General features: G+C 38.0%; 4 protein-coding genes across 5 annotated transcripts; 3 read left to right on the top strand and 1 right to left on the bottom strand.

Moving 5' to 3' along the window:
- Positions 1 to 31690: 31690 nt before the first annotated feature.
- On the top strand, positions 31691 to 37451 carry hint3 (histidine triad nucleotide binding protein 3). The gene is made up of 5 exons (XM_026913451.3): positions 31691 to 31861; positions 34344 to 34461; positions 34618 to 34687; positions 34804 to 34930; positions 36385 to 37451. Exons 1-5 carry the CDS (start codon positions 31730 to 31732, stop codon positions 36421 to 36423), a joined length of 486 nt encoding a protein of 161 aa, XP_026769252.3. The 5' UTR covers positions 31691 to 31729; the 3' UTR covers positions 36424 to 37451.
- A 5115-nt stretch (positions 37452 to 42566) lies between these two features.
- Positions 42567 to 44427, bottom strand: si:dkey-29b11.3 (actin-binding Rho-activating protein-like). 2 transcript variants are annotated; one of them, XM_026914129.3, is made up of 2 exons: positions 44362 to 44427; positions 42567 to 43563 (listed from the first exon to the last, which is right to left on the bottom strand). In XM_026914129.3, the coding sequence occupies exon 2, from the start codon at positions 43458 to 43460 to the stop codon at positions 43002 to 43004; it is 459 nt and encodes a 152-aa protein (XP_026769930.1). In that variant the 5' UTR covers positions 43461 to 43563; positions 44362 to 44427; the 3' UTR covers positions 42567 to 43001. The 2 variants fall into 2 exon arrangements, with proteins under 2 accessions (XP_026769930.1, XP_026769929.1); XM_026914128.3 differs by having other exon boundaries at positions 44230 to 44402.
- On the top strand, positions 44426 to 58402 carry trmt11 (tRNA methyltransferase 11 homolog). Its single transcript, XM_026913455.3, has 13 exons — positions 44426 to 44567; positions 44770 to 44835; positions 45854 to 45927; positions 46286 to 46367; positions 46451 to 46543; positions 46796 to 46930; positions 47287 to 47443; positions 49121 to 49201; positions 49327 to 49491; positions 50980 to 51052; positions 51896 to 52030; positions 55236 to 55356; positions 58118 to 58402. Exons 1-13 carry the CDS (start codon positions 44490 to 44492, stop codon positions 58268 to 58270), a joined length of 1413 nt encoding a protein of 470 aa, XP_026769256.1. The 5' UTR covers positions 44426 to 44489; the 3' UTR covers positions 58271 to 58402.
- A 24550-nt stretch (positions 58403 to 82952) lies between these two features.
- On the top strand, positions 82953 to 94480 carry cenpw (centromere protein W). The gene is made up of 3 exons (XM_026914141.3): positions 82953 to 83160; positions 91557 to 91670; positions 93981 to 94480. Exons 1-3 carry the CDS (start codon positions 83074 to 83076, stop codon positions 94005 to 94007), a joined length of 228 nt encoding a protein of 75 aa, XP_026769942.1. The 5' UTR covers positions 82953 to 83073; the 3' UTR covers positions 94008 to 94480.
- The last annotated feature ends 30745 nt before the right edge of the window (positions 94481 to 125225 follow it).

Here is a 125225-nt window from a genome sequence, read left to right as displayed (position 1 = left end):
CTCCATCTCAAACACTCTGTGTAATTTGGCCAATATTGCGGTTAATCTGAATTCCTGTGGGTGAGTAATATTGTACTCCGATGCCTATGGGATATTGTCTTCCCAAAAAATTTCCCTGCCACATGGAGCCTATTTGGCTGCCCATGAAAGAGTGCATGTGTGAAGCCTCATTCACATCCACCCTGATTGCCTTCCAGAAAACCCATGCAACAGCGTGAAATGACCTAAATGTCTCCAGGCCCAACCCAAATGCTTTCCCTCCCAATATAACAGCAATAAACCACACACACACACACACACACACACACACACACACACACCCACACACACAATCAAGAATGACGCTGGTGCTAGCCCAACTGTGAGACATAATGATAGAAAAATTCCAAACCACACCGTTTCTATGAGTTTAAAAGTCCACATCGGGGGTTACAATATCCAGTAGGTTACAATATGCTTCATAAGACACCACAAGCACCTGTTGCTTTGAATAAACACTATAAACCTGTAAAACTAGGTCTATTTATGTTACGACTGAAGTAATCACACACAGAAAGCAAGTGATATCAAATGTAAACTTTGGGTAAAGTGTCGAGTGCAGTCTGCGCACTACAGTACAGAGATATGCAATGCAATTAACGTCTGGCAATAACAGCGTGCTGTTGTTCAATAGTCTTATGACTTGTGGGAAAAATGTCTCTGTTTGTGTGAGTATTGATGCTGTGCTGTCGTCTGCCAGAAGGAAGCGGAGTGAGCAGGTTGTGGTTAGTGTGGCTGGGGTCACACACTAGGTTTGTAATGCAATATCACTATCTGTTTAGTAATACAAATTTTAATTTTTATCTGTATTCAGATTTGAACCAGAATTTGTTTGGTTTTTTTTTTTTTTTTTTTTGGGAACCATATGCCCCTGGAAACACCAGAAAATGAACAGGGCTGCTGGAGAACCACAGTTCCTCCACCTTAACTATAGGGATTGCAACCTAATATAAATATATTATTCTGAATAAACAAATAATATGTTTAAAATGAACACGAATACAGATATAAATAGGCTCACTATTCTTTTTTCCAGAAAGCTTCCCAGAAAGGTTTTTATTTTCACGTGATGGGGCTCGAGCACAAGTATGAAGCTTGCAGGACATAGATCATGGTAATTAATGTGAACAGGCAGCGGTACTCACTAACTGCCTTTTCAGGGTCACTGGGGTTTAAATTAGGCCACTAACTTATATTTATATGTTTATTTTATATGTTCATCTTTTGGGAAATGAAACCAACTAAATTTCTTAGAAAATATTGTGGGTAGGTATACAAACAAAAATAATAACTGCTAGCACGGCATTTAAAAACAGCACACACCATGCTGACACTGCTGCCATTTCTTACTCACACACACACACACACACACACACACACACACACACACACTGTAGACTGGCTCAGGAGCTTCATCTACTGGATTGGGAATGACTTATCAACAAACTCCAACTCAAGTTCTATGTCCAAAATTTAAAAAACATTTTTAAAACATTTTTTATTTATAGATATAATTAATTTATTCATCTGATTCAGTAGGTTTTATCCTGGTCAGAGTTGTGGTGGATCCAGAGCCAATCTAAGAAGAAATACACTCTGGATGGGATGCCAGTCCATACCAGACCACCATCTACACACATTCACACACTCATTTACACCTAGGGGTAATTTAGAGTCACCCCTAAGTGTAGATTTAAAGTTCCCCTACCAGCATGTTTTTTAGGAGGTGGAAGGAAACCGGAGCCTCCAGAGAGCCCCACCGTGCCACCTGAAGATATAAATTACAGTTCAAAAAAACATTTTCTGCTATTCCTCTACAGCCACATATATGAATGGATGACGATTATTAGGAAGACATACTAGATAAAAGCACAAGTGCATAATACAGTTAAAATAATTTGAAAACTCAAGAGATAAATCTTCATATGTCTAATGTGGACAGTTAGTTAGCTATGGTTCTATGGCCTTCTGGACAATGGATGATTCAGTTTATCCAAATTATACCAAAAAAATCACAGTTAAAGAGAGAGAGATACTGACTGGTACAGCATGTGCCAGGTTCACACCGTCTGTTATCTCTGCGATGAGGCGCTCTAGTCACCCCGATGAAAGTCGAGTATTTCAGCTATGCGGTACAAGGAGGAAAATAACTCTCTGACTGACTTGGTGTAATAAGTCAACCAGAAGAACGTAGGCTGCAGGGCAGAGTAAAGTGCAGTCTATTAAACGGGAGTGTAGGGGAATGGAGAGGAGGGCACAGAGCTAAAGGTCACAGTCACCCTGTCGTGGATCTCTTGTCACTCTCTTTAAGAAAGCTGTGCAGCCTCTAGTTCAGTCTAGTTCATCGAATAACTAAGCACAAAATTACATGGAACCTCTTTTGTTGTCTTAAACACTGGCCTCTAAGAATACAGAGCAAGGGAGGAAAAAAGAGTGAAAAAAAGAGAAAATCAATAATGAACATCTTCATAACACAAGCGCCATCTGAAGAGCAGGCCAATATATTACTCATGACTAATACATGCATTGGAGGATTCGATTCAATTTACAGGAGAAAAGCAGAGAAAATAAATAAAACATGGAAAATAAATTGGGCCACTCATTCAAATTCATTAGAACCTGCCCCAGAGTGCCTTCAGAATATTCCCTTTAAAATACAAATGCACAACAACTTCATATTTTCCCCGAGCAGGGCAGAGGGTTGGGCACTAAGTCAGAACAGATGAAGCTCATACACCACTGCCTCCTAACTGTATGACTCAGCCTGAACAAAACAGATTAATCAGACTAATGATAACAATAAAAGAAATTCACATCACTGAGAGTCAGCTTTGCGTGAAACTGCGAGCGTTGATGTGTGCACTCGGCCATGCCGCTGGGGCGGGCTTTTCTCCTAAGTGATGTTTTAATAGGTGAAATCCCTCTCCTCTCCCTCCTTTGTCCAACTCCATGCATAGATTACTTCGCAAGCTGCATTACATTATGGTGAGTGTGTTAATTGAATGACAAATTAGTTTATTTAGGCTTAATCTATCAATGTGACACATGGGGGTGGGGGGAGGAGGAGAGTGCAGAGGGAGGGTGGGGATGTTAGAATTGGGTTCTTGTTCTACACCCAGAGCCTTGAGCCAGTCGGACCAGAAGCATCATGTGCAGGGAGGGAACAAAAAGCCACACATGGAAGCCACACACCAGGAATACAAATCTGGAATATTCCAAGGTGGATATGATCTTGGTCAAAACTGTTCAAAGCACTTTAAATGTGTAAGAATGTGTTTTTCTTTTCAGAAGTGTATCAATGCAGTTAAAAGGCTTAAATTAATATCTCCTGCTAATACAGTCATACTAATCAATTTATCACCACAATCACAAAAAGCCCACATTTTTAAGTCTAACAAGCAAGGGCCATTTTGTTGAATTGTATATTAATGCAGTCCAAAAAAGTTAATCTTAACTCTCAAGCCAAACTGAACTATTCTGAATTTTCCACTTCTCAGGCTGTCATGAGAAATTGTATGCATTTGCTGCCAAAGTATCAGCTTATTATTATTTAGTCATTTATCTTACTCAGAGGAATGTTTCACTGTATTGTATTCATTCTCTGCAAGAGAACATGCAACGTGCAGTAAGACTTTCACTGCATATTGTACAGCTGTACTTGTACACATGAAAATAAACTTGAAATGAAATGAAACAAAACAAAATGAAAGTCTGGACACATGGATGGATACTAAGTGAAGGTATAATCATTTGTATGCAGTGAGTGCTAACCTAAAAACACCAATGTGTTGGCAGTCATGTGACCAAGATTTTAGGAACAGTCCGTGAGTCCGTCTGCAGCGTCATCACCACAGATCATCTGAATCAAACCAGAATCAAGCACAGTGCCAAATTAGTACAATTTATCATATAAGACTTGCTCTGCTGATGTTTGTTTTGAATTAATGCATAGGCATGCTCTCTCTCTCTCTCTCTCTCTCTCTCTCTCTCTCTTTTGTAGTGTATGTTTGTGTAGTGTGTGTGTGTGTGTGTGTAATGAAACTGAACAGCATTCTCTTGTGGCTTGTCTTCTCAGCTCAGTTGAACTCATTCCCACCCTGCCATCATAGACTGCATGGAGAATCAGCACTCTCCAGTGTCTCATTTAGAGCTTTTATCTTTTCACTCTCCATAAAACATAATAAAATATGTCAAGCAACCTCAAATTCAACTCCATTTGGTAATGCCTATTTGCATTGCTATTCAGTTGTGAGGGAATATACTACAGTTCATTAAAAAGAATTTCAACTATATTGGCATTTTCTTTTAAATAAGGGAGTTTCCACTGATAATTTAAGAAAGATACAATATTGTAATATAACATTTTGCATTTGAGTTAGCAGAAAAGTGTATAAATAAATAAATAAATAAATCCGTGCTTAACAGTTCATGAGTCTAGACTCCTGTGCTGGGCAGACACACTTCACATTTTCCACTCCACACACACCCTCTTATTAACTGCTTCTACCTGCCAATGTGTGTGTGAGCGCATGTGTGTGTGTGTGTGTGTGTGTGTGTGTGAGCGCATGTGTGTGCGTGTGTGTGTGTGTGTGTGGTGAGTGTGGGTGTGGGGAGGTTGAAGAGAAAGACAGAGACAGAAAAAGATATTATGCTGAAATACATGGTGATCTCAGGGGTTGTGTGAATGATGGTTGCATGGCTTTAAGAAAAACATTATAGTAAGAAGAAAATTAAAATATAAAATGTTTATTTACATTTTAATTTCAACGCACTAGAGAGACATTGAGAATCCGCCAATGCTTACTATAATGCAGCATCAGCAGAAATAGTGTTATTAGGCAACGCTACAGGTGCTGTTTTTCTACCGAGTAAATTACTTTTCATACATAATAAATCTATATTAACATATTCATAATACCCTGTGACTGGACCATACATATATTTATACATATATTTATACCGAATAAAGTAATTTTACTTCTGACTTTAATCAGAATTCATTTTATTGTAGAAGTCTTGTACGTCTATATTTTTTGTTTATCTATTTTTTTTAACTATGCTGCTCTTGTTGTGTTGTTTTTCTCATGATACTGTAAGGTGTCCTTGTGTGTTGTGAAAGGCGCCAACAAAAAAATTTATTATTATTATTATTATTATTATTATTATTATTACATACCACTGCTATGCTACATGCATTTATTATTAATTTTCTGAAAATGTGTTAACAATTTTCAGAAGAAGAAGACAGTTTATAAGAAGACAGTTAAACCTATTAAATGCTATTATTGCAAAGTATTAAGACAAACCACCAAGATTATTCACTCAGATTTGCAGTTTACATTTTACAGACAGTCCACAGATCTCTGCCTTTTCTTGGGGTTGATAATGTGATATTTGCCACAGTTACACACTTTATCAAAGTATTTCAACATAACCACATACTCAAAGGTGTCCACATATTTGGCCCTAATTGTGCTGGGCTGACACAAAGAAATCGGGACAGGCTCAAGTCAACACAGTGTGCAAATCTCAAATATGGCTGGAACTAAAATGTCAGTGATAGCGATATCACATAATGACAATAATCCAAAGGGGATAGAAATATGGACGCCAGTTTTTTCCAAGAAAGGCAATTTTTGTTATTTGCTGTAGCTGCTTGGAGAGTATTTCACTGCACACCCCCAACTCCCCATTCCTGGAGATAGATAGCCATACTTTAGTCTGGGAAATGAGAATTTCTTGTAATGTATTGCTTTAATTAACCTAATAGGCTGCAGAAAAAGAATGTAGATGTAGACGATCTTATTCGGTGCTAGACAATAAGACAATCGCAAAGATACTCCTATTACCTAAATCTGCAAGGCGTGTTCCTTTGTGTGCTGCAATGATTTCCCCTGTCTGTGTGTAATGGGGCTAAACTGAGTTAAATGTGGTTATTAAATGCCAGAAAGGCCATTGTTTGTTCCTTTTTTCGGTGATCTGGGAGAGTTGGCGTACTTGCTAATCTTCATGACGACTCCCTCATAGTGGGAGGAACATTGCCTTTAAGATGTTTGCTTCATTAGGCCCCTCTGATTAGACTTACTAACTTTTACTACATGTGGTTTGTGCAGATGTTTTTGGTTATAAACTGTTGCTGCTTCTCACTTTAGAATCAGAAAAAATAACATTTATTGCTATCACAGAAAGAACTAGAAAATTGTGGTTGACACAGGTTCATAGTACACACTACTATGATGGACATATACTGTAGGTTTGCTCCTTTAAAAGGAACATTTGGAAAAGGAACAGAGGAAAAACAACACGAAAACAGTAATATCTAATATCACCTTGCTATCTGTAAGCTTGCCTGCCTTGTTGCAATTTATTCCTGCAATTTTCATCTGTAAACAAATATATACATAAGGAAAATAACTGGTAAGAGCATGCACACATTTACACTGGCCTGTAGAAGGCAGATGCCATGCTCCAGACATTCGGTTTTTGCTAGACTAGCCTTTTTCTTTGATTTTGGTTTATAGCTAAATAGCTATACAGTATTACATACTGTGATACAGGTTTTGTTGTTGTCTTGTCTTGTTAATTTATTTTCTTCTGTGCCTTCGAGGTTCTTTTTGCCTTAGCTTGGCTTTGTTCTCCATCATTTTTATTGTGGATTAGGGCTGTAGTGAAGACTACACTGTCAAGTCCAAGACAAGGACTAGTTGAGATTGGATCAACACCAAGTCTTATAGGGGTCGAGGCCAAATCAAGATTGAGCCCAAAAAAAGCCAGACTGAGGCAAGATCAAGAACAAAAAACATCAATTTTCAGCCCTTCACTTCAATTAGTTGGCTTTATTTGTGCATTGGGGCCAATGATTAGGCTATGCTCTCTAGAAGAAGGATTTACTTCTTGGCAAACTTTGCGCATGCAAAAAAAGACAACATGAACCTTATTTTTACAAACTCTTGCATGAGACCAAGACCATTTTTCGCGAGACCAATGCCCAAAATCAATACAAGTTCAAGTACAAATACCAATAAATCTGAGAAAAGTCAATACAAAAATGTATATATATTGAGACTGGACTTGAGTCTCTACATCCCTACTTGGTTGGATTTATTTGGTCCAGTGCATTGTATCTCTGTAATTTTTGTTTGCAGTTGATGTTTGTTAGAATAAAGACAACATACAACATCACACTAGTTTTGTTCCTCTCCCTGCCTATAGCGATCATCCAGAGATGTAACATGCATGTAGGTGGATTGGTGACTTCAAATTGTCTTTAGATGTGAATGTGTGTGTGTATGGTGTCCTTTGCCCTTGTGCCTGGATGCACCATGACTCTGACCAGGATAAAGCAGTTAATGAAATAATGAATGAATGAACGAACAACCGAATTAATTAATTAATTGATTAATTGATGTTTGGACTACTGCATGTCCACCATGATAGACATTAGGTGTGATTATACCTTGCATGAACCCCAGCAGGAACTCTATCACTATCAGACTGTGTGTATATGAAGCAAAAAGCCTAAAACACATTCAGTACAAATGCTGGGTACATTCAATACTGCTACCGCAGTACAACAAGCAGTTTTTTTTATTGATATTGACATTTGACATTGACATCGATATTAAAGCTCATGCAGTCATTTATGCCTTACAATAAATCTAGCTACTTGCAATATGCTGGGCCTAAATCATGTGTAAACATAGTCAATCCCAACAGATGATCCCTATATTCAATCAAGCACAGTATGTGCTTTAGCTAGATTGTGAAGATGATCCTATAATAGTATTAATAAGTGAATCTGTATCCCCACACAAAACTATCTAAGAACACAAAATTCCCTATAGCTAAGTAAAGTTAAAGAATATCCCTTTACCTTAATCTTAACGTATTGCACCATAACCTTATTTATCTCATTTAACTTATTTGCTGTTTGCACTACTTGTTGGATGCTAACTGTATTCATTGTCTCTTTACTCGTATCGAACCTAACCTAACCTAACCTACCCTAACCTAACCTACCCTAACCTAACCTAACCTAACCTAACCTAACCTAACCTAACCTAACCTACCCTACCCTACCCTAACCTAACCTAACCTAACCTAACCTAACCTAACACCTTGTGTGGATGTGGTCCATCCATTTACCTTGCTAGCTAGGGTCAACTGAGCTAATGAGACAGTTAATGTGGTACATCTAAGCTATACGTTTATTTCAGAGTTTAATGACAACAATATTACTATTAGGCATACAACCTCGCTTTATAAGTGTGACGTCACACCTGGGAGAAAATCTGGCCGAAATAAAATTAATTTCAGAACTGAATGAAGTCAATTAATTATGTAGGGGAAAACTGAACTGGCTGAGTTCATTTATATATTAATTTTTTTATACATCCAATTATATGTGATTGCATGGCAATTATACTTTTTAAATCATCCTTTTTTTTTTTTGCACTGAATTATTATTCAGGCTTTAAAAGACTATGGCCTCTCTGATAATGTCACTCTAATCAGCAATAAGTGTTTCATGTCTGGTAGCAGTTCAAACACAGCTCCGGTAATTGCTGTTCATTTTCACATAGCACGTAGTTCCACAGCTAGGCTGTCCCGTTTTACATGTTGTCCCCACCTTTTCTGACTTCACCCTTTACACTGAACAAAACCAATTAAAGAAAATAAATGAAATAAATACGTAAACAAAAAATTACACCCCACACACACACACACACTCTTGCAAGACCAAGCAAAGCAGATATGATGACAGGTAATGTTTGCATGAGGAGAGCAGAACAAACTGCAGATTGAAGACTATTTGAGCTACATGATATAGACCACTCTAATGGTTTATTTTTGTTTCTATATATTGACTTTGCCTCAGGGAAGGTCTGGAGGGTTTTTACGTATAGATTTCTTGTGTATTTGCGATAAAATATTTTCACTTTGTACTTGAGAAAGAGTGGGAGTTGTCTGTTTTTTCTTAGGGCTGTCATTACAGCTCTCATATCATGGCAGAATTTATAACTGCTTTGTGCTGTTTCTTCTGGATAATGGTAGTGTGAAAGCATCCCTCAAGTTAGCAGTGGAAGCTCTCCATGGCACTATTTGAAACCAGAAGGAAGAGCAGTAATTCAATCCTTAATGCTTTGTTATTCCTGAATCGTTTCAAAGCGAGCTAAAATGAGCCATTGGCAATTATCTGTTAGATGAATGTAAAGAATAGCACTGTCAGGAGTAGTTTTGGAGAGAGTTAAAGCTAAATTTGGTCAAATAACTTAACAGACTGAGAGCATAATGTTTTTTATGTAGTTATAGGTTGCAGGTTCAAATGGAATTACTGTGGCGTTCACTTCTGTTCTTACAATCTGAAAAGGACCTTTAACCAACAGGCTTGACATGCTGAGAAAATGGAGCGGGCCTTATTGTCCATGGCAGCCAGCGCAAATCGTAGATATTGTGTGGTTTTGTGCTTCACCTTGTGGGATCTTGTGTACCAGAGCAATATGATATCAGCCTGGCTCGCTTGGTTATTAAAACACAGAGACAAAGATAAGTCTTGCAAATCACAAACTTCATACATACTAAGTTTAAAAATAGTTTTTAACTTTTCACACATCTTCAGTCATACTATTTCTTAGAACTTTCTGATAGAGACCGTTTTACCCGGACAAGTTTTCTGCTGTTGTGTTAACTCATCGAGCCATAATCCATAGTGGTGTACACACAAAAACAGTGAAGCTACTTAAAATTATTCATTAAAATATGAGTTTTCCTAAAAGCCTTATACCAAATGTAATACATTACCTACAGCATTGTTTAATGAGCCAGTTGTCCTAGTCATTAGTCATAGTGTACTTCATGAATCATTTCTAGATCACATTTTTTAATTATTCCTATCCTGTATTTTTTTGGTTTTGTTTTGTTTTACAATATCAAGTACTGTATATAAGCTCAATTTCATGATCTAGATTATAAGCAATAAGACACCAAACTCATCAGATTAAAATATTACACAACAGCAGTACCTGCTTTACATGTTATATGCAATAAGGTAGCTTAGTCTTTGTATTTGTAGTCTACACATATGACGTAAACACATACAGCCATTTTTAGGCTTGGTGTGCCATTATCACACTCACACACTCACTATCATTAACCACTTTATCCTGGTCAGGGTCACAGTGGATCTGGAGCCTATCCTGGGAATACTGGGCATTGGGGTGGGAACACACCCTGAATGGGACACCAGTGCACATGTCATGCACACACACATTCACACTTAGGGTCATTTTATCTTAGCCAGTCCACTTACAGGTATGTTTTAGGAGGTGGAAGAAACTCCACACTGACAGTACCACAAACTCAGGATCAAACCAGGGACCCTACCCCATACGTTTCAGTTTATAAAGGAAGTCATTATTTTTATTTCTAGCCTTACAGTATTTTTGTATAATTTATACTAATAAACAGATAGAAATATCAAATTACATGTCATAGTCAGATATCACAGCTTTACCAAACGTTTCATGGAACTGTTTGAATGTTGCTAGTCCAATTCTAAAACCTTACTTACTATTAGCAGACTAGAGAATTTATTAATCATATAATGTCTGGTTTACCAAATGCACACATATTGATTTAAAAGGATTAAAATGCAAAGCGATTAAAAAGCAAAGAGAAGAATTTATAATTTTACTAAATTATTTAATGCTTACTTAATTCTGTTGCTCAATATGCTGGTGATTCCATGTCTGTAAAATGCATTTAAAGCATAACTGTGTTGATTTTTTTTTAATTTAGAAACTAGACAATTAATACTTAAAATATATAGTATAATCATACTTAGATGATGTTGTGATAATGATGACTGAGAGAATACTGAGAGGCACATTATCAACAGGATTCGGGTTAATGAACTACTGCTTTTACTTACTGTCGTTTCTTTTAAGCATCAACTCACTTTTGTGTTTTTTTTTCTCATCAGTGTTTCTCTAGACTTCGGGATTCTGTAAGGGTTAGAGAACATGCAGGTGTTGAAGCTGTAGCCTCACTAATCCCCCTGAGTAAGACTGGAGGGGCTCTATTCTGCTGTTTTTCATGCAGCTCTTTTTTAACTTAATTGCAATCAGGCTATCAAAGAAAGTCCCAGCATGGAGGATGGCATTCAGTGCAGAAAGAAGCACATAGACACTCAAAAAGAACATACTTTCCAATTATATCCACAGTCTTACTGATCTTCAAATGTTCACTGGTCTGTAATTACTCTGAATGAGACGACACCCTGAGCAACATTTAGCGAGAACAAAAATCTGTGAGCTGACAATCAGAGAACATTTGCTCACTGTTTCACATGGTCCTTGTCTTACATCAATAGACATCTTCCCCAATGAGTAGAGCTTTCTCATCTAAAGCAGCAGCCCTGTCAGAGCAATAAAGGAGGCGTACGAAAATGTTTAGGCTAGCATGTGCTGAGCTCAGGCATTTACCCATTACACCAATGTCCTACTTTTGAAATGCTGCAGAAAACAAACAAGATGAATTATTATCTGTCCAATAAAGCCCTTTCAGTGCAGTGGATAGTGGGCCTGTCAGAGCTGATACAGGACTAACAGAAGATATGCAAGTGTTAGATTTTTTATTCTATACATACCGAAATTCTCATGCCTTATCATGCATCAATATTCTTCTCCTCACCAGAGCCATGTAGTAAGAACGTTTTGAAAAAAAAAAAATGTAGGCAAGATATCTCCAGCCCAAGATAAACAGAACATGAGCCCTGTTGCACACATCCTGTCCTGAAAGTGGTTGTGTAATATGAGTTCTTTTTAGAGAGTTTTCTACTATACTTATGAAAACTACAGGTTTTGCTAAAATGAAACATGTTTCTCTGTTGCATATACAGCGGATAGAAAAAGTATACACACCCCTGTTAAAATTGCAGGTTTTTGTGATGGAACAAATCATAAGTTTAATGTTTAAGTTTAAAATAAGATAAATCATGTCAGATTTTTCCACCTTTAATGTGATAAAGCAACCAATAAAATTCAAGTGAAAAACAAATAGAAAGGTTTTAGGGAAAAAAAGAAAAAGAAAAAGTCCTTACATTAACCTGGTTGCATAACTGTGCATATCCCTGAACAAATACTTTGTTAAAGCATCTTTTTTTCTTGTAATACAGCACTCAGTCTTTTTGGGTACGAGTCTACCAACTTAGCACACCTTAATTTGGCAATTTTATTCCACTCTTCCTTGCAAAAATGCTCCAGATCTATCAAATGGTAGCGAATCTCCTGTGCAAAGCCCTCTTCAAGTCTTTCCACAGGTTTTGAATAGGATTTAGATCTGGGCTCTGACTGGGCCATTCCAAAATTTTGATCTTCTTCTTCTTCTGAGGCCATTCCTTTGTTGACATGGATTTGTGAATTGGGTCGTTTGTCATGCTGAAATGTGAATATTTGCTTCATCTTTAGCTGTCTAACAGGTTTTGTGTGAAAATAGATTGGTATTTAGAGCTATCCCCAGACCCAGCTCAAGAGAACCAGCCCCATAGCATGATGCATAGCAAGATGCTTCGTCTTTTCACTTGACTTCTCACTGTTCATGCTAACATTGGTGGGGAAATAATAATTGATGAATTCAGACAGTTCTGTTTGCTAAAATTATTATTATTATTATTATTATTATTATTATTATTATTATTATTTATGTCTTTTTATTAGGTCATGTAAACATGTCAAAAAGATCATGTGTACAGAGTTTGTAAGCACTTTTCTCTAATTTGGTGAAGTGATGTTGAGGAGCATTGCACATTTTGACACCCACTATCTGATTACAGACTGAAATGATTAGGCTTCTTTGGGCAGATTGACTGCATTTACTGCTGCGTTTGTTAAACGAGCTTCTTACCCAACATGATCATTGCAGGCAGATTGCAAGCAAAGCTAAGAAAGTCTAAATAAAATCATCTCCATTTGTTTTGGTAAAAATATTTATGTTTTTTTTATAGCAGAGATATCAAACTAAAAAAAAAAAAAAAAAAAAAAAAAACAATTTTGGTCAGTTTTGGCTTTCCAGAATTTAGCCATAATGACAATGAGTTTTCAAATGATGCCACACAAATGTGTTCTTTGATTTTGTGACATTTTACTAGATAACAGTATTTGTACATTTTTCGTACCCACAAGGGATGGAAAGGACACTAATAAACAAAATGAGTGAAAGTAAATGTAATCTTCTAAGTAAAGTGTTTTTTTTTACTATGTATTTTTTTTAATTACATTTATGCATTAGTTGTTCCTAGAGGGAGAAATAACTGGTTTAGTTAAACACAAAGGTAAATATCCATTTGAAATGTCCATTTGAATGGGCATTTCTCTAAAATTAAACAGCCACTTGAATGGATGTTTTATTCTAATCAAGGGTTACAGATAGGCATTAAATTGTTTGAGAAATTGAAGGCAGTTGGATTTCCCAGAATGTTTGCCAAGAGGACTACATTATCCTGGCGCTTTTGGCCGGATCTGCACCACTCTCCACTCTTCTGAAACCCCAGAGTGTCCTCATTTAGGCTTTTCATTTGGCCCACATCCTTCACACACTCAAGCAAGATGAGCTAGAAAGTTTAATGACATTATTAACATCAAAATGAAAACTGGATCCATGAGCAGCACTAATTAATGTCACTGCGGGTTTGAGCACTTTACCACTCTCAGATCCAACACAAGGAGAGTCATCAGTAGTAGGTTAATTCAGTGGACTCTCATCTAATCCTACATTTTTTTTGTTTTCCCATTCCTCTATTTCCCATTGCGTCTTGGCCTAACACTTATTTCCTGGGAAAGAAAAAATTGAGGGGATGAACAGCTTGGTCTGTTCAGACTGGATTTAATGGAACTTTGAAAGCAAGTGTGGGCTGCTTCCAGGGAAACGCTGAGGAGAAGAAGCTGTGCTAAAGTCACTATGGCTGCAGATGTTACAATTATCAAAAGGAGAATAATACACAACGGCTGCCACATTTTCCTGCCTAACAGAGAGACTTCCTGCTTCTATTGCCAGGCCTAATGCTACAGCCCTTAACAATTTTGTGTGGTTGCATGTGTGAATGTGTGTGAACATGTGTCTGCATATAGTATGTGCATTTTAGGGTATTGTGTGTAAGAGAGAAAGAGACAAAGACAAATTAGAAAGACAGAGTGTGCTTTCCAGATGGTCCTTAGGAACAAAACTAATTTCCCCTAATCACAGTCTTGGCCTCAGGACTCTCTGCACATGTTACACTCTGCTCCTTCATGGGTGTGGTTTTTTGTTGTCTGTTTGTTTCATGTTCTACGATCCAGATGCCTGCATCACTTCAATTGCTGTAACTTCCTTTCTTTGCTATATACTGGTTCTTGCTACAGCATTGTTCAGGTGATATAAAGAGTCTGTCTGGATGGAAAATGTTGCCAACTTGCTCACTCGAGCTTTGTTTTATCCGACTTGCATTTCATGCCCTAAACCTAGATTCTCGTACTATTTGGCTTATTAACTAGTTATTATAAAACCCTGAGGTTGGAATCATTTGCTTGGTATTCATGTATATTATTCGAGTCTATTTGTATGTGTTTATAAATAAGGGATAGTTGGTATTTTGTTTGTTGTTGCAAATGAATAGTTGGTGAAATAGGTAGGGTTAAATACGTAAGCTCCCGAGCGGCGCACCAGAAAAGCATTCACCCTTTCATTAGGAGATCATGTCAATGCCACAGCCATCCATGGCAGGGAGTCCAAGAGAGCAAAATTGGCCATGACGTCTGGGTGGGAGGGCTGTTTTTATTCTATTCCTGTCAAGCAGACAGACACTAGCCAATTGTGGCCATCTGTGAGCTCATGAATGCGGAAGATGGCTGTTAACGCTTTCCTCCGAGTGTGTTCAGCTGCACTGTAATGTGGCAGTGTGAAAAGATGTGTTGGCTGGCATCATGTGTCTTGGAGAAAGCATGTGCTAGCCTTCCCAGTTGGTAGCTGTCATGTGATAGGGGAGAGCTGGTTAGTGAGCGGGAATTGCCAAATTACCAAATTGGGAGAAAATGGGGGTAAAACCATGCGTCTGAAGAATGTTAAAAACTGCAATTGCAGTCTCCATTAATGTTCACTCACTCAGTTTCAGTAACCGCTTTATTCTGGACAGGTCGCAGTGGATCCAGAGCCCATCCCTGGAACACACTTTGGATATGATGCCAGGGGTTTCTGTTAACATTCAACCTGCTAATTCACACACACACACACACACACACACACACACAGCTTTACTCTCTCTCTCTCTCTCTCTCTCTCTCTCTCACACACACACACACTTATTAACAGGTCTTACTAGGTTGTCTCTTCCTCTCACATGCTAAATGTAAGGCTATTCACAAATATATATTTGTACAGATTGTATTAAAAAAACAAAGTCATTTTATAAAATAAATCTTCAACATGTCTCAAATAATGTACAGTTTACCAAGGCAGTTAAGTTTTGAAGGTTCTAAGCCATGATCTCTGCTTTAATGTTCTCGTGCAAGGGTGTAAATCCCAGCAGTAATTTAAAATAACATGGCAAACTTCCTAGTTTATTTTCATTCTCCAGGGAAAGTGCCGGAGAAACATTATGGTGAATTACAAGCATAAGAAACATAAAATTGTTTCAAAGTCCAAATTAATTAGCAAACGTCTAGTACTATAACACTACAGAGTGTCCCAAAAGTCTCCATACATAGGGGAAATTAATACTTTTTAGCAAAATGCAATTTTATTTACAAAACATTCTCTATACGATTGCCATTTCTTTGTAAACACACACAGAGTCGTCTCTCCCGCTCATGATGAACTTGTGTTAACACATCTGGTGTTATGCATGTAATAGCATGCAACCTTGCGGCAGCTTCCCGATCCAGCCATGAGAATGATTTCAATACGTTCTTCTTTTGTCAAAGGCATTCTTAAAAGCTATCTGAAAAATATATATTATATAAACTAATTATGATTTTTTTTTACTTATAACTACTAGACCTTTTGGAGTTAACTGCATAGAATCAATGAAATAAAAAGGTCATTTCAGTTCAGGTGGAACATGACATGTGGATATGTGGAGAAATTCACACAGGCTATAAATACACAGGAATTTACTTTGGTTAAGGTTAGAAGTGGGTTTTGGGTGGCCATAGCTTTCCTAATGGCTTATTGCACATCAAATTTTATTGCATGAAAATTCTGCTTAATATGTTCTTTGGGTTTCATTGCAAGCCGACTTTCAGCCCATTCTCTGAATTAGATCATCTATAATTGAATTGAATGAATTTAAATCAAATTAACCCCAGTCCTGTTAGCTACAAATAGTGCATTTATTACATGACTCAGAAAAGTTAAATGAGCTTTATTGTTTCTGGGATTCATTTGAAAAACCTGTTCCAATTTTGGATGGTATTTCAAAAGTACACTGAATGTCTTTTAGGTCTCTTGCAACAAAGAAATTCAGATGATTCATTTTATTTCCAAAGTCATTGTGTATCCTTGAACTCTTCAGTAATCCCTCTGGGCTCTTTCCCTCTTTGCCATATTAGCTTCCAAAGTCTTTTTTTTTTTTTTTTTTTTTTGCTTATTTTGGTTAAACTGCTGTTGCTGTCTTCAGTCAGTTATTATCACATAAGGCGGCACATAGACACATGGTCGATTTACACACACATCCAAACTCATTAAATGCCACTTGTCATTTTACTTAAAGATCACTCTTGTTAATGTCCCAAAGACAATAAAATATGGGCTGTAATTTGCCAGAAGGAAGAGAAAGTTCACACATAAAAATGCAAATGCCTCAAATTTATTTCTATAATATTTCACTGGTCTTTACCAGGGTATCATAGAGAGGACAGATATGTACTATGACTAAAATGGAGCCATATATATCAGCGACCGTATGCAGCAGCTGTAACACTGTATATCCATAGCAGAACTCGAAGTATGTTATTAGCCAACAGCCCTAAACATACTCTAGCTTTAGCTGTAGATTTCGTTCCTAACGCCCACTCCCTCACATCACTATGAGCTATCGCTTCCCTCGTAAGTCTTCATTAAGGGCCTCTTGCTGGATCATAGAATGGCCACAACTGCCAAGCCAAGTCCCAGGGACAATTAGCTCATGTTGTACAATAACATCATGTTCTGTGTAGCTCAGAGGCAAAAGTACATGTAATGCCGAGGCTAAAGATGATGCCAGAACACAGCAAATGAAAAAGCATCCATTGTTCTGGTGAGGTGAAAGTGAAACCACTTTTACTTGGCAGAATGGCAGACCCTACACATGATTTTATCAAGTATGTCAAATCCAAACTTTAATTAAATAATTATTTAATTATTGTTGCATCAAATACTTCCTAACTGTTTAGAGCACATTCTTTATTTGGTACTGAAATACCAAGTAGCTGTGATTTTAAGGCCCATATAAACAGTGGAAATGCCAAGAAACAATTTTATCCCTGAGGAAGCAGAGCAGACTTCAGTGGATCAGTTTAGTCTAATGTAGCACAAGAAACAGTTTTAACAGAGACCATCTTAAGGCTAATCAAAGTTGATCTCCATAAGATTAGCAAAACAACAGCCAGTACTGTTTAGAGTAGCATATTATAGCTTTTCCTTTAATGGCATACAGGATGTCATGCCACATTTAAATACAAATCATAAATGAAACATTTATAGACTTGTGTTGTTATGTATGAGCAGGTAGTGTTGGTTCCTTACGGCTCCAGGACCTGGTGCTTGATCTTTATACCAGGTCATTGTCCCCTAGGTTCCAAAAACATGCCAGTGAATTGGCTACTCTAAGTTTCACCTAGGTGAAAAAACGTGCTCAACGTATGCAACGTATGAGTATGCGTATGTAATGCCCTGTGATGGACTGACATTATGTCCAGGATGTATTCCTGCCTTCTGCCTAGTGGTCCTGGAGACTTTGAATCCAAAACTAGCTTTACCAGGTAACAACAGTTACTGAGGTTAAGATAAACAGTATAAACACCTGTTCAACCCATTAGCTGTCATAAGTCTTTCCTAACACGAGTACGTATGGTCCACTTGAAACTATTCATTTTCTTCAGAGACGTCTGTAGACTATGGTTATAATCTCTACTACCTAGAGAAAAGTAACCAAGTGGTTGTTTATTCTGGGCTTTTCAACATTTTCCCATGATTGCAAGTTCATAAAAATTTGTATGTGAAATGTGTTCTACTACTACTTTTTAGGACACAGATATATCAATATGGCATGATTTTACCCACCTATATACGTTTAATAACATGAAAAAAGAAGAGAAAAAAGAGAACCAAAGGTCAAGAAAAGGTGCATTCTGTAAATCTGTCATGCACAGTGGTATATGAGGAGGGAAATCCCTCTTCATGACTATACAAAGCCAATAGTCATCCAAGATGGATGGATGCTAACAAGGAAACAATGCAAATGAAATGTGCAATCTGCTGGCAAGCTGAGGCAACCCTCTGATTCTGTCACCTTTTACCGCATGGCAAGTCACTGCTTCTGCCAAGTACTGTACACACTTGCAAAGGCGTGGGTAGGACAGGTCACATGAGAGTCATGCAGAGATAAACAGCATGGTCTAGAAACCCTAGCAAGACTAAACAAGTAGTGTGTCGACATATGATCTGCTCTGGAGATTACTGGCGTATTTAGATCACTAGTGCATTTCAATCCTCAGCCATATCAGTGTTAACACATCTTTCTCCTGCAGATAAATTCCTATGTCCTAGATGGGTCCTTTAAGGACACACTTCGATATTGAGGGTTTTTTTTTTTTTTTTTTTTTGTAACAAGTGTACAGAAGGGTTTGTTTTGTACTAAATTATTATGGTGTTTGCTGATCAGGCAGCTGTGTGAACGTGTGAGGCTGTTTGCGCAGTAGAATCACTGCCTCTGCATTGCTGTGTGACAGGCTGGTTATGATGCAGATTCCAGGTGAGAAGAAAGAGGCTGTCAGGTGTGGGCAACTGCATCCAACAGAGCCCCTGCACCTAATGACGGCTACTTTAATGAGAGCTGATACATGATGAATGTGGCCATATGGTCAGACAGCCTGCATGAGCCAGGAGCACACTTATCTTTTAGCGTTCACCGAGGTAAGGGAACGAAACAGCTCTAAAGTTACTGGAACAGCAGGGAGAGGATGTGACCTTCAGCCACCCAGTGGAAGCTCACTGTTCTGCCTGTAGTTCACAAAGGTCTGACTGCTCTAAATGAACTCTTAATGTTCATCTGCTTGCTGTATATGAGATATTAGTGCTGACTCCAGCATGACCTGTAACTCAGTGGTTGATGGTTAATTGCCTATCATTTTGCTCTTTTCCAAAACAGTAGGTTTGATGCATTTCACAGTTTCAAAATGTCAGAATAATTAAGAGTACTTTATGAAATTAAATCAAATTCTATTTATCACATTATTTGCACTTTATGTAGTCATTTGTACAGAAGTTATCTGTATGTACATAAGGATTGGATTACATTAAAAATTGACCTGATGTCTTTACTCCCACCTTCTTGGGACATTGAGTATTGCGGTACTTTAAAAAATACCGTGGGTCAGCTTACCGCAAAAAAATACGTTATGATTAACTTCACCATGACGCATTATAGCAGATAGTGAGAATATACAGTAATATAAAGTTCAATAGCTTGAAATTAAAAGGCTTGAAAATTGTATCTTAAAATAATTCCGAATTATCTAATGTCCCGTGCTTCAGAACTCCATCTGTACATATTAATCCGCAGTATTTTCATTGGGCAGGTTTTTACTTCTGCACTTTAACAGTCTGGAATGAGTGCTCTTCATTAAAAGAGCAATTTGTTCACTCAGCCACGGGTGACCAGAGGAGCATGGCGACTGTTAGTCTGGTCAAGCTTTTACATTTGTTTTCCATCCATTTTTTGATTGATTTGCAAATTACTGACCTGATGTAGTTACTCACCTAGCTGAACACATTTCATGCTTCTGTGCTCTGACAGAAATATTGCGTAGAAATGATAGAGAGATCATTCTATTTTCCTGCATGCAAACAGCATATGCTCATGGGTAAATTTTATGTTCATATCAAATTCTTTTTTCCACAGTCATACATTTATAATACAGTTCACACTGTATATTAAGTAGAGAACTTTTTTTTAACAAAGTGAGATCCTGTGCAATCACATGTGATCGCACTAAAAACCTTCATAGCTAACAGCATCCACAAGATTAATGGCATTTCAATCAAATCAAGGCTTCTCTCAATCATTTCTCTCTGCTGTTCTCAGATCTCCCCATAATCCTGTTTAGCCAGGCTGCATATCTGTGTGCATGTGTGTGAGACAGAGAATGAGAGAGAGAGGAATACAGAAAGAGAAGAAGAAGTGAGAGAGTGAGAGGGTTATTCAGCTGTATCAGAGTGGCTGAAGCCATATGCTGTCCCTGCTCAAATTTCCCCTGTTTGCCTATTCTGGCGCTCTGTGCTTGAGACACACACTAAGGGTATGTGAGCGGTGCCACATTGTCTTCTCACACCAGATGTTATCATGCTGTCTAATTGGCCTAGCAAAAACAAAGGAAGGGCCTTGAATGCCTTGCCCGCAATAGCAGTGCAAAGTTCTCCTCAGCCTGGCGACTCAGAAACAACTCCAACAGAAAACCAAATTAAAGCTTTTCCATACTTTCCGCAATTAAATGCGTCCATGAACTTTCTACATGAGAGGTCTATTCTGCCTCTAGGTTGACTGGCAATGTTTTCAGCATGGCTGGTGTTATCGCATGCGGCACAGTCAAAAACTGTATCAAAAACTTCCTGAGAACCCAAAGAGCATCAAACCTTCAACTGTCAGAGTCCTGTTCTCCATTTTAATGCAGTAACCTTTCAATCAGTTTCCCAAGGATTGGATTTCCTTGCCTCAAGTTTCTTGTTATTGTACAAATTAGGGTATTTACACAGCCATCCTGTGCAGACTCCACTGCTAGGGCCATTAACAGAATTTTTTGCAAAGAAAGAAAGTAGAAGGCAAAAGGGAGAAATAGGCCACTACATCATCTTAATCTTTATTTCAAAAGAAAACATTTGGACTTAATATTTCTAAGGTCATGATACATTGCACTTTCAAGGCAACATTTTTATGCTGGCAACGGTTAAAACACATGAAGCAGATCATAATTAGGTGTCCTACTTCAGGTTTGCCTGAGTGAAATGAAAGACTAGACCTCATACCACTCAACACCCTGCGCAGCCACATGTTGTAAGTGTGAATGGTATTTTAGATCTATGTATGATCTATGGCAGTGAGCCCTTTTATTGTTGCTGGACCTTAACAACTTCCAGTGGAAGCTTAAAGCAGTGCTCTTTTATACAAGTTATGCATCATACTTGTCAAGTAATTCAGTTAGGTGAATCTATTGCATATCTCAGTGCAACAAATCATTTTGTGCTTATATTCTGTTCAGTTTGCATTTAACATATCTGTATGGATAACTGTGGTTAAATGTGTGTTGGTTTTTGTGCTCGCTATACTCTACAGAACAGTTTCCCAGAAGCAAATTAACCCCCAAACATGGTACTCCAAACATTAGTGGAAACAGCATTACCAAGCATTACCACTTAAAGTGCCTTAGTAAAAATATCATCTCATACTAGGCATCTGAGATGTTAAAAACAATTACTGTGATGATGATTAAATGTAGATGATGAACCTTAAATGAACACTTATTGATGATGAAACTTAGATGCTGGCCTAGAGCGTACTGTGGATATTTATAACCTTACTAATCATTCAATTTGGGGTAATTGACGTGAGTAAGTAGACTTACACGTTGTTAATTTGATCCAGGCCTTCTTAAATCAAGTACTGCTAGCATACACATAAAAGCAGGTGGATCACCAGCTGGCTCAAATAGTTATTGGAAAATGGCCCCTGTATAATCAGTTTAATTTAAAAGTGATAAACAGTCAGTGATATTGAACAGCTGTAAACAACAATGAAATAATAATCAGGTTCACATTTGTCTAATCTGTCAGTAGACAACATTTTTTCCTGATGATCTGAAACCAAATATGGCATGAAATCAGAAAAGGGCGAATGTTCAGAAGTGCTTCCAGTAGTGTCTGCTTAGTCCAGTAGTGTCTGCTTAGTCCAGTAGTGTCTGCTTAGTGCTTAACCTACACAGTATTTATTTATGTATTCATCTAAAAACAAAGAAATTATCCAGGTTTGTGCTGCGTTTTTCATTCATCTTCAGTAACCACTTTTATACTGGTCATAGTCATGAGCATGTTCAGTAATATTGTTATATTGTGAGGTAACAGTAATTTAAAAAGTAAATCATTAGTAGTCTATTGAAGTAATTATTTTGGAGGGTTCATTTTAAGCGCAGTTTCAAGATTGAATAATAAAACTTTAATAGAACAATTTATGTGCAATATTTTTATTGACTGTGCAGGCATGTAGACAGAGAACACAACAGTACAATTAGTATCTGCTTCAGGACAGGACAGCAAGGTAGTCTTTGCAGATCATTAGACATGCAGTTGTTGTTCTTCTTTCGACTGCTCCTGTTACGGGTCGCCACAGAAGATCATTGGTCCACATTTTTGATTTGGCACACTTTTACTCCGGATGCCATTCCCGATGCAACCCTCCCCGATTTTATCTTGGCTTGGGCTGGCACAGGGAGTGCAATGTCATGTGCCCCAGCCACTGGGGTTGGTTCCCTGGCTTGGAATCAAACCCGGGCCTTGGCAGTGAGAGCATCGAGGCCTAACCCCTAGTCCTCCAGGGAACATCGTTATACGTACAGTATATAATTTTTATTTCGCATCTCCTACGATATGCAGGCTGTGCAAGGAAACACAGATCAATGTGCACAGCAGAGTCTTATGTTAAAAAAAAACTATGAGTTTTTAACATAAGACTCAATGAGTTTACAGACAATATGAATCTCTTATGCAAATATGCATCAGTATAACACTAATAGGCTGTGTCTATCTCTAAAACCTCTTACCCATTGCAGAGGTCCTCTCACAATGCAAAAGCTCAAACTGCATGGCATCTTCAAGTAAAGGTGACAGCATGTTTTATAGGGATTTGTTTGGACAGGATGTGGTTAACTTCAATATAACCTGTTTGAGATTCGACATATAGAGCCATGGTAATGTACCCAGTTTAAATGAGAGGCATCTTTCTGATAGGGATTGCCTAAAACTATGACCTAAAACCCAAAGCTAAGTCGTGGGACCTAAAATCCTGCTTTGTGGTAAGACATAACTAACTAAAACTTACACATAATATAGTGAAACAGTTGGGACCAACCAAATAACAGAAGCCATTGCTGGGCTTAACTTGTATCTAGTGTGAAACTGATTTTGTTTTATATTCATTGTATTTTATTTTTGCATATCTCATTAAGGACTTTTATTTTGGTGTTTTCTCCTCATAGAGAGAAACACAGAGAGTGGGAGTGTGGAGAAGAAGAGTGTGGGGATGGAGTGGAGTTGGTCCTCTCCCTAGCTTTTCACTCTGATCCCAATAAATAGTTAAATGCCCTCAATATTTCAAGTCCATCATTATTATTAAAATTGCAGAGTTATAATAGAACTCCGGAACACTTGGTCACATAAACCGCACGCCTTACACTAGCTTACCTTTATCTAGATATGTAGTTAGTTTGGGATTGACATAATTCACCACACCTTCTTAAACCTGCCAAGTAGCTGCCATGATGGCATAAAAATAGCTTAGTATTGAAGTAAGAAAAATAAAAACCTCACAAAATGCTGCCAGAAAATAAAAGTTGTAGATAGCGAAAAAAGAACAGGCAATCACAAGGAAGCGTGACTGAGGAAAAGAACAGGATGCAATGCCCAAATAAGAAAAGTGGTAAGCAAAGTGGGTCAAGAACAGGTGTACAAAGTATGGAAAGCAGTGTGGCTCAAAACCTGACAGAAACCCCCTCCCTGCACCACAGGGGCAATAAGGCTTAAGTTAGGGTTTGGAATGGGACCTCAAACGAAATGAGAGACAGTCCCAGGGACAGAGATGGAATGAGATACTGAGAAACAACCATGAAAACAGACAGAGGGGCTAAAACAGACAATGTAAAATGCACAGGTGGAAGGAACAGATGCTATTATACTGGGCAAAGAACAGGGACTGTGAGTGGAAGAGAACATAATCAGGCCTCTGACTAACATACTGGAGTGGTCTGGAATAGCATACAGAAAATGATCAGGACCTGACACTGGATGAGGTTCCTGAATTACACATGACACAAGCGAAAGCTCAGGGCCTCAATCTCTCACAGAAGAAAGCTCAGTGGTTCATCATGGTTATGGAGATAGAGCACATTACAGGGGATGTCAAATGCCCAAGACCTGATATTCAGTGAAAAAAAATGAACTGATGACGGAAGGTTGGGAGGAAACTGGACCTAAATCTAACTCAGGGGTTGGGTCTCATGGAGGAAACTACTAATGGAGGAAGCTGAAAACTCAGTAACAGGAATCATTCCAGCCTCAAGGTCAGGAGCTGGGACAGGCACCAGATCAAAACCAGGTGATTGTCTTGGCCTTGGAAAAGATCAGAGACTGAGGTTAAAACAAATATGGTACCAGAGCTAAGGCTTAATTATAGGCTGGAGGATGTGCAGAGATTGAACTAGGCATATGAACAGATATAAAGACACCACCAGGTGCTTGAGTAGAGAAAGAAGCTACACTGGAAGCTTGAGTACAATTAAAGATAAAACTAGTTTTGAGCACAAATAGAGATAATGCAAAAATAGATACTGTAGGAAATAGGGCTGCTTTATTATCATATCCATAGATTAAAACAGAAAGTACAGCCTAAACAAGGAACCGACATGGAGCTAGAGCTAGAAGCAAAAGTACAAACTAGGCTGAAAATACTGGAACCATAAACTGGGTGCTAATGGAGCTGGCCACTGTAGTAGAAATTACAGCCTGAAACAGAGACATTTCTTAAGAATAACAATTGCAACCAGACAGCCCATCACAGTTGCCAGATAGGAGGTGAGGCCAGGTCCAAAGGGCTGCTTGGAGGAGAGGCTGGGTCCAAAGAGCTGCTTGGAGGAGAGCTTGTGTCTGAAGGGCTGCTTGAAGGTGAGGCTGGGCCTGAAGGGCCGCGTAGAAGCGAGGCGTCGTCGGGATTCTCACGCTCTCTCCAGAACAGGGTGAACACTTTTCTGTTGCGCCACTCGGGAGCACTGTAATTGTTGTGTTTTGACAAGACCACACCAGTTGGATGGTGAAGCTATTCTTGTGTAATCATTGTGAAGTGGATGACCCTTGGAATGGCTGGATGAGTGGTTCTTATAAAATCTTGATTTCCTTTCGTGTAAACATGGTTTGTGTGTCTGTGAGGGTGTGTTGCATGTGGTATAATTAGAGAGAATGACCCAGCAAACAATGGGATGGACACATGTGGAATGTAGCAAAGGGACAAAAGGTACACAGAACAAATGATTTTGGAAGAGAGCAGAAGAACATATTAAAAATACTGTATTATGTATTATCTATTATATGTTCTTATTAGCACGGACTCCTTTTCTTGCAGTGCCTTAACTTGTTGTTATCATTATTCAAGTCTGTCTACTAGCATAGATAAATACTTCTGGCAGTCACTCTGCATAAAAGCACCTGCCATAAAGTGCCCTAAATGTAAATGTAAGAGAAGGAGAGCATGTTGTGAGTGTAGGAAAGATTCATTAGACAGAGTTCAGACCATCTATGAGCTGCTGGAGGATATCTCCCTGTAAACCACAACTAACTCCACTCACAGCTTACCAGTGTTAGAAAATTAAACTTGCATTTGACCATTTTGATTTATGACAGCACAGTCCACGTTCATGTGGTTTTTACTGCATTATCCTTTGAACTCTAGGCATAATATCTCGCCTACTAGATTATCTGGACCTATATACCCATCTGACATCACAAATTATGTGAAACATAGCTTCAACAATAACGGAAAACTGTTGTGATGATACAGTGTGTGATGGAACTGCGACCCACTGGTGCACGCCACAATTCAGAAGCCAACGTGCATTTCAGTATGATAACACTGCCTCCTGTTGTTGGAATACATTAGTGCAAAATCTACAAATAAAGGCTACTGTTTTCCTCTGTTTAGCTTCTGGCACAAAACTCCATGGAATACAGTCTGAAAAAACAGAACAAAAAAAAGTAGCCCCTGTGTGAGTTCTGTTAGGTCTTGCTGCTGTTTTGTGATTAGATTTCCCAGCATGCCTGGTATTGTGTTATTAAGCAGGTTTCCGCAGTTTGTGTTCTGTTGAGCTTTTAGTTACGTGCAGTCATTTTTTAAAACTGCCAGCCTCATGTGTCATATTTATCTTCCTTGTGTTCTGTAATCCATTTTGTTTGCTTGCATCATGCGTAGCTACTAAATAGACATATCACATATTTTGACTGTAAATGCATTTTAATTAAAAGGATATTTTCAGATCAGTGCTTTATTTCTTCATCTTCTAGATGCTACATTAGTATTTCCCTAATGTGTAAACTGCAGGGGCAACTTCAAGGTGGAATGCCTTACAAAAGGCATTAATTTGGTAAAAAAATTATACAGTATAAGCTATAAGAGTATAAGATTCATTGTCACCTTAGTAACACTTTTGGCCTCAGTACTCCTTAATTTTAGGGTAACAAAGAATTGGGGCAATTTAATTGACAGTGGTTTGTTAGGTACCTTTTGGAAAGATGTCATCTCTAATCAGTAACACTAACAGCACCTTATTAAGTGCTCATAACGGCGTAAACAGAAAGCCTGGAGGACATTGGAGCAACATTTGGAGTTAGCATGGTAGGATATTACACAGAACACATTCTTATAGCGCAATGCAAGATATGATTTCATATTCATCTAATGATGTGTGACAGCGACCAGTGAGCGCAGAGCTGATCTCAGCAGGATGTCTCAGATTTCAGGGGAACTCTGGAGATGATTAAAGAATGTGATTCTATGCCATTTCTATGCTGTGTTGTCCTTTTCAGAGTTCCCTAGGTGTTTTTACCCCTTTCTGCTTCTCCTGTTTTAATCAGTAGGCTCTATTTACAAAGTCTGCATCTCATGAATAATTGCACAACCACTTCAGGACAGAAACACTGTAATTTCACCAGGACTCTCTTGATATTTTTTGTCATGAATGATTTAGAAAGAAAGCGGGAACAGAATTTTCTGGTTATTCTGTAGATTTACATCCATTTTTCTCTCTCCAATATCAGTGTATGTACAGTATATCTACAGTTTATGCCACTGGTAATTATTTGACTTTGCAGTTTTGTAATTATGCCACCATAGCAGGCTGTAATTGCACACCAGCAGGATTTGGGTCATGATTTATTGTATGGGAGCAGCAACACAACAATTAGCATAATAGCTCTGGCAAGCTTATGACCTTCTATATTGTGCCTGCAAATTGCTGATTGGCTTGTAAATTATTTTCATATTTTTTTTTTAGTAAATAGGAGACAATGAACGAGGGGAGTCAATTTGATGTTTCAAGTCATGATTATTTTTGTAATTTGTTGTAATGAATCTCTGGATTGTTCAGACTGCCAGCAGTGCAAACGAGCACTTAATTTAGAAACTAAACATGAACATGCATTTTAATGGCATAATTTGCATACATTACATTGTGCTAAATGTGATGTACTAACATACTGGAGTGCACAGGATTAATTGGAAGGCTGACCTGCTATCCAGTTTAGAAGACGATGTTGGCATCTACTTATCCTCTATGCCTTTCTTGACTGCCTCTTTTTAACCCATCAAGTGCTCTTTTTTTTGTCAAGTCTGCTTTTAGAACTGCATGAGTAATATAGTATATGTAAAGTTAAAGCTTTGCTCATATGAAAATACGTAAAGTTATAGTAAAACTACCTATTTTCCCTTACATTTGTTCTTTGAGAAGGTTGAGGTGTTTTGTTATGGCAGATGTTTGTCACGGATTGGCTGGAGACAGATGCAAGTGCGGAATATTTTATTAAAGATGAAAATACATGAGAACACGGCCGTCCTCTCAGCCTCTAGCATAAGATGCACTTGGGAGGCCACTTCCTCGGCCACTGGTATGACCCCCGCTGTCACCCCGCTGCCTGTGAAAAAAAATTTTTTTGAGGGAGCCCAACCTGAAGCTGGTGCAGGATAATCTGGTCTGGTTGAGCTGCCATTGGGTCTCTTGGATCTGCCTGGCCTGGTCAGACATGATTTGGATAAACTCTGCTGCATCCATGGTTAGGTCTAGCGTCCTGCCACGGATTGGTTGGAGACAGATGCAAATGCGGAATATTTTATTAAAGATGAAACACGTGAGACTAAGACTAAGATAACGTAACAAACACAAACTAAACAAGCATGGGATATACATGAACATGGCATGGATTCGAGAACGTATGATGACACTACTCACAACAGACGCTACACAAGGAGTGCTGTACAAACGTGACTTAAATACCGGTGTTCATTGTGCATAAACGTGGTTCAGCTGTGTGTGATCATGTGACTTGGTGCGTGATGTGAACATGTGGAGTGCAGTGGCTGTGTTGTGTCCCGCGCCACTATCTGCAGTAACCTGACAGTTCATTTTGTAGTTCAAAGCTAAAATATTTATTTAAATCACACTACCTCTGTGCCTTGCACAATTTTGCATTGTCCTCTGTATTACATATATTCAAAAGAAATTTGAATGCGTGTGTGTGTGTGTGTGTGTGAACGCTAGGGCAGTGCATGAAGGCACATCTTCTATCTGCATAATTGCTCTCAGTCAGTGGAACACCAAATCCTATAAAGGGATATCTCTAGGTAGTAATAAAATAAGGAAGGGCAAATCATGTTTTAAAAATTCCCAGCAGGCAAAAAAATATAGTTCTGGATGAGTTCATACTATGATTACATGGCAGGAAAAAAAAACACTAGGAATATTTGACTGTCTCTATCACTAATGAAAACTGTGTCAGCATGATTAAAGTACATTAACACAGTGTGGTACATGTACACTGAGACATCCATACAATACCTAGATTAACTATTATGTTGACTGGCAAAATTACAGCAAAACAAACTGTCACTTAAATTAATTAAGATGCATCGACATTGCCTGCCTACAGGAAACCAAATGGAGTGGTACAAAAGCCAGGGACATTGGGGAATGATACAAACCTCACTTCAATAGAAAAACGAACGCCACGGTGTTGCTATTGCTGTCAGCGAACGTTTCCAAGACTTTGTCACAGAAGTAGCCAGAATCTCTGACTCATGGCCATCAAATTCAACATCGGAAACTGTACACTATGCGTTATCTCTTGCTATGCCCCACAGGTGGAAGGCACAGATGAGGAGAAAGCACATTTCTGGGAAAGTGTCGATGGAAAAAAAAAAAAAAAAAAACTTCAGATGCGCAGTCCAAGTTGCAAACAATCTCACTGAGCCACTGACATTTTACTGCAGAGCTTAAAAAAGCTTATTTTATAACCACATCAAAATGTAATGGGTTTAATGCAAATTCCGATTAATTATATGTAAACTAAATGAAAACTGAAATATATGTAAACTTATTATGTTTTTGGTTTAATTTACATTGTAAGTTTGAGATTATTTTGTGTCATGAATTTTCTGTGGGGGGGCCACAAAGGGATGCACCCTACACAAGGTGGGCCTCACGCTGAAAAAGTTTGAGAACCATAGGTATAAACATATCTTGTTTAAAAAAAAAAAAAAAAAAAAAAAAAAAACTATTTATAGCTGATTAAAGAGTAGCTAGGTTATAAATGCAATCCCTTTATTTTTGTTAGACCAGGTACTAAATTTAACATTTTTACAATTCTCAAAAAACTTGATGTTTTAGAAGTTAATTCCAATAAAAACTGTCCTTTTATAATTCAAATCCTAACTAACTCTGATATTATTTATTATGACATTATTAATAAAGCACAGCTATCAAGTGGAGGAATGATCACTGAGGAAAAAATGGTTTCCGTCTTGTCTTTAAGTCTGAAATATCTGATCGTGTATCATCTGTGATTAATTTTCTGGTCATTCTATGTTGCTTGGGGCCAAGCGTCTCTGAACAAAATGTCATACATTTTTTTTCCAAGTAAGAAACTTAATTCGCTAGCACATCAACAACAGCAACAACAAAATAACTTGTATCGTAAACTAAGTGTTTCCAATTGCATGCATGAGCTTGCTGCACTAACAGTGTTTCCACTTTTCTAATCTTGACATCTATGCTCTTTTGTTTACAAATGGTTTTGCAAACACAAGTGCTCGCACAAAATTAATTCCTCAGACAGTGCACTCGCACTGCATTCTAATGAGATCAATGCTATAATGCCTCATCAGCCTAACAGCAGTCAGCAGTGGGCTAGCAAATGGAGCTTTGCTTTACAGAACTTTTTAACAGTCATCTCTAGAGCCTTCTAAGCTGATGACGAAAGACATGAGATCTGCTGGACCTCATAAATTCTTCAAGGGGTTCTAAAGGGAAGCCAAACACAAGGATTAATTGATTTCCTTCCAGGCAAAATGTCAGAAATGAATTCGGGAGTAACATAATAAATAATCTAACAGGATTATTTATTAACATTCATAAAGGTACTATTAACATTAACAAAAGGTGCTATAGAATATGTACAGTAGAAACATCACACCTCATGCTTCAGATATTTAAAAGGCAAGAAGAATAATTAAAGAGAATGTGACCTTAACAAAGGCCAAGTATATCAGATACATGTACATACGGGTGAAAAATTAAGGGAAAAAATCAGTGATTCTCTTATGGTGAGGGGGCATTTTGATGGTGTGGTTTGGGTTCTCTTGTCACCTTTAAGTGAAGGGTCACTGCAAATCACCGCAAGTTCTGACTAATTATCTTTATACTATGATGAAATTTTTCTATCCTGATGGTTCTCCTCTCATTCTATACAAATAAAACTGATCCAAATGGATGGAAGTGCTCTCTTCCACGATGACAACGTCCCAACCAAAGGCCACGAGAGCCCACTGGTTAGTTTGCTGTGGAAGAAAATTATGTATATCATATGCTACACTTCACAGTCACCAGATCGTAACCCAACTGTCTAACACGTAGGGGTAATATCGCTGATACTAGGAGCGATATTATCCCTATGTGTAAGACAGTTGAGTAATGTCATTATCATTAATACACAGCTGATGGAATATCTTGAGAATGTACACATAGAAGGTGGCAATAAATTGGCCAGTTAGAATACACAATGCTTAAAAATCCCAGCATTATCGTTGCAGTGGTAGGAGTAATGGTAACAGCCATAGTAGTACTGGTAATCCATCACTACATACTATGTAGCTAGTAGTACTAATAGCAGTAGAGGTAGAAATAGTAATACTAGTAGTAGCAGTAGTAGTAGTAATACATACTATAGCTACAGTATATCTTGATATTGAATTAGAAATTATGCGTTATAAAGGGATAAGGAAAACATGTTTGTAAAAAAAAAAAAAAATCCGTATTCTAAATACTTATAATCTTCACAAACTCGAACTCAACAACAGTTTGCACAGTGAAGAAACAGACATTTGGAAGACCGCCATGTTGGAATGACGTAATTCGCGAGAGCCACACACACGGCTTTGAAAATGGCAAGCGGTGAAAACACACCGGCTGCAGACAGCGAGTCTGCTCAGAAAGAACAGAATGACAGTTATGATAAAAAGTGTATTTTCTGTAAGATTGTGAACGGAGAGATGGACACTGAGCTTCTACACAGCGTGAGTGTTAACAGACTAACGCTAATGTTCCTGTAGCTGATTATTTACATGTGAAACTAGCCAGAGTGACTTAGCATAACATTAGCTAGCTAACTAACACTGACTGGAATGTGTGTTTGAGTGGAGAATTATATCATTATATTATCATTTCATTTCCTGGAAGAGTCTTTAGAGGTTGTCTGTGGGTTGACTGACAGACAGGTGCATTAATACACTCGGTTAAAGCTTAGTAAATATACTGTATATCAGTGTTTGAGGTGTGGAAGGGGAATTGTGTCAGGAAAAGGGTTTCAATCAAGCTAAATTAATGTTGTATTTCTACAGTGAGGTTGCTTAGTGAATGTACAGATGTATATTAATACTGTAGATCTGCCTGTATACTTCATTCAGGCACTACTGCTGCAAAATGCATTATGTTAGAATAAAAACTAGACACATACATTGGGAGGAAAGCTTCAGCTCCACAGTGTTACTGGAAACTATATTCACTATGTATATGATTTCAGCTAAAAATCTGCAAAACCTTCATTTCATTTAACTGAATCAAAGCAAACAATCATTGCCCGGTTCTGTTTTTTTCCCCTCTTATACCACAGCATTTTTTTTTCAATTTGTTAAAGAATTGCATGTCATATTTTATTATCAGTTTATACATATAAAGTTGTAGAGCAAGTTATTTACTGTTATCACTTACGTTGTAACAGCTATAAACAGTCCTTGAAAAAAAAATAAATGCTTGGTACAGAGAAACCGTAAAGCACAAAGTCCTTTGTCCTTAGACTTTCCAGTGGCAGACAACTGAAAGAAACATCTTTACCTCTGCCTGTGGCAGAGCGCTGACTCTGGAGACTCCTTCCATCGATGTTAAATAAGAGAAAACATCAACAATTATATGTTTTTCTTTGTTAAATACTAAACGGTTTGTTTAAATCTGTTTATTATTAGGCTTAGATTATGTGGAATTTCATACAAGTTCATGTGAATGAGTTCTTACCATAGAGACAATAACATATTAGAAGGGTTGGATTAATGTAAACCTGTGATTTGAATTATGGATGGCTCTACTATCTTAGCAGGGCTGGCCAATCAGATTTGAGAATTCAGCCACGTCGTGGTTTAAATAAAAGACATCCATTAAGTAAAAGACAGAAATAAAGCACTGAGTAAACAGATTGACATTCAATTAAAAAAAATTGAACATGTTAAAAATGTTACAGGATAATATGTTTAGGGCTGCATCTGAAGATTATTTTTGATAATCTGTTAATCTATTGATTATTATTTATGATTAATAGATTAGTTGGATTCTTTCAAAACATATTAAACACCAGAAATATTTATTTAAATTAATTCTTTGCAGCATCTAAATCAAGTAATATTACTCCAGAACTCTTTTCTAATCTTAATTAATTAACCGCTCACTAACTGCAATACATTACTGACATTTCTCAAATAATCTGTGACGTCATGAGAATATTATCAAGTGCAAAGTATTATTATCAAACACTCCAATGGTAAATTAATTTTGCTTGCCTGAAATCAATGAACTGACTCTTTTTGTGAGCTCAAAATAGGATGGAGACTTATTGACTTGACACACAAGATATATTAAAAATATACATTGTGTATTCTAAAGAAAAGCTGTGCTATGCTGCAGCTTAACACTGTGTAATGCACATGCTTCATGACATGAGTCGTGTTTTGAAGTGAGAACGTATGTGTCTCAGGCTAATCATTCGTTTGAGACCAACCCATTGAGTTGCCATACATATGATAACTTTTTGGCCAAAGCAGCATGAGATAATGTTTTTTGATAGTTCAGTTAAGATGGATAAATATGACCAATGTGTAATATTGAATGAGAATGAAAAATGAAAACTGGATAAAGTAGGACAATGGCATTTAATAAACATGGTTCAGCCAGGGACACTGTGCTTCTCCGGTTTCCCACATTCCCATAAATGAATGATTACAAATCGAAATATTACTGAAAAATTACATGAAAACAGACATTATGTCATGAGGCCACCAGCCTAGTGTTAAAGTCAAATTTTCTCATACTTTAGAGAACTTTGATTGGACTGTCTTCTCTGTTGTTTCCATTCAATGTGTTTTTAGTCTAAATGAAGCGACATATTGTTTACAGTGAGCTTCATACCACAGTCCACCTAATCGGTAATGAAATTCCTTGCCAGCTATTTTTATTATCAAATTGTATTAATTTTGTCTATTAGTTGTTAGTTGTAACGCTACATATGAGAATCCATTTTCAGTGTGCTTCACAGTCATTATCAGGAGGTCATAAATAAGTTATGGTGGCACAAATGATTATTTTAAACATATGTAGTTTACACAGGTTTTTGTATGCGTTATCCTTTCATTGTCCTGAAGTCTAGTTGTGCTTTGTTCTATATGTGATATTTGACAGTGAATGTGTTCAGTATTTTCATTTGTTAGCAGGAAACATTCTCTTTTTCCTCAGGATGAAGACATGGCATGTTTCAGAGATATAAGACCGGGGGCTCCTCATCACTATCTTGTTGTGCCAAAAAAACACACAGGGAATTGCAAATCACTTCGCAAAGAACATATTCCACTAGGTAAATACTCAAGTACTCACTGTACACTGGCTTCTGGGATCCTAATTGTTTATTATTGGGGCACTGAATGAGCTTTATGAAGTGTGGCATTTGATCCAGTGCAGGTTTTATAGTGTGTTCAGCTCTGTGCATCTCTCTGTTACCTGTTTTTCTTAGTGGAGAAATTGGTGGAAATAGGAAAAGAAGTTCTTCAGACGAAAAATGTCACCGATTTAAATGATGTCAGGTAATTTAAATTTGCTTACAATCTTGTATCTGTTTTATAACTTGTTACATTGCTAGTAAAGTGCTGTTTTGAAGTGTACTATTGTTTTTCAATGTCCTGAAAAACGTGTATTTTAGGTTTGGTTTTCACTGGCCTCCATTTCATTCTGTTGCACATCTACACCTCCACGTGTTGGCACCTGCCAGTCAAATGGGCTTCATCTCTCGCTTCATCTACCGCCTAGACTCCTACTGGTTCATCACGGTAAGAATTCTGAATAGATGATTTGCGTTTGTTTTTGGATGTTTCACTGAAAAGTCTGGGACCAAAGTTACAGACTGTAAGTGTTCACAGTAGTCTGTTAAAATTTCATTTAATTTGACACTTGGAAGTTACATATACTTCCCCAATTTATCACAAGCAAAATTACTTGATATCATGATTTAGCATAGAATGAAAACCTCTTTGGAGTTCATATCTGAAAGAGACTTCTAGCTGATGCTGCTTCTACCTTTAGTAGGTTGTCATAGTACACAGTCACTGTTCACAAATAATTTGTTAACCAGAGAAATTTCTTGTTTTATGTTAAAAACGTAACAGGGCAGTACATGTAAAACAATTCATCAGGTTTTACGTCTAGTACATTTACACCTCTCAGTCCAAAATATGCAGTATGTGGAAAAAGCAAGTCATTTCTTTAGTACTGATGTTCTCATTTCAAGACTGGTCTTTCAATCATTCACTCTTTATCACTGACAATTTCAAATAACAAGATCTAGTCATGTTATTTATTCACACCATGGCATTTGCCTAGCGTTATAGCTTTTATATTGTATTTAAAAGTAGTAGGTTAGTACTTTAAATCATATCTTGCCACCTCACAGCTCCAGGGCACCGGCACAATCCTGAGCTCCTGGATAACAATTTTTTCCTCCCAGAAATATGTGGGTAGGTGGATTGGCTATGCTAAATTGCCCCTAGATGTGAATGTGTGTGTGTATGTGTGTGCGTGTGTGTGCGTGGTGCAATGGACCAGCATCCAGGGTTAATCCCATCTCATGCTCAGTGTTCCCTGGAAAGGCTCTGGGTCCATGACGACCCTGACCAAGAATAAAACAGCTGCTGAAGTTGAATGAATTTGTGATTGAAGCTAGGTGTCCAAATGCTGCCTCTCAAATGGAAAACAGAACGCTGATCATATTTTGATCTTCACGCAATTACAACACAATATTAAATATCCTGTTACGTTGTATGCACATATGCCTATTCAGAGCAGTCCTTAACTCATTCCCCAAAGTCATAATACGATTGCAGCCCCAATTTTCCAGTCGCTGACTCATTTTGGAGCTCAGAGACTACACCCTTAGCTCGGTGACTACTTTCTGTGCGCTTCCACAGTGAATGATCCCAATGTAGAATTTCCCAGTGTAGTCTTACATGAAATGCAGCTAACTGCAGAATTTGTTTAGTCTGAAATAATACATTTAGACTGCTTTTACCATCTGCTCAATTACTTGAATAGAATCATGGAGGAAGCAGAGATACTCGAGCATTTCATATGGTGTAGAAAGCATTCTCAGGCATTAAAATAGAAAATAAAAGTTGTATCCTCTTCAAGACTAAGTGGAGGACGTCACATTAAAAGGAATATTGTGTACATAAATGAGAGAAACAATAAAACTTGTACACTGTCTTGTGTTTTTGTTTCTATATTACAGGCTGACCAGTTGCTCCAAAGACTGAACTCAATGGACTAACAGAAGAAAGGAAATGTCATGCTGCCTTTACACTGAGAATGTAGATGGATCGACTCAGTGCTTAAGGAAAAGAGGTGAAGCTGAAGTGCCTCCAGGTTATGATTAGTTTTTGCATGTTAGCTTGTCTGTTTCTGCCATGCAAACTGGGCAAATTTGGAGATGAATAATTAAATAGCGGTTATTTTGACTGTTAAGTGGACAGATTTATTTCAGCTGGTGAATGCTGGAGAATAATTTGGCATTTACATCACATCACAGTCCCTGACAAATGCATTTTTAGGTAATATCCATGTCACCTGAATAACTAGATAAAAAATCTTCCTATACTGAGATAAAAAAATGTACACATCTATGTACAGTATAATATTGAATGGCATGCCATACCCGCAGATTTAGTAGCATGTGATGATTTCACTGGGCATTTTTAAGGTGTAATGCATTCCAATAAAGTCAACTTTGGCTAATTAAAATGAACATTCCCTACCGTTAATAAATATTTAAAGAAACCACATAACAGACAATAAAGGACATTAAGCTGTGTTTAGATCATATTTGGCTGCAAACGTGTCTCATATATAGCCTGAAGATCAGGACTCTGGCAGCTTCACCCTGTTTTTACCTAAATTTACGAAAGAAAAGAAAAAAAAACACAATCTTTTGACTTGGGAAAATATAAAATTTAATCCTTCAAGTAAAAATAAATATACTGCAGTGTTTGTGTGGGAATTATTACCTTTCACAGATGTAGGCAAGAGGTTGGCATTTTCAGCTTAAACTTTAACATAGTATGTTATATCCTGTATGTGAAGTCTACAACAATTCGTCTTTGGTTGAACCGTGTGTGTGTGTGTGTGTGAAGGAACTGCTGATACATTGGACCTGTTCAGGCCTGATCATTAACCCTAGGCTGCTATACTCTGCTATACCTGAGAACTCTGAATACCTGTGTAATGCAAGAATGTGAACAATTTTATTTTATTGTATGTGTACAAAGGTTGTTGTGAATTAAATTGATTTGACTTTCAGAATTTTTTTCTTCTTTTCTTGCAGTGTATCAGTGTAAGGGGTCCTCTCTGTATATGCCTCAAGCATGTATACTTATGTAGATCAAAAATCCAGTGTGTATGGTTTTGCAACCATTTCTGTGTTTTAGTATCTATTCTGACACTACAAATTATTGTATTAATAGAATTTTATTATTATGGATTATTCATAAACCCTGCGCATGTTTTTCAAAATAAATTGAGTTTAATAAGTTATTGTGACTAGACAAATTAATGCTGTTACTATAAAGTGCAAGGGTAGTATGTTGCCTAAAGAAAAACATACATTGCATTCTTATATAGACAAATGTAATTAATTGTAATTGCTTGTGGAAAATGCATTTATATGGTGGCTTCAGGGTCCCAGTTCAATCCTGGGGTCGGGTTACTGAAATTGTGGTGCAGTGCAATGGACTGACTGGCACCCATCCAGGGTGTTTTCTTGCCTCATGTCTAGTGGTCCCATGATCCACTGTGACTCTGACCAGGATAAAGCGGTCACTGAAAATGAATGAATGAGTGTGACTGTTTCCCTTCCCTAGTTTCATTTGTAATTTTTACGCAGTTATTCATGCTTAGATTCTTTAGATTTCGTAAATACCTTGAAGCTGTGATTCTGTGCTCTCACAAATGTCTTCTCTAGTTTCAACAGAAGGGTCAGAGCTAGCTGGGATGAAAGAAAATTGCAACTGCAATTCCCAGAGCAGTCAGCAGAGGGCTCTAAAGATTACACACTGCTCCTTCAATGCATGTGTCTCTGAGCTGAGTTCACTCAAGCAAGGCAGAATTGAAGCTTTGCTGCTGCTGTGAACTCACTCAGAGAAAAGCTAAGTATACTGGCCTTATCCAAAAGCACTCCATGCAATAAAGAGAAAGGCTTTTCTCACAGCATGATCGTAAAGTTATCATTCATTTGGATTTTAATAATTTCTTATGGAAGCAGTGAGATAATCACTCGATCATCTTTCCTTTGCCACAGCATCTCCCCCTCGAACTGCACTAGCCCTTGTTTCCGTGCCCGGAGCAGCACTCCCACCAGCTTGTTGGAAATTGAGACATAATGTTCAAAGAGCATCCTGAAATCAACATCCCATCTCTCATCTTCTCGCCCGTGCCCAGGTTCTCTGATAATCTGGCACAGTTTCCTCACCTCCCTGCTGATGTGGGAGTGAGCTTCCTTCTCTCTGCGTTCAGTGTGAGAACCCTCCGGAGGTTGGAGATAGTCCACCTGACCCCACTCGGGACGAAAGAAATACATGGACAAAACTGGGGTTTGAATGTAGAAATGGTTGTCACTTGAGTAATAATTAGACAGGGATACCACTAAGGTATGTAATTGAATATAAGGTATATAAAACACAAACTGCAACTTTGAGAGTTCATTTAAATTGTAAAAAGTAGCAGCAGTAGTAATATATAGCTACATCTTTGTATTGAATTAGAAAAGCTGGTTTAGAAAATGGCGTTATAAAGGAATAAGACAAACTTATTTGCAAGAAATCCAGATTCTGAATAATTATAATCTGACTCTGTTTGCAGAATGAATAAACTGACTGATGTGTTGAACATCTGCCATGTTGGAGTGACGTGGCCAGACTGGTTCGAGCTGACAGAAAGGCTACAGTAACTCAGATAACTACTCTGTACAATTGTGGTGAGCAGAAAAGCATCTCAGAATGCACAACACGTTGGACCTTGAGGCGAATGAGCTACAACAGCAGAAGACCATGTCAGGTTCCACTTCTGTCAGCCAAGAACAGAAAGCTGAGGCTGCAGTGGGCACAGACTCACCAAAACTGGACAGCTGAAGACTGGAAAAACGTAGCCTGATCTGATGAATCTCGATTTCTGCTGAGGCACACAGATGGTAGGGTCAGAATTTGGTGCCTACAGCATGAGTCCATGGACCCAACCTGCCTTGTGTCAACAGTCCAGGCTGGTGGAGGTGCTGTAATGGTGTGGGGAATGTTTTCTTGGCACATTGTGAGCTTGTTAATACTAATATTGCCTGAATGCCACAGCCTATTTGTGTATTGTTGCTGATCATGTTCATCCTTTCCTGGCCACAATTTACCATCTTCTAATGGCTACTTCCAGCATGATAATGCACCATGTCACAAAGCAAAATCATCTCAAACTAGTTTCATGAACGTGGCAATGAGTTCAGTGTTCTTCAGTGACCTTCAGCAGATCTGAATCCAATAGAACACCTTTGGGATGTGGTAGAACGAGAGATTCGCAGCATGAAAGTGCACCTGAAATTTTTGCAGGAATGGCATGATGCAATCCTGACAATATGGACCAGAATCTCAAAGGAATTTTTCCAAAATCTCGTGGAATCCATGCCACGAAGAATTGTTTTGAGAGCAAAGAGAGGTCCTACCCAGTATTACTACAGTGTTCCTGATAAAGTGTTCGGGGAGTGTATATCAGTGTTTGAGGTGTGGAAGGGGAATTGTGTCAGATGGGTTTCATTCAGCTTGGAATTTAATGTTAGAATATTGTATTCATACAGTGACGTACTATTTTAAGGGTCCCTGGAGGACTAGTGGTTAGGCCACGGTGTTCTCACCGCTGCGGCCCAGGTTCGTGGCCAGGAAACCATTCCCAGTTGTTTTTTTGGCTGTTCCATTGAAAATACTTTGACGTCTGGGACCAAATTTACAGAGTCTTAGCGCACGTACAGAAGATCTGTGTTTTGTACTTCAGTCACTGGGAAGGTAGGTGCAACTGATAAGCGTTTTTTTCACTGCGACGTCGTAGCGTCACATCATGACGGGTTTGAAAACAGATCATTCATAGAGCTAGCATATGTTACATGTTTTTAAATCCAGCATGTATCTAAATCTCAAACAAAAAATGTTCTGACTTTAGTTGTCCTTTGGAGAAAGTGGGAGAAAGAAATAGAGAATAAGAAAATGGATGCAGTTTCCTGTGGGCAAAGCGGCACTGCTCTCTCCATAGGGAAACAATGGCTCCATCTGCGCAAAGCGCTTTTAATGCTCATCATCTGTAGACGGCCCTACTGTTTACAGAAGTGGTCTGTTGAAGCTTAATTTAATTTGACTCCAGGAAGTAAATATTTGTTTTTATTTAAATACCTAAATCTGCTCAGTGAGTTAGTCAGTGACCTTTTGTCCAGTTTAGCACAAGCAAAATTACTTGATATTGTGATTTGGCATAGAATGAAAACCTCTTTTGTTTGCCTCTGCTCAGGAAAACACTGTGGTTATAGTTCATATCTGTGAAAGAGACTTTCAGCTGATCCCACTTCTTCCTTTAGTAGGTTGTCACAGTGCTGTACACTGTATATTTTAATGCATGGATTAAATAATTTATTATACTGTGCACAGAAAAATTTGCATTAATTTAACCAGACCCTTTTCTTGCATTATGTGAAAACCTGACAGGGAGGTAGATTTAAGCCAATTATTTTGTCAGGGTTTTAACATCTACTTCATTTGTAGAGCTCTACTCAGTCCAAAATATGAAGTATGTGGAAAAAGTAAGTCGTTTCTGTGATGCCAGTAAATAATGTTAGTAGTAATGTTCTCGTCTCAGGACCTGCCTAGACTGTTATTTCCATTACTCAGTCTTTATCACCAAGTTCAAATAGCAGAAATGGGCATGTGTTAAATGTTCACATCATGGCAATTGCCTAACCTTTAATAATCTGTTGTAAAACCATGAAAGTGAGTAAAAGTTGTCTGTCATGTTTTATTACCTTACATGGAACTGTAAAGAGAATTATAAGATTGTCTTAATTGAGAAAGATGTATGCAATGCTGCCAAAGCATGGGACTTTAAAAGATGTATGTCACAGTTGCCGGCTACACAAATTGCCCCAGGTGAGAGAGTGTGTGTGTGTGTGTGTGTGTGTGTGTGTGTGTGTGTGTGTGTGTGTGTGTGTGTGTGTATGGCGTGACAGACTGATGTTCTGTCCAGGGTTATTCCCGCCTCATATTCAGTGTTCCCGGGATTGGCAACCCTAACCAGGATAAAGCTGAAGATGAATGAATATTGGTGATTAATGAATGATTAATGCTAGCTGTCCAAATGCTGCCTCTCAAAAGGAATACAGGAAGATGGTGATAACAATATTGTGTTTAACATAGCAATAAACTGTATGTTTAATAATCTGCACATTCTGAACTAAAGCCTACACTCCACTCTTCTCACTCCATGTAGAGTCAGCCAGGAAGTAGCACTGATTTCTAGAGGTCATATTCCCAAAACACAGTGCTCAATTACTGGAATAGAATCATGGAGGAAGCAGAGATACTCGAGCATTTCATATGTTGTAGAAAGCATTCTCAGGCATTAAAATAGAAAATAAAAGTTGTATCCTCTTCAAGACTGAGTGGACGTCATCACATTAAAAGGAATATTGTGTACATAAATGAGAGAAATAAATAAAAACCTGTACACTGTATTGTCTTTTTGTTTCTATATTACAGGCTGACCAGTTGCTCCAAAGACTGAACTCAATGGACTAATAGAAGAAAGGAAATGTCAGGCTGCCTTTACACTGAGAATGTAGACTGGGCAAATTTGGAACTATTTTTTTGGAGATTAACTTTTTATCTGTTATTTTGACTGTTAAGTGGACAGTTTTATTTTAACTGGTGAATGCTTGAGAATAATCTGTTTACATCACAGTCCTTGACAAATGTGTTTTAAAGTAGGTAACTATGTCTGCTGGAATAACTAGGTAAATTTCTTCCTATACTGTGTGCCATACCCTCAGATTTAGTAGCATGTGATTATTTTATTGGGCATTTAAATTATAATGCATTTCAGTAAAGTAAATGGGCCTCATTTATCAGTCTTTTACTAAAGTTGTAAATGATTGCATAAGCCAAACCGAACTAAACATTTCTGATGGATTTACGAAGTTTTTTGGAACTGCTGATTTCATTTCAGTGTTGTAATGTGTTGATACTACCACTGCAGGTAAAGAAAACCCTGAACTCTTTGTTACAAAAATTTGAAAAAATTAAAAATTAGCTTAATTAATAAATCACTTAAAATGATAGTCATGTTAATGTGCAAAGTTAGCTTGTAGTGTAAAAATATACACTGGTATCTTCTACAGACAAATTAATATACTGTAATTTTTAATCTATGCAAATATTCATGTGTAGATTACATAAGACACCTTGGATACTTTACAACTGGCCTGAAAACATGCTCCAAACCCAGCTAATGCACATTATCCGAAACAGAAACCGACAAGGCATAAATAGTTTCAGTAGATGGGTTAGAGGCAGCTGGGATGAACGGGAATTGCAGTTGCAATTCCCAGAGCAGTCAGCAGAGGGCTCTAAAGATTACACACTGCTCCTTCAATGCATGTGTCTCTGAGCTGAGTTCACTCAAGCAAGGCAGAATTGAAGCTTTGCTGCTGCTGTGAACTCGCTCAGAGAAAAGCTAAGTATACTGGCCTTATCCAAAAGCACTCCATGCAATAAATAGAAAGGCTTTTCTCAACAGCATGATCGTAAAGTTATCATTCATTTGGATTTTAATAATTTCTTATGGAAGCAGTGAGATAATCACTCGATCATCTTTCCCTTGCCACAGCATCTCCCCCTCGAATTGCACTAGCCCTTGTTTCCGTGCCCGGAGCAGCACTCCCACCAGCTTGTTGGAAATTGAGACATAATGTTCAAACAGTGGGCCAAACTCAATTTCCCGTCTCCCATCTTCTCGCCTGTGCCCAAGTTCTCTGATAATCTGGCACAGCTCAGTCACCTCCCTACTGATGTGGGAGTGAGCTTCCTTCCCTCTGCGCTCAGTGTGAGAACCCTCCGGAGGTCGACCATAGTCCTCCTGACCCCACTCGGGACGAAAGGCCATCACCTCATCACTAGTGAATGGATTGTGTTTCTGATAATCCTTGTGATCTTCAGACCATTTCTGCCAGCTCTGTGTTAGTCCTTTCACTGACGCTGCTTTGTCTTCAGGGGGTTTTGACTGCCTGTCTGTCTCCATGATGCACTTTATTACATCTCTGTGTTGGACTGACTCACAGTGTGCTCGTGCTCGGCTTCATGTGTCATTTACAGGACACCAAGGAGATCCAAATACAGCAAACCTATCAATATTTTAACAGAAGTACAAACGAGGTTAACCTGCTGTACCTAGTTCTTGTCTTTATTCTTAAGTAGAGCTAGATTATAGTCACAATATATATATATATATATATATATATATATATATATATATATATATATATTTTTTTTTTTTTTTTTTTACTTTTTTTACAAAATTAGAGTAATGCTTAGCACTTGAGTGGTGGCAGCCTAAGGAATATGTCTTTTATCGGTTTTGATGATATGATTAATATAATGTGATATAATATGATATAATATAATAGTACAGGGACATAACTGGAACTGAAATACAACTTTTGCCTTTTTGTGGGTTTATTTTCATTGCTTATACTTTGGGAAACAAACAAGTGCCTGTAAGCCATCTTTTTGTTTTTTCTGAGTGTACTTTCTGAAGTAGGGAATGCATTAGTGCATTTTTTACCCAGTTATGGGCAATAAGGGCATGAGCCACTCTTTGAGACTCTATACTACAAGAACGAAGAATATGTTTTTATTGTTCTGTTTAGTAAACACATTTCATGTAAAAGTCTAAACTGAAACCCAAAAGCTTTCAGAGTTTGAGATTTGAGCATTTTAAAAGTGAGAAGATAGTAAAAATCATCTGCTTATAATCTCTGGCAGTTTCAAAGACAGAAACAGTAACATACATTCCTCATGTGCTGTATGTCATCAGCTGCATCATAATCTTTGACTAATATGTAAATACTGCAGCAGTATCAACACTCAATCAACACCGAGCACAAATGATAACAAGTAAAAACAGCTAAATTCATACACACCCTTAAATTATCAGACGCCATCCCCAGGTTCCCTTCACTTACAGTACCGATCTGAATGGCGACAGGTAGGAACTGTGTTTATGAAGGCAGCGTTGCCTGTCGGACAGTTTTCTTAGGTGCACTAAGATATGGCGCTACACTGTGGGAAAACATGCCGGCAATATTTACTACATTTAGCACACGATAATGTCGACTTCAGATTACCGGTATGTGATGCTCCATTTGTAAACATCATAACCTCTTATTATGCTCGAAGAAGTTTGATTTTATGAATTCAAAGCGTGGCTTAGTGTAGAATCCTGTTAGCAAGCGATAATCAGGTTGATTAATATTTTGCATCACAAATAATTAAATAATCTACCTAAATATATGAATGCATGTATAATTATTTTTATTTGCTTGTTTTAGGAGATAAAATCATTGCTATCTCTTGTGGGTCGGCAGTGTGTTCCAACAGAAACCTTCAATGAAAGGGTAAAAACTATTATTATTATTATTATTATTATTATTATTAACAAAACATTTTTATTCAGGTTTTAATTACAATATGAAGTCAGTGAGTCATATCATATATTAAAATAGATCCGGAAATATTCTCATGACTCATTTAGTCATCATAAAGCTGCTTTCTATCCAAAAAGATACAAAAATAGACAATCACTTTAAATTTCATTGAGATGACAAAATATATATGGATTTATTTATTTATTTATTACATAAATATGATGCCTTTGGCTTCTCTACATCAAAAATAAAGCTTACCACTAAAGGTACACTTTTTCCACACTCACGCACAAGGTTTTATTTTGAAGCGCACATGCACGCCTCTACAAACATGGCCAATCCACCTACTGGCATGTTTTTTGGGAGGTTACAGAAAACCTGAGAACCCCGAGGAATCCCACAGTGACATGGGAAGAACATGCACAGAAACTCCACACAGACAAAAACCCAAACTCAGGACCAAACTAGTGACCTTACAGCTGTGAGGCCGCTGCACCACCACCGTCCCACCTTCTGAGGGTCTTATTTGAATAGAGTTTTAAATAAATTACAGTACAAAATGTTTTAGATTTTATTATTAAATTCAGAAGCCTGTGAGTGAAATTTGAACAGGCGAGTCAGCTTCCTGGAAAGACATTCTGCAAAACACAATTTACAGTAAATCTCTAACAAATGGGAGCGTGAACCTCAGACTTTACCACAATATGAAACAATTTCAATTAATACAGTGGTTAATGGTTCGATATTTGACGATACTACTAAATAAATTATTTAGTACTATAATATATTTAATAGTAAATCGTATAGTTATAGTAAATATAAAAATATCTTGTGGAAGATTATGGCTTTCAGTGCCTAATTATGCAGAGAAATGAGTGCACTGCTGTCAGATCTGTCTACAGTCATTTTTATTTGCTTCTGTCTTTGCTTAGATTTTTACAGCTTTTCTCTTAACAATCCAGTGTGTGATTTTTTTTTTCTCCTTCAGTCACCCTTTTGGCGCCTGCTTGGCCTATCGGAGGATGACGTGAGGAGTGTTATGGCAAGAACAGTTTGTGCCAAGTAGGTGTGAGTGACATTGAGCAGACAAACTAATCAGAGATTGTTTTCCAGACAAAGAATAAGCATAAGGAATAAATCATATACTGTACATTACTAAAGCTCAGTGGGTTCGGGTTTGCTCTAGTGACTGGAAAGTTTAGTTAAAATCCAAGCACTTCCAGAAAGGCTCATTACCCTCAGCTGTTTATCTGTATGGACCTGGACTATTCCACATCACTTGTAGTGTGCTTTAAATAAAAGTGATTGCCAAACGATTAAACTGAAATGGAAATCTAAGAGTTGGTGTCACTCTGCTGTAACTATACTATGAAAATCTTTTAGCTAGAGTGTTGCTTTACATATTTAAATACACCTTTAGGTCTGCATTTGAGCTTTGGGGCCATGGAAGAACCGTCTCAGACCTGAAGTCGTCGATACTGGAGTATCCCACAGAGCGCATGGTGTGTGTCAGCTGCTTGATTGGTGAATTTATTGTTTTATACAAATTTCTTCTCACTAACTTTTATGTATTTTGTGCACACAGATGCCTTTTCTACAACAAGAATCAACATACAAGATTAATGTCTACACTTTCAACAAGACATTATCATTCAAAGACAGAATAGAGAAGATAGATGTAAGTATGCTGTTATTGCAAAGTTCTTCACATTGCGTTTGAGATGTTTTCTTTCCAAGGATCTTAATTCTCATAGTACTGATTACTCATTGCACTAAACTTCAGATAAACTACAAGGCAATGTGTTAATGTACAAATGTTGAAAATGCATTTTAGTTAAATATACTTTCTCTACTGATGCTTTTGTTTTCTGGCTAAATTTATTTTGTTAAGTATTAATAGGGCAGAAAATTAACCAGCTGTCCCCCACAGGCCTTGGGCTTTCTCCCTTTTCAAGGTAAAGTCAATCTGAAGGATCCCGATCACATTTTCTGCTTATTAGAAGACTATGGACTGGATCCTAATGACATTCCTGACGAGCCTTTGTACATGTATTTTGGAAGATTTGTAAGTGAGAATTTTAGGCACTAAAGACTTTTTAGACAATTATTTATTTAATTTGTCTTTTCTATAAATGTCATCATCATGAATTGATTCAGAAAAGGGCATCAAGGCACACTTAAATTCTGAACATGTATCCAAGCCCTGATAGTTGTAAGCTAATTTTAGGCTTTAATGGACCAGTTTAATTTTGTATGTCATATGGCATTGCTGAAAAAAAGATGGGTTTTTGCTTAATTAGTGCAACCCATCTTTACCTTAAATTATTCCCTGTAGTGAAGTAATAGTTGGTATTTTTAAAGGCTTGAATGAATGAAGGCCTGAATACCTTGCTCAAGGTTTTGACTACCACTTTCTCCCAGATTGCAGATGGGCAGAGGGAACTCATCCGCTCTCACAGTGTGAAGAAGAGACACTTCATTGGGAACACCAGCATGGACGCAGGCCTTTCTTTTATAATGGCCAACCATGGCAAAGTAAAAGCTCATGATTTGGTGTATGATCCTTTTGTTGGAACAGGTGAGATAAAACACACTCAGAAGTCCAGCTGTCACCTTTTATGCTGTGATGTGTAGGTCAGGCTTATTTTTACATTGTGTGTACAAGTGTGTATACAAAGTGCAGATTACACTGTAGTAGAGACAGAGCGACAATGGCGTCTAAGTCATTCTTGGGCCATTTTGCATACACATAAATGCTTTATTTTTGTTAAATTTATAACTGAAGTTCTGCACATCATGTTTTCTATCTTTTTTTCAGTACTTTTGAAATTAAATATTGTCATGACTCGTTTAGTCATCATAAAGCTGCTTTCCAAAAAGATCTTTTATCCAAAAAGATACAAAAATAGACAATCACTTTAAATTTCATTGAGATGACAAAATATGTATGGATTTATTTATTTATTTATTACATAAATATGATGCCTTTGGCTTCTCTACATTAAAAATAAAGCTTACCACTAAAGGTACACTTTTTCCACACTCACGCACAAGGTTTTATTTTGAAGCGCACATGCACGCCTCTACAAACATGGCCAATACACCTACTGGCATGTTTTTTGGGAGGTTACAGAAAACCTGAGAACCCCGAGGAAACCCACAGTGACATGGGAAGAACATGCACAGAAACTCCACACAGACAAAAACCCAAACTCAGGACCAAACTAGTGACCTTACAGCTGTGAGGCCGCTGCACCACCACCGTCCCACCTTCTGAGGGTCTTATTTGAATAGAGTTTTAAATAAATTACAGTACAAAATGTTTTAGATTTTATTATTAAATTCAGAAGCCTGTGAGTGAAATTTGAACAGACGAGTCAGCTTCCTGGAAAGACATTCTGCAAAACACAATTTACAGTAAATCTCTACCAAATGGGAGCGTGAACCTCAGACTTTAACACAACATGAAACAATTTCAACTAATAAGGTGGTTAATGGTTTGATATTTGACGATACTGCTAAATATAATCTGGTGTCTGCCGTTAATTCGCATGATGATGATATAGAGAAGGACTGTTGTAAAAGAGACAGAGTTACAGCCAAATCACTGTGCTAGCATGTTAAATTATTTAAACATCAGTTTAAAAATATGAACTATTTTTCACTCACTAGTTGTTTGTCCTTTTTTGATGATGATAATCATTTTCTGGTTGCTGCATCATTTAATTTCAGTCGTTGCCTTTGAAATTGCTGCATCTATCCAAATCATCAGATCTTTGCACTCCTTCTACCACCTAATGTCAGAGTTATTAACTGAAATGTAAGAGGATGCATTCATGGTTCAAACTGATTGAGTCTGCATGGTCAAGGAAAATGGCCGTCATTTATATTTTTATCTGGAGCTTATGTTGTTTTAGGATGGAACATAACTTTAACCACATCTAATAGTCCTGAGGTTTATTCTCCTTTCCGTGTGATTGTAGCGTGCCATAGTGCCTGTGCTTTTGCCAGGCGTGGGCTGTTGTGCCAGTCATTCTCTAAGAGAGGTGTGAGATCTGCTGGCCAGATGTGCTAATTTCCTACCAGCTTCAGTGGAAGACCTGGGCATGCCTGGACAGAGCTCTCTATGCAAAATTTACATCCTGCAATGTTAAAAGCATTAACAGTGAAATTTTGGATTAAGAAATGTCAAACTAAACTGCCAATCCTTTCTTGTTCTTTCTGTCTTTTTTTTATTTTTATAAATCTTCTCTAGGCAGTCTTCTTGTAGCATGCTCACACTTTGGAGCTTATGTGTGTGGGACAGACATTGATTATAACACTATCCACGGAGTAGGTAAATGAGAAGTTCTGTTATTTGGAACATACTTGCTGTGCTTATTAAATCTTATTTAGTTTCTTACAAACTTAGCAGTAAGGAAGTAACATGTAGCCATATACTGGTGTATGTCTGCTTTACAGGGAAAGCCAGCAGGAAGAATCAGAAATGGAGAGGTCCGGATGAGAATATCCGAGCGAACCTGCGGCAGTATGGGACGGAGTGCTTTTATGTGGATGTCATGGTGTCTGATGCTTCGAAACCTGTGTGGAGGAAAGGGGCACTGTTTGACGCCATTATAACAGACCGTATGTTTCTGCTGAAGGATTTCACACCCTTTCACAACACACCTGCTGCATTTTATTACTAGACCTTTATTGCATTTTTTAAAATAATGCCCCAGTTTTTGTCTTATGCCAAAACAAAGATCAAAGATTCATATACATGTGTACGCAGTAGCATACATTTTATGTGATTTTAAAAACCTGTTGTTTCCTCCACATTTGCCAGGAACAAGTAGCAATTTAATTAAACTGCAAATGTGTGTGTAACATTGTAAATAATGCAGCTAAATCCAGATTGTTCAGCTTTTTCAGTTGGCTATTGCAGTGATTTATGTCGTACATCTGAACTGCAAATGAGGTGCTTTGAATTTGATGCTGCTTTCACATGCCTCTAGTTCAGGTCAATTCTATGTTTTGTTTTTTTTTTTTTTCCTTTTTTTCTTAAAATTGTATTTGTATTACACCTTTAACAATAGACATTGTCACAAAGCAGCTTTACAGAAATCCAGATGTAGATTTAGATCTCTAAAGAAGAAGCCAGAGGTGAGTGGTAAGGGAAAACTCCCTGAGATGACATGAGGAAGAAACATTGAGAGGAACCAGACTCTAAAGGAAACCCATCTTCTTCTGGCTGACAGCAGATAGTGAGAATAGAAATCATTACAGTATACACTTGTAGAAGTGTAGAGTCAAACAGTACTGTTGTTTACACATAACATAGAACAAGGCTTATGTTTAACACAGAGCAAGGAGAGTACAATAAGGGACAATAAGGGACACAATGATAAGGAACATAAGAGTACATGACAATGTGAGGTAAGGAAACATAGAGACAGTTCAAACCTTTATGAAGGGTTTGCGCTCTAATATTTTATAGTAGCTTATAGGTTTATAGGAATGTGATAAAAATATCGTAGTGTGATCATTAGGAGAAATCAGCTGCCAAGTATTTGATGAAGGGGAGCAGGTGTGTGGATATGATTTGCTGCTGTTTCTAATAGCTGCTGTGAGTTTTTCTAATGATAAGTATTCTGTTAATAAGCCAGTGCAAAGAAGGTATTTTTAATTCCATCTTTGCATCTTTAATATGATCTTTTTGGCTATTTGGAGTATTGTGATAGAGGGGTAGTGTGGGATGCTGAGGATCTAACAGGCAGTCCTGGGATAAGCACAGGATGGTCTGTCTGATTACACAACAAATCTGTGGTATCCAGGTGAGATAGTGACAAAGTAGTATCTTTTCAATATCCAGCACAACCTGATAAATCAGCAGATAATGATTTTGATGTGTATGGCGGAACATATGAACACTGGAGACGGAGCCTTTCTTTCTTTTCACTGACTTTTTACGCAGATGAAATATAAACACTTGTTCTGTTTACTGGCTTATATGTTTTATTCATTTTATTGCTGTGACCAAGACACTGACATACCCTTTATTTATCAAGTTTTCTTAATTTAATGGTTTTAGTGCTAGATCATAAAGGCTTTTCTATTCTGGCTCTTTTGCAGCTCCTTATGGAATTCGTGAATCGACACGGAGGACCGGTTCTCACAAAGAGATCACGACTCCTCCGGAGAACTTGTAAGTCTGTTATGCTTCTCTTAATTCATTTTATTACAGTTAATTAACATCAATTCGCCAATTAACTTATGAGCCAGGCATCAAATACAGGTGATGTTTGAGCCCATAGGAAGTAGTGGATTATCCTTTAAAATGGTTCTTACACTTTAAAATGCTTCTGACAAAATAGTCACATATAAAGAATTTACAGTCTGTTTTATAGTGCTCTGTAAAATCTAGTGCTGGCTACAACACAAAAAAGTAGAGACCCGTTCCCGAGGTTTCACGCACCAAGTATTTAGGGAAACATGCATTTAGATATTTAGCAAACACATAATGTTATTAGTTTTAATCAGCGTCTTGTGAAACTTGCCTTGTTTTTTGTACATGGTCTAACATTAGCCAGGTTTCCATTCAAGGAATTTTGTGCAAAAAATATTTTAGCAATGTGAAACGTTTGCCAAAGTAGGCAATGAAAAAGGCATTTATCTGTACTGTTTTTCTCCATTTAACTTCAGTGGATAATTTTTTTTGTTACTTGAAATGTCAAGAATAACCACAACAGAAATATTTTAGACAGGAAAATGACTACAGTTAGATGTGAAATTATGTGCAGCATGTTTTTTGTGGCGTGTGGCCTCATTTATTTTGCCTCTTTTCTACAACAAACCAATAAAACACACCAGCAGAAAAACTAGGAAACCAGCATGTTTGCATGTCTTGCTGTTTTGATTTTGTTTGTTACTCTTTATGGTCAGTGCTGATTATATCCTTAGTTTATATCCTTTATCTGCGTAAGATGTTGTATAAATGAAGTTTTGTGCATTAACGTGCTGCTGTGTTTTGTCGTGTTGTGTCGTGCAGTGCTGGCGAGAGTCATGTCCCTGTTTCCATGGAATACCATCTAAGTGACATTTTTGCTGACCTCCTGAATTTTGCAGCTCATCACTTGGTCCTGGGTGGATGCCTGGTTTACTGGCTACCGGTTTACAGACCAGAGTAAGTAATAGTTCTACTTCTAATTCTACTTCACTTACAGTATTTCTAAAATGTGAACATATCTACAGTCTCTTTAGCAATGGTCAGAGTTGAACTGGTCGTGTTGATGTCATTTAGCCCTGCGGTCACACACTCGTAGTAGAAACCTTCAGTTTTATTGCAGATGTTTCACTAGGGGGCAGCGTGGTGCTTTGTGAGCGCTGTAATCTGCATGATAATTATGAGCTTGCTCACTTTGACCTGCTGAAGCCTGTTGCCTGTGGAGCAGGTGAGACTAAGGGACATTCCACTCCGCTCCTGCGGATGCTGACTACACACAGCCGTGTCCACTGGGCCACTGATTACAGGGCTGAAGAGCAAAACTGAGGAAGAGGGGGGTGATCTGTTTTACAGTCAGCACTTACCTCATCTGACATACGCAAGCCACCATCAATAGATTGTATTTTCTTTGTGGGGAAACTCGGTTCTTCAGGCATGCTGACTCAGATAGTAATATATTAGGCTTGTACTGTAATGTGGTCTGTTTATGTAACGCAGAAAGATGTCGCAAGTTAAAAGTGCTGTTTTCTGCCTGTCTAAAGAATTATAATAACAGGAGTATGACTTTCTTCTCTTCCTGGGTGAAATTCAAGGAACTGAGTCAGGGTTAATCCATAGTAACGCATGTGTAGATTAAACAGAGTCATGCTCTAATTTAGGGATGATATGGGTGTCCTGTTTCGATTGACCTGAATGCGTGAGGCTCCGATGACAGACAAAGGGATTTAAGTGAGAGCCGTGACCACACAGACCTCAGAGGAAGCCAAGTTCCTGTCATGTATGCAGTTGGATCTTTATGTCTGGTTTTACAGCGTAGAACAAATGTCTTTTAAATGTGGGGTCAGTGATTTTTAGGTCGGTAATATTTGCTAAAGTTCACCTTACATCCATGCAGCTTTTACTGAAGTATTTGGTCTGAGGGATAATTCGAGGCTGTATGGCACACCAAGCTCTGTAAACAGCCAAAAACAAACAGATGATGGGGACCACCAGTATCCAGCCAATCAGGACATGGTAGTGCATGACATGGAAGGGCATGACTGGCAATCACGTTATCTGTACCAAAGAGTCAGGCTGTATTTGTTTTGAATTTATGTCTGCCAAAATCACTAACTGTACCTTTAACTGAAGTTGCACGTAGCTTATTTTCTTATTTTCTTATTTTCTAACACCCCATACTGGAACTGAGTCGATAAGGAAAGAGGAACAGGAGGTCTGTAAGTAGTTCTTACTCTTACTGGTGATCTACAGGGTCTCTGTGACAGACTGCATCTAGAGTAACTGTGTGTGTGGCAACACTCTTGTTTATAATCAGCAATGTCTAAAGAGTGGACGAGTGCCACAGAATTGTGGTGCTGCGGTGCCACTGGGAAGCCCACAGTCAGTTCGGGAATTGGTGGACTTTCCCCAGGGGAACACAGAGGTTTGGCCAGTGAGCTCATCATCAACCCCCTCAGCAGTTAAACACCTCGGTGCAGATGGAGCACAGTCTCCGCCATGCGTTAACACATACTGCAGCTCGTGAACTCGGCTCATTTTCCACTTTATTGATGTCAGAGCTGTTGTAATGTTCCAGCCACAGCAGCGTTAGCCTCTGACAGTATTGACCAGAACAAACGTGGCTATCTGACGCATTTTTAAGCAAAAAAAAATCGAACATCAGCTTCTGCTTAACATGCAGGCTCATGAACTGTAATTTCTTCTGCCATGTCTTGTAAGTCACCAGAACTCCAGATATGTGAGTCAGTGTGATTTTCAGAAACTATGGTGAAAGTGTCTAAAGTGAATTGCACCGCAAAGTATTGCCTTATTTAATGGCTCTATTTTACTGGATCTTCAGTGTTTTGCGTATACTTTTATTTGGGGTTAAAAGGGCAGCTTGTGTTAATCCTAGTGTGTTAGCTGGTCATTTTGGAGTATTTACAATACACTACTCATATAAATGTTATTACGTCTTCTGATTATAGAGGAAATCATATCCGAGAACCTGTTATCATCTAACCAAATTTAGTCGGAATTGTGTACATGCCATTTCTAACAACTGATTAAAAATAAACAGTGAATCTGTTTGGTAACAGTTGTAGAAAAGATCCACAAAATCCTGTAAGCTGTACACCGTAACACAGAGCAAAAACATGCAAGCTCATAAATAGTGTGAGAGCTTTTCTGTCATCACTGTTGTCTTGGCCTTCACTGCTTAATCCTAACAAACACTGGCTGAGGTAAAATATGTCTGGCCCTTTAAACAGCACAGGCACCACAAGTCTTAAAGCCAACTGCATGTAATCCACATGAGTTCTGACTTAATCAGTCTTATTAAAGCATCCAGCAGCAGCAGTGGCATCAATCCGCTCTGACTCACAGCTCTATATTCTGAAGAAGAGCTGTCAGGTGATCTCAGTAGCAGGGTCTCTAGAGCATGCTTTCCCAGAAAGAAGCCATGTTTAATATTTCTCCTAGGTGACAGCAGCAGCACCATGTAAATCTCTGAATGGAGGTTGTATGTGTATCTTTCAGTGGGCCGTATAAACACTCTCTGGGGTAGGGGCCACTGAAAGGGAAGGGAAATGGATTTTTTTTCTTCTGTTTTTGTTCGTACTAGCAAGTGACAAGTCACTTGTGTTGCTTGTTGTTTGTCTCTTGTGGGTGTATAGCGACCGCTACCGTGGTCACTTGAAGGCATGCACTGTCCAGTGTTTTGTTTTTTTTTTCAAGTTCTGTTGAGAAGCTATATATAGCTTAGAAATCTAACAAGTTAAACACAAACGCATTACTACGTGTGAAGATTGGTTGTTTGATATACAAGCGACGTGCTAGGCTCTGTACTAGCTCCTATGGCAATTTAAGTGAAGCAAGCTAACCGTACACATACTCATAAACAATTTGTGCTATATAAAGTTCCATTTTTGCATGTCACACAGTAATTTGGGACGAATCGCAGGTAGGAACTAAAGCTGTGAGTAGGAAATTGAACGAAACTGAAAGACACGTCAGACCGCATACATCATAGGGTCAAGCCAATCGTTTGGATTGTGTCTAATTTGGATAGAATTGAGTCACTTGCAGCTGTCACGGAAATCGCGGCTCCATGTCACACGTACGTAGAGAATGAATAGTCGTCTGAACGTAGAGTGATGATTGATGATATGGTTCATGTGTGCCACAGGTACTGTGAAGAGATGGTGCCGTTACACCCCTGCTTCACACTCATCAGCAACTGTGAGCAGACTCTGTCCAGCCACACATCCCGAAGGCTGATCACTATGGAGAAGACCAAGGAGCCAGAGGTTTGTGCGTGCGTGTATGCGTGTGTGTGCGTACGTGTGCGTGCATGTGTGTATGTATTTCATTTGAATATATGTTTTTAGAGCAGTCATGTTTACAATGTGTTGGTTAAGAGTAGTGCTTGCACTCAGTGAGAACCTCACCATCTGGCTGTGGTTGACTCACTTTTTTATACTACACTTTAATGTCTCAATCATGCACTGTACGGAAAATAATTAATCTTTGTATTTGACAACCGTTTCACTTCAAAACCCCAAATTGTTCCCATAAAGGCCTGCGTGAATCAATCACACACAAAGGAGCAGTATTTTATCTGTGAAGACTGGCATGCATCTCAGGCTGCTTGCGCATCAAACCTGGGCCGTATAACGTGTCACGTTTCATAGCATAGTTTCATACCGTTGCTGCTGTTTGCCCCCTCCTCATTGTCAGGAGAGCTGATCGCTTTCATGTGATCATGACTGCACTTCTCAGCCATGAAAAGATTTTTGCTAAGAGTTTCTTAGAAATAAATATTTAGTTTGTATGGCACTTGTTATTTTTCATGTCAGTTCAGCCATCTGTAATCTGTACCCGCTCAGAGTTTCTCAGCCTTCTGAATGAGGCTTGCTCCTCACTGAAACAGTAATACTGAATTCAACTTTTGTGAGATTTCACCTCTTACAGATGTTTTATTTATCAATTCCGGTCTCTAGAATTATCTTACAAATTAGTCTTACATCCTCACTTCTTAATACATAAATAAATGCTTAGATCATGTGATTAGTCCTGCAGTAACCAATGTTGCTCTTTGTGCAACTGGGACAGTAATTTACATTTTAATCTTTCTTTGATATCTAGTGCAGTGTTTCATACACTTGATTTTTCCTGCAAATAAAACAGTGAAACTATAAATTATACTTCATGGTCATATATTAAATATAAATGTGATATAGTTAGTTACTCCTTTATGAGAACACACACACTGTGATTTACCTTAGAATAGATAGTGACAGTGACTCACATGATATGAAAATCATGGCTGGAGAAGCTTTCTGACCAATTAAGCATTCACATCAGCATAAGGTCAAGTCTCTAACTTGAAATGTATTAAAAATAGAAAAGTAGAAAGGAGCAAAGTAGAAAGGCATCATGGCAACAAAGCCAGAAAGGACCAGCACTCACTTACTTTAAAGCACTTCTCACACCCGCTCTGTACCACGTGCCTCTCGCACTGCTGGACTGAACCCACCATCCCTTGCGGTACAAAGAAGACCTGCATGAAGGCTTTTCTCTGTTCTGGCACCCAGGTGGTGGAATGGACGTCCCCTGGCTGTCCAAACAGCTGAGTCACTGCCTGTCTTCAAAAGAAGACTAAAGAACTACTTGTTCACTGAAAGACTCTAAATTAGTACTTTGTCTAAAATTAAAAAAAAAAAAAATCTTTTCTTGTGTTTTTGTTCATACTGTACTAAGCTCCCCAACAGGGTTTTTAGACTGATGGTATTCTTAGTCTATGACCTGATGAACTAGCATTAGGATGTGTTTTTGCTAGAGACTACAAAGCACTTCTGTAAGTCGCGCTGGATAAGAGCATCTGCTAAAAGCAATAACTAATTGTAGGCAGCGTCCATCAGCTTTCTTGTATTCATAGTGATTTCTGCCATAAACACAGCTGTTCTTTTTTTTTTCTCCCAATTTTGATGGAAATTCTAGTAGTGTCAGAAGGTGATCTATGTGAAAATGTTAAACATTGTCTGAGTGTTCTTGGTATGTTAACAGGCCCAGGTAATTAAGAAATGGAAACTGGATCTGCCTTGTACTATTGTCTGATATACAGTGTGCTGTCAAGTTGTTTGAAAAAGTGTGGAACTTCACCATGTTAGTTTGTCAAACAACACTCAGGCCCTGATGAAGGCTTGGTTTCTGTCTTTTCCACACACACTCACTCACTCACTCTCTTTCTCTCTTTGCTCCACTTTAACTCTGTCTGTTATTTGGGATTTTTGGTGTTGGGGTGAGACTGGATTCAGCCTGTCAGGCAGAAACGATGTGTAAAATGGATGGAAATAGTTGAATGTGGCAGTGATGATGCAAAGTGGTGGATTAGTCACTTCCAGTTCATGTCTCTGGCACCTCGTTATGTGTTTTCCTCTTGGTCTCCATCAATAGGCCCTGCTAACAACCTGGCCTCAACTTCACACAGGAAAAACCGAGGAGCTTAATACTCTTCTGTCATTACACATTACGCTGTGTGCTTATGAGCTACACAAACAAGATAGCAAAATGTAAATCGCTTTTGTTGGTAATTGTCTTTGGTGTAGTGGTGGTGCTTCATTTTCTGAGTTAATGAATTTACAAAATTTCTGAATTAGCAGACTTACAGCCCTCTTTTGGGGACATTAATTGCTAAATGAATAAGGGCATACTAGACTGCAGGGATATTTGGAACAACTTAATTTAATGTTGGAAGCAAACAGTGGATAATTTGACCCAACCAGTTCATGCCTAGTGGAAACTTTTTGAGCATATTTTCATATTTGTCCATTTTTTTATAATGTCTGTGCAGTTATGGGATTTACCCGAATAAAAATAACAAGTCTTGTATGTGGAACATCTTGCTGCATCCACCAAAATTGTGCAATAAATACAGGCAGTACTGTTGCTTGGACAGCAAGGCAAACATTACGCCAAGACATCATGGCCTAATAGTAGTATAAAATATCCAATAATAAAAATAATAATTATGCCGTCATATTGACATACATCTGTGTTTTCTTGCAGAAGTCAGATGTGCTAGCACAGTTAGCAGACCCACGCTTCAGCCCGTACCAAGGCCATAACTCCTTCAGGGAGAAATACTTCAGTGGCATCACCAAAAAGAACGGAAAAGGCAACGGTAAAGAACCACATCGAACAAAGGAGAATGATGGATGAAATTTAAGAGTTTAAATGAGCACATTTGTACTACATATTACTTTATTCTTTGTAATTTAATTTTTACTGCTTCTTTTAAAACATACATTACTCCAGAATGTGATTTCAATTAAAAAAAGCATGCCTCTTGTCCTTTTTTTTGTGTTTTTTTTTTTTTTTTATATCTCACCTCAGGTGAAAGCAAACCCAAAGGGATCTGATGTTATTTATTACTGCATTATCGTAGAGTATTTAGATAAAGTGTGAAAGGGATTGCAGTAATCCCTTTCACATAGCGAATGCAGCAATGATGTAGGGGCAGTTTCACCTACTGTACATTGTGGGAGGATGATGGACTGCTGCTTCCTGTTGTATGAACTTAGTTACGATAGCTGATTAATGAATCGCTCTTGAATTTAACTCCAAGAAAATCATCTGGGAGACTAATGTTCAACATAAATTTGATCCACGAACATTAAGGAAAGCAAATGTTCTTTGGTTGGACATAAATCTAATATTATAAATCAAAAGGATGCACATCCAAGTGTTTCTGCAAGGATTGTCTTCAGGTAGAAGTCATTTCATATGGGCTTACGTTACAGATAGTACATTCCAACTGTCACCGAATCTCTTGTGAAATTTTTCTTGTTGTTTTCATTGTTGTAATTTGTTAGTTGCATGGTTTCGCACATCTTGGTTGGTGTGATGGTCAACTGTTGCTTTTAGAAAATTACTTACTTCAGAGACAGCAGTCTGTTATTAGAAGTGACAGTAGTGTGTATGTTTAACAAGAAAGAAGGTTTGAATTTTTTGACCATACACATACTGCTAGTTACGTAAGTAAATGTGGTTCTATGAACCCCAGATAACCTCCAGGCATGGGGTTGAAACACCTTGAGAGATCAGGAGATTAAGGAGGTATCCAGGTGTTTCAGAGATCTTCCAGTAAAGTCTCTTTATGACATATAATGCGGTATTTGGAATCAGTATAATATAAATATACTATTTGAGATAAATATCTGGAATAAATGTTTTGGCATTTGGGGTCTCACTTCACGAATGCGCACAGCTCCAGCATGCCTAGGGAGATCAGTAATGCAGTTGCCATCATCAGCCTTACCATCCTCAATAGATACCTATACCACAATCTGATTGGCAAGTGTACTAGTATCTGTCATTGGGGTGATGGAGTGGCTATCATTCTCACTGAGTCTGAACTGTGTGGCTGCCTCAGTGTTAGGGAACTTTTCTGAGAATTCACTGTAACACAAACTTTACCATCAACCAATAGCAAAGTAGTTTCAAAATGAGGGAAACTCTCAGTTTAGCAATGATTTTACACATGTTGTGTAGTAGCACTTGACAGATTATAAATTGTCATGCTGAGTTGGGAGGTTGGAGTACATAGTATTGCAATATAATGTTGGGTTTTATTGTTTATATTTTGCATTTTGTCACCTACTGGCCATATCTAGCTAACATCACGATAGATTACACTATATGGCCAATGGTTTGAGGACACCTGACCATCACACCCATATGTGGGCCCTCGTCACAAAGCTGGAAGTACGCGACTGTATAGGGTGTTTATACACTTACAGTGTCCATTCACAAAGGGTCTAGCCCAAACTTGTCCCAACATGACAATGCCCTTGTTCACAATTCGAACTCCATGAAGACATGGTTTGCCAAGGTTGGCATGGAAGAAGTCGAGTGTCCTGCACAAAGCCCTGACTTCAACCCCAGTGAATACCTTTGGGATGAAGTGGAACGTTGACATGCCCCAGGCCTCCTCGCCCGACATCAGTGCCTGACCTCACTAATGCTCTTGTGGCTGAATGAGCACAAATCCCAACAGCCACGCTCCAAAATCTGGTGGAAAGCTTTCCAGGAAGAGGTGGAGGTTATTATAACAGCAAAGTGGGACTAAATCTGGAATGGGACCTTTGAAATTTTGTTCATATAGTGTACATATAGAGTCAGCCAAAACTACTGTATTTAATTGTGCTTTTGAATACTCCTCCTTTTAAAATACCAGTTAACTCTGCTATTTGGGGAGACATTCCACACCAACAAAATCACACACATTGGCCTTTCCGTATGCATCATTTAATAATGGCCAGTCACCCAACATAAGTGACTACCATATTGTGAACTTAATGTACATTTGCTGAAGAATGGAGCCTTCACTTTTTGGAAGAAATATGTAAACGCTAATGCTAATTTACCTGGCAGTGTTGCTCAAATAAGTGCATGGTGAGTTTAACACGTATCAAAGTCACAATGTTTAAAGCCTGTTCTTAAATAGAAAAGCTACATATGTTAAATTACTCCAATTTAAGTGTTTCATTTAGGGCTTTCACTATTATAAGTGCTTGAAAATATCCTAATTGACGTTAATCTGCATACCTTCTTTTTGTTTGTAAATGAGCTGTGAAGTTTAAATTGTATGCTCATGAACAGCCAATAAAACTAATAACCAGCAAAAACAACAAGCACATGCTCCTTTAGCAAACTAAGGAGGCCAGTGGAGACTGCTTTATTAGATACAGATGGGAGCAAAAACAAATGCTTCTCATTCACCCACACACTCCACAATATGTTTAGGGAAAGAAGAGAACAAATAGCCAAGGCGAGACCAAATATCCACCCCCTAGTTCTATATTCTTCACAGTTTGTCAGCAGCTTTTGTTTTTTTCCCAACCACAGTTTACAAGTGACCATGCAGTTATCCACCTCAGAATTCTCCACCACCATTTGTGGTGCTCTGTGCTTCCACAAATGTTTATCAATGAGCTATTGCTTTGAATATGCTGTCTCAAAGAAAGGCAGTCACTTGATGCTAGGTTTTCTCAGTGTGTATAGTTTCGAGTTCCCATTCTGGCTTCCTGGGATAAGCCATGAGGACTCCCCCTTCTCTCCTTCACTTCGACCCAAGTAAACAAACAGTCCGTACAGAGGAACAGATGTGTAGTCCAAGCTTGTTGTTTTTTTTCCCCTTTCCCCATTGTGGAAATTTGCCACCACGTAACAACTAAGACCAGGTCTAGGAAAAGATCCCCCATTTTTGGATGTTTCATTTAGTGTTCATTTAGTGTAGGAGTTGAAGATGTATAATGTATGTCTATTCGTGTTCATATGACTCTCTACTATTATTCCCAATATTCTTGTTGTATATTATATACAGTGTACATATATATATATATATATATATATATATATATATATATATATATATATATATATATATATATATATAAGAGATCTTTATATTTCTCTCATTGTTTTCTCAGGTTTGAACATTTGCATGGGCTGACCTTGACTGAGCAAACTGATTAAAAAGGCATCCTTTGCCAGTATATATTTTGTGGGCAGACAGTGACATCTCAGCTTGCTGTCACTGCCTCCTGGTTCATGTGAAAAGACTCCCTGAAATGCTGAGTCAGATGTTTGGAATGGTTAAACAGCAATATCTAGGGCCAGACTGATACAGTCATCACTCCCTTAAAGACACACAATCACAGGGTGGTCAGCTTGAAGCAAAGGCCAATTAAGTGCCCCAGTGCCGATCTGATAAAGTTCCTCATTTACTGGTTTTGATTGATTGGAGCTGAGGGAGGATTTCTGCTAAATTCAATGTAAACATATGCCTCTGTGCACAAAGACTAACACCAGATGTGTGAGAGCCTCTGGATTGCCTGATGTGCATTGTTGCTGTCCAAAGAAAACCTTGTCTCTCCAACAGGGGTGCTTGCCTGATCTAGATCAGCATGTTATATATAGCTGATATTATTGCTCTTAGCATTGAACGTAAAAGGTAGAGCGTATAATGAGGACTGCAGCAGCCAGTTTGTTGATAAAATACAGAAATTGTCAAAAGTGGTAACTTTCTTGTGGCTGTTTCTTCAAAGGTCACCTGTGATTACCCAAACTGCCCTGCAGGTGGTAACATGAGAGCTAGTGTTCCATTCATTCTATACAGTACTTAGGCCAGTGTTTCTCAAACCAGCCCTTGCCTCTCACAATTCTCTAACCCCCAGACGATCTGGAGTATTTGGGCCCCAAGCACAGGGTCCGTTTTTGGTATTAAGTGTTCTTGGTTCAGGTGTGTTGGAGGAGCTGGGAGAAATCAAAAATGGAAATAATTTATTCTGACTTATGGTGTCTCCTTCGGGTTTTTAACTTTTTCCCCAAAACCTGATAATATCCTATTGGGATATCATCAATATAGTTTGATTAATAATTAGCACAATAATTTCAAGAGCCAAGTATGGTAATCACTAATCTCAGTGGTACATTCTGTCTAATTTAGTGTAAGTGTCGACCAAATGATTGTGTCAATCCCATCATTTGCTTTAATATTGTCCAGACTGGCTCACACTTCCCTTACCAAACAGAAGGAACAATGTCTGGAATCTTTAAGATATGGAAAATAAGACATTTGATATGTGTTCTTTTAGATGTGGACAGGTCAGTGATCTGGAAATGAGCAGTGTCAATGACCGGCCTGTCCTACAACTTGAAGTCTGCTTCCGCTATCCTGGCCTAATTACAATACCATTATACAACAAGGTTTTCTTAGTACACAGAGGGTCTGTTTTCAACACATCATGCACCTAAACCTCACTTATGCTCTTAAACTCTCTGCTTATTACTGAGTTCATCTTAGATCCATAAGTCATGTAATTTCAACTACTATTAATTATTTCATTACTAAAATGATAAAGGAATATATAGCTAGGCCCACCAATACATCCTGGGAGTTTAATGGGTTAATAAACTAACGAGGGCCTTGACAAACAGCAGCGTTGGATGGGAGAGGAAAAAGTGATTAAAAAGCAGCTTACAGTTAGTTATAATTAAATTAATTTCTTGTTGTGGTGTTTATCACACCCCTTCTAATCATGAAAGATGCCAAATGGGTAAAAGGTGATCCATGTCTCATTCTTTAGTACATTTCCCTTTCTGTTCAAACTTACAGATTCCTACTGTCTCCATAGCCATATATTTTGAAGCAAAAACAAGGAGATTATATTAGAAATCTAAGTCACTCTGCCTATTACTAGTTATTATGTCTTTGATAACAGCTTGATATATTCCAGTAGGCTAAATTTGTTCAGTGCTGTCATTTTGATATAGGCTCATCTTATACAGGACTATAAAGCTCTTTTATGCAAGCAGATGTGATTTCAGACTAAGGGTCAATGCTCTTCATCTTAATATTATCTGACGGTCTTTATTTTGATCGTAATCCTGAACTCACATGGACTCATTTGATTTAAATGTCCGAGATAAGCCAAGCTCTTTATGCAATAATGTTTACGTTACCCTCCATAGTAGTTCGGTTACAATTTAAACCCGTTACAGGTTAAATCTAATGTGAACTTGAGAAATGGTATCTTTTTGAGGTAAACTGTTCTAGTTCTAAAGTGTTTGCTGTGAGGTTCGTTGAGTTTGAATTTCAGGGATGTGTCTGAGTGCACATGGGGAGGGTGCACTGGTTCTCGTTCTGTGTGTGTGTGTGTGTGTGTGTGTGTGTGTGTGTGTGTGTGTGTGTGTTGCTGCCAAACTTTGCTCTCACGGCTGCCTTGCATGGTGGAATGCACTCACGATGAGGGCATGCGTTAGCCGAGGCCAGGAAATACATACGCTGCTGGGATGTTGTTTTCACTCTCACAGTTCCACACCCTTATCGAGGTAGGTACATCTGTATAGGTAAACATGCTCCTTTCTGGCTGAGACAGAATACCACCTGTTTGTGGCCCACAGTAGAAAGAGTTACAGAGGCTTGGCTACATTTCAGTCCGGCCGCAGTCTTCATCAAATCCTAAATCAAAATCTTAGACCAGGTAAAGCTCTCCTCTGTGAACCCTTCACCAGTTAATAGATGAACTTGGCTCTTGGGCACATAAAGCCAGATGCTGTTCAAATAGGAGGAATGTTTACAACTAAGGAGTGTCTTATAACCATTAATAATGGAAAATTTATGTAGAGCCATGGTTTTCACCTTGATGAGTATACAGTATGTCAGATATATTGTCAGTGTGTAAGTATGTACACAAAGCTCAGTAGTCTTTATAAGAAGTGTATAACTAATCCGGTTGTGTTCCGATTTGCGTTATATGTAGACTCATGGATTTTATACATTACAAACCTAATTCCAACCCTAAATCCATAAAAATTCTGCACACGAAATATACAGTACTGTATAAAAAGTCTTAGGCACATGTAAAGAAATGCTGTAGAGCAAAGATGCCTTCAAAAATAATGAAATGAAATGTTTCTACATTTAAAAAAATACTATAAAGAGCAGTAAACAGTAATAAATGAAATAAAGTCAATATTTGGTGTGACGATCCTTCGCTTTTAAAAAAAAAATAGTAGTCTCAGGTGCAGTGTGTGCAGTTTTATAAGGAAATGAGCTGGAAGTGTTACTGAGCATCTTGCAGAAGCAGCCACAGTTCTTCTGGAGACTTTGACTGTCGACTCGCTTCTTGTTTTTGCTGCAAAACCCAGCAGCCTTCATTATGTTTTTTTTTGTCTGAAAAGTGGTCTCTTACATAATATGCTGTTTTCTTTACTGACATACAAACATTTTTCTGTAACATTTAATTTTGTGTTGGAAAATCTGTTTGGAAATCTAAAATGTTTTTGTACTGACTCAGTAACTTAGAAATAAGATAAAAATCTATAACAAAATTTGTACTAAAAAAAAGCTGCCTAAGGCTTTTGCACAGTACTGTACCTCGGATAGATCTGTGAAGAAAAAGAAATGAAATTCAGCATTTTTTTTTTATTCATTTAAAAAGGCATATAAAATGTAAACTGATCTAAAACTGGTTTGCCAAATGCTGTAAATATAAAAGTAATGTAAATTATAAGGTAGCGTTTATTAATGGACAATTTATTGACCGGTGGTCTTTTGGTTTGTCTGGCGATTTACTTTTTGTAGAAATTAGGTTCAGTTGATTTTCTGTCAGCATTTTCTTTTCTTTCAGTTCGACTGATGTTTGAGTTTGTTTTGGCACATAGCTCACCCTTGAACCCAATTCGTTTTCATTTGTACGGACATTTGTTTCAAGTTGACAAACAAAGAAAGGAAAAATAAATAACCCATTACCACCAAACGTGGGTTTTTGTTTGGTCTGGCAGTTGGTTTGGCAATGTTTAATGTGCAGCCTCATGGTTTTCTCCTTAAACCTTAGGAGAATAATGTTGTAACACAAGCTAGTCTAAGAACCACAGCTACAACTGGCAATTCATCCTTTGTGTTTTATCCTCCAAACTGTCTATTATCTTAAACTCTAAAAGGAGATCATTTAGCATTGATCCTGAACTTACTGATTATATTACGTACGTCACTAATGGATAAGCTATCCAACTAGTTCAGAAACCTATTAGTGTAGTTACACGAGAGGATGAAGAGGATGAACAGTGATGAAGTCAGGGTGCATTCTGGATGCAATGGTGTGGCACGCACTTATTTATTTATTTAGTTAGTTAGTTAGTTATAATATCGAAGTTTTCAAGTTCTTCTTGAAATTGCTGAGTAAATTCCAGGATTGTCTGCCTTGGGCGTATACTGAATGGATTCCTGAAACATTCAGTGTAACATCACGTTGCCAACCCTTGTGTACCAGCATAGAGGCCTTGCAGGTAGGGGGAAAAAAGCACTTTTTAAAATTTTTAAATTTATATATTAATTAATTTATTTATTTAAAATAAATTTACACTCTTTGCGAATGGAAGCTCTTTGTTTGCTTAACTAGTCATGAGATAATGCAAAAAATGGAAAACTATATCTTATACTTGCTCAGCATAGCACACCAGTGACATGAATGTGGGCTATTCATATTTTGGATGTATCCAGTTACATACAGTGACGTCTGATCTAATATCTGTCAAGGCATTTTGGGGAAAAAGGACAATAGAGTAAATAATCCACCTCGTTCCCGTTCATTACATCTGAGGCTATATTTTACGTGTGCCTTCTCAGTCACTGCTGATGATGTGTTACAGACACGCCAGCGACATGGGCTGAAAAATGTCAGCCCAAATAAAATCAGATCTAGGGGGCGTTTCATTCTGTGTAATCACCTGGTATGACTGTCGCTGACAGGCTGCACAGCTCTACAGCGCCAGCCACGCTTCATACCATTCAGTGTATTTTACTTATGACCATTGGTGGTGCTGTTGTGCTTGGTTCCACGAAAACCCAAAATAATTCACCTTAGACATAACAGTTAATAATCTGATTTGAATACCAAAACTGAAACCTCATATTTATAGCTTTTTATCTTTGAAAAACAGAGTGGTGTTAGCCCTGTATTCTAGCTGCTCCTGACCTTATGGTCTCGTTACATTACATTACATTACATTACATACATTGTCCTAATTAGGGTTTAATAAACATCAGTAGCTTTTCTTTACCTTGCATTTCCTTCTTTACAGCACATCTGTCCTAGCATTATCAGTACTACGTAGTTTTTAAGGAAACCTGTAGGAAAATCATACCAAGAAAAATAAAACTATGCAGAATAATATGTACTGCTGGAAAATCCTGGGTTACAGTTTGGATTCCATGGCTAATGTGATGGAAAGCAAGGTTTCACAGATCTTTTCTGCTCTCAGCAGGCTATTCACATTCATACAGAATTATTCCGTTTGGGTGCAATAGTAGAAGCCTTTCTATTTTTACTTCTTTTTGCAAAATATTAAACTCTACAACTTTATTGGTGTTGACTTCCTGTAATGGCCCTCACTTTTCCTATGTATAGAGCTTACAGATCCAACTTTCCACAATTAAAAAAAAAACACCTTTTTTGTAGGGTTTTGCAGTAGCTCTGCAAACTGCTGATCAGTTCACAAGCCATGATGGTGGCACAAAAGCTTTTTTGTTGTATTAGATTGCAAAGAAAGATAAATTATTCCCATGCTGATGAGTGTAATTTATATGTAACCCAGGGGTTCTCTTAAATCAAATGAAAAAATAAACAGAATACTGAGGGAAAGGTTTCAGGAGTAGTCTGTCAATGGTAATCAGAAGATGTATGAGTTTATGTAGGTCCTCGAAGCGGGCAATCATCAAACTAATATCTCACCCTTTCAACAGTCTTCTTGGTCTGTAGTGAAAGATAAAAATTTCCCAAAATGAATGATGCCTTCTGAATGTTGCATTGGAAGGCATGATCCGTTAAATATCAGTGGAAAGTGGAACTATGTTACTTGCAGTTAGCCCAGAGGTCTGCAGAGATTTGAAAGACCCTTACCTGATTTAGTGAGTAGTTTATGAGACACTTAGCACCTCATCACTTTCTCCCAGATGGAACCATAAAAAGATGGAGCCTGGAGCCTCACCAAGTACATATGGTGCTTTGCAGCTGATGGCACATCAGACCCTCGTTATCAGGCCTGCGCCTGTGTGCTATCTACATTGTAAAATTGAGGAGTTTGGTTTTACTCTTAGACAGAGCTTGTCAACTCCAGTCTTGGAATTTTAGCACCTGGACAGTTTCCAGGTTTTATTTCTCCCAAAACACCTGATCCAGCTCTTTAGCTAATTATTGAGGCAGTTATGAGTTGAATCAGATGTGCTTGGAGCAGGAACATTTTGAAATTGTGCAGGTCAGTGAATTTTGAGGGCCTCTGTTCTAAGAGAAGGGAAAATCACAGCGTACCACAATAAAGAGTCTCAGGGTCTTCTTGCATTTATTTTAGGTATCACAGGTTCTCCTGGTAATCGCAAACCCAGCAAACCAGAAAATCAGAAAATGGCAAGTGCAAGACCAGACCATTTCCCTTTACATTCTGATTTATTTACCTGTTTGTAGACATTATAGACTTTCACCTATGCTTTTATTTAAGATAGTAATTTGACTTTGATTTTCTTCTTCATTTTACTTAATTTTAAGAAATTGCCTTTTAATTAGACCTCTACAAGGTGACTACATTAACTTATACTTTAAATTTTAGATGCAATAGCATCTGTAGAATAACAGTCAATGTACCCAAATATTTAAAAACATGAACTAATGTGCAGGCATCAGGTCATCCAATGTTAGATCTTTTTTTTTTCTTTTGTCTAAAAGTCCATGGACATTTGGTTTTGTTTGTTAGTATCTCCCAATAGTGTGAATTTCAGAACGTTGGCTGTGATTTGTCCCATTGGCCCAGGAAAAAAGAACATCATACATTATTTTGGACATAACATTAATCTATTAAATATCAAAAGAACCATCCCTTAATGAATATTTATGAATATGTGCGTACTATATGCAATGTATCAAAGGCTTACTTGTATTGTTTCAGGATCTAGTTTCTTCAAAAAATACAATTTATCAGACAAAGGTGCTTTAGGAATCTAGATACTGCAAAATATTACAGGCAGGGATGTGCTCAAACTATTTATTCATTCATTCATTCGTTCATTCATTCATTTATTTATTTACCCACTTGTTATAAATTAGTGAGGTCTGGTTAGATTTGATTATCTATCTATCTATCTATAAAAGATATGGCTAATTGTTTTTCATAATGCAGTTTCAGGAAGTCATGAAAGGCATCATGTTGATCTTTCATCCCATAATCAGTCCTTTCAGCTAAATGAGTCTTGACTTGCGAGTTTGATTTTGGTTATTGATTTTTAATTACTCATTAATGATCTCTTTGCTTATGTTTTCTTTCATGCTGCTTGGGCTTCGTTATTCTGCTACAGTGAAACCCATTTGTGCAGATATTATCATCAGCAGAGCCCCCTGCTGCTCTTTCAGGTTTCATGATCTCCTACCTAACTTGGCTCAGGAATTTCAAGATGAAGATGAATCATGAGCTCCTTAGATAAGTTGCCCATGTTTATGGATGTTGGTCTGACAGGATCGAGCTTCTGTTCTTCTAAGGGAAACAAGATGTTGCCGTCCAGTAAGGCCTTAATCCTCAATGCTTATATATTGCACCCCAAAATGTGCAATATATAATGTGCAGTATATAAGCTGTGCTCAGCCTTGCATTTGATGTAGATTTGATGTAGATCAAATGCAAGGCTAAGCACAGCAGTTATGCACTATGTAGTATATTACAGAAATTTTTTATACATTTAGCTTTTACCGTTTAGCTGATGTTAATCCAATTTTGTAAATCATTGTCCCAGCAGCAAGACTAATAGGATGCGGCATTAAGAGGGTAAAAGTCTTCAGCTACTTGCCTTTGTTTGGCATCAGTAGGTTAATTATTCATTTAGGGCTTGATCAGGTGATGTATAAATGGCACTTTATCAGACCTGCACTGTTACTCTTCATCCTAACAAGACTGGAAACTTCTGTTTTATTTCCCTCCAAGTAGCTAAAAATCTCTTAAATTATAAGCGAGTAGAGTTTACTGATCTGATATTTCTTTGGCCTGTACATGCATAAATGCCATACCACATTTTGGAACACCTGGTCAAAAGCCACATTTTGAGAAAATGTAAAAATCTCACCTGATTTATATTATGGAAATTTACTATGTTTATATTCTTGTTCAGTTCTAGCCAGCAGTAACGGTTGCTTGCCAATGAGCATTCAAAGTTCATCTCATTTCAAACACAAGAGTCCATGCTAGCATGAGAAATGTGATGGAAAGCAAACGTTCTTCAAATTTCCAGATAAATATCTTGTTGCTGTAATAATAAAGCCTTATGACTGACAGGTTTAAAGAGAAATTGGCTAGATAGTTTCAAACTGAGCATAGAAACTGGTGCAGCTGAGCAGATTTCATTGCAGTGAATGGACCTGGTATAGACCCTTAGGTCCATAGAGATTTCTAATACATCTATCACCAGACAAATTTAAGAGGCCTTTAGAAGTTCTCAATTGTTTGGTCTGAGAGAAAACAGTTAGAGACCATTGCCGTATAGCTGTGGGCCTCACTAAAGGAGAGCAAAGCGGCAGTTTGCAGAGGTATGTGGAGGAAGCAGTGACAGGCTTTTTAAGCTTCCTCTTTGATGTCCTTCCTCCTCTGGGAGTTGAAAGGGTAACGTGAGAAGCCAGAGAGCACAATGCTGCTCTCACCTGTGCCCTTTGAAGATCCAAAAAGGCCAACTATACCCAGGACATCTCCATCACTAGATCCATAGATGCTTATGATCCCTTTTTTTTTTTCTTTTTTTGGTCCTGCGTGCACAAGTCAGGCTCTACAAAGTCTTTGAGGTAATGTGTTCCTTGGTGCTCTGGTTACAGTGGCTCTTGTTCAGTATGCCGTGAAGGACTTTCTGCTTCATGCCTCAATTACTTAGTGCGTGTATGCCATTGAACCATAAGGTTCACCTCCTAGCCTTGCCACTCATCTGGCCAATCTTTCTCCTTCCATGGCAGTTCCTTTAGACACCTCAACAACTGTTTTTTTTTTTTTTAAGGTCTTGTTTCACCTGTCGTGCAATTGACCATTCAGTTAACACGACACAAGCTTAATTTAGCAAATATGTAGTGCCGCTGGAGAATAATTGTTTACTAAAACTATGCGATTACGTTTATAATGAGAAAAGAGCTCAGGCTATTAATAAGCAGCATATGATACCTCAAACATGACCATGAGAAACAGTCATACAAAGTGAATTCTGTGGAGAATGGATTAAACTAACAAGCTACAGATAACTGAAGGGGCTGAAGACATTTTTTTTTTAATCAGCACTTAATGTGTAGCCTCAGTTGTGTGTTATAGGGAAAGATATAATGCTCATAATACAGCTATAGGTAAAGTTTTCTGTCTAATGCAGCCATGTGAGGGAGTTAGTGGGTCAAGAACACTGAATACAGGTCAGCATGAAGAGTGTAAACACAAATGATATCCACACAAGGATAAACAAAAACTATTCAAAAGGTGGTGAATTAACAGGAGCATTATTTATGAGACATTGAAAGATATGGTTTGAATCAAGATGAAGGTAGGATTCCAGTGCAGACAGGTGAAAAAGATACTCTTCCAGGTCAGGGCAAGGTCATCATTCAGGAGAAAGAAAAGCAACTCTGCATGAGGTAATTCCTTAACAACCGCACATACAGGTGTGTCTCACACACACATACACACGCACACACACACACACACACACACCATTTTGGATGGCAAGGGCTCATTGTCAGGGCGAAAACTGCTGAAGGGTTCTGTCCCTCTCTGGTAGGGTCACAGAGGACCTGTTCTGAAACAGAATAGCCCATGCACCTGCCAGCCATCCAATGGCATGAAATATTCATTTGTGTTCATATCTAGCTTTCTAAACAGACACCATAACAGTAGAAGCCGTATAAAGTACTGGTGGCATCTTTAGGCTTTGCAGTTCATATAGCCTGCAGATCCTACGCCTACTGATTATCCTTGAAACTGAAATGCTACCTAAGTAAACGTCTATGATCTATACCCTTCCCCTAAGCCTTAGTGAGTCACCCAGTGTATTTCCGTCAGGAGCCTGAATCCTCCCTATCATATTTCCATCTGGATATAATAACCACATTAATCTGGCCTCTGTGCTATTCTTCACCCATAGGTCTCTGCTACAACCTTTATGACCCTCACCTCCACTGGTGTCTTTTCCATGCAAAGGTCGAGTCCCCCTTTCCTGCCTGTCCTCCCAGCCAGCAGCTTTCACCTCTGAGTGACTCTAACTTCTGGCAGCATGACAATCTCTGTCTGTCTCCACGGGACCCGCCTGAACCAACACTGGCCTAATCCCCAAGGTTGCCTTCCCCTCATGGGGATACAAGCACTGACCAGCTAGGCAGAGCTCCAGGAATCTTCTCTTTTAATCTCTGTGCAAAAGCATGTGACCCTGTTCATAGACACATTGTTATTAGCACAGGTGGTATATTAGCAACCCTGTTTATTACTTTCAGATGGTGTGATGTGGTAGCGCTATGTGCTACAGGGCGTTTATGTTTGCCTATTTATTTGCTTTTAGTGGGTATCATTGGGTCAGGTGTAATTGACATGTTATACAAGGTACAATAATAGCCTACAGACCTGATCCAAATCTTGTGGGCTTAGCTTGCATTGTTGAAATTTTGTCAGTAACATTTTTTTTGATGGAATGATGGAACCTGCCAACTATTTTTGAAGATGATACTGGAATGTCCATGCCCTTTATTTAGTCTCAACATGCCAACTGGCATGGCTAGACAGGTGCTGCTAATCAGACAAAGTAACAATAACCGACCAGGGCAACAAATAGGTGATATATAGCTTCAGAATCTGTAATGCCTTCCTCAGTAGCACTTTGACCATGATAAACTGTTAGGATCTGCTTAATTTCAGCACCCAGTCATGGGTCAGACAACAAATTACTGATAGGGAGGATTTAGTAGGCATGTTGATTTAAACATATCACCAACAGCTCTGTTTTCTCTCTTCTTGTCATACATGAAGTTGTGAGGACCTCCCACACCAGTGTAAGACCATTGTAGAAAGATCTCATGAGCACAAGCTATTGATACCTTGAGCTGTAGAACTAGATAAGATCAGGTTTGATAGAAATGTGATGTTGTATAAGGAGATACCCTCAGAGTGAGGAGACTAAGCAAGTGGGACTGCAAGCATGAGAGGCATCTCAGCCCTGTAGTCCCATATGTTCACAGGCTAAGGTCACTGAACCCAAGCACGTAAAACAAACTGTTAAGCTAACAGAGGGCACCATGCCTCACCGCGCACACATTCTTGTCAGGAGGCGCTCTCATGGCTCTCACAGTCAGATGGCTGGATTGAGTTTATTTAATCCTAGAAGAAAACTTTGACCATGGACTCCAGTCTCCTAAGCAGATGCTCTGAGACAGTAATAGATGGGATTTGTCTGTCTCTATGCATGTGTGTGTGTGTCTGTATGCATGTGTGTGTGTGTTTTCCTTCTCACCAGGGTGCCCTATGGTTGATTGGATTGCGAAAGGGATTGTTGATGGGAGAAATAGTCAGCCTGTATTGTTATCAGAGCAGCATTGACCTGATAACATGAGCACTCCACTCCCCCACAAAAAATGCCATATCAACCCCGTGAGGAGCCCTTTTTCACTCTAAAATGGCTTCAAACACACCCACACACACACACACACACAAAAAAAAAACAACATACCTCAAATCAAAACCGCTCACAAATTTTTAACTGATTAACCTCTCACTTTGTTATTCACTTATTCATCTTAAAGTATAGTATTTTATAACCGCTACGAACTATTCAGTAATTACCATGTAACTTGTAGGAAAAGGTATGAAACCGGTAACAAATTTACACATAAATTTACAAACAAATGGCTGGTAAAACACAACTCATGCAGGTGAGACAACTAAGCAATTAAAATGCTACCATGCTCTGTGGCCTGTTTAAGAATGCTGAACAATGTTGATCTACTGGAAAAAAATAGCAATAAATATGGCTGGAATGCATTGAGAATGTCAATGCAATGTGGACGTGATCAGAAAGAACAGTCCGTCCACAAATACACTGAGAGGAACAGTATAGTTAGGTTGCTGTGCATAAACCCCGTATTACAAAGAAGATTGCACACTTGTGATTTCAGTGGACCAAAAACCACAGGCATTGGTCTAGAGATGTGGGAAAAGGTGATATGGTCTGATAAGTCATCCTTCACCACAGAGGTGTGACAGTACTTTAATCCGTCCATCTTACATACTGCTTATCCTACCCAGGGCTGTGGGGAGCCTGGAGCCTATCCCAGGGGACAAGGGTACAAGGCAGGGATACCCTGGGCAGGGTCCATTGGAGAGCACAACCATGCACACACTCACAAACTACAGACAATTTAGAGATGCCAATCAGCCTACCACGCATGTCTTTGGACTGAGGGAGGAAACCCCCAAAGTACAGGGAGAAAATGCAAACTCCACACACTCAGGGCAGAGGCAGGAATCGAACCCCCTACAAGACTATAATCTTTAGTGAAAATAGTGTGAGTGCACGCCTAACAGAGAAAAAACACACAAGGGACTGAATACCAAATAGTAAGGTATAATGGAACTGAACATCTTATATCCTATGTAGGGTCAAACAAAATGAATATAAAGCCATTTGGGATTTCCCTTAAGTAGAAGGCGTACTTGGATCAGAGGAAAGGAATGTAAGGTTAAGCTTCATAGTGATGACATTACTGTGGGTCAGTAAACAAAAATGAATCTGAAACATTGAACTGCTGCTTAAAACTGCTTAAATTATTTAAATTGCTGGCCTCTTAAATTCACCAGACAAATGACTTTGGAGAAGAGTAATAAACATTAGCAGACACAACTCTAGCCTACTATTAATGATTTTTGTGCTGGTAGAGAAGGGACTTCAGCCAGAGACATTAATCAGGATGATTGTAGAAGACTCTTATTAGGGAGAAAGGTCAGTGCAAATCAATCGAAAGTTCTTCTGACTGATCGCTTTTATCCTGTCATGAAACATTTCTATCTTGATGGGAATTGTCTCTTCCAGGAGGAGCGCACCCCCCATCCACAGGGCATGAGGGCTCACTGGATGGTTTGATGCATATGAAATGAAAATGCTATGGCCTGCACAGTCACCATATCTCAACCCCGCTGAACATATACGAGAGATATTGGAGTGACAGGCAGTGCTCTTTACCACCATCATCAAAATTGAGAAAATACCTTTTAGCACTTTATTTTTTACTTCAATAAAACACTTCTTGTTTCTTCCTTTATGGCGTTTCTTCCTTTAATTTGTCACCCTTCAGTATATAGATATCAGAGTTATGAGAATTGGTCCTGGGAGTTTAAGCAGTGGATATAATAATCCGCAATAATGCATGTTTCTAGTGTTTCCAAAAAAAATTAAAATTCTGTTATGATGATGAATACAAGAGGATGTCATACATGACATAACATTCCAGCATGAGTTGTTTGTGCGTTGCAGTAGAGTAGTAACTCAAGCCTGGACAGTTTTATATAGTGTTTCCACCAAAGGTGCAATAAATCTGGTGTATTTGCTCGTTGCACCCATCACACTTCTCTAAATCTTTGAACTATACTAAATATTGCACCGAGAATAGGTTAAACATCTTAAGCATTTAGTTGTAAAATCAGCGTCATTTTATACACACTATTTCTGTCAGATTTCTTTTCAAAGATTTAAAATCTTTGCCTTTTTTCTTTTAATACGCTCTTCCTGAGTGTGAATTACAAATGGTCAGCTGATAGAATCATCTAATAAGTGCTTGTTCTTGTACTTGTGTATAGTTTCACGATCTCTATCCTGAAAGTTTTTAGGAATCCAAAAACCAAACTCCACACTCGTTTTCAGGCTGTTAAGGGGGAAACACTGGTAAAGGGGGATGCAGTCAGTGCATCTTGTGAGAGCTCATGATGTTCTGATAAGACAGCAAGCTGTTGGAATCTCCAGTGTGTCTCTGACACCCAGGAATGTCATCAGATAACAGACTGCATGAAGTGAGACAGGAGTATTATTCTCTCCATGGTGGGCAGTGGAGGTTCAGGAGAGGGAGTTGAATAAATGTTCAGGAAGTGGAATAATTGTTAAACTGAGCACCAGTGCAGTCTCACAGACAATCTCCAGATATTATTACAAGCTTGATGAAATAAGATACATAGTATATAAAGCATGTGAGATGTGTGGATATTAGAGGATGATGGAATGAGCACAACACTTCTCACAACAAAAACCACATGTTCTATAGCTTAACAGCTTTTTCATTATTATAAGCAATGGTCGATCCTGTGACAACTGCTTGTTATTCTTCAATCAGAAACCTTTTGTCACAAGTAGCGACCACCCCCCTCTTAATCCATAACCTTGTCAATATTTATCATTCTTAATATAAGGAGCTCCGGAGTGTCTCGCTTGTGCGACCACAGTTGGGTCGGTGGTCAGACGCTGTACCACAGGGAACATAAACACCATGCGGGAATGCAAACAAATGTTCCGTCTCTCTTCGCTGTTTCCACTTTCTCTCAGAGCCACACTTCTGAGCTCGCTTCCGCAAGAGATTGCATTTCAAAGGCCCCACGGACAAAGCTCTCAATGAACTCCTCGGCACTGGAGTTGAAACGTTTAGTTAAATAAGCACAAGGCTGATGGATTGGGTTTGCAGTTAGGTAAAGTAGTTATTCTAGTAGCATAAAGAGAAATACTGAAGACAAATGTAGTATAGCAGGATGTACACTACATTCCACCAGACTGAATGATATTCCTGGGCAGGACAGGTGATTTTGCTGATCAGCACATGTCAACTTCATTCATTACTCATTTTCAGATAGTTTGTATGTTCAGTGGATTCAATATACACAAAAAAAGGTACTAAACTGTACCAGTCCTTGTCACTGACACATCCTCAAACGTACCCTTTTTTTTACCGCTATGTGTCTTTTGCCTAGAAAGGTGCATGTAGTGTGCCTTTAAAACTTCAGTTTAAAAGGTAATTACAGTCCAGTACATGTATACATACATTTTAAAGAAAGGTACAGTTTAGTACCCTTTTTTCTAAGATTGTAAAACTGAGAAATATGTTCGTGATCAAGATGTATATTGCTGTTTTAGGCTTGTGGTTGTGATACCTCTTTTAGTTGTTGCCATGCTTACTGCATTATGTCATGTCAGGTACACATAGCTAATTCACACACACACTCAGATCTACGCAGAGAAAACAATGAAACATCCAAAACTAACTACGTTTGCCTCTAATTAAAAAGCTGCAGAAAACAAGTATGCCCCTGTTAGAGTTATGAAACTCCCCCTGTCTTATTCACCTCCTCTTCTGATGAAACCCTCAGATTTGAAAAAAGTTCATTTGGACCACATGGTGCTAGCAGAAATTTCTCCTCCACTGAAACATAATTCCACACTGTCCCACCACATTGTTTTTGTCTCTCCTCATGATATTCAGCTCTCTCACCAGAATGGAAAGTACAACTGTGAGGCATTGTTATTTATGGTATGGAAATAGCAAGACCAGGATACTGAAGAGAATGGGCACACATAAAATAAAAGATTTGATTATTCAAAGTTTCTATTCTATAAAATCTATAAAGTTTATCATATATACAGTAAACAGATGTTGCTGTACCTTGGAACCTTCAACAAAGCTAAAGATACCATCAATGCAGTGGAGTTCATGAATGACAAACACAGCCTCTCAACATCTGTAAAAGTGTTCGGGCCCAGTATTCCAGATGTGAACAATTCATTAATCACATCTATATGATTCAGAGGCTTCTGTAAGTACCTGTCATATCCCTTTATATATCCAGAAGTGACTTTATGTGACACACACAGTTCAAAAGAAACTGTATAAACTGTACTGTATTGCAGCTAGATGCAATGTATTTACATCTACATACACGTACAGTATATTTACATATATTTATTATTCATATTCATTTGACAAGCTGAACACAATCAATTCATATAGTTGTGAAAGGGACAGTAATACAACAGTGATACACCATTTGACCAAAACAAATGCAGTATCATTGTAAGAAGAACAGAGAACAGAGATGACCACAGTTAAACTCTAGGATTGACGAGTGCTTGTACACTTATGGAAAAAAATAACAGAAGTACTTTGGCTCTACCTTGAACCATTTTTTCAAGCAAAAACCTTTAGCTATCCAAAGAACCCTTGAAGAACCTGAGACTCTACTCAGTCAAATGATACACTGGAATATTCACTTTCATTAATAGTAGTAAATTACAATAATAACAAGGAACATGGGTCATTGATTACCTCAAATAGTATATTGTAACAATAAGTCTTTAAATAAGAGTGGTGGGAGTGTTTCTGTAAATGTTAAAGTGGTCTCTGAAGGTTGTAAATTGAATCTACAGTATGAATAAAGAGAACTATTTGATGTTTGAATGACAAGTGAGAAAAAATACAAGTTCAGTAAAAAAAATGGCAAAACATAAGGGCATGAATTAAACTGGTTTATACATTGAAGAGTGGCACATAGCCAAACTAGTCTAAACTAGTCCAGTAAATATTAGTTTAAAAGAATGCAATATACTTATTCAAGTAGATACTTATCACATTACTGTAAGATCGCATGTTAATACAAAATATCAGGGAAATGTCACTGATTTAAATGTCATTTGGTGTGACTCAACAGTTGTGCAAATTGTCCATGGAAGTCAAGAGAGAAAAACTGGGAGGGATTGTATACTCTCTCCCCTGTCAATCACAGCAAGACTAGCCAATCATGGGCATCTGTGAGCTCATGTATGAGGAAGAGGACAGATAACGCTTTCCTCTGAGTATGTTACGCTGCCCTGTGATGCATCATGAGCAGTAGTTTGTAAAGATGCAGAGGCTGGCTTTGTGTGTCTCTGAGGAAGCATGTGTTAGCCTTCACCTTCATAGGGGAGAGCTGGATGGTGGGTGAGAATTGGCCAAGACCAAAAGGAGAAAATCATTTTTTGGGGAAGCTGTAAAAATTGCCTATTGTTTAGTAATGAGTAGGGAGAGTCCAACTGAGGAGACAAAAATACAAGGAAAGGATGTCTTGTGGATCCTGTCAGGGTTTTTTTTTTTTTTTTTGGTGTCTTTCATGCTTCTCTCCTTTAAAATGGATAGGATAGCATGTGTTTGCCCAACAGACTGTAGTGATTTGGGTAGAATATAGGCTCTGAGAGGTTCATGTAAGGAGTCGTGGATATCATGCCACTGGAACACTTGTAGGCTATTTGATATTGTGATTTTCTCTCGTGAAATTAACACATCAAAAGTACAGATATTGTCTGCTTCAGTGCCTTTTTATGGGTATTCTACAGTAATCTACTGTTACCTTGTCGATCTAATCCACTCTTCAAACAGTATCAGTAGGCAGTAGGCAGATTCTTATTTCATAGCTCACTCTTACCCACAGATATGAGGTTCACTGAAGTGCAAATCAATGGACCTTCAAAGAAATACTGACATCTTTATGTAATCACCTCTCACTCATGTGTGGAACTTATTCCTCAAGGTGTTGTGATATTCAGCAGGGACAGGAAAATGCTTAACATATTTTTCGTTCGAGTTTGTGTGCTGTGTTATGGCCTTTATGCACCTGCTTTAAATTGCAAGTCTGTGTTGGTAGTCTGGACTCTACAACCGCCGTATGAACTGACAGATGTCTTAAACATGAGAGTCACTTTGCAGATCGTAGTTATTTCCCAAAGGTGACTTTGACACCTGAACTTTCTGTATAACATTTAACCAGACACCAAATGTTTCAAGACCTTTCCACCGAACCATCAAGTGTTAGCTACATTTATACTGGCACCATTTATAATAGCTGTAACTCGTGTGAAATTATATTTCATTCCGCACACGATCCGGAATAAACCTTAATACCATAAAAAAAAACATTCATTACTCTGAAGGTACTGTATTGTTAAACAAACAAACCAAACAAAATACAGAAGGGTTGACATGAAGACTAATGCTGTTCCTAATATTTGTCTCTTATCTCAGATTGGATCAAAAATACGAGACAGATACTCAAACATACATGTAAACTGTAAATATGAGGCTGAACAGAGCACAAGCCTGCATAACAGATGTTTGGGCCAAGTTCTTCCTCCCTCACTATGGACCTGATAAATTAAATGCACATTGGGACAGTGTTTGGACAAGGTAATTCACCAGGCTAAATATATGTTGTCTGCAGGGCTCCTGTGATCCATCTGCCCTCATTAGTTGATTTATCAAAACAGGGGTATCCACAGGAATATTGTAAATCTGTGTCACTTGAGTGCTTTTGAGTGATTATGGCACACATCTAAAACCCCAGTATTTCACTGACAACAGGATTTTTGGGTAGTTTCCCTAACAAACACTGCAGGATATTATGGTGAGATTACAGCAGCTCAAGTGCAGAGCTCACTGTGTGCAGAATTAATGGAATTAAAAACAGAGCGTGAAGATGAGGGCGATAAAGCTTTATAGCAGGAGTTGTTTTAGCAGTTAATGATGTATGAAAGAGCTTTGATCACGCAAGCACAGAGAAAGCTAGAACGGTGCTGAACCAAAAAGTGGAAAAATATGGTGCTTTCCGCTGACAGTTTACAATCTACAAAAAGAAAGGCATTTGGCGTTAAGAAAATCTTATTCTCATATTCTCCAATCCATCCAATATGTATTGTATTTCTAAAAGTCATGTTTCTGCTTGGTTGAGTGAGCTAATATTTAACCCCCGTTCCCAAATGTATACTCAAGGTAATCAAAAATCAATACAAAAATCCTTCACTGCAGTCTGTGAAATTAAGCTTTAAAGCGATTGGGTTCATTTATACATCTATATTAATTCAGAAATGATTTATGTAGGCATCATGATGATAATTAAATGCAATTCAAAAGTAAATTAAAAGGAAATTGAAATAAAAGAAACAAAGACATTTTTAATAAATGATCACAAATGCCTATTCTATTTCAAGTTGCAACTCTCTGCCAGCATTCATCCCCCATAATGTTTTACTGTTTAATCAGTAAAGAGTGACTTCATCTGCTGTAATTTATCTATCTGTAAACTTTATAAATCATCCCAAATACAAACAGATTAATAGGGAAACAGACTCCATGACACCCTTTTTCTTGAACTTTTTACTGAATGCTAGACATGATATTGTACTATTAAATCTGCACTGCAGCTTGATAATTTGATCACACAGCATTTAACAGCCTTAATGTCTGGGACGACCCCATCTATTATGCTGACATATTTGGGTAAGACCCTTTTTGCAGTCTAGTACTTTTATGTTTGTTATTTAAACACTAACTGATGAGGAGGGAAGAAGTGAGAAGGTATAGCTGATCCATGGTATAAGTGAGTATGATGTATAAAACCTGCGGCTAGGCAACAACCCAGCAAAATGTCAAAGCCTAAAAACATTAATAGAAACCAAAAAAACATGTGCCTTTAAAATGGACTCAAAGTCCTGGCAGAGTTTCAGATGCATATTATATTAATTTATTTTTTTTAATTCAGCAAATGATCTGCAGATGTCTCATATGCTTTGTACTTCAGGAGCAATACCTAATGCATTGCTGTAGTAAAGGATATAACATTGAACATCTTGGCTTAGCCTAGCTGCCACATAACATAATTACTAAGGAATTATGCAGGCCTGCAGCGACGGTCTACCTGCTTCATGCCAATTTACAAAAGCCTGTAGTCATTTGCTATATTAGTAGATGTCAAATGACGTACTGAGATGAAGAAAGATAAAACGAAAGAAACTGCGGAATTGTTTTTTAAAGTGTTTTGTTAGTATGGAGCACAAAATAGACAAATATCTATTTGATACTACTTGACAAATGCACTGGAACACGAGATGAAGTCGTGTTTATTTATTTGGACTTTTTTTATTTTTTTTTTGGTTTTTAAAATACAAATACAGCCAGGGCCTACACTAAGAGAGAGAGAGAAAGAAAGAATACAAAAGATAGAAATAAACATACGAAAGGTTATATTAAATAAAAACATCCACATTTTTACATACATTAACACATTTTACAGCTTTCTTATTTTTCAAATTTGAAATTGTTTTTAGGTATTGCTGATCTTCTGTCTTCAGAATTAAAAACAAAGGTTTATTTCCTCTGTATTTACATTTATGTATACTAAATGTAGCTAACAGAAGTAGCAAAGTAATTAATTAATATCCCATATGATAGAACATAAATGAAAAAACAAAACAAACAAATAAAACATTTTCAAAACAAAGTTGAAAGCTGGGCGTGATGTGATCATTACTCAGGGAGCAGAACTCTGACCAGAAACAAGCTGAATGAGGACAACTCCAGAAGAACTGAAAGAAGATCGTGGGTTTTTTTGTTTGTTTGTTTGCTTGTTTGTTTTTGTATATTTATTGAATTTCAGTAAAGCACAAAAGACAAAGACACGGTCAAATTACATTCAGAACTACAATAATACAAAAAAAGAAAAGTGGGGAAGTTTAAGACTTGTGACGTATTAAGTGACCTTTCACCTGTCCGGCTTTGCCAGTGTTCTGACAAATCATCCTACATATCGAGAATAATTTATTAAAAATAAAAAACAAACAAATAAATAAACAAACTATTTAATTAGGGGTTTCTGCGCATGCGCACTTCACTTTGCACTCACATAAAGTCATACTTCTTCCTAAATTTTAATGCTGAAGACATTTTCTGATCCTAAAATAGTACATCAGACATTTCACCTATAGTTTTAAACTGCAGGCATTTTCTGATGAGGTAATAAAGTAGACAAAATAGCACAAAATACCTGCGATATTGTTTTACGAAGACCTATAAATGAAAATGCAGTAGGACTTACTTTATTTATTTATTTATTTATTTATTTATTTATTTATTTATTTATTTATTTATTTATTTAAGATAGTTTTAAGGTTTCTGAATACCTGTCTAATAAAGAAGGGTCAGAAATAATTATGTTATAGTACTTTATAGTGTCGTGATAAACGTAAAAGTCTAACTGTGACTAAAACTACAGGAAGTACAAACATTTATAGTCTATTTGTTTGTAATCTGTCAAACAAAATACAGAGTGATATCATCCGGGCCATTTGTGGGCGTATCTACCGAATAAACCATTATTTTAACTCTGAAACTGGCTGTATCTAATGTGGTTCCTTACTCCCTTTATCTGTGTATTACAGAGACTATAACATGCAGGTTTTTAAACGCCATACACACTGACCTACAGGTCTCATTCATATGCGTTTGGGATTTGCCCATTGGCCACGCCCCCTTGCGTCATCATTACGCGACGAGAGTAAAGCGCGCGCCGGTTTAAACAGCGATAATTGTTGTTTTTACTTACGTGTATTTGAGCATAAACTTACAAGGTCAGTCATGTTGAAGAAAGCACCGAGAGCAGTCTTAAAATCCCACATGAAAAAGAAATCGGACATACGCATCGGAAAAAACGCAGACTTGATGGTAAGTTTTGGGCGGTCAGCTAACGTTAGTTAGCTAAATAGCGATTAAACTTGTTTACATGTACACAGTGAGTTTCATCAGTTTATAGATTTACATTAATATTAAAGTCGTGTTGTGTGACATTACACGGATAAATCATTTAAATACAAACTGTCGGTTTTTCCTGCGAGTGGACCAGCAACCTGTCTGTATTTTATCAAATGTAAAGAAAGAAAACCGCGATTAAGTAAATTAATAATAACACTAATGCCTGTGAGAGTGCTTTGGGAATAGGTTTCCCTTTTTCCATATTATTATTATTTTTCTAATGTGTATAACTTCAAATTTACACACATACATGTATACAAACATACATAAACACACACATACATATACACACACACACATATACAAACATACATACATACAAACATACATATATACAAATATACATATACACACATACATACACACACACACACACACACATACATATATACAAACATACATAAACACACACATACATATACACACACACATATACAAACATACATACATACAAACATACATGCACACACATATACAAACACACATACATACAGAAACATACATATACACGCACACATACATATACACATAAATACACATATTATGTCATATTACTTTAAATCCAGATTTCCAATGTAATACCATCAGTCAGCCATACCAACATACAAAAGCTTCTCATTTAGACACAATTGGATTTCTCCACAATTCTCTTTATATTTTCGCATGAAAGGAAAGGATATGTCCTGTTTCTAAAATAAGGACCAAGCACAGAACCGTACATGTCATTAAAATGTCACGTTAACTTCAAACATTAGAAGGCCAAGCAGTGGGACATAAACACATATAAGCTGAAAACATGATGATCCAGAGGAATGAAACCAAGCCCTCAGGGATGAGTGTAATTTGTGAAATGTTTGCAGGTGTGTTTATTGCCTGTCACTCACTGCTATTCAACACCAACATCACACAAAGGTTCAACTTTGAAAGGCTGAATCTAATACAGATTCCATCAACAGCCATACAAATACAGCTGTCTTGGGAATTACTTGATTTGTGAACCACTTTTACTTGGATTGATATTTGATTATGCAGCTTTATCTCAGAGTATGCTCAGTGTTAAGAGTCCAATCACTGAAACCTAAATGCATGCAGTCCCCTCCGAAAGTATTGGAACGGCAAGGCCAATTCTTTTGCGTTTGCTATACACTGAAGACATTTGAATTCTAGATCAAAAGATGAATATGAGAAGATAGATCAGAATTTCAGCTTTCATTTCCTGATATTTACATCTAGATGTGTTAAGCAACTTGGTACCTTTTGTTTGAACCCATCCATTTTTCAAGTGATCAAAAATATTGGAACATGTGACTGAAAGGTGTTTCTTGTTGCCCAGAGGCACCCTGTTAGATTCATTGTTTAAACAATTAATAGGGCATTGGGCAAGCATTGGGCATATGCTTGCCCAATGCCCTATTGGCAAGAAAAGCAAGGCTGGCCAAAGAAAACAACAGCAGTTGATGACAGAAACATTGTGTGAGCTGTGAAGAAAAACACAAAAACAGTCAGTGAGATCACCAACAACCTCCACATGGCAGTGGTGAAGGCATCACAATCCACTGTTTGAAGAAGACTTTGAGATCAGAAATGTGGAGGCCATACCACAAGATGCAAACCACTCATCAGCATTAAGAAATGGAAGACCAGATTTGAATTTGGAAAGAAATACAGAGACGAGCTATAAAAGTCCTGGAACCAACATTAACCTCTACCAAAGTGATGGAAAGGCCAAAGTGTGGAGAAAGATAAGATCTGCTCTTGATCCAAAACATACGAGCTCAATGGTCACAGTGGAGGTAGTGTCATGGCTTGGGCTTGCATGACCGCTTCTGGAGCAGGCTCACTAATTTACTCATGATGTAACTCATGAGGGTAGCAGCAGAATGAATTCAGAAGCTACAGAAACATTCTGTCTGCGAATTTACAGAGAAATGCATCCAATCTAATTGAGAGGAACTTCATCATGCAGCAAGACAATGACCCAAAACACACTGCAACACAACAAAGAACTTCATCAGAGAAAAAAGTGGAAGGTTTTAGACTGGCCAAGTCAATCACCAGACCTTAACCCAACTGAACAGCATTTCACCTCCTGAAGAGGAGACTGAAACTCCCCCAAAACAAACAACATCTGAAAGAAGCTGTGGTACAAACCTGGACAAGCATCACAAAAGAAGAATGCAACAGTTTGGTGATGTCAGAGGGTCAGCGGCTTGACACAGTTATTGCAAGCAAGGAATATGCAACCAAATATTAACTGTTATTTACTTTCATTTACTTTAAGACTATCTGTTTTTGCTCACCTAAAAACTGGGTGGTCTTTCACTAAAGATGCCACGTTCTAAGATGTTTAACACATCTCCTGTAAATATCAGGAAATGAAAGCCTACCTTAACACTCACTTTTTTCCCAGTTATGCTGTAAAACTCAACTACAGAGGTAATCCACTGAGCAGTCTCTGGTTAAACACTTCTTTAGAATTGTTTACTCACGAGTAACAAGTTATTAGCCAAGGTACAAATTTCTATATGTTAAGCAGTTACGGTTTCTGTGTAACTGTTAAGTGCGAGTCTAAATGGTTAATATTTGAGAACAAGCCAAACTTTACCTGCCTGTAGTTCCACATACTAATGTGAAGAAAATCAAATGACAACATCCACTTTTATTATATAAAACTAAATCAATATGTATCAGTGACATCGCAGAACGAACACATTCACTTTCTCATGTACTGATTATTAATAGTAGCATTGAGCTTAAAAGCAGGAGAGCTACAAAAGCAAAGTAAACACAGTTATAAAGATAAACACTATTTGTCTGTTGATATCTAGTTATAAACAGAAGTCATTTTTAAATATATTACAGCCCTCTTGGCAATCACATGCTTTCAGGTGAAGGCCTGTTGTATTATAAGTATAGATATAATAATGCCTTGTATATCTAACTGTTTAGGCTTTGTGCTGTTTTCATGCCTTCAAGTATTTCTTTCTTTCTTTCTTTCTTTATTTTTTTCTAGTTTTTTGTTTTTTGTTTTTTTTCTTCCCCAAGCACATTTTCTAGTTTATGTGCTGCTTAAGAAGTGGTCAGTTTAAAAGTTATGTAATTATTACTTAACCTCAGATCTGTATTGGGTGTACTACCTATCATAAAATCAACATGTGCAGGCTATTTTATGATAATGTAGTACACACAGTACAGATTAGAGATTAAAACAAATCAGTAATAATGATTAAAAGCCACCTAAGTGGCTAAATATAGCTGTGGTATTTACTAGGAAAGTGCTAGACAACACCACATTATTTTCGCCAGTTTCCTTAAAAGAAAAAAGTGTGTGTGTGGGTGGGTGGGTACACACTGTCCATGCACTAATGGCTCCTAATTAAAAAGCTATTGCAGCTGGTCACGCTTTATTGAGACTGGAGGTGGAGACCCTCCTGAGATGTAAAAACCTACCTGAAAGGAGTGCTGCTTTACAGGGGTCTAATCCAGCCTTTAAACTCAAAGAAAGAATGAGGGGAAAATGAATAAAAGACTCTTTTTTTCATCATACTATGAATGAATATCTGGTTTGATCTGGTTTTCTGTTCTTTTAATGGCATTCCTAATAAGACCATTATTGCCTTCTACACTGATATGACTAGACCTAACTGACGCTGTGATCGTGCGCTAAGGCCACGAGTGTGAGTTGGTTTTCCGGGTCAGACTGAGCAATATGACAATATAATGTCCATATCATGATAAATTATTGTGATATGAAAGTATCATGATATATTTGGGTCGTATGGCCTGGAAAGTAGGTGTCTATATAGTAGCTAGCATTGAAGATGAAGACAAATGATACAAAATGTTTTGTGCAGGTGGGTTCGAGATGATTTGGAACTGTGGCTCTTGATTAAAATTCAAGTTGTAAAAATATTTACATCCAGTAGATACATCCAACTATGAACTCTTAAGTCACTTATGTAATAAGATTCATTCTTGGGCCATTTTGTGAAATGATTTATGGTAAGGATGTTCCAACAAGTGCGGTTTCTAGCTTTTTTGCGCCAGCCTGTGAACTTGACTTGCCACTTTCATTGCTCAAGGTTATAAGTGTGTGTTAAGGTTGGTGCAATGGCTTAACGTCATCCTTTGTTCTCATGTTGAGCTGAGATGGACTCTGGAGCATGTGATGGTTGATTGAACTTGAAAATAATCAGTTTCATCCTTCTGGGAAGCTGTGAAAGTGTGTTTTTATATTCTACATTTGTCTACAAACTAGGGACCCCTTTCCAGTGAAACGGAGAAAGTTCATTAATAAAGCTTATTCTCACCGAGCACTTTATTAGGAACACAATAGTAACACTAGGGCCTCTCTTTGCTCTCAAAACAGCCTCAATTCTTCGTGGCATGGATTCCACAAGATTTTGGAGACATTCCTTTCTGGTCCATGTTGGCAGGATTGCATCATGCCATTCCTGTAAATTTTTCAGGTGCACTTTCATGCTGCGAATCTCTCGTTCTACCACATCCCAAAAGTGTGCTATTGGATTCAGATCCGCTGAAGGTCACTGAAGAACACTGAACTCATTGTCACGTTCATGAAACTAGTTTGAGATGATTTTGCTTTGTGACATGGTGCATTATCATGCTGGAAGTAGCCATTAGAAGATGGTAAATTGTGGTAATGAAGGGATGAACATGGTCAGCAACAATACTCAAATAGACGGTGGCATTCGAGCGATAAGTGATTGGTATTAACAGGCCCAAAGTGTGCCAAGAAAACATTCCCCACACCATTACAGCACCTCCACCAGCCTAGACTGTTGACACAAGGCAGGTTGGGTCCATGGACTCATGCTGTAGGCACCAAATTCTGACCCTACCATCTGTGTGCCTCAGCACAAGTCGAGATTCATCAGATCAGGCTACGTTTTTCCAGTCTTCAGCTGTCCAGTTTTGGTGAGTCTGTGCCCACTGCAGCCTCAGCTTTCTGTTCTTGGCTGACAGAAGTGGAACCTGACATGGTCTTCTGCTGTTGTAGCTCATTCACCTCAAGGTTCAACGTGTTGTGCATTCTGAGATGCTTTTCTGCTCACCACAATTGTACAGAGTAGTTATCTGAGTTACTGTAGCCTTTCTGTCAGCTCGAACCAGAGAGGCCATTCTCCGTTGGCATTTCCGTCCGCAGAAATGCTGCTTACTGGATGTTTTTTCTTTCTTGCACCATTTTGAGGGAACTCTAGAGACCGTTGTGTGTGAAAATCCCAGGAGATCAGCAGTTACAGAAATACTCAAAACAGCCTGTCCGGCATCAACAATCGTGCCACGGTCAAAATCACTGAGATCATGTGTTTTTCCTCATTCTGATGTTGATGTGAACATTACCCAAAGCTGCTGCTGCCACACAATTGGCTGATTAGATAATTGCATGAATGAGTAGGTGTACAGGTGTTCCTAATAAAGTGCTCAGTGGGTGGATATCTACCACTTTGTTTTTAATGAACATATATATATTTTTTTTTTTTACAAGTTAATGAACATTTTCTTAGGTTGTGTGTTTTATTTAATATAATTCTACAATAGCTTATACAAAACAGAGTAAGTGTAACTGGTTCTTTCATGAAAACAGCTCTAATTATAGATCTATACAATTTTTCTGATTCATTCAGCATTACAAATGAATAAATATAATTTATTTAGAGTTCTTCCATTCCTTTAATCATTCTCTTTTTTTTTTTCTTATATATATATGAAATCAGTAACAATCTTGAGGGACTATTACTCTTCTAATCTGTAGCCCTGGTGCTCACACATTTTTCGGCACCCTTTCCTCTCTGAAGTTTCACATTTTTCATGTGTTTGTGCGAGGCGGTGAAGAGTGGCCTTGGCTTTAATCAGTTAGGTTGAGTCGTTATGTTTTGGCAAAGCCTTTGGCACAGTGCAAGTCTGAGCTTCTCAGCTTTCATTCTCCTAACAACATTTCTTAAGAGCAGCTGTTGGAAAAATGTTCAGACGCCCCAAAGATGACCTACAATTATGAAAATGAGGTATTAATAGATTTAAATTGCATCCAAATGGTCATCATGTACATGCACAATGAAATCATTAGCTGTGTTTGGAAAATTTTCTGGATGTGGTTAAGACGCCAGACACTTACTTCATATATACATTTATGTGCGTGCACACATGACAGAGAGAAAGAACAGAAGAGAAGATGTGGTCAAAGGAACAGAAGATGGTACATAAGACCCGCCTTACTGCTTTGCCTTGTGTCACAAGAGGCAAGAGGATGTGCGACTGGCTTGAATTACTGAGTTACTGTGTGTGGGCAGTGTGGGCTTGCATTGTGGCAAGTGTGACTAGCTACACTCAGTTTTAATCTCAATTTTTAGTGAAGTAGTTTCTTTCCTTGGACTTTTTCTTAGCTGCATTCTCCCTAGTTTACTTTTTATTCTTTTACAAAATTTGAATCAAATACATTTAATCAAAGAATAAATATTTAATGTTTAAAGTGTAACTGCTGTACCCATCACTAATGCACGTTAATCCTACCTTCTGAACTGCATCTGCAGAGAGAAGCTTAGTGGCTTAAATGCAGTTCTTTTAAATTTTATTGAGATCATATGATGCACTTATGCATCGCACACACGTCTCCTCCGTACTTTTACGTCAGTGGAAGCATTTATCACATACATAAGCATTAGAATTGGTTATGAATACATTGTGAATTTAAAACTCTGCTCATGATGACTGAGAAATAATTCTTTATTTCCCCAAAGAGTAAAATTGCAACTTTCTTTATGCAATGTGCTAAAGTGCAGATTGAAAAAATATCCTTAATTACCCTTAAACGTGCTTTCCTTTTATTTTATGCTGTCTTAATATAGACAGTCTTAGTTAACTTAAACATTTTATAGAGCCTTTATTGTTTGTTGAACATATGGTTTGAGTTGTCAAAGTGATTAATGTAAAATGTATCTGAACCAGTGACTAGTGAGACCTTTATTAGCCGTAACCTCAGCCAAATGCTTTCTGATTAGGGATTAGGAGGTATTGTGCACTTGCGTTTATAATAAGAAGCTTTCATGTTTATTTTTGGTATTTCTTCCTCATTAGGCCTGCTTCAGATCATGACACAGGATTTCAGTGGAAGTAAGGCCATACCTCAGGCTCAGCCACTCTACGGGGATACAGAGTACACACAAACACAAGGGTGCATTGATCTGCAGTGTAGACCCCTGTTTAGTTTTTTTTTTTTTTGCCAGTGGATGACCAAATGAAAACTGAAATATAAAATTTTGACTACATCTCAGGAGGAAAAGTGAAGGTCTGCTAAACATCCACTGATCACCTGTTCCTTAGGGACATACCACACAATTCATGGTATATACACCATATGGCTGAAAGGTTGTGTACACCTGATCATCGCACTCATATGTGCTTGTTGAACATCTCATTCCCCCTTTGCTGTTACAAAAACCTCCATTCTTCTGGGAAGGCTTTTCACTAGATTTTGGAGCGTGGCTGTGGGGATTTGTGTTCATTCACCCACAAGAGCATTAGTGAGATCAGGCACTGATGTCTGGTGAGGAGGTCTGGTGTGCGGTTGATGTTCCAGTTCATCCCAAAGGTGTTCAGTGGGGTTGAGGTCAGGGCTCTGTACAGGACACTCGAGTTCTTCCACTCCAACCTTCACACACCATGTCTTCATGGAGCTCGCTTTGTGCACAGGGGCATTGTCATGCTGGAACAAGTTTCAGCCTCTTGGTTCCAGTGAAGGGAAATTGTAATGCTACCGCATATAAAGTCATTCTAGACAATTGTGTGCTTCCAGCTTCGTGGCGACAGTTTGGGGAAGAACCACATATTGGTGTGATGGTCAGGTGTTCACAAACTTTTGGCCACATAGTGTACATCTGCAAAGCTGAGATGAGACAATAGGACACCACCCAGTGCTACATTAAACTATCTCATGTAATCCATTTCTCTTGTTTGTATTTGCAACTACAGAGGTTTTCTTAAAAAATGCTTGCATGACCAAAGTGTGATGAAAGATGTGATTTATAAGAAGTGATGGAAAACAATGCAACAGCCCACACTGTGTTTTTTGGCCACTACTAGTTTAGAGTAATCTTATAGTGTTTCTATGTGATTTATAACAATTTGAAGATGAATTTCTGTGTGTAACTCCTTTGGTGTGATAAAATAAAATATCCATTGAAGTTATTGCCATTTATCATGCATAAGCTGTTTTTGGCTGACTCCTGCACAAAATGTTATCGTATTGTCAGAGATGAGTAATTGTTGGGTTGTTTGTGTTGTGTAATCAGGTCCAACTGAATCTGCTGCTTGTCTTACATCGACTGGCAGAAGAGTCCAGAATCAAGGCCTTTGAGGAGAAAACAGCCACTATCAAAGTCCACCACGTTAAAGCTGTTGCAAAGGTACTCACTCTAGTCTTGTTAATAGTTCTATTTCAGTCTGAAAGATGTGCTACTAAATGTAGGAAAAGCCTCATTATTTCTGATCTTGTAATATCACATCATATATTCACCAGTCTCTACTCCAGTTCTGTTGATTCAGTGTTTATTGCTTTTGCTCCCTCGCTAATGATCTATAATTGATTGTTTTCATTCTTTTTTTGATGTGATGTAAGCATTTACAAAATTGTTTAACTTCTGCTGCTTGGCAGTGCAACATAGGGGAAACATGCTTTCCCTCAGCCTAGTGCTTATTTAAGAATCTAAGAATGTGTTGGGTTGAGTAGGTGTTAGGCATTAAAAGCACTGAGAGTGCCTCTGATCAGCTGGATTAAGTTTCACCTACATAATAATTCAATCAGTCTGCATTGCTAACAGATGTCACCCAGGGCCGCTTCACTGGTCTGTACAGCAGTATGTGTCAGAACCGTGTACAGGACTCTTTCTCACTAATCCCGCTCCCATCCACTCACAAAGGAGTTCTGACCAATTCCGCCCACTCCTACAGTTTTTTCTTTTTCTGATACACACCTCTATTATGCATTACTCCAGTCATTATAGATAGTACTGGACGGTAAGGACCTGCCTAGCTTGAGCAGAGCTCAATCTTTAATTCCTGTTACAAATACTGCTCATTTCTGGACTGTAGATGACCCCTTAAATGTAAGTCTAGGCAATTAGACTCATACAAGTGGACTTAGTTTTATTAATGTTTTACCTTTATATCTTTTTCAGTATTTCGTACTCATGTGTAAGTAGAAACACAGATAATTCTATGTAGACTTACACCTATACGACATTCAGGATGACTTGAATGACTGAAAACCTTTACAGATGTCACCGGAGTATCAGTTTTTATATATGTGATTCTGAGACTAATCTAAAGCCTGACAATTTATGTTTGGTCATGGGGTGCTGAAGTTTGAACACCTCATAGACATTACAGTGTTGGAGTCAGGTATTAGTGCAGAATTGCATATTTGTAAATGGGAACAATTCCAAAAGTAAACCCACATGTCTGACACATCAGTTTTAGGCAAACGTGACCTTTTATTGATCACTATAGACGCAGCATACATATTAGGTATATAACAATACGTTATACGAATTGAATAGATAACATGATGAATACAAATACAGATACGAACAGGAGGTACACTATTCAGGATTTTGTTATGCCTCCTAAAGCCTGATTGCGCAAGCAGGAGGTTTTACTTTCATGCGGGCACAAGTGATTTGTCAGACATGAAGCTTAAATAAAGACCACGTTCATTAAATTGAACATGCAATGGTAGTTATTAACTAGTTGGTCAAGGTGGTTTAAGTGAGGCTACTAGTTTTTTTTTTTTTTTTTTTTAGTAACAGACCCAAATAAATTTGTTAGAAAATGTCATGGGCAGATCTAAACAAATAATAACCTTGCCAGCAAGATTAAAAACAGTTTCACACACACACATCTCAAGTGATATGAAGTTGACGCAGAATTCAGAATGCTGAAAGTGCTGATATTTCTATCTCTGGGGTTATTTTCCAGTTCTTCCAGTGTTTCTGGGGGCTAGAGTGGCGGGGACGTTTGATTGGTTGGTTGGTTGGTTGGTTGGTTGGTTGGTTGGTTTAGGCCATGCCCACTCCGGGTATAAAAATCCAGATAGAGATACAAATATTTTGAGCACTAAACAGATACAGAAGGTGGCATTGTGTTACAACCCTAATACATATGTAAGAAAATGTCAATAGCTTGCAGTCCTTGGAGATTTATTTGTTTGTTTTTTACAAAAAGAATAAAAGACAATGTCTTTTTTTTTTTAAACTCCCTATGTTGTGGATGTTACTCCAGCTCTGTTAATCCAAACAGTTTTTGCACCAAAAGAATCAAAGTAGTGCTAAACACCCATCCAGCCAACTTTAAGTCAGCATGATGCATTTATTTTTCTGATGTAGAGAAGCTTATTTGATTTAGATGTAATTCAATGCAGAGTTGAGTGCTATCCATGCATGAGCTGGAGTGGTGTGAATAATGGTCTGGTTGCTGTGCTAAAGAGCAGACTCATTACAACCTGTCACAACCAAATATGTTCGAAATTACATGTCTTGGGTAGTTTGCTCATGTCACACAGATGTAATAAATTGAAAATAACAGCGCAAATCTGAGCAAATGAGAAGAAAGGAAATGAGAAGCATAACTGGAAGACTGGTTTGTGACAGAGATGAGGAATGAGCTGTTTGATTTTGTTATGCTGTTATGCCTCTTCTGTTTTTCTGTTTGCCTTCCAGAAATTGTTGAAGAGCACACGAGGATGAGGTGGAACACATTGCTTCCTCTGTGAGCCTGAAGCTGCACAGAGCCCACAGTCTGAGAGAGCCCAGGTATCCAGTGCTCTCCAGACTCAACCTCTCACTGGGGCCAGGACACATGAGTCATGCCATGAGTCCACATACGCTTACCATTTGCTCATCTTTACCTTAGGACCTTCTTCGTCTTTTTTTTTTTTTTAAATTTGATTGTTTTTTGTAGTCCTAAAATGTGCAACCTGCAAGATAGTGTGCAAACACTCCCTCTCAGATTAATTCCCTTTGGAGATCTGTTCACTTTTCCTCTACATTACTGTTGACCTTTTGCTTTCGAGTGGTGTTGGGAAATAGCTGTGTATAAACTTTTAGTCCGTGACTGATGGTATCGGGCCTGAATATCCGTAGCCACAAATGTTTTCCTCCTGTATTTTGGATTTTTATTAGTACTTAATACTTGTTAATAAACAATTTGTGCCACTTAACTTGGGCGTAATATGTTACCCTGACACTCCGTTTGTCTCTTCCTCCCTTTCGTTTATGTGCATATGAATAAAAAAAAAAAACTTTGGCCGTTTGCCACATACAACAGTTGAACTATTATCTCAGAGCCAATCCTCAAAGCAGGATTTTTGCAAGAAGACTTTCTTAGCATGAAAGGAAATGCAGATGATATCTTTGTTGACACAATATCAACCTTCTAAGACTGTTGCTTTCATTTAAACTCTAATTATGTACAGAGCGTTACTTGCTTTTCCCTTATGACAGTTAACACAATCTCTTACTGTAAAATATCTCCATTGAGGCCAAGCATTTGGCCCATTGGTGCATCTAGTGCTAATTAACTCTATTCCTGCAGCAGGACATTGCCTCATGGGTAATTTGTGTGGTTAAAAGAACAAAGGGCTTGACCTCGGGCCACAGGAAAGTAAATGTTTGGATCTCCCTTTGTGTGTGTGTATGGATGCCAGGCTATCCCACTGATGACCACATGGTCTGGGAGGCACCCAGCCCTAATCCTACTGTCAGAATTAATTGGAGTGCCTGTGCTGTGCGTTCAGTGCTTTGCTTACAGAAGACTTGAGTTTTAAAAAAGTAGGCTTTGATAGCATATTCTTAAAAAAAAGTAGAATGTTCTCCAGACCTCTAGCCTCACCTTTCTTATCTTAATCCAGCAAAAATCTGAGTCACTTGCACACTGGAAACAGCCGCTTCTTCCCATCAGCTTATTCATCATGTTTCTGCATGTTGTCCGATTAGAGACTGAGGTCATCCTGCAACGGCTGGTTGACCGTGGTCGTGACCTGTCCTTCACCTTTCGTGTCCAGTAGAGGGCGACCATGCTGAAAATACCACAGTCTTTCAGTTCATTACTGTGAAGGACAAGGTGCCTTCGAAGCCATGCATATATGAAATTCCTTCTTTCTACAAAGTGTGTGGAAACTAAATCAGTCATATGTTACACCAAACACTTAATGCAAATAAATGGTTCAAAAATGAAAAAAAAAACTAGCAAGTTCTTACTTAAAGGATAATTCCAGCATAAAACTAGCTTTAAATAAGTTGTCATTATACAAGAAAACAAGTCATACAATCATTGTGGAATTATAATTCCAAGCAGCTAATCAATATTTGCCAATTGTATTGCAGGGGGTGAGATTCATATGTATACAAGTGAGGAAAGAACAGCACATCATTCAATAACATTTACACTTTTTTTTTTTTTTTTTTTTTGACTGCAGCGTGCCCAGTGTGGTAAAAGGTGGTGATGTTCACCATTCCCCAGAAGTAGCTGTAGAATTTTGCAAAAATAATAAAAAATGATGTATATTAATGACTGTACAGCCAGCACTTCAGACAGTAAGACTATGAGATAGACCAGAAAGCAGAGTTATTGGGTTATTCACCAAAGAAGAGTCTAAAGAAAACTTTAATTCCATCAGTGGTGGAAAGTATACAAAACACACACCTTTGAGTAAAGGTACTGCTAGTGTAGTTATAATTCTTTTGAGTAAAAGTAGTGATCAAGAAAATTACTCAGGTGTCAGTTGTACATTGAAAAACCTCCTCAGAACTTACTTTACAAATTTTTTTATATGTCTACCACTGACACAACAAATCCAAAAAAGTTCCTTTTGTTAACAAACCAAGTGAGCTATGTTTAAATGAACACCGCCTTGATTATCAACAGTATAGAAAGAAAGGGAATGTTAGCTGGCTAGCTGATTTAGTCAAAGGCTGTTGGTGTTTCAGTAGATTCATGCTAGATTGCTAGATTCATTAGCTAGCTGATGTTAATTCATACATGTTTCCAGCTACATAGTTAGCTATGTAGCAAAGATGCCCCTTACACATTATCCTGAGTGTTACCTATAGGTTGTAGCAGTGCTTAGATTTAACACAACAGGCTATTGCTACCAAAAATCAAAATGACATCTTAAGTTTATTACATTCTTGTTTTCCTGATGGAAAACATTAGATGTGGCTAGCTAGTCTAGCTTATTCAGCTAGCTAATGGCTTACCTGTACATGTTTCTGCAGGTTGGATGCCGATACGTGTAATGCCGATATCTCCACAGGTTTCGGGACGCATAATTTGCAGATCATTATCATGCCGTTTCCTTTGAAGATGCCTGATAAATTGGGCCAGGGTTGCTTCCACACTTCCCAGAGAAGATTTGTATGTCATCTCAGTCTTAGAAGGAGTCAGAAGGACTAACTAATGTTACTATATTTAACTGGCTATCTTGAGAGTTTAGTTTATAACATTATCATCTGGGAAATGTTGACTGAGATTTGCTATGGTTCATGTTCAGTTAGGTGTCGGATTGATCTAGGGTTAGATTTAGGCAATAGTAAGTGTTTGAATCTGTTATGCTCCCTCCCAGCACATAATTTACACAGTAATTTAACTTATCAAGGAAAGAGCTTTTAAAGATAAACTGGCCAAAAGTATGTAGACTCCTGACCATATGTTGGCCTTCCCCAAACTATTGCCGCCAAGTTGGAAGCACACAGTTGTGTAGAATGTCTTATACATGTGCATACATTAAGATTTCCTGGAACCAAGGGGCCCAAACCTGTTCCAGCATGACAATGCCCCTGAGCACAAAGTGAGGTCCATAAAGACATGGTTTAGCAAGGTTGGTGTGGAAGAACTTGAGTGGCCTGCACAGAGTCCTGAACACCTTTGGGATAACTGGAGTGCAGACTATGCGCTAGGCCTCCTCACCCAACGTCAATATCCAACCTCACTAATGCTCTTGTGGCTGAATGGGCAAAAATCCCTACAGCCACATTCCAAAATCCAGTGGCAAGCCTTCCCAGAAGAGCAAACAAGACAGAGTCCATATTTATGCCCATGGGTTTGGAACGGGACGTTCAACATGAATATAGTGGTGTTGTGGTCAGGTGTCCACATACTTTTGACCATATAGTGTGTCAAGGTGGAGGGGCCAGCGAAAGCTACCTTTCCCTAATTAGTGGCGCCAAATTAACAACAGATATAGCCTTGTCTCTGTTTGTTGATCTTGTAAAAGGACTTGGAAAGATCTGTTGGGTGCGATGTAATCAGTCCCCACCCACCTTGATTTTGCGATGAGGATAATTTCATCTTTCAGTAGGAATAAGGTGGAGAACTGAAGGGTGTGCACAGGATTGCTACCCCATTTTAATATTTTCCTTCAAGTTGCTGCTTGACCTGACCTCAGGTTTACGTGACTCATGCAGACAAATGAGCTAACGGAACTGTTTCTGTCACTTCCATAGGCTCATATCCACTTTGGGGCAGTGACAAATGGCTGCTTGCCTGCTCTGCACTGTGGCTCACAGCTTATGCTAACCTGTCCAAACTCTCCCCTCTGATGATATCACCTTAGAAACAGAAACTTTGTGCGGTCTCTGGTGAGAGTGAGGATTCCACTTCCACACCTGTGCACAGTGTCACTAAGTTTATGTCATGCCCTGCTGCTCAAGAGCCTTGATTTACACGAGGAAAATAATCATAGGCCTCATGACTATCTGATGTCATACTGGCAGGAACAGAGCAGAATGTTAGCATGCCAGGTGGAAGCCTAGTACAAGCGGATCTCTTGTAGCTTTACCGTCAGCAACTCGGTTTGAAAGCTTTGCTACAACTTATCAGAAACATCTTTACAGTGGAAGAGTATATATGATGTATTTGTTTCTCTGTAGTGGAACAGTGCTTGCTTGTAGTTTGCCTTTTAGAGCTTTAACTGCTTTTTTCTGATGGTTTTTATTTGATGCTGCTTTTCTGTTCCTGTTTGATCCCTGCTTAAGGCCAGCTCAAAACCATAACTCTCTTCAGCCCTGTAGTCTTAGAGAAAAGTGTTTCTCTGCTGTCACATGAGTTATATAATGGGTCAATTCTTGATGACATAAAAAGACTCTAAAACGCACTAAGCTGGGATTGCATCGACATGCATTTCATATCAGTTTTCTCCTGGACCTGCACACAATTTGGTTATGTAATTTTTTCCTGACTGCGTGATGGCACGATACACCAATAGAAACATGGTTCTTTTTAAGAAAAAATACATGTTATACTGAATCGAGATCTGTTTTCAAAGGTAATAGGATGAAAGTGTATAAACAAACCAAAGATCTGCTATGCTTGATTTCATTACATCGTCGACTTTTCAAAAGACACTCCATTTGTTTGTTTGTGTGGCAGGTACCATCATGCAGGGCACCCGGCCTGGGGAACACTTAACACGTGCATATTTACACAGCTGGATATTTACAGATGTTGTTCCAGGTGAAGAACTTTAACATACTGCCTCACCTCACTAGTTAACCCTCAGCACTGGCTGGCTCTCGCTGTCTCCCTCCTCCCCTTTCCTCAGTCTTGCATGGCTGGTCTGCTTCTAATCTAGCTTTGGAGGTCTTGATTTGTTTTGCTTGTCCAGAAACCCACATTGCTCCAACGCTGCCCAAGACCAACTCTGAGCAGATTTAATTAGATAACCAAGTGAAAACACTGAATAACTGAAATTGGACATGGTGTTAGGACGAATAGCCTCTGGCTGGACTGTAGTGCATGTCTGTGGGGTTTTTTTAGGATATTGTTTTAGTGATACAGTTATGAGATAGAACCAGCGATGCTGGTGTATTGTCATCACCAGAGTGAAGCTGTTGAAGCTGTGAAGCCAACATGAAGCCAACCTTATTAAATAGCTGCAGGTTTTTTAACATGGACATGAAGCTGATGCAGAATTAGTTATAGTTAACATTCAGGGTTGAATTGTTGGGTAACAGTGTGATCTGAAAGGAAAACATATTTTGTCCACACTTTGGGATATAAACTCTAACTAAATCAACAAGCCCATTAGGATGCAATGGTGAGAAGATGCTTGTAACATGGTTACTATTTAACCCAGCCATGGTGATTTACAAATTTTGATATTTAGACCCAGAGTAGAATAACAGCTGTTTACGCTGCTTTTACCTACAGCTGGGCAGACATGATGTAACCAGAGCTGGGAATTTCCTTGGGCAACATCCTCTAATAATGCAGTTTGTAGTATTACCATGATCTTCTGAGGGAATTAGAACAAGCACGATTCAGGTGCATTTGATTACCAGTTATTACAGATCTTCATTAGTTATTGGAGGTCCAGAATGTTTGGGCCCCATCTGTCCCTTTTTCTCTCTTTTCATGTTGTTCATAGCCTGTTTTTAAGGCTGATTGAAGAGATAAGAGAGCAGCCCGGTAAAATGTTAAAGGAGAAATTAATAGGAATTTCTAAGTACGCTGCTGAAATTATAGCGAAGTTTTGTTATTCAAGAAAAAAGTGCTGGCATGGGAAAAATGCTGGCATGCTTTGGGTCCGCTTGTCCCTTTAGAAGAGAGTGTCACTGCAAATCAATACAAATTTCTTCTTACTGATCACCTTTACCCTATGATGAAACATTTCTGGTCTCTTCAAGCATGGCACTGTGCCCATCCACAGGGCATGAGGGCTCCCTGGATGGTTTAATGAGTATGACAATGATATAAATCATACTCTATGCTATGATTATCACCAGCACCAGATCTCAACCCAACTGAACACATATGGGAAATTTTGGGCCAATGTGTTAGACAGCGTTTTCCACCACCATCATCAAAACACCAACTGAAGGAATATCTTTTAGAAGAACAGTGTTCCAGTACAGTTCCAGAGACTAATAGACTGATCCATGCCAAGTCACACTGAAGCTGGCTGCTCATGTTGACCCAACTTCTTACTAAGGCATATCTTCTTTCTTAATTTATCACCTGCATATAATGATGTATTATTTTAGTTATTTATTTATGTAGATAATAGTTGCAACTTTAGTTTAGTTTTTTTATTCGTCCAAGTGTTTCAGTAGTTTCAGGACTGTAAATTTTCTGCTGACACTGGTTTAAAAATAAATAACTAAATAAATAAATAAATCTGTGACACCCACTTTTTGACTCCCGTCGGAAATAAAGCCGAAGAACATAAAGAACATAATCTGGGTACAAATAAACAAGGACATATTTGAGATAAGATAGCTACTCAAACCTCTATTCTCTTGCGAAGTTCAAAGAAAATGTGTGGTAACATAGACTTTTGGTTAGTTTTCTATAGGAAAAGGACAAAGTGAAAACATTTACTATATTCCCTGTAGCATGGACATCATCAAATTCCAGAAGGTGATTTTTTTTCTCTACTAGCCTGATTTTTGTTCAGCGTAGAAGCCAGCAGGTTTGTGTTTGAGCAGATGGGAGAGAATTGGCTGCATTTCCCAAGGGATGAAATTTACTCTGCCATGGAGCCTGGTCCTTGTTTATCTTTGAGCTTTATTGGATGTTGATGTTGGCCCAGTGAGAGAACCTCTTGTTTAAAGGCTATTTTAAGGGAAGAACAGAGGGGGTAAGTTCTTGGATTTAAGCAAACCATTGTGCTGTCTTACAGAATTCTGTACAGAGTTAAACCCTGTAATCCCTTCTGACTTTCTGGGCTATGTTCAAACAATAAACAGCACAGTTGAGGTTTAAAATTGTAGAAGCACTTAATACCCTGACAACCAAAAATCACCATTTTCTGTTTCAGTTTGCATTTGTAATTGATTTGTCAGTTGCACAACAGGTGAACAAACCATTAATGGCGTGATTTGTACTGGTTTCTGGTGGGGTTTTCCCAGACAGTAGTACAAAAAAAAAGGAGAATCATATTCACAATAATAATAATGATTTTTTTTTTTTTTTTTTTCTTTCATATATGCCAACATTTATTTTCTCTCCAAAGTTTGTACCAAAGCATTATGGGATTTTTTAAGTAACCATAGAAACAAGTGCAAAAAAAAAAAAAAAAAAAAAAAAAAAAAAACACTTTTTAAAGCCAAATATTATTTTTGCTATGCTAGGTGTTCAGGGGCCAAATGACATCACACAGCTCATGTAAAACACTACACAAGGACGGCGAGCACCTGAGCGGTGTTTATAGATGACTCATGGGAAAACAAACCACATGCCCAATCGCCCCTGACCGTGGTTGGCACATTGCGCTCTGTTTGCTATTTAGCGTAAAGCAACATGGACATGGTGGCCCGCTGCTGGCCTGTCCGCTGGCCAATCCAAGCCTTGGTTCTGTGTCCTCATGTTACCATGAGCAAAACTTAGACAGCTGACACAGTAGCCACAGCATCGAGGTGTGACCATAACACACCACCTGGCTTCACCTGTTTGGGGTAAAAGCTGTGTCAGAATAACATGTTTAGACATTGAAGTTACATTCTGCTTAATAGCAATTTACTGTCATTTTTCACTTACCCTCATGTCTGTTAAACACCTGGCATTTCTTCTTTCTTCCATATTCATTGCAGAGAAGGTTATTGTTGCTTCAATACAACAGTACAACAATCATGAGCAGCTTCTCTCTATTTTTTGTGCATAGTAAGGATTGTTTACAGGCTGTGCTGTGCAAAACCAACCAACTTTTTTGCTCTAGATCTTAAATGTTGATACTTACTATAGATAAAACTATCATTTTTAAAGGCTGCACTAATTTTGGCAGTATTCTCAATTCTTATGTTTTCTTTTAGCCTACATGTGGGTTACAGCATGCATTTATCAGTGAACAGTAGTTTAGATGTAAATGTGCATTGGTGTTAAAAATGACAGAACATGTAAAAATGACACAATATGTAAACTAATGTTTTATTAGTAATAGTTAAAGTCCCTATTAAATAGGTGTCTAGTATTGTTTTGCATTAGTTTTCTGAACATATAATGTCTTAAATTTCCTTATAATGTCTAAAATTATGAGTAGCCACAGTGACTAAATTCAATATTCAATGACTAAATTCAATAAATCAAAATTTGTTGATTTAAACAAATCTCCCTGATGATTTTCTCACCTTATTGTGAGTTATTGCTCTTCTGCTAACGTGACGTACGTGTCGTGTTTTAATAATAGTTTAACAATAGATTTGCAGAGGAATGAATGTGCTAAAATCACACTTAACTGTGAGACCATATTGGATATTGGATCTTTTTTTTTTTTTTTTTTTTTGAAAGAATCTATATTGTCTGGAGTGCTTTCTCTATAAATCTCCAGGAGCACTAGGTGTGAAGCAGTAATACAGGGTTGGATACCAGGCTGTAACACACAGTATAAATAGACATACACTCATTAACACCTGTGGCCAATTAGAGTTAATAAATCTTAGATGGATGACCTCGGTACTGCTAGATTCAATTAGGATACTAGTGTCAATAGTCATACAGGTACAATTCCAATTCATTCTTCATTTCAATTCAAGTTTTTGTATAGTACTTTAACAATAGACAATGACACAAATCAGCTTTACAGAAATGTAGATTTAGATCTCTAATGAGCAAGCCAGAGGTGACAAAAGAATAAAGAAAAAAAACTCCCTGAGTTAATATGAGGCAGAAACCTAGCGGAAGAAGACTCAGAAGGGAAGCCATCCTCTTCTTGGTGAAACTGGGTTGTGGGATTATAAAAAGCAATCTCACACACAAGCAAGAGTGCAGTTACACTGAATATCGGCACTGCTGTGATTCACCACAAGCATGAGGCTGTAAGCCGAGTCAGCTAGCTCACATTGTCTGTACACACGTTAAAGGTGTTTCTGGTTTAGTTTCGTCTCCCTTCTTCCTTTTCATCTTCAACTGATAAGCTTTCATATTTTAAGCCAAAACCTATTTTCCTGAAAAGTATCGCTTGCCATGTCCACTTATGATGCCGCTAACACTACTGTAGTAACCATTTCAAACTAGAAAGTGGAATTTTACATGGCAAACACAGACAAGCAGAGTTATACAAACAGTGAAACGCCCCAGTGTGGTTATAAGAAATGTAGGCACTCTTGGAACGCTGATCGACCAATCAAATTAGTGGACCGGAACGAACTGTATAAATCATTACAGTATGCAGTTGTAGAAGAGTAACAGCAAACAGCTGTGAAAAATGGTGTGTTGAAGGGTTGTTCTGGATGAGAATATTGTGAATAAGTGTCCTGGGATGAGCACAGGACAGTCTTTATGATTACAGAAGCAGTTCTCAGAAGGACAATATCCAGTTGAGATCATCCACTGAAGCAAGGGTGATTCTGGGCATAAACTGTTTTGGGAAGTGCAAATATTTAGAGTATCATTGGGACCATTCACAACATCAGAATGTGAGTCACAAGTGTGGAAAGCTCCAAGCAGAAGAGCATCAGGATGAATCATGCAGGTTTGGAGGTCAAGAAGAGCCACAGAACTGTGAGGAAAATATACACATATACACATATATATGGCCTTGTTGTTAAACCTGGGACTTCTTCCCACAGTCCTATGACCTACTTTTTTTTTTTTTACTAATTGATTGGCATTGCATTGCCATCCTGCAGAGTGTTCTTTGTTATGCCCAGTATATGGTACTATTTGAACAAGATCATGGCTATTTTCCCATTATATAAACTGTTTATCTGTCACAGAGTAGACATAGGGGGCTCCCTTGTCTAAGCAGAGGCTAACCCACTAGTGAACGTTATCACCATAGATGGGCTGGACACATCACCCATACCATGACATGCCACTATACAAGGTGTATCTCCTCTTTATGGGCATTACCTAGAAGAATGCTATTCCATGAAGTCTCTGCTGCTACTACCTGGGTGTCACCGGTTGCACCTTCTTGGTTCTGCTTATTCTCACCACCCCACAGAAGTTATCCTGGGTTAATAGATCAAACATTTATAACTGCTATTTTTCATACTTACACATGATGCAACTCAGTCAAGAGTAAGGGCCCAAGTAAAATTTCTCCACTTTGGAGGGTGGTTTCAGAAAGCTTTGTTTTCACTGACCAAAAATGCTGTTTTTATGTGGATAAGAAGCCAAAACATAGAGAAAAAAAATCGACGGTTTCAAAAATATCCATATAGTACGTGTGGACGGGCCCTGAGACGTCTATATGCAAACCCTAGCGTTTTTCCATTCTTTTTCAACTTCAAACCTTTTAAGCCTTTTCCCATAACTTTTGTTGACTGCATGCTTTCTTCTACTGGTATAAATTGTAGAAATTTATATTAATTTATTCTTGGATATTATTTTGATAATATGGACCACTTTTTCTTACTTTTTTTAAAACTTTTTCTTTCTTAATATGGACCAACTTATGACAATATGGATCATTGTCTTGTAAAACAGTGTCAAAGGCTCTAATTAGAAAATTTTGACTCTGCTTTATTTGGTACTCTGGTGGATATTCCAACATCACCCTCAGGGGGTTAAGTGTCTTGGAACCACTGGGGAGACGGTAATTAACTTTAGTTGGTGCCCTGCATTGCCGAACTATGACCTTATGTGGCCCACCCCCAATGTGTGGCATGTTAGTGCAACATTAGCATTAATGGGCTGTGGGTTGTGTCTAATAGGTCTCTTTTTAAGGATAGACAGTTGCAGTAGGACTACTAGGATAATGGGTTGCACATATTGTGTGTGCAAACATATGTAAATGTATTTTTTTGTGTGGCTTTTAGGGTAAGCACTCGGCGTTAAATACACCTTGATATAATCTAAGCAATAGGTGCAACCTTTAGAGAGGAATTTGGAGGGTCATTGGAGGGTGCACCAAATAAAGAACAGAAAAGAAAGGAAATGCAGGAGCAGAAAATTGCAAAATGCCAAATGGTATTGTTGAGGTAGAGAGTAGATGCATTACTCTGCAGACTCAAGTGAGATTAGCTTGGTTGTCTAAGGAATAAGGCAAGTGAGTGCAGGAATTCCAACCTGAAAGATGTGTCTTGCTACCTGCCGAGTCTGGAAAAAGAGCCTCTCCACAGAGGCAGCCTGGAATCCCACTCCTGCTGCCCTCGTCTCATTACTCTTTGGTGCTCCCGCTGTGGAGGAGGGGGGGGGAAGGATCGCCTTGATCTATGCCTGTGGGGGGAGGCCCAGTATTTACACCGCAGTCCCATGGATGGAGACCTTCACTCCTCAGTTGTCCTGCATCTGCTCATTGTTTAGTTTCGGTCCAGCTTCATGCTACGGGAACACACAAAGTGGGAAATGAAAATTGGTTCCCACGTGCCTGCACTCTATATAGATGGCTTAAGCTGCCTCCTCTGAGTGGTCTGCCCACTGAGGAGATGGAGTACGGCCTGCTGATGGGAAACTACTCTCCCTTATTCTTACCTCTCATCACTTTCTTTTTCCCACTAACTCCCACAATCTCAGTTTAGCATCTTTCTGCTTGTTTCAACAACTCCCACTCTGTTGTATCATTTGCTGTCCATCTACGAAATACAAATTGAAAGGTTGAAAAGCACAATAATATATTTGAACATGCATTGGGAATATTGGCTTTCAGAACATGCATGGGGTGACTTTCAGGTCCTAAAGAGGAAGGGAATTCCAGCTATTTTTTTAAACACTGCGATCCTGGAAATAAATTCAGTCATGTAAAGAGTGGATTTTGAGAAATTAAAATACATTCATAGAGATTCTAAAGACTATATTGTTTATACAAGTTCCGTTCTACATCATGACAAGTTTATTCTGCACCATCTACAGTGCATATCAAAAGTCTAAAAAAAAGTAAAATCAAGAAAATCATGTCAGATCTTTTTCCACCTTAAACGTGATATAGTAACCAACAAGATTCAAGTGCAAAACAAATAGCAACATTTTAGTGAAAAAAAAGAAATAAAACTTACAGTAACATAGGTGCAATCTCATGTTCAAAAGTAATCATACAGCTATCATCAATGAAATTATTCTTATTAACCCCAAATAAAGATCAGTTGGTTCTGTAGGATTTTCTTGACATCTTCTTGGTTTCATCTGACTGCTGAAGCCAGGGTTCATGAAGAACGTACAAAGCATGTACAGGATCTCATTGTTGAAAGGTGCCAGTCTGGACAGTGGTACAAAACAATTTGCAAAACATTAGAACAATGGAACACCATGAGGGCCATCATCAACAAGTGAAGAAAATGGGGTACCACAGTGACATTACCAAGAACAGGACATCCCTCCATGACAAAAGGACAAGAAGACCTACTTCTACTGCCTTCTTTAGAAGGCAACATTAAAGGAGCTGCAGGAATATCTGGAAAGTACTGGTCACTCCCTGCATGTGACAACAATCTCTCAATGTCTGAGCTGTGGGGTAAGGTGGCTAAAAAGTAGCCCTTTCTCATAATAAAAAAAATCATCCAAGCCGATCTAAATCACCCCAAACCATGAGGCAAAATTTGTTATGGTCTGACGAGACCAAGATAGAACTTTTGTGGCGTAATTCTAAAAGATATTCTTGGCATCACCCAAATATGCTTGATATGACCCAAAGACTACCATGCCCACTGTGGTGGTCAAGATAGAGGAAATCATGAATAGCTCGAAATACCAATCTATTTTGGCAGAAACTCTGCAGGTCTCTGTTAGATAGCTGAAGATGAAGACAAATTTCCACCCAAATCACAGATCCAAGTCAACAAAGGAGTGGCTTCAGAAGAAGATGATCAACATTGCGAAATGGCCCAGTCAGAGCCCAGATCTAAATCTTATCAGAAATCTGTGAAATGACTTGAAGAGGGCAGTGCACAGGAGATCCTCTCAAAATTTGATAGATCTGGAGCATTTTTGCAAGGAATAGTGGAATGAAATTGCCAATTTAAGATGCCAAGTTGGTAGACGTTTACCTAAAAAGACTGAGTTCTGTAAGTTTTTTTTTTCTTTTTCCCTAAAATGTGAATTTGTTAGTTGCTATATCACATTAAAGGTGGAAAAAGATGATTTATCTTGGTTTAATTTTTTTTTACATCACAAAAACCTGCAAATTTACAAGGGGTATATAGATGTTTTTATCCACTGTACTTCATATATAAAGGGGGAGATTTACACATTTGGCAGTTGGTAAATTATACACAGAATGTCTACACATCAAACAGATAAACACGCAATTTTTCCAAATTACAGCAGCCTAACTGTAACTACAGGTATTTTCCAGGAAATGCCAACAGAGGAGTTAATAGCATGGTGGCTTCAGGATGATAAGAAGGAAGGTTGTGGGGCGGCACGGTGGTACAGCGAGTAGTATTGTCGCCTCACAGCTCCAGGGTTCCCAGGTTGCTGTCTGTGTAGAGTTTCTGTGCATGTTCCTCCTGCCTCCTAAAAACATGCCATTACCTGGATTGGCTAAGATAAATTGCCCCAAGGTGTTAGTAGGCTCTAGATCCACTGTGACGCTGAAAGTCACTGATAGTGAGAAATTTTTTTTTAAAAAAAAAGATCTTTTTATATCAGAGGTTTATAGGGTTCACGCATGGAAGCACATATTGAATATCATGTAGATCAAGAGGGATAAGTAAAAAAATGGATTTTTCAAACTTGTGCTATTCATATAATTCTGAGATTATAAATAAAAGTACAAAATATTAGGCTAAGCTACAGAAGAAGGGTGAATGTTAGGCAAAATTACCATAGGTTACTTTTTCTTTTTTGTCCCTTTCTGAAATGCCTTGCCAAGCCCTTGCTACAGACATTTTCGGTTCTTGTTTGTTTTATGGTCTTCATGACGTCAATGTCCTTTTCAGTAAGTGAAATGCCTGCTTCACAGTTTAATTCAGGACACTGGTCATTCTAAAACTTTCCACCAAGGAAGAATTTTTTTTTTCCTTGGTTGTCATAGCAATGTGTTTTAGCTCTTTATTTCTCTGTACAGTGAAAGTACAATCAGTAACACTGGCATATGTTGTCTTATAAGCAGACAACACAAATTAAACACAAATGTAGTTACAAAGCTGCTCTTTTGGCTTCAATACAATGACACTATCGTTATTTATCGTTATGTAAACTGCAGTTTTTCTCTCAGTTGACTTAAGTTCAGTCTGCAGGTTCTATCTGTATACAAATTTCCATTCATCATTAAGAATGTCCTTACACTGACAGCATGCACCAAAAACATCACCATTATAAATGTAGAAGCAGTAAAAATTTCTGTGTAATGCACATGATTTCCAACTGAAAAAATCTTGAGCAACAACTCATCTATACTCTCATAACTTTAGAACTATAGCTCAAATTAAGGATAAGGCATAACCATAAGGCATAACAGACTTCCAATAAGAAATAAAATAGTCTTGTGGCTATTATTTATATATACATACACACACACACACATATATATATATAAAATTTGCAATATCAGATAGTGTATACCCGTATAGGCAGAAAACCAGCATACCCTTAGAAACTTAATGTCCCATAAAATACAAACGTTCCTCAGTTTACTAGCCTTTCACACTGTACTAGAGTGCGGGAGTAACAGAGTGAATAAAAACTAGATAATATAGCCTATCGACTATAGAATTTCTAACACCAAGACTTACTACTACTTTTAGTTCATAAACACATATTTTGTTAAGAGTCAGTATCATTTTGAAAGGAAGTGACAACCATAATTTATAAAATAATCATTATTTTAAAATAAATTCCCCAGATAATCTATTCTGAACCTGGAACACCACCTGTGTGTATTCTGAACCTGGCTGAAAGGTAATAATTATCATCAGCAGGGTAGAGCATATTTTGCACATGTATATTCACAACACTTGGAATTGAGGCATTAGTTTGACAGTGAAATCTTCAGCATGTCAAAGATTAGTTCCCTATGTACAGCAGCAAAATAAACATAACATGAAATTTTTAAATAAAGTATTCATAAAGTAAATTTATGAACATTTCTAAAATGTATTTTCTGTCAGTGAATGTTTAACAGCAAAATAGATCCCTGTATGTAGGAAGGATATGCTTAAAACTGTTTTTTTTTTTTTCTTAAATAAAGTTTTCAGTATCTTAATTAGGTTATGCTAATCAATTATAACTAATATACTACTACTTGTGCACAGATACTCACACTCCCCCATACTTGGTCAATTTGGATGACTGTGAATAGCAAACAGGAGCACTTTGTAGGTACAATTACTGACTAGTCCATCTTTTCAGCTTTTTTTCTACACTGTCTATCAGTGCAAAGGGACGACGGTAGGACCACCACTGGTTAGATATTATTTAGTTGCTGGTCCATTCTCAACACAGCAGCTACACTGACATGGTAGTGGTATCTTAATGGCTGATGTGGCTGGTGCTTTAAGTATATCAGATGCAACAACAGTGCAGGCCATTTTATTATAGGCACCTACCTTGTTAGACAGTACAGATTAATTTGTGTTAATCATCCACTAACCTTAAACGGATGGATATTTTTGGTGGGATATTTATGATGCCCAGCCATATCTATGTAATACTGCTGTGAATCATATTACCGGTACTACACACGCTACAGTGCCTCTGCCATGTCAGTGTCACTGTTATGCTGAAAACTCTCTACTGCTCGAATAATATCTGGGCAGTGTTGGTCCTGATAAAATGCCCAGTGATTGTGTGTATATATTTCAGAGGGCATTTAGAAATGTTCTCACAAGGCTTGGTCTTACAGTTCCCATACTGCCCAGTTGGTGGAAATTTAAAATGTAAATCTTTTACATGTATTATTTAGCTTAGTTTTAAATCATATCTGTGCACGATGACTGAAATAATTACATTTTTGCCATGTTATCCAGCTCTGTATGAATCCAGTGTCTGTTTTCATTTCTACCACCGCTACCACTGCTCAGCATATCAGCTGCCTCTCTTCTGTTCATAGCAGCCTTACTAATTTCCCATCAAAATAACAATCCAGTGTTAAATAGCTACTTAAAAAATGCTTCTAGAGGGCGAGGTGTGTGAAATATTCTGTTGAAGCATTTCTTCAACTTGGGTTATCCATAGAAAGTACCTTTATCTTTGACACAAAAGCTGCTTTTTTAGACCAAAAGCTTTAATATGTATAAAAGCCTGCTTTAATATATACACTTTGCTTGTAAAAATCTCCTTGGCCACCCATGACCTACTGAAATAACAATGGACATCTGGGTCAAATTTGCTGTACCTGAAACCAGCCATCAAAGTCTATTCGATGCGTTATAAATGCTACTCATTGCACAATGTTTATATGAATATGAAGTCCAGAGGTCTCGACCACTGAAATCTGAAGAGCCCATTACTGAAGCCTGAGTGGCCCATTAGCTTAATGGTTGTCTAAAATTTCACTTGGGATGTATCGCTGTTATGGCTGAGAGCTTTGTGTTTCTCTTTTTATGGCTCCTTTTGGATTCACAACACCCAGGAATAGGGATGAGAAAAACAAAACAAATGTAAAGGTAATGGGACACAAGTGATACATAGCTGAGCTCTGAACTGAGATAGTGGGCCACCCAAACACTTACAGAAGAGAGGCTCTCACTCCACACATCTAAATGTTAAGTAGCCCTCCTGGCCATGGTTCGTTATGTTTATGTGTGTTACAATATTTTCTAAAATTTCATTTCTTCTGAACAGGCCCCAAGCATTATTATAATTATAGCTTCACATGATGTCATACATAAATGAAACAAACTCAACTAATGCAAAATACATGGTTTTCAATTGAGCATGTGTGTATCATTATACAGTTGGTGAAGCAATAAGCATTTTTCTCCATTTGCACTAATGTGTCTGCTCAAAACAGATTACACAGTGATTGCATCCTGTTGACGGCAATAATCAGGTACTGATTATTAAATCTGACCTACATAGTTAGACAGATTTGATTTAAAGGTCTGTATGTTTCTCATTTATCTCATCTCCTTTCATTTACTTATGATCCTCTCAAATAAATATCCAAACGTAACAGGGAAAATTGAGAGCTGAGTCATTGAGTCTGCAAATTCCAGTAAAAGAAAGTTCACTCTTATTATAGGTAACAAGAAGGTCTTAAAACGTCACTGTCAGAAAAATAGTTTACTGAATGTTTGGCTCCAAATCTTAAATGGCAAGAAGCAAAGAGCCACTACAGAAGACCTTCCAGTTCCTGGGTCAGGGGAGCACATGTCCCTAGACGAGAAAATAAGGGATCTATTTATCTCACACTTCTCCAAAATGTTTTGGAACTTTGCGGTGGCTGTGTGAACCTTTACCATTCTCCTCATTATTATAATCAAATGTCAGGGTTTCATTTTATGCTTATTTAGCTGCAGTGGTCTTGAAGATATCTAATCTTATATGCAAACCTCCCTCTGTCAAGCTAATACATTAACTCCAAATAATCATGCTGTTCACAATATACGGTGAATACATACATGCAAAGTATATTTATATTCTTGGTTAAATATAATATATAGTGATTAAAATATTCAGATGGATATCTGGGTTTAAATGTTTTCCCATAAAAATTCCATGATTAGATTTTGGATTCCAAATTGGACTAAATCCATGATATTGAGAGATTTTTACCGAATTTTACCACAAAAAAATGCAACTGAATGTAAATCTGAAAAAAATTGAATTTCACTCAACGAAACTGTTGCACAATATTCTTGTGTATATTTTGTGTGATCTGTGCATTGGACAATTGTTACTATTCATATTGAGTACTTCCCTCTGTCCCATTATATAGCACAAAATATAGCTAAAACAAATTCTTCATACATGTGAGTGCACTTGGCCAGTAAAATTGATTGTGATTCTGACTTTGATCAAAATATAAAAAGCGAGCACTAAAAGCATTTGCATCAAAACCAAAGCTCTATGTAAAACTTGGCAGCAAAAAAAAAAAAAAAAAAACTTTTTCAAGTCAGCACATCCGTCACGGTTAACAGAGTAAACAGATCACTTAACTAGATTGGAAAAGACACTTCATTCAATTTTTAAGAATCCTGTACTTGGAATTAAAACCACAATGTGATTCAGAAAATAGAAAAGCTGCCATGGAACTGAATGTTCAGAAACAACCAAAAGCATGGATCTGGGTTATGTTATTCTTTTAAATTTCATAGGGTCTGAGGAATTAGTATACTACACTGTTTGCCTCTGGTGTGACTCCCTCACAGAGTATTGAAGGTTGAGGGCAAACAAAATCAATTTTAGACAAATAGCATTTTCATACCAATGCTAATTTCAAGGTATACTATATGGTCAAAAGTATGTAGACGCCTGAACATAATACCCATATATGGGCCTTCTCCAAACTGTTGCCACAAAGTTGGAAACACACAATTGTCTAGAATGCCTTTGTATGCTGTTACATTAAGATTTCCTTTCACTAGAACTGTGGTCATGTTCCAGCATGACAAAGCCCCTGTGCACAACGCGAGGTCCATAACGACATGGTTTACTAAGGTTGGAGTGGAAAAACTCAAGTGGCCTGCACAGAGCACTGACCTCAACCCTACTGAACACCTTTGGGATGAATTGTAACATCAACTTCGCACCAGGCCTTATTGCCAGACATCAGTGCCCAACCTGTTGTACTCTTGTGGCTAAATGGGCACAAATCCCCACAGCCACAGTCAAAAATCTAGTGGCAAGCCTTCTTAGAAGAGTGGATGTTATTATAACAACAAAGGAGGGATTAACTCCATATTAATCTCCATGGTTTTGGAATGGGATGTTCAATGGTCAGGTGTCCACATACTTTCAGCCATTTAGTGCAGCTTAATAAAGCCGGGACAATACATCAACACTTCCTGTTCATAGTGGCATATCTGGTTTTACGGCGTTGTTACCAAGTAATCTTGTTACTTTTATAATTAATAGTGACACTCAGTAGTCAGTAGAGAAGATGGGAACATCAGGAGAACACATTTTAGTTTCCTTCACAAGCAAGCCCCTTCTGATAAGCCACACTTGCACTCATATCACTGCTTGATCCAGTTTCCCAACTTATTCTTGTCTCTTGAATCCAAGCCATTTCTCTAAGCAAATTAGGTCCTAGAGCGATTTCCATTTGGCAGTCAAAATTGGCCGAACCCACAAAATCTGCTGTCTGAATGTCTTGACTGGCTCCCAAATAAAGGATTGGTTCTAGATACACTGTCACTGTGATAAGACAGCCGCTATAATCTCCTGTCTTCACATTGTCTTAGGCTTGTTCCACTGGATTTTGTGTGCATGTGGAAATTTTGGTATTTTTGGGGTCACAGTTTTTGATTTTGATAATATAAGGGACTTTTCACCAAGAGCCACATCTTAATTGGTCTGTCTACTGATAACCAATTTGCTGGTATAAAACTGCTGTATTTTGTTTGGCGTCTGACCTCTGTACTTGTATTTTTCTTGGCCAGTAATTAATGGGTATGAGCTAGGGTGTGGGTGTAGGATTTTTCGGTGTGACCTTAAAAATCCATTGTCTGGTAATATATTCAACACACTTTGCATTTTTTGCTTCCCATAGTGATAGTGTTAATACTGTATATCAGTGTGCATTACTGAACCTTACTCTCAATCAGTCTGTCTATATTTGTCATTGAGGTTTGCCTGTTTTTGCGGGGTTTTTTTTGTGTGTGTTTGTTGTTTTTCATTTATGCATTTGGATCTCAGTATTAGCCTGATATTGGTATTTTAAGTGCTTTTCCATCCTGAAGCAGTGTGGGTTTTGTTCTTTGGCTTTCAAAATGCAAAAAAACAAGTTGTATTCTTTGTGACGCTACCATTAAATTGTCAAAATACTGACTTTGTAAATTGATAATACAGATAACACATTTGTTAGGGGAATTGTAATCGTATGTTAATACAGAAATGTTTCTGCACTGCCCTGCACACACTGGGTTTTTGAAGGTAACAAGAATAGCTGATTTCATTGGTTATCACAGTAGCGCACTTAGCCACATCTCTTGATAATGTATTCATTGTAACCGCACCCCATTTTACAATTGCCCTACTCTTTTTCCAGGATAATGCCTGCACAAAATATTCATTCATACATCTTTATTTTACATCTATAACATTTAAAAACTGTATTTACTATAACTGAGCATTAAAATGAATCTGTGATAAAGCTACACTTTATTGTCAGAGAGACAATATTTACAGTGTTCATCTCATTAGTCTTTGTTATCCATCAACAACACATGGCACATTAGCACAAGCTAATATTTAAATTCATGCCATTCTAAGCTGTTATTTTTGGCAGGGTACTAAGGCATGCTCACATAATCACCAACATTGCTTGTAATGCCAAATTTTCGGCCTAATGTGTTTTTATTCTTAAATGCTCTGATACAGCAAGAAACTTCTGACACAAAGTACTGCTTAAATAACACTTCCCCATCTGCAACATCTGCAGCACAGCTCTGCAAGGAGAAAGAAAGATTGTCGAGGCCAGAGTAAGAGAGTTCTCATGCTCTGTGTGTGTTTTCTGTGCAAAAGTGTTTTTACAGTAAGTGAACTATGTGAAGCATGTGGCTGCCATTATCGCCAGTCTCCCCTGTGGTCACTGCTGAGGTGTGGGACAGCATCTGGGCAGTGGAGAGAAATCACTCAGACACTCCTGCAATGTGTGCAGAATTGAAGAGCTAGTGCTCCCATAGTGCTTAGCATCAGATTTCAGAAATATGCTACTGGCGTAACAGGCAGCTGTTTTAATAAACTGTCAATTTTGCCAACATTTTAATCAAGATCTTCATTTTTTTTCATCATGACATTTCACTTTCAGTGGGATTTTATTCATCTGACACTGAACCTCAATTATATTACCTGCAATCCTTATATGATAACCAAGTGATCTTAATAAATCATAAAAGATATAATAAATAGCATTAGAATAGAATTAAAATGAATAAAATCTACAAATAGTACGGTTGAAGATAACTCTGTGTGTACTCACTTTTTCACATTTTAATGATATCTATTTCAAGTATGAAATTTAATAAGATGAAAAGTAAGTGTGTCCCTTGTCTTAGATTCAGTGTAGCTGAAGAGAGTAAACGCATTTCCCAGCCTTAGTTTCTCTGATTTGTTTGTTGGCAATTTGTTACAATGAGTAAATATTGAGAACAAATATATAACATATAGAAAAATTCATTCATCTGATTCATTTTACTCGATAAATAAACGTAAATCCTTACTACACCTTTGCAGTATGTTTTCGTGTTCTTCCAGTTTTCAAATATATGAGCAGTAATAACCAATGTAGGACAAAAGAGGTTGGCTTTATTAGTGTCAACTCTGTTACTAAGTGCAGAGGGTTTACATGCAACTTTAAAAGGGTGCAGAGTTTACTGCAATACAACTACAACTGTAATTGCATTTTAAATAAAATCTATGGATAAAATTTGTGGATGTTCACCATTTGTGGATGTTCACCATGTAGACAGTTCACCATGTAGACAGTTTATACCTATTAAACTGTCTACATGGTGAACATCCACAAATTTTATCCATAGATTTTATTTAAAATGCAATTACAGTTGTAGTTGTATTGCAGTAAACTCTGCACCCTTTTAAAGTTGCACAAATCTGTACTGTACTGTTCAAACTAGGTGGCTCTATGGACTAATCTTTGTGCCAATTCTGATTCTTCCATTCACATAGATTATGATTCTGAATCTGATTCTGATTTTTCCGTTAGCAAAGACCCTTTCTTCCATTAGCAAAGATCCTTGGACCTTTCTTGACCAGGAATCTTTTATTCCACTCCTTCATAGCAGAGATCTGATGCGCCTGTGCCCACAGGAGACGAAATTCTGATACTGTAAGTGGTGCTTCCTGAGATGACATAATGTACATGTATCCAGATTCACTGCAACCCAACCAGGATAAAGCAGTTAATTAGGATAGATCAGTGCTCAGAACCTAGGTGCCTAAAATGAGCCAGTATGTGTTTTTTGTTTGTTTGTTTGTTTTTTTCTGCAACTGAGACATGTCCTTATTTGAATGGAAAGTTTAAAAAAAGTCACAACAGCATGATCATGTCATAAAGCACTTATTCCACAGTATAATGACTCTGTAGGGAAATGTAGTCCAAATTTTAAAATGTAACCATACATTAAAAGACTGGACCAGATTCTCATGAGTGCGCTGAGTGTAGTAAAATTATCTACAGTCACCTGTTAATCATGGCTCCTTAGTGTTAATGGGAACCCCTGTGGTATTCGGGCATGTTTTTTAAAGACTAAGCACTGACTCTTCTACTCTATAGTTACTTTTTTTACACTGTTTATTTGTGCAGGAAATAAAGCACTAAATTTATAGTTTATGTTGGCTCTGTAATCTTTAGAAGAATTTGCAAGGCAGTAACATTTTTGACTATTCTAGTTGCTCCCCTAAATCCAGTTCAAATAAAAACCACAAATTTGTTTCATCAGACAGTAACATATGGCAGGACCCATAACAGACATGTTTATGAGTAAAGGACTGAAAATTTGTGGAGACATCAACATACCACAGCACTTCCTGGTAGAAAGGTTTAGCACAATGTTGACCTTTTAATTCTCCAGCAATTAAGACATTAACCCGCCAATGTTCATGAAAAAGGACCACGGTTGGTGGTAATCATTTCTCCTAGTGTCCTTCTAGATGAACACTATACTCAGGACAGTGATTTAGCAGCTCTGAGCTCACGCACCACTATTCAAACTTCAATTCAAACATATATGCGCCATTTCCATATTCATCATTTGCACATCTTATTTCAAGCCTCTGATGTGTTAAAGCCCTTTTCTCTGTTATATAGCCTGTCTCATCAATGTCTTCTCTGTTATATAACCTGTCTCATCACCTTCCTTGCTTTTTGCTATTCTTAATATAATATGACAGAATTGTGGCTCTAAGATTGAGCAAGATGTGTGAGCGCCTGGTTGTGGCATCTTAAACTTGCTGTCTGGAACCTATTTGAATTCTTGAATATAATTGTATTCTGGAAACATTTCTGAACCGCGGGCCATGGGGGATAAATAGGGAAAAATATTAAATATTATGAAAATAAAGTTACTGACTGTAAGAAATGTATATATTAGGATCATATCAGTATTAAAATCAATAATAATAAAATGCTTTAAGCTTTCCAAGTTGGTGTGAAGTAATGAACTTTGTGCAGCAAAGTGTGTATATATATATATATATATATATATATATATATATATATATATATATATATATATATATATATATATATAAAAGGGAATCATTTTCAGTTTTCTTTAGCTCATAATAAAAGGTGGTTGGACAGCATGTCTGACATACGTGTTATTACTCTGCCTGTTCCTTAATTTAATAAGGCATAAACCAAATGGATGAGCTGCAATAAAGTGGCTATTTACTTTTCCCACTCTGAGGCTGTAATCCAATACAGCAGAGCAGTGGAATTTTAAGAGTTGGTCTGGGTCACTGGCAGGATATCCTGCCTGTGGCGCTACCTAATGACTTACAATGCACCGAGACTCAGCAGTCTGATCTTTAACTGCACTCTAGATGCATGAATGTATAAAATAATGGTAAACCATATTTAACGGGGTTTTGTTTTGCACTGGTGCCGTAAGAACGCACATATGTAGAACATATTCCGCTTATGTCTCCTCACGCACATGTACTTCATGTATGTATAAGTGAGTCATGTAAAGCTTTCAATCTCATCTTGTAATTTAAGACAGGGTAAGTGTACATGTCAGGCTGATATCCTACCTAGTGCTAAATTGATTTGACATGTTTCCTAATTAGCACCAACACTCAAAAACTAGGAAACTGTATATAATCATGAGCCATAGATTTACATAAACATATAGCCATTATATGTTACTATAGAACACATTTTTTCTGGCTCAAACATCAGGCTGTATTGCAGAATCTATTCCAAAGACATCCATTTTATAATGCAAAGATTTGAATAATGACACTGTCCTCATTAACATACTACCTGTCCCTAATAAACTTATTATAATTATTCAGAATGATTTGTTTTGATTTTTTAATTTTTTTTTATTCCACATAACCACTTTATCTTCTATTATGTTTTTTACTTCCATATATGAATATTTTTTACATGCTCTGAATGTTTCAGAAAGTATTTGTGTAATAAAAACTCACTCAACATAATATAACTAGGAAATACCCTTTAAAACCTAAAGCATATATAACAAGTATTTCACAGAATAATGCTCTGATGGGAAGTGATAAGACACATTCGTTCAGCAGTTACTCGTTGTTCTTTTCTCTGTCATCTGTAGGCGAGAGAGAGCTCATTTGTTTGTGTACATTGTCAGAGTACAGAGGATGGAGGGGTATTGTCTGAAGTCAGGCTTTTTAACTTTGTAAGCCCTATCTTGCATGGTCATTTCACAACTAAAGATAGTCATGACACTCAAAACACTGGCAGCTAGACATGTCAGCATATGCAGATACTGTCATTAGGACACTTAAGATGTTAGGAAGCATCTCAAGTTTCCTGAGTGTTCCTTCCTGATTTCCTCCACATGTTTATTAATAGAGCAATTAATAGCATTTCTGATTCAATGAAGATCTTCAGTTGCATATTTAATTTCCTCTAAATTCTTCTTCCAGTCATAGAGTGTACTATGTATATTCTACACAGCTCACTGGTTACCATCCAAGCTGAGTTCTACACTACCTATCAAAATTTTGGACTCAATGGATTGAATAGATAATTTTCAATGTCTTTAAGACATTTCGATAAAGGATAATGGTTGACATTTGTAAAAAAAAAAAAAAAAACAATGCCCAGGTATAAACTGATTTCTGAATCAAATTGCATTTTTATTTCTTTAATTTTTTTTTTTTTACTTAAACAAGTACTTTTTACTAATAACTATATTGTTTTTATTTAAAACTAAGCAGTTCTCAGCCTATTTGGGAAATTTAAGAAAGTCCTGATTGTGGTTGGTTGAGAAGATGCTGGAGTTTGCAAAGCTTAATCATGAATACTGTTAAGAATTTAAAATATGAAACTGTTTATGATTTGAAAATAATTTAAATTTAAAACAATTAATTATTTAATACTTTTCTGAGTCACTACATAATTCCATGTGTGTTATTTTAGTGTTAGTTAATGTTTTATCATTATTCTAAAATAGTAGGGGAAAACCCTTTCTTTGAGCAGGTGTGTTCAAACATCCAATATTCTTCTTCTTGAAGAACAGAGTGAGAATGCTTAAAAATTTTCAAACTGTTTCTACATTAAAAATGAGTCCGAGTAATGTCACTGAATATTACTGCATTTGTAAAAACCTATAACAAAACCTTTTTCTTGGAATTATGTACCCTTGCTTGTCAGATATTTAAGCTTTTGGAATGTGACAACCTGGATATGAGAGCATTTCTCTTGCCATACAATTGTAGTTAGGTTGCTTTGCTTGCAAAAATAGGAGGTAAGCACGAACACATGCAAAACAAGAACATGACATTAGCCGTTAAACTAGAATGTGGTCACCAAGGAGAATATTACACTATGAATGACCTTTAACTAGAGGAATAATTACCACATTATATAAACTGACAGATAATACAAAGTACATGGAAACAGGTTCATGGAAAACATAGGAAATAGCAGTGTGATGCATGTTGTGCAAGGACTTGTGTGTGCTGTGAATATTTATAGAGTTTAAAGTGTCTGTAATTAATTGGGAAACAGCTGCAGGTATAGTCAGGCGAGTCCATGTCACAAGCTGCTGAGGGCAGGGCAGAGACATGCTGGGTCTTAGAATTTGATACCGAAGCCCCCTCTTAGGAGTTGTTACTTGACAAATTCAGAAGTGGACGGTTGATCTTACCTCAGCAGCGCTGGCCAATCAGGGCAGCATCGATGGAATTCTGCCTTAATAAGGTGATTCACAACATCCTCGGCCTCTATGAACACTCCTTGAATAGTTCATACCATACTGGAGCTGGATTTCATAGACACCTTGTTCACGAACAATTGGGACACAGTGGGGGCATTGGCCCTGCCATATGGCACCAACTGTTATTTGTAGTGTCTGGTGGCTGTTGAGAGGACAGTCTTTTACTTTTCTTTTCCACTTCCCAAATCTAAATGTTATATACAATCCCCAGCTCATGTTTGGAGACAATTCAGGCACCAAATGAGAGTAACAGAATTTATTCATTGCGTGATTCAATTCATGATAATCGATACATGGCCATGGTACCCCATCGATTTTTCCACACAGAAAAATCCGGCCGACGCTGGTGATGTGGACGACCAAATGAACCCCTGCTTAAGAGCCTCCTGGATGTACTCTTTCATAATGGCACTCTCTTCAGTGGACATCTGACAACATAGAGTGGCCCCTGGCAGCAGGTCAATAGTGAAATGACAGGGTCTGTGAGGAGGGAGTCTGGAGGCACCATGCTCGCTAGAGGCCACTGCCAGATGATGGTAGTCAGTGACCACACTCTCTCTATGGTAGTGGATTCATACTGGAACTGCAGACAACTGTCTGAGCAGCTTCATAATCAGCTGATTCTCTCCTAAGTCAATCAGCTTATTCTGGGGTCAATTTATTCAAACATAGGAGACCTAGGAGTATTCAGGGGAAATGATGACATACAGAGGGAGTCTATATTAATTGTAAAGTCAGAGGTAGGGTTTGGAACTTGACTCTCCTTGAGTGTAGTGCTCTACAGTCCAGCCCCCAGATGGAGAGTGGAGGAGAGCAGGGTCTCGCTGGGATCTTAAGTGTTTGAACCATATGTTCTATGATATGTCATTCTTACCAATTAATTATGGGGCCTAGGTCTGTTAGAGCAGTCTATGCATCAGTGTCCGGAGCCCCCACAGTAGAAGCACAGGCCCTCCTGACTTGTTCCTCTGGAGACAGTTGGGGCCTGTCTACTTTCATGGGTTCATAGGTTATGAGGCTTCATCTCTTAGAGCCTGTGCTTATTGTCTGGGCTCTAGGGCCGCTCAACAAGTTATCCAGTCTGACTGAGAGGGTAGTCAGCTGGATTATGGAAAGGGAGTCATCTCTATATATAAGCACTATGAAACACTGTGATAAGGGCTGTTTAGGGTGCAAAGGTGCAGAATGTGAGGGTGTACTTAGCAGAAGATTTTTTTTCCCTTGGTAATTTTTAAAAATTCTTCTCCAGACTCACTTCCTTCCAAATGATGATCGAAAATGGTCTGGAGCAATGTAAATAGATTGTATGATCCTGTTTACTCTTCCTGCTGTGGTGGCTCATTCTTGTGCTCTCCTATTTAAAAGAGAGAAGATAAATGACAAATTGGAAGTGAAATTGAATGGCTTGTGATTAATTAACAGAAAGATTTTGGAATCAGGTTAAAGAACAGAGAGTTGATTCCTCTTGACTGAACTCACCTCATCTTCACAAGCATAGATGGAACTTGCTCATTTTGTTGTTATAGCTGTTGGATTTCATGTTGTTGGTTACTGAGAACAGCTTCCATGCTGACTGTTTCCATTTGTAAAGAAGTCTTATTTCCTGCAGCATATGTTGGAAGGTGCAACATTCTGTAACAGAGAGCAGAATGCTGCCTGTTACTGATTTCTAAGAGATGTTTATTCATTCATTCCTTTTCAGTAACCACTTTTTCTTCTTCAGGATCCAGGATGGTGGATCCAGAGCTTATGGGCACTTGGTACAAAGTAGGGACACACCCTGAATGGGATGCAAGCCCACTGCAGGGCACCATGCTCACACATACACACACACACACACACACACACACACACACACACACGCATTTACACACTCATTGACAACTAGAAGCAATTTAGCATAGACAATAAACCTACTGGCATGTTTTTGGGAGGTGGGAGGAAACTGATGAACCTGGCAAAAACCCTTGCAATAAAATCTTTTACTGTTTAAAGAAGGAGGTGAGCAGGTATAAGAAAACAGAAATAGCACTGGAAATGTTTAAAGCTGCAGACGAGTGTCAAAAAGTGAAAGTTTCAACAAAGGAGCATTTTAAGGCTGGCATAAATACATATATTTGTATAGTGAGGATCGGGACATAAGATTGTCCCATAGGATGGATAAAGTTTTATGTTAATCACAACAACCCGATCCCATGAAAGATCATATGCACGTGTATGAGTGAAGGCAACGTGATTTTTTTTTTTTTTTCATTTTATATGAATGAAGTTAGAAAAGATATGAACACTAACCCCACATCTTACTTTAACCTTAACCTTAATAATGAATTGATTCATGCAGATGTTACAACTGTGAGATCAAAAATAGTATGTGTACTGACAGAGACAGGGGGTAGTATACTATAAACTGTCCTTTGTAAATTCCATGTGTCAGAATAATTTATACTGATATTTTCTGCCTGTTACTGATTCCTAAGAGATATGACTTTTCCTTTGTTCTTGTTTACCCTGAAGCATGGAGCAGTGTTACAGCCCTGTAGGGTAGTTATATCTGACTGCTCACATTCATCCCAAACAGTCCCATCTTTAAAAAAGACATATCAAGCCATTTATCTTTATGCCAAACTAGGCAAATGTAGAGAGAAATATAAAAGGATATGGTTTCAGCTTATCTGCTGATAAATCTCTGAAACAGTATACTGCCAAATACAGTAATAGAGTATCATGAATGACAATTCCTTTGTTAAAGGAAGCTGAAACATTTTGGTATCATATTTTTTCAGCACACATAATTATTAGGATGATTATTTAAACATGTAATTCACTCATTCACTCACTTTAAGTAACTGCTTTATCCTGCAGGTTTGCAGGGGATCTTATCCTGCAGACACTAGGCATGAGTCAGGAATAATTATCTTCTAAAAAAAACTTTCTTTCCCGATGTTTTGTAAACCACTGATAGGACCCACAGCTTTAATGTAACGTATTTCATATTGATAGGGAATGCTGTCATATAGCAGTGGCAGTTTTTTTAGATATTCTTTACATATTGCATATAAAAAGGTTTGTCATGATGTCTTTGTCAGACTGAAATAGTAAAGCAAAGCACATTCAAAGCTTCAAGGTGGTCAACCAAGCTATGATTGATTAAATTGAAAATCATTCTCTCGCCAAGGTCAAATGAATGTTTATGTGGACAAAGCAAGCATCCCTTAAAATTTGAAAAATGACTTGTTGTGGGTGAAATGGTCCAGCCCAGGTTCCACGTTAAACAAGTGTGGGAAGGCACACTGCTTGGTTCATCACACATTCCTCCCCCACCCACCTGGATTTTATGACCTAAACAGCTCCAATTACCCAGTCACTGACAGACAGACAGATGAGATGCTGCTCTAGGGGTCTGTAGGTACGACAGCCTGAGAGATGGACATAAGAGGGACGAGTGAAGGATGGGAAGGAAGCAGAGGATGATGGAAAGAACGGAGCTGATGGTGGAAAAGGAGCAGACAGAGAAAGAGACCCTTGACTGAGCTAAGATAAATCTCTCAGCAGCCAAGATGGAGCAAAACCTTTGTCAGCCCATTAGCTGAGACATCATCATTGGCTGTTTTCTCCACCTTGTCACTGGGCATGCCTTCTTTGGCCTCAAGTTTCCCATCAACCCTTCAACCCTTGCTGTCACTGAGCTCCCTTCCATAGCCCTTAGTAGAAATAAATGTGTGCGACCAACAATGGTGGTGATATTAATAAAGCATATACAATTAGAGTCATTGAACAACGGGGGGTGGGGGGAGAGAGAGATATTAGGAAAAATAAATTCATCTCCTTTTAATTCAGAAACCTTTGGGCATTATTAGAATATTTGTAGGGTTTAAGATAAATTGAGCTTGAAACAAGGAGATGGATCTGTAGCTTTGTCCAGTGATTTACTCTTCTCTAATATTATAACTCCATACTTTTCATGGTTTTCATGAAAATATTATTAGCATTTCTTTAGAAAATGGGGGCAGGGTACATCTGGAATTTGTTTCAATTAATGAAGGGTTTCAATTGGCTGTGGATTAGGTGATGACAGAGAAGACCATGTGTTGGGACATGGAGAAAAGAGAAATCTCATAAGTCTTTGGATAGATTAAAACAGTAACTACATTGTCCAGCATCAACTGCCATACCATGCTCCCTCCTCCTTTCATATAACTCATATGGCATACCAAAGCTTTTCAGCAGTATATTCTCTCACTTTTTTTCATGTGACAGTCAGTCATGTAAGACCCCTACTGTGCCATGATACAGATAAGAAATGAACCCTAAGAACAAAATTAATATAGTGCCAAAAAGCTATTAGAGTGATCACAATCAACAGCATACTTGTGAAATCAGTTAGTGAGCGTACACGTGATCAACCCACGCACACCCCACCCTCACTGCAACCTGAAGGGGCAAAAAACACTAGGTAATAAATATATATACATACTTGGGTAGGTGATAAGTATTTGCCATTACATCTTTGTTGCAATGCACTTCCTGTTTGAGTGTGAACCAAGTTCTATGATAAAACTCATAAAATGTATTTCACCTCTCAACACTTAATGCCCATCTGCAATGACAGGAAGTGCATTAATTAGGAGAGTCATTAACACCACTTAGCAGCGGGACCGTTCTCTGTAAAGTAAGTGTGTGTGAGCGGACTCAATTCCATGCCATTACTTCCTATCCATCTAAGCATCTGTTACAAGGCTGTCTTTCCTGTTTATTTAGTTAAAGAATAAGAGAGCAAAGGAGATCTTGGCTGGTCAGCTCTTCAACAAGTTCAACAATCAGAGAAAAGTTCTTCATTGGAAACAGATGACAGTTCCTCTACACACTACCAGGAGTTTGATGAAAACAAAATGTGGTGAGCTGAGCTGCTGGAAACCAGAGCAGCTTCATTTAAACCAACCTTCCAACCAATATGTCTTTTCATCTCATTTAGACTTGTGGGGTTTTTTTTATCTAATCCAGACTTGGATTATGGAAATGTATGACAAACTTCCTTGT

This window comes from Pangasianodon hypophthalmus, chromosome 1 (assembly GCF_027358585.1).
Source record: "Pangasianodon hypophthalmus isolate fPanHyp1 chromosome 1, fPanHyp1.pri, whole genome shotgun sequence".
In the NCBI taxonomy this organism is placed as follows: domain Eukaryota; kingdom Metazoa; phylum Chordata; class Actinopteri; order Siluriformes; family Pangasiidae; genus Pangasianodon; species Pangasianodon hypophthalmus.
This window is presented reverse-complemented; position numbering and strand designations above follow the sequence as displayed.

Bases quoted from the DNA above. Each gene is read 5' to 3' on its own strand.
- hint3 (XM_026913451.3), top strand. From the start codon at position 31,730: ATGGCAAGCGGTGAAAACACACCGGCTGCAGACAGCGAGTCTGCTCAG. The intron at 31,862-34,343 runs GTGAGTGTTAAC...CTTTTTCCTCAG, and splicing joins ACACTGAGCTTCTACACAGC to GATGAAGACATGGCATGTTT. The intron at 34,931-36,384 runs GTAAGAATTCTG...TCTATATTACAG, and splicing joins ACTCCTACTGGTTCATCACG to GCTGACCAGTTGCTCCAAAG.
- si:dkey-29b11.3 (XM_026914129.3), bottom strand. From the start codon at position 43,460: ATGGAGACAGACAGGCAGTCAAAACCCCCTGAAGACAAAGCAGCGTCA.
- trmt11 (XM_026913455.3), top strand. From the start codon at position 44,490: ATGGCGCTACACTGTGGGAAAACATGCCGGCAATATTTACTACATTTA. The intron at 47,444-49,120 runs GTGAGATAAAAC...AATCTTCTCTAG, and splicing joins TGATCCTTTTGTTGGAACAG to GCAGTCTTCTTGTAGCATGC. The intron at 55,357-58,117 runs GTTTGTGCGTGC...GTTTTCTTGCAG, and splicing joins AGAAGACCAAGGAGCCAGAG to AAGTCAGATGTGCTAGCACA.
- cenpw (XM_026914141.3), top strand. From the start codon at position 83,074: ATGTTGAAGAAAGCACCGAGAGCAGTCTTAAAATCCCACATGAAAAAG. The intron at 83,161-91,556 runs GTAAGTTTTGGG...TTGTGTAATCAG, and splicing joins GAAAAAACGCAGACTTGATG to GTCCAACTGAATCTGCTGCT. The intron at 91,671-93,980 runs GTACTCACTCTA...TTTGCCTTCCAG, and splicing joins ACGTTAAAGCTGTTGCAAAG to AAATTGTTGAAGAGCACACG.